The sequence below is a fragment of the Idiotropiscis lumnitzeri genome, chromosome 1 (genome assembly GCF_059441095.1).
Source record: "Idiotropiscis lumnitzeri isolate Australia: NSW breed Sydney's pygmy pipehorse chromosome 1, RoL_Ilum_1.0, whole genome shotgun sequence".
NCBI classification, from domain to species: domain Eukaryota; kingdom Metazoa; phylum Chordata; class Actinopteri; order Syngnathiformes; family Syngnathidae; genus Idiotropiscis; species Idiotropiscis lumnitzeri.
In genome coordinates, this window is record NC_142391.1 from 22,919,028 (window position 1) to 23,063,206 (window position 144,179).

Below are 144,179 nucleotides of genomic sequence, written 5' to 3' on the forward strand. Positions count from 1 at the left end.
GCACTTCAGCTGCCATATGTGCCACTTTTCACTAAAATTGGCAATGACATCCGTGATGGTCAGCGGCAACTGCCAAAAACACAACCAGGCCCCAGCACGGTGGGGGGATGGAATGGGGGGGGCACATGGTGGTGGGGGCGATCCTTGAGGAGTGAGGAAGGCTGGCGAGAGTTCATATCACCACAGAAGAAGAAGATAGGAAGTGGGGCTGGTAATGCAAGACGGTCACATGCGTGGCTCACCAACCTACAGATGTCGCATCGCCACAACACGGACGCATACAACACACATGCACACACAGCATTCAAAAATAAAGTAAGAAAATAACCCACCACCTCTGATATATATATTTATATATTATATTTTCAACACTTTAGATTGGTCAATAATGTGTCATAATAACATCCACACGTGTGACCTGACCAATAGTATAAAAAAAGGCGACAGAAGAGGTTTGGGCCCAACGCCAGCGATATATCATATATATACTGAATATATATATATATATAAGCACTCACAGATTTCAAGGAATGTTCTATAGGAAATAATATAGATGACAAATATAATCTGACGTGTAAAAATAAAGTTGTATTATATTGTATCGTATGCAAAAAATGTTGCCTTAAAAGGTTGAAAATCCACTCAAATCGATACAGACAACTGCAAAAAAATGTCACTGCCCTAACCAGAAGAGTCTAAATGAGAAAAATATAACTATCTGGTATTATTTAAGCTGATTTTACGGTACCTGATGCACAAATGATTGTGTGCTATGTCATGAGAGTACAGTGCATATCAGGACCTCCTTCAGGGTTTCTCTTTTTTTGCCTTTGTTTTCTTTCCTACAACCTGAGCCTCCATCTATCCCGTGCATCCCATCTTTCCCAGTCCAGCTGCCAGAGCGGCTCAAAGCTGAGGGATGCACTGAGGCGCCGTGGCAACACTTAATGTCTTCAACCCTCTCTGGCCTCGGGGCGTCCTCCATAAAACGCACAAAAACACACACACAAAACGCGTCTGCCTATGTCAGGACCGCCCGGCCCATCGCTGCCGTCGACTCGTCTGGCACAAGTGGGCCGATTGGCTCTGACTGCGTTTCAAAGTTTCTTCTTCTATGTCTTGTAAGGTGGCGCGACACCAGTGCTGGAAAGTTACCAAGTACAAATATTCGAGTAGATTTTTCATCTCCATAACACACCTCATAAAAAGTTGGCCCCTCAAAATAAAAGTACGCTAGTATCTTAAAATGTCCGCCACATTTTATTTGGCCCTCTGGAGGCTTATTTAGCGGTCACACTCAAACTTTTTTGTGCGTGTTTATTGAGTGCGACTGTCGAATACATTCGGTCACTTCGTGGCCCAAGAAAGTGCTGTGCAACTGTCTTACATGTGGCATGCTTTTATTTTGAAAGTCGAACTTTTGACAGGATCGTACTCAGGCCACATTGACATACCATGTTGCCTGTCGACTGGGAGGTTTATCGCCTTGAGTTAAAGCTGTTTTACACAACTTATGAAATGGTTCAGATGAACATGCATCAATTTCAGAAAAAGAAAGGTCACACGTTTTTTTTTTTTTTAATTTTTAATTTTAAACCGAGCAGTTGTAACTGGATCAAAACTAAGACGACAGAAGCTGTGAAAAGATGAATTGTACAAAAAATGCTGGCAAACCAAAAAACGAGGTCCCACTGTATATGTACTTGACTATGTTTTGTGTTGTTGGCTTTTTCATTTTTCGGCCTACATACGTGTACTTTCTACCTCTTATTTTATCAAAACAGATTTACTATATTTTCCCAAACTTCTTGGTTGACAACACAACGTTAAGAAGGCAAAGTGAGGGGTCACCTGAGATGCAATGATGACAAAAATTTGTTGGGTTTAGGACTGCGGTGCCCGATAGACCCACGTGGTTTTGGTTTTTAATCGATTTCCTTAAAACTAAAATCCAAATGAATCCAGCCTAGCAATGATGTAGATACTTTGAAATCTGTAGTCTGGGAACCTCATCAATATAATTTATGAATGCAAATATTTTTGGTTTGGTGGTCTTCAAGTCTTTGAGAGAAACATTAAGGAAAGCCTATACATTTTTGTAGTCCAATCAGATTTCATGTTCTGTGTTGCTATGGCAATAGTCGTCCCACGTCTTTCCCAATTAGTAGTACTGGTCCGAGCAATGAGCAATGGAGCTGCTTCTTAATTTAATCTCATTTTAAATTCTGCCTCACAGGACAAGAGCACTGGCCCTTGATGACGTCAGCATTTTTCCATCCACTAATTGGACAGCCAGAGCAAACCTGTTCAACATATAAAACATATCCGCAGCACACATTAATACATTGGTGAGTATGAAGTATTTTTTTATGAGTATTTCGATTTGAAAATAAAAGGCAATATAATAATCGGAGCAGCAAAAAAAAAGAAAAAAACAACTGTTCAAACCTGCCACCCTCTCATTGTCGTCTTGTTTGCACGTTTATCGTAGCGCTTTGTGTCGCTGAGCTCATTTTCAAGACAAAGATCGCTTGAACTTATCCGGCAGGCCTCGCCGCGCCAGGCCTTATTTTGATATTGTGCCGTGATGCCGCGTGACACGTGACGAACCGGCTAGGCCTTCGGGAGGGGCCGTTGGCTTCTTGCCCCGGACGCCCCACGCGTACAACAACATCATCAACTGCCCTTGCGACACTCCGCCCCTGATAGCCCACCACCTCGTTCAAAACAACAAATCAATGACAGCAGACACACACACGCGCATGCACACACACTAGCTGCTGGCTTTGCGTGTGTGGTGCAGGCTTCCTCTCAAGCAAAGAGTGGGACACAGCTGTTAAGTGGGGGGATCATGTAAAGTGTGTTTGTGTGCGTGTGTGTGTGTCTGTGCGTGCATCTGGAATGGTGTGTGTTTGTGTGTATAAAATGTGTGTGTTAGTGTGCGTGTGCACAGGTCTTTGTATGCAAAATGTATTTTTGTGTGCACATACAGTATGCGCACGTGTGTATATGCAAAGACATCTACTGCAGGGATGTCCAAACCCAGTCCTCGAGGGCGGCTGTCCTGCGGGCTTTTGATGTTTCCTTCCTCCAACACACCAGATTCAAATAATCATCTCGTCAGCAAGCTCTGCAGAAGCCTGACAACGAGATCATTCGAATCAGGTCTGTTGGGGGAGTGAAACATCGAAAACATGCAGGATAGTGGCCCTCGAGGACTGGATTTGGACAGGCCTGATCGACTGTTGAAGCAGGTTTATGTTTGTGCAAAGAAATATTTTTTTTTCAATGTATTTGTGTGTTTGTCGTCTAGTGCAAATGAGTTTTTTGCATCATTAATATGAGTACAAATGCATCTGTATGCATGTGTGTGAGTGTGAACATGCACGTATGTCTATTTACATGCAGATTTGTGTGCGGGGGTGTGCCTGCGTGTGTGTGTGTGTGTGTGTGTGTACGTGTGAGACACCCCCCCCCCAAGTCTCTCCATGTTGGGCAGCTCTCGTCCTTCCAGAAGTATTTCACTATGTTTGATCAGAAAGAGACCAGAAAGAAAAGTGTGACAGTGAATAACGAAAATAAAAAATAAAAGTAAAAGAAAACAAAAAAAAAAAATCAGGAGGGAGAGCAGAGAAGTTCTTGTAAAAAGTGACACGCACTCTCAGATTTGTGTTAACCTTTAGCAAAAAGGGCGTTCAGGAGTTGTTTTGACACAACTGCGCAATCCACTGAGGGCCCACATTGTTCTTGAGATGTCAGCGCGCACACGCACACACACAGCTGCGTTAGAGAAGTACGAGTGAGTCACGCTGCTGTGATTGGGAGCACATTTAACGAGCTAATTGTTTATGTGCTGACATGTTTTATTTGCCCATTGTATACCACGTGTTTCTATTCAACCGTCTTACATCACATTCCTCAGAGCTGTCCCACATATTATTTTGACTTTTCACCAACAATCGTCATATCTTCCTAACGACGCATGAAAACATCTTGTACATTAACAACGATGTAATCCATTGCCCGTCAAATGTCTCCAAAAATAATCCTGAGCGATTATCCTGTGCTGTACATTGATCGGTGAAGCTGTGATGTGTCTGGGATGCGTTAAACTGCGCTAAGCTATCTTGCGCCGCAGCAGCATGTACTTTATTTGTGCGCAGGAGCAGCAACAAACTGCGTGATGCAGATCAACCCCTCCGTGGTGACAAATAACCGACCCCACTAACAAGTAGTGTTTTTACTGAGGAGGCCAACGAGTCGCTATGCGTGCTAATCGCTAAAGCTAAATTGCTGGGAACCCACAATAAGTGCTTTGATGTCAACTTTGACAGACGTTTGACTAGAACCGCGTTCGGGCGGAGAGCCAACAGCAATGAACCGAAATGTTGTATTTCAATCATTACGTATCTAAACATAAAATAAGATGACGGCAACATTAGCAATTTAGCACCAAGCTGAGAGCAAAAGACGGAAACGACTGATGTCAGCCATGATGAAGTGCTCACTGTATTAAATATTTAGAATCTCATCTATGTTATTTGTTCTTTTTTGAACTATCAAGAACTGAGTTTTGAGATCTACACTAATTATTATAAATAAATAAATAATAATTAAAAAAATATATAAATATCGAAATAATAGATTTTAATAAATGTAACTTTGCTAAGAGACTGTTTTTTTATTATACAATACAATCTAAACTGTAGTACAACTTTATTTATATAGCGCATTTCACAACTGCTGGAGCTGTATCAAAGCTCATTAGGTTTTTCTTGAAGCATATTTAACGATTTGAAAAAAGGACTGCCTCCCTCACCATTGACGCATTTCCTATCCTTGCATTTTTACAAAAATAGCTTTTATTGTTTTTAATGGTAAAATTGAATTTTCTGTCACTGTACATTGTGAAGAAAATAGCAAATAAAATCGAAATTTTCCTAAAATCGTTTCTAAAATCGATTATACTGTGGTGTGGGTTGTGTTAGGGCGATTATCATGTCGTTTGAGTCGTGCTAATTGATTATACTGTGACGTGGGAAGTATTGAGATGGATTTTCCTGTGTGGTGATTGCTTATCCTGAGATGTTTCTGGTGTGATGTGGTGTGGGGTTTGTTAAAATAATAATAATTCTGCTAAAATGTCCTTTGCTGAGCTCATTTACCGGTGTGAGGTACGCTTATGAATTGTTTTTTAGTGGCGGTGTTAAAATGAAGACGTGGAAACTGTATTTAATTGCGCTTTTAAAACAAAAACACACAAAACAGATGACTTGTTTTAACAAAGCAAACATTGGATTTTCAGATCCATATTTTCAGCAGATGATTGAAGCAGATGATTAAATATTATGCAATCTGGAGCAATCAAATTGAAGAAAAGTCGAATAATTTTGCATCTTTGACTAAACGTGATATAAACATAAACCCCCCCCAAATTTATTTTTTAGATTTTGTAGAAATTCTTTTAAATTTTCTTCTACATATTTGTTTTTGTGGAACTATAGCACAATAATATGAAGATTTTAAAGGAGTACCTATAATACCAACAATGTCAAATCAACTTGAACAAGCTTGTGGTACTTTTCGATTTTGTATTCTGAGCTATCTGACCACGTTAAAAGCTTTATTAGCCAGCAAAACAAAAACTATCACATAACTTTTTTTGTGCCGGACATCTTGAATTTGTTTCGCGTTAGCTCACGGCCAAAACCGTGAGCTGACACACTTTCCCAGCATACGGCTGACCGGATTGCACCATGTTTAAGAGAAAGCGTAATCCTGAGGGATTTGGGGGTGTTGGGTGGTTTCTTTAATGGGGCTGGGCAAAGTTAGGTGGAGCGGGGGGTGCGTGCTCACCATCCCGGGACATGCCGGCAGTCACCAGGGATCCTTTAACTTCTGACCCTGGCCGACATGGATAGCGCCGTCTGATGTTAATCGCTGTCAATTCCCGCCCACTTTTCTTCTTTGGCAGGGGCGGGGGTGTTCCTGAGTGACCCCCCCTCGAGTCTTAACGAACCCTGCAATAGCCCCGCGGCCCTCAGGACCCTCTGGGGGTCGGCCCTCCCGTGCCGGGGACCACCGCGACCTCATTCCAGGACAGATTTCACAGCAGATTTACCTCACGTGCCGCCGTCCCGCCTCCTGTCATGCCACCCTGCCATCTCCTTTGTGCCGCTAAATGAGGCGCAGAGTGGCAGAGGATGCGTTAGCGGGAAGGACGCCAAACTCCGAGACCTGCTCCCGCTTTTAATTGCCTGCATATTCTCGGCCCTCTCCAAGGAAAGTGTGTCTGCCTGGGAGTGAATGAGTGAGGCGGGAGATGTGATTCTTGCCATGTTACAATAAGGATAATTCAACTACTGAAGAACAGTTGAAAAAAAAAATCAGACCCAAAGCTGTTTTTACTTAGCAACACGAAATCTGGTAGGCCCATGAAAAAAATTCACACAAAGACATAAAGTTGGGAATTTCTGTGGTAGGTACCTGACATGTATGGGGTACCGAGCCACCTATTGTGGGATATTCTGACCCTTCACGGCCGATGTCAGAGTTTGGTCCGCATTGCCACCAGTAAGTCGCATTTTTTTTCCAGTGAGGGTTGGACTCGGCGAAGGCTGCCCTTTGTCATCGATTCTGTTCATTACTTTTATGGACAGAATTTCTAGGCATAGCCATGGTGTTGACGGTGCCTGGTTTGGTGGTCTCAGTATTGCATCTTTACTTTTTCAGATGATGTGGCACTGTTGGCTTTTTCAAGCAGTGATCTTCAAACTCACTGGAGGGGTTCAAAGCAGAGTGCAAAGAGTTTGGGATGAAAATCAGCAGTTCCAAATCTGAGACCATGGTCCTCAGGTGGAAAAGGGTGGAGTGCCCTACCCTAACCCATAACCCTGGCCCTAAACCTACCCTAACCCTAACTCTAGCCTTAAGCCTAACCCTACCCGAACCCTAACCCTAGACCAGGGGTGGGCAAACCTTTTGATTGGCGGGCCACAATGGGTTCTAAAATTTGACAGAGGGGCCGGACCAGGAGCAGATGGATAGATTGTTTTAGTAACCTCATCTAATTGGAGAAAAAAAATACATTTAATTTCAAATGAAAATGAACAGAAGCATCTGTGTTTGGCACCACAGAGTATTTAGAAAATAAAACATTAACAAGGTTTATTCATTAAATTTTTTTCAAGTTTGGCGGGTCGGATTAAAACGTCTAACGGCCCGCATGTTGCCCCCGGGCCGTAGTTTGCCCGCGCCTGCCCTGGACTAAACCCTACCCTATAATATAACATTTGCTTAAATGTCCAGAAAATGTTGAACAGTTTTCATCATCATGTTCAGAATTGTTGGTTCCTCTCATTGTTTCAAAATAAACACAAAAAGGACTTTGAGAAGTGTGCTGGCACACATTTTGTCGAACAAGTTTGTCAAGGATGTTTTCAAACTTAGTAACCAAATAAAGTGACAAAGCAATATTTATTCAATTTCACAAGTTCCTTCTCTACGTCATGAAAAAACGATAAAAGACTGTGTAACGCTAAAGTTGGAGGCTGTCTGACGCTCAGTTGCCTCTCGAGTGTCCTCCATCAGCTAACGAGCACACTCCCGTCCGACTTCGCTCACTTTTCTCCCATCTCGCTCAACTTTTAATGCGATTATGCACCACCGAGGCTGACGTGAGGGCGAGGCGGCCGAGGCGGGCCACGGCGTCCGTTTTCCCAAAAGCCAACATAAGAGCTTTGGATGGATGGATGGTGGGTGGGTGGGTCACCCCCCCCCCCCCATTGGCTGGTCCTGCTCTCTACTCTAAAGGCTCGCTAATGTCACATTAAGGGTCTGCGACAGTGCTGATGGCTGGGCCTGTGTGAGGGATTAATGGTCGCACTTAACGGTACCAGCACGCCCAGGCCAATCTCAGCAATATTTTGCTGGACGTTGAGCCGCCGCACCACACACTCAAGTCGCGTTAGCTCAACGACAAATGCCACTCCGCCACGACCAGTGGGTGGAGGGAACCTGCGTAGTGTGCTGTAGTGTGTGTATCATGTGCGGTGGAAGCATTTGCTACTTCCTACAGTCCTTGACTACAAGTTCCCTCGGCACGTTTGTCTGTCTTTAGACTTGCTCAGGCAGCATTTGGCTCATTGACTGAGTGAATTTTTGATCACCTTGTTTCGTAAACCGCAATGAAGTCACTTTATGTTTTAGTATAAGTGGAAATATATGATTTTGTGTTTTATGGCAAGTTGTCAAATTTTGTTGCCTGGCTCCATTGACAAGATAGCAGAAGCTCAAAATATTTGCATTTAAGTCCTGTCAAACTTTCTGGCTTCTCAAGACTTTTTTTTTTGTGCATTTACTCATGATTGACATGGCTACCAAATTTTAGGATGTTCAGGGGAGCTGGCAGTGGGGGCTTGATTTTCCAAGTTCATCTTTGAAGGACACGTGGAAATGGCCAAAATGACCCGAGACATTTTAGTGGGTCTGCTCGTGCAAGTGTACCAAATTTCATAACGTCTACTTCAAAAAAAATATTTTCGGGCAATGCTTCTGGAGACTTTTTTGTGGGTTTGTTTATAATAGACATTCATTCATTCGTTAGTTTGTTCGTTTTCCGAAGTATGTTGCTTCGTAAAACGGGAGACCGCAGGAAATAACGAAAATGAACCTAAAACTGTCACTTGAAATCAAAAATGGCAGGTTTCTTGTGTCTTTTAGGACATGGCTTCTTCATGACTTTTTTTGTGGGTCTACTAGTGATAGACAAGCATTGCAAAGTCAAACTTGGATCAGGGCCTGAACTGTAAAATAGATGCTTAGGGTTAAATATCAAATTCCCAGTTTTTTTTTAATAGTCAAGCCTTCCATATGTCATAAACTAACTTTAGGGGCGGTATTTCAAAAGCTCCCAAGGAGTAGATTATCTGTGGACAAACACTGTGAATGGGCCAAAATCATGCTAAAAAGTCTGTTTTTAAGGAAAACGGTCGACTTTATCTCACTGTTTGAATGTGGCTTCTTGAGACTTTTTGGCTCTACTTTTTGACATGTCGACCAAATTTCACACTCAATGAACCGGGTCTTTGGGTCTAGAATTTTCAAGCATCTAAAGAACCCTAAAATGTCCGCTTCCACACAAAGTGGTTGATTTCCCGTGTCTTTTAGCTCCATTTAAATATCACAAATGGTTCTTGCATGTGTTTAGTTAAGTGCAGCATAGCTGAAGTTGAATGCGAGGTCAGCCGAGAGGAGAACAATGCATCGATGCCGACTCTGTGACAGGCTGGTAAAAACATCGGCGAGATGAAGCTGGCCTGAGGCTCTCGCAATGGAGGTGACGAGCTTCCTAGGACTCTTTGCTGCCCATCCGAGCGCCTCAAAGACTTCCTGCTTCTCCTTAAGAAAAAAAAAAAGTCCTGTGGGCCCCCCGGGGGACAGGAGGGGACGGCGGTGGCGGTGGCGGTGGGCACGGGCCTCCTCAGCAATCAGCCGCCATCAGCGCGGCGCGCTCTTGACACGTCAAGCCATAGCTCATCCGCTTTTTTTTTCTGCCCGCCAACTCCTCCGTACTCATTCAGTCAAACACACATTTGCGTTTAGCAAGCGCGCTCCAAAGTCTTCGCCTTCTTGTGTCTCTGCAAGCCGACTTCAGGCCCGTTGAGGGATAAACGATGTTTCTGCCTCGGGGGGGAAAGCCACGTCGCTGCGTGTTAGCTTATAACGTCATACTCAAAGGCAATGTAACTCATTTAGCTACACCAGGAGGTCAAAATATTAGAAACTGCTTTGACCTGTCAAACAAAAGTGAACAGTGTTCGTAATGTTGTATGCTCATAAGGTTTAAGTAAAATAAAATATTGTAATAATAATAATAACTTGTTTCACTATCCAATAAGGTAAATATAATCAGTAATTTTAACTGAATAGTCAACAATAAAAAAATAAACATTAATTGTTCCCTAGCTTGTACACATTTCTATGATCGAATGATTCCCCCCCCCTCAAGCAGCAAAGTAGAAATCGCTGATGATCTAGCGTATAGGCTATACAGGAGAAGCGCTGTTGAAAGTGAATGGACGGATGGATGGATGCAGCAAAATAAGCACGTTAGCTAGTTAATTGTCATAAGTTACTTACTATGTTATATGGAAGTTAATGTGCAATTTTGTGTTCGTCATGCCACTCAATACCGTTCTCCTTTTGGATGGTGATGGGCAATTGAGGATGGATCCGATTGGTCAAACTTAGATAAAAGTATTTAATTCCATATGGCTGACATCGAGTGGAATTCTCGTACCTCCAAAATCGTCACTTTTACAGGAAACACCCAAAACGGCAGGGAGCGCAAACCATTTTCAAAACATTCGATTTGTCAAATACTAACACTCACACATGTGGAATGACTAACAGTATAGAGTTGTGAAAATATGAAATTTAAAAAATATATATATATATTTTTTTTCTATTTGTTGTTTTTCAATTGCTTTTGTTAAGTTTTATTTCAGAGCGCTTTCAGTATGAGTCGGGGGAGGACAAAACTCAAGAAAATCATCAATGCGCGGGATCGAATGCGTCCCTAAATTAGTTGTCGCCACGGCAACAAGTATGATGGTAATGTGGCGAGGACTTCATCACCTGTACCCCCCCAATCCCCCGCCCTCGGCTCGTATTAAACGGCGCCGACTTCCCTCAAGTCCAATTTATAGCGAGCATGGCTGTCACCGGCGAAGACGTGGGGCCGCAAAAAGAAGCTTCCAGACAGATTAAGGCGAAGTCCATCCTTAATTTGTTCATCACGAGGCGACCTGTCAGCGAAGCGTCTTCATACGCTTGCCCGCCGCCACGTCAGTGGGGAGTCGAGCGTGAAACACAAAGGGGGAATCAAGAGCAATTACTCGAAGGGAGGCGGCGAGGACGTCAAACGGGGACTTTAATGGACGCCGTTTTAGCCCATTCTCCACGCAAATTAAAACACTTCCCGGGGTTCTTCCGGGGTCAAAATAGCACACGGAGGTAGAATCGCTGCGCATTTGTCACCCTCCAAACAGCCCGTTTTGTGGAGGCAGACTTGACTTGTCTCATGCAAATGAGCCACTGCTCACCCCGCCACCCTTCACTGCGGGGTGTGACAGACCAAACAAGATGTTACTACATGCGTAATTGCTCAGAAGTTTGGATTCGTATTCTAATATTCTGGTCTAAATTTAAAGTGATTTTCGATTGTTTTGAGCATTTTTTTTTGTCTTCTCTATTTTTCTGGTATATTGATGGTTTTCATTCAATTCTTTTGTTGTAATTGTATTTTTGTTGATTTTTTTTCCCCCAGTGGTTAATCGTTTAGCATTTTGTGTATTTTTGTTTTTCCTTTTCTTATCTAACATTTTTTTTTGTTGACTATTTTTGTATTTTTCATGTAATATTTTATTCTAACATTTGTGCAGTACTTTTTTTAAGCCAATCTGTTGTAATTTTTGTTTTTTGTTTCTTACATTTTTTTCTACCATTTTTTAATCATAAGTATTCGTCTAACCAGTTAACATTTTTTTAATTATTTAACCCAATAGATTGTTATTTTTAGCATGGAGCATTTTTGATTAGTATTTTATATTGTTTATACAATTTTGGGAATGTCTCATGCAATGATTTTGTATTTCTATTTGAATCTTTTTTTTATCTGTTCTTGTTTTGCTCCTATTTTCCGGTCTAATATTCCTTATTCAACATTTTGAGCCTTCTACATCATTACCTGCTGTTTATTGCATAGCTCTTGTGATACTTTCTCAACTCATCTGTGTGTGTAACAACACTGCTGCTCTTCTTGGCTCTTTTACTGACTTACCTTACTTGTTTATGGCTGCTCTTTGCCCAGGCCAGGTGACAAAAAGTTCTCAGTTCACAAGTGGCGAGGAGTCGCAAAACAAATATTAGCGGCGAGGACAAACTGTAATGACTTCCATGTTTCATAATTAGCTGCGTGAACGTTATTTGCCAAACTCCTTGGAGGAAAACGCTTGTTTGTCGCCAACGACGTCTTTAGTTGAAACAGAAGAGCCCAGTCGACATATAAATGCCGTCCATCCATCATGTCCCAACATGTGTGTGCGTGTGCGTGCGTGCGTCTGTGTGTGTGTACGCCGCTCATTAACTGAGGTCACTGTCGGCTCTGCTGTGGTCGGTGCTGTGGCTAATGCTTCTTTTGCATTCAGCATATGTTAGCACTACTCTAAGTATCTTATCAGGCGATAAGCTAATGTGAGGATGTGGAAAGCCAGGAGGCGTGGCTTAAAAAGTTGACTTTTGATCATTTTCTCCTCAAGTATTTAATTAAAAAACTGTCAAACTATACCTTTTTACAAATAAGAATTGTGGGATTATTTTTATTTTATTTTATTTTTTGCGAACAAACACACAAAAATGCCGTGACCCTTGTGAGGACAAGCAGTACAAATAATGGATGGATGGATGAACTAACGAACCTTTTAAACATGTTAACCTTTGATTTTCTGCCCTAAATACATCATGCTAACTATGTCCTGGCTTATCGGTCCAATATGGCTGAAGCTGCAAATACATTTCTGCACTTGACCTTTGACCCTTTGAAGACAAATTAACAACTTGCTTTGAATTTTGAGTTGAACCCAACAAATTTTGCCAATCGAGTGACACGCTAACACGCTTTCCGATCGTTTTTGTTGACTTTGCCGTTGTTTTTCCTTCTCTTCATCGCTTGAACACTCACGGGAATCAGCAAAAACCGTAAGAAACGCGCGCACACACACATACCAGTTTGTACGGTGGCGTGGTGGCGGCGCTCCCTGCTGAAAGCAAACGGCGTGCAGAGGAATTAACATTGTAATTAACATCCAATTAGACTTTGATTTGCCAGATAATTATACTGCTGTGTTGATGTTCATATTTGATGAGGTGTGTTAGCCGTAATTAGCTGCGGTGGAGGTGTGTGCCTTCGTGTGTGTGTATTTGTCAACTCAGGCGCATCCGAGAAGAAGAAAAAGACATTTGCAGTCGCGTGGAAGTATTATAACGAGTTCGGCTGATTCAAAGCTCGGTAACTAATTGCAGAGGTGAAAAAATACAAATTTAAAATTATTTATGTACGTAATTTTTGGAGAAAAAAAAACACGTCACTCTCAACATTCAATGTTTTTCTTGTTTTGTTTTGTTTTTTTCTTTAAAAATCACCTTCAACATTCTTCTAATATTCAGCTAGCATTTTAGACCACCAGCGGACACTTGATGGAGGATTTGCTGACTCCATATTAAAGTGTATTAGAGTACACTGACATGTGACAAAGACATAAATAACTGTTTCAAAGTGCGGTTGAGAAAGGAGATATTTTACCTTAGCTAGCTCCTTAAAATGAAAAAAAGATGGATTTAACAACAGCCTCAATTTCCCAGTCCAATTCATAATCACTGTCCAATTTAAGAACCAAGTTTGAGAGTGTCGGCTTTAGATAGGGGGCCAGTGGGCCAAGTCGCACCATGGGAAGTGTAAAGGCGGGACATCCTTACTTTTTTTCATTGAAATTCAATAAATTCTGGGCTATCCAGATCTCGATTTCGTCCAGACAGGACAAACGTGGCCTTAATGAGAAAGCGTCTTTTTTTGCTCAGCGGGACATAGATCTGACAGTCATTCGCATAGTGAAAGTAAATATCATGTTCCCTTAAAATGGAAGCCAAAGGGAGCAGATACAATGAAAACAGCAGAGGCCCCAGAGGTGAACCCTGTGGAACACCGTATGACAATGGAGCCGTGCAGGAATTCCTAATGACCAGTTCAGTCTTGCGCCCGCCATGTCTTTCGCTTGCTCTGCTTCCACTAGCTTCCGGGAATAGCCGAAATGGGTACACTGACCTAACGACAGTTTGTTCTCAAATTTGGAACAAATTTTTCCTGTTCGCTGATCAGATTATCAATCGACATAAACCATCCTTCCTGTTCTGTATAATATCAGAATCAGAAACAGATGGGAAGAATCAGAATGGGCTTGATCGGGTCGGAATATTCCGAATGAGGTGTGTAGATGAAACCTTTTTATTCCGATCTGGCTTTAAATTTGAATAAATCTGTACATATAAACATAGCCATCGTCTTCATGTGAATCAATATCATTCATGATTTATAATAACATTATTAAACGTAATATGAGCAAATTTATGTTGCGTAGCAAACTGGTAGCTCTTTGCAAGAAGTAGCTCTCAGTTTCGAAAAAAGTTGGCGAGCTCAGACATTGAGTATCCCTAACAGGTATGTTGAAATCCGTGTTTTAATTCCGCAGCCTGAAGCCACATCTTTTATCAGCATTGCCAACTCTTGTTTGGACGAGTGATAACATTTTTGGAATTTCCTGTGTGAAAAACACCAATGAGGAAAGGTTTCTTACGTGAGGGGATGTCATAGGTATGATAAAACACATTGCTGCGTAACATCTTGTGAAGGATAAATAATTCACATTCATCCAGATTTTTTTCATTGAAAAATAATCTTTTTTTTTTAATTCATACAGATACAATTCTCAGAAATATATGAATTTACTGTTGTAAGATATGTTTTCAGAATTTGCCCTATTTGACCTGCCATTATCGTTTGTAGATGACATATTTTTCATCTGTAATATACTTGTTTTCTTGAAAACTTGGGATAAATGTCATAGAATTCTGACTTTGCTAAGAAGTACATTTTATTTTCTTAAAAAGGGTTTGATTCAGAAAAAAAGTTTTCTTACAAATATTTCTGCATTACTGTTAGTTTTTCTTTCACAAAAATATGTGTTTATTTATTTTTTATTAACTTAAGGGCCTTGATACATTAAAGTTTCTTCATAAATTTAATTAACATATATTTTTTAATTTGATTGACAATTTTCGCGATTCTCATCTTCCCCAGGTTCAGTGAAGAGGGATAGTTACAAATCCGAGTTTCTCCTGAACGCATCACTATTTACTAAGTCGGAGTTTAGGCAAGTTTTATTGTGTATTGTAGCGTCCCTCTTCCTCAATTTTGCTCTGCTTTTCTCACTTTTTCTTTTAATTAATATCTACGCAAATCTCGGACTATTGTTTGCGGGTTACCGACGCTGCAAGAGAGCGAACAATGAGTCAACAACGATGACGTCTCAGCGGTAATTTCCTCTATTTCACATGTTGCCGCGGACTTAAATGTAGTGATTTGACATGTAGCCAAGTTGTCAATCGTCGTCGTCGTCAACGTCTCGCACACTAATGTCTCGAGATAAACGTTCGAAAATGCCCCAAAAGTCGCCTGACTTCTCCCCGTCGAGTCAACTTTTACCCGGGCAGCGTTGGTGGCGTGCGGCCGCCTTCGGTACGCTCTTGTTGGGCGTCTTTGCCTCGACGTCCTGGGCGGAGGAAGCATCTTGCCACGGAGCCTTCGACCTCTACTTCGTCCTCGACAAGTAAGACACACGCACTAGAGCGGCTCCCTTGCTGAAAAGAGCTTTCATGTCAACAAAGATGTGGCGGTAACTCACTAATACTATCACGTTTTATCGTAACGACACCAGGTGCCGTGTAAATATGCCCAAGAGTGGTTGTGGATGGCATAACAATAAGCATTTTTTTTGTTAAAACAAAACAAAAAAAACAAACAAACAAACAATTAATAAGTCTAATATTTTCCTTACATTAAGTGAGTATACTCTGAAAAGTAATAGCACACCTGTTCACCACCTCGACAAGTTTTCTCCTTTGATTGCGTTCAAATCTGTGAAATGGTGATGTGTCTCATCCTGAATGATAGTTTGTGCGAGAACTAAAACTGGTCTTGCTTATGCTCAAACATAATGATGCTCGATCATAAAAATGTTAAATATATATAAATCACGATTATTTTAGTGGAAATTGAAATCACGATTATTCAAACGTATCAAACAACCAAAATAATGATCATGTACCATCCCAAGTGCTGCAAAGCATGCTGGGAGTGTCTCAGCCTCCCAGTGACTTTACAGTTTTATTTTATTGGGGGGTGGTGGACAAAAAATGTTTAAATGTAAACAATATGAAGACAAATATCATTATTTGAAACGCTATAATTATGTAAGTGGATTGAATTGTTTATAAAACAAATAATTTCAAAGTAAAAAAGGTGCAATTGTTTACATTAGAGAAAGATTTGTATACAGAGTGCATTGGATTTTACTTGCTATTCACTTCTAAATAAAACTGTTGTAACATTTGAAAAACAATTTCAATAGAACGCTCAAATATTGAACTGAAGTACACTAAAACTAGTATGAGACATAAAATGAGTACTATTTTAACAATGTTTTATATATAATATGATACTGAATATGTTGTAATTGTTGCATGTAATAATCATAATTGAACCTTGACTAATTGCACAACCTGACCAAAACACAAAATTAATTGACGGCTGGCTAATACAGCACAACATATCAAAACAACCCCAAGGTAGCAGACCAATGTGGCTGTGAATAGCAATGACTAGTGTAACATTATGAAATGCTGTGGATGGTATAACAATATTGCTTTTTCTAATAGGGCAAATACTTCCATTCTGTCAAGTGATTAGATTCCGACGGGTTGTAGCACACCTGTCCCGGACAAGGTAGTACAAGAACGCCAAATGCTAATTGGCCAAACAAGAACTTCATTGGCTGTGTTATGGGCCTGTCACTAAAAATCTTTATAGAATTAATTTTCCTATCAATTATTCCTTCAATTACTCTGGTAATGGGACTTACATACGTACGTGCTAGTAAAGTTGAGTTATTACTTGTAGTAGACGTCTACCAACCGGCCGCTGTCACATGCTTTTTCTCTAAAAATTAAGCATCGGTGAGCATCCATAACAGGTGTCTGTATAAGATATTGAGTCCTTTTGTCGGCTGACGAAGCAATCCAACTACACTTTGGGAAAAAAAAAAAAATCTGGCATTAAGTTAGTCCTTCTCGGCAATAGTTGGCGCTAAACTGCGTCAGTTTGACATTGGCGAATCATCATCTGCGTCAAAAGGAAGGGCTTTGTTCACATTTTTTTGTCCGGGTGTTAAATTAAATTTTAAGCACTCACTATTGGTGTGTATTGAAAGAGTGAATTCTCGTACTGGTATGGTATCGCCATCGAATATTATTCTTTATATTGTAACTTTAAAGTACAACTTAGAAACATTATTCTTGTAATATGAAATGTTTTTTATATGCGATTTAATTACAGTACAATTAAAATAAATAACATGTTTTTTCTTGACAATACAACTTTTTTCCTTGATATGACTTCATTCTTGATGTTTTTAAATGAAAAATATGACAAACAAGTTCAACTTATTTTTTCCTTGAAAGTATGTCATAGGATTCTTTTTTTATGTTTTTTAAGTTACATGATTTTTCTACTAAGAATCTCCCCCCCCCTCCCCAAAAAGTAGCTTCACACCAACAGGGTTCTTTGTATTTTTCTTGAAAAAGTGATTTTCTACAAAAAGAATCCAAGAATTTTATTCACGAGTCATTTTTTGCGGTTAAAAAAAAAAAAAAAAATTGTCACTTGAAGTGAGCGATACACAAGTGATGAGTAATTAATAATTACTAACAGGACACAGTAACTTTGTGAGGTTTCGAGAGAAAAAAAAATTGGCGTGTGGTCGGCATTCCGGGCCGGGCGCCCAGCTGGCTCGACGTGGACGGATGCTAGGGTTGGGCTGCGCTGGAGTTTGGTGACACATGTTTTGCTTTGGGGGAAGGCAGCAAAGCAAGTTCAAGTTATGATGCAAACGCAGGAAGGGGGAGTTGCATCATCACGCTGAAAACGTCATGTCCCAGAACTTGAGATCTTTTTTTTGTCATTTCATTTTATTGCAATCACTCCTTCAAGTGTTCAAAGAGTCACTCATGTTGACCCCCCCCCCCCGATTTATTTATTTTTTTTTGCTGACAGCATTGCTGAAGATTTTAGTCAGTATGGTTCATCATCATGCGTCAGTTAGGCACAAGCTCCGGATTAGTTTTTATGACTTTTGCATATTGAATTTGCATTTTGGCCATATCTTCCGGATTATAAGGCGCACATGTATATAAACCACAGCAACTCTTTAAAAAAAAAAAAAAAAAAAAAAAGCTGCTATAAGCCAGTTTTCTATGTTGAAATAAATTAGTTTTTTTTAAACAAGATTTGCACTGTGAATCCACATAAAGGTACATAAACAGATTGTTAACACAGTGCCTTTTAACATAGCAACAACTTTGCTAATTAAAACAGAACAGACCCAAGAGAAAAGAAATAGAGATTTATTTTGTAAACTATAGAGCGCCCCTACTGGTAAAAGAAAAATCCACAGAAACGCGACACTGAACCGCATGGTTCAAAATCCAGGAAAAAAGTAGCGGCTTATAATATGCTGTGTTTTTTTTTTCTAGAACATCTTTTCTTAACCTTTTTGATTTTTTTATGTGTAAATCAGATATTTTTTGTGAAAATTATTTTTTCTTTTTTTATTATTTTATTTCTTAATATTTTTCTCAAAAAAAGTACATCTTGTTAGTGGATTTATATCTTCAAAAAATATCTTTGCCTTTAAATATGCCATTATAGTTGTAAAACTTTGAAAAAAATAGACATTTTAATTTCTTTTGCAATTTTTTTGTCCTCATAAGATTTGACATTTTCTGTGTGCTCAGTGCCCTTTGCTCAAATGTTTTAGATGCAAATTATGACGTTAAAATTAAATTATCTCAATGATAAAAGCAGGCCCTGCAGCTCTTCTCGAAAAAATTCAACTATGATAAGGTATTACATAAAATAATTTTTTTTCTTGAAAAAAATATTTTTTCCTATTAAAAAATAGTTAAAAAAAAAACAACAACCTCCTTTTTCCCAGAAATACATGAATTTTTTTTTCTCTTAATGTTCACATTTTTTTTCCGACCTGTTGCTTCACGAAAGCAAAAGGTGTCCTTAGGTGAAATATTGTGCCACTTCCTGTTCTGGTGAATTTCAACCGTCCTCTGTTGGTCAATTGTTTTTTTTTCTTGGAATTTAGTTTTGCACACGTGCCGCAAAATGAGCTGCAACGTTTTTGTCTATTTTCAGGTCGGGAAGCGTCGCCGCCAACTGGTTCGAGATCTACTCCTTTGTCAGGAATCTTACGGACAGATTTGTCAGGTGAGTGAGTTATTGCATGTGTTGCAAGCCTCCCAAGTGGACAAACCGGCGCATAGATTTTTCTCAAAGGAATAAACTTCTTCATGTGGGAAAAACAACTTCATTTTCCCCACGAGAAACGTATTACTTAAGATGCTAATAACTTTTTTCTCAAATAAATTGACTTGATTAACTCGGGATTTGTTGCAGTGAAAAACATCCGACTTAATCGTTAACTTTTCTCCTCCAACATAGTGTCGCGTACGATGCTAACCAATTGTAGGCTGCACAATCGGCACTTTTGTTCCCGCTTGGAAACCTGACACATTTTTCGCACGTTTGGCGGCCTTGCGGCTCCGCTCACGACTTTCGGAGGATGAGACCGCGCGTCCTATTCAGACCAAAAAATTGTCCGTCTCCAAAGTGTGAGCGCCGTCGCCGCCGGCTGCCAGCTCAGCTACAGGACAGACGGTGGCGGCCCCGCCAGAAGCGCCGCTCGCTCGCTCACTCGCTTTGCCCGCATGAAGAAAATAGCAAAGGCAGCAGGTGGGAGTGGGTGGCGGAGTCGGCCGCTCTTCTGGGCTGCGAGAACGGCCATTTGCCACGGGAGTGGCCGCCACACGTACACCCCCCGCCGATCACGCAATCACGCACCCACCCAAACTCCTGACTTCCTCCATTTCGGGCTATGTACAGTAAGAACACGACTGGACAAACTGATGACTTTTCTCCATTTTCTTATTCTAAAATATATCTATTGATTGCCTCTACACTTCATTTTCAAATATTCTCATCTTTTTTTGGGGGGGTGGAATTCCAGGATCTTGGAAAAATAAGTCTTGCCCCTTCTAAAAAAAATGTAATTCTCATTTTTATCTCCTCAATGTTTTTTTTTTGTCAGCGGGTTGTTAAAAGTCAATTCTTGTGAGTGACTTCTTCACCTTTTTTTCTCAAGACAACTCACAAAAAGAAATGCACTTTTTGGAATTTGTTTTTTCAAGATTGTGACTTTCATTAAAAGAAAAAAAATAGAAAAATCTTGATATTATTCAAATCTTTCTTTTAAAAAAATAAATCTTAAAAAATATAACTATTATTTTCTTGAAAAAGTACAACTTTCCCTCAATGAGAACTGGGCAAATTATTCAATTCACATAAAATTCTGACGTTCTTTTCCACAACTTGTTTTTCTTCCAATTAATGAAAAAAACAAAACAAAACAAAAAACTAAACAACAAATATTAAAAAAATAAATACATTTTTTCTTTCATATAAACTCATATATGTTTAAACGTGACATCATGTTAAAACAAGAAACTTATCACGTAACGTGAAACTTACCACGTTATGACGTCAAATTTCACGTTATAATGTGACACTTCTCCCGTTAAAACGTGAAACAAATTTTATCACATTATGATGTGAAACTTCTCGAGTTAAAATTTGAAACTTAGTACGTTGTAACGTGGAGCATATCTTTTTAAAACCTGATACACGTCACATTCTGAAGTATTCCATTTCCAGCACTTTTCTGCTGCACCCTGCCCGAACGCGTGCGTGTTTTTGTATGAAAGCCAAAAAGCCGAAAGCCAATCGGCCCGCCCCCCCGACCACAGCACAACGTACACAATGTACAGCAAGACGGCCGGGAGGCGGCAAAGACAATCTGTTGAAGATCCCCGCAGACGGCCAACACTTCTGTTCCGCCGTGTGTGGCTAATGGCTACGCAACGTCTGACCAATCTCGACAGGAAGTTATAAACCCCCCCCCCACCCATGCTGCGTATATTGGCGCCAACTTCATGTATACAATCGCCAACGTCATTTGGTTGATGTATGCGCACTGCGGCCATTTTGTAGCTTGCATTCCACAGATGACTTTGGATGGCGTCCGTGTGCAACTTGTCGCCAAATTCAAAGCGTTTCTTGCCACATGCTCAGTTTAAAACACATCTTGTCTTTCTCTTTGCACCCAATATGTCCCATGTTGCAATTCAAGAGTCATTTCGGACAAGCGGACACAAATTGGACATGTTGTTTGAGGTAAATTCCAAATTGAAAGCCTGCTTTGTTCCCATATCTGTCACTCAAAAGCCCTGCAAATGTAAAATGAATGATAATAGTATTTTGGGGATTAGTCATATTCTTTTTTGAGGGGAAAAAAAAGTTTCTTTTGTTTTCCTTTCAGATGAAGTACAGTTTTTTAAAGTAATAAGTCATCTTACAATAAATGAGTCATAGTTTGTCTCGATAAAATGCTTATTTGTATAGATAAATCTGTTTTTCAGGTTTTATGGATTTAAGATTTCTTTTCCCAAGGTAAAAATCCCATCTTTAAAAAATATATAATTTCTAACCAGAATAGTCATTTACTCATATACAAAAAAAAAAAGCTTGATTCTTCTACATTCATTCTGGAAAAAAAAAGAAAAAAATGTCCCTAACAGATAAATAATTCATAAAACTAATCCTAGGCCTACCTTTATGACAATAGTATTTGTTTTGGAATACATTTTTTTCTTTTTTAAGACATTTTTCAGTAGATAAAATTTACCATTTTCTAACATAAAAAGTAAAAAAAAAAAGAAATCAGTGAAAAAAAAAATATAATCTTTCCAGAAAAAAGTCCCGAAATAACTAAATAATATTATTTGATGGTCTAGTTCTTTTTTGGTAAAGTTTTGTTTTTTGTGTGATACTTCAGAATTAAAGCCTTATTTATTATTTCAAAGTGACATCCTCAAATGGTGCTGTTCAACAGCCTAACAGCACCAATTTGATGTCGGGATGGTTGATGACAAGTAAGATGTCAAATAAATAAAGAAATAAATACAGACCCAAACCAAAATGTCCAAACAAAGTTTGAAAAGTAAAATTGTGTGCCAAATATGGGTAGCTTATGCTCCTCATAGGCCAGTGGGAACGCTGCAAGTTGGCCGCTGTGCTTTGCAAATTCACGCCCGGCAAAGCAAAAGTGTCACATTTTCTCTTTCCACCCAATATGTCCTCATTTGCAATTCCCTTTTACACTTTGAACACAAAGGAACAAAACATACAAATCAGACCATACTTTCCAACATTTCCAAGATGACGAGATCTGCCATTCTGCACTCTTTAAAGCTGCACAATATTCTTTGGATATACAAAATAATGACAAATATAGCATAGCATTTATTTAAACATGACAAATATAGGAATAGAATATCAAATATTGATTGACATGACTTTAAAAAAAGTTGTTCAAAGATCTGGCACCTGTAAATGTGCAGATAACCTACATAGATCAACTAAAGGCAGCCAAATAAGTAAATAGAGGTAAGAACAAAAATCTAAACTATGTAAAATAATGTTTCCGAGTGTAAATTGACATTACTTTTTAAAGTGTATTTTGCAAAATTAAAATGCTGAATACTTCCATTCTACAAAGTATTTGGCTTTAACTCTTTGTTTCTACAAGTATGAATAACATCACAGTTATTTTTAGAGTGTACAAGCTAATATAAATATTTTTTCCCCCCATGTAGGTAAGGTCATGGAAACGTTTTAATTCAACGGCAGAAACGGTGCCGGAGCAACTCAAACTGCGTGAGCTAAATTTGGCAAAAACCAAGATCCTCTTTCCAAGCGGAACACGCCATTAATCTCCTTTCAACGTGTGAATGTCCTTGAAAAAGTTCGCAAAATTGACTATATTCACATATGTATGCAACAGACTCGATTAAATGTATACAGTTTTGTCATCAAATGCAGCTAAGCGTTGTCCTGTGTGCCGTTAAACTTGTCAGGTACATATTTGTGTCCATATTTCTGCCCTGCAGGACGTGACTCATATCACAGCAACAACATGTTAGCTGTGACTTCCTTCAGGCTGACAGAAGCTGCTTATAAAAAAAAAAAAAGGCTAAATTTAGTAATATGCTTCCACCACGCGTTGAAAATATATTGGATTCATAGCCTGCTGGCATTTGTGGAAGCTTTAAGCAATTTGCCAAGCCATCGCCTTTCCTGATAATATTCATAATAATAATATTATAGGACCATAACAAAGTGCTCCCCTATTTTACCTCACCACTGTTTGTGGCAGCTGTGTATGCGAACAAGGATGAACTACGGAAACTAAAAACCTAGTTCCTCCCCCCCATAAAAAAATAATGTTATAAAAAAAAAGCCACAAAAAAATATTTGCCTTCCCTCAAAAATATATTTTCCCACCCAAAACTCTGTTCTCCCCCAAAATATATTTTCCCCTCATAAAATATTTCACCAAAATTGTTTTTGCATAAAAATCTTTTTTCCAACAAAAATTATTTGTAAACTCTTCTCTCCGCTAATCGCACCAAAACCTGTTCCCCTCAAAAAATCTAACTCCCCAAAATATTTTATGCCTTCAAAAAATGTCCACAAAATCTACTTAAGCTTCAAAAATATCCCCCAGAAAATCTTTGCTCAACCTAACCCATAAAAAAAAAAAATCCTCAACTTAAATCTTCCCCCACAAAATCTTTTCCCGCTCCCAACATTTCCCCCAGAAAGCCCCAAAACATACAGCCCCCACAAAAATTTCCACATTGTTAAAAAAAAAAAAAAATTTAAGGGAAAAAAATAGCAGCTGTGGTTGCCAGAATAATATTGTCAAAAATCCTGCAGTGTAAATCACATTAAAGAACAACCTGTAAATTTTACAGTTATTAACTGTATTCATGAAAAAAAATATTATATCCCGTACAGGGTTGTGGGGGGTGCCTCTTTTCATAAACTGAAATTAGTATGTAATGCACTTAATGTTTTTTTTCTTTCTTTTTACCCTTTAGTCCGAGGATGAGAGTTTCCTTCATCGTGTTCTCGGCTCAAGCTCACGTCCTCCTCCCGCTGACTGGGGATCGGTAAGTTTGCATTCTATTGCTAGTGTGTGGGCATTTAAAACTTTCAGTTAGAAAATGGTGACACATTAGCGGTCGCTTAACATACAATTTTTAATTTTTTTTGTGTGTTATAAGGTACGAGATCGAAGAAGGTCTGGAGAAGCTGCGTGCAGTCAATCCAGCCGGCGAGACGTACATGCACGAAGGCATCAAAGCAGTGAGCATGTGTGAGCCTTTGACTTGGAGTGGCGAGAAATGAACCTAACTTTTTTTTTTTTGCCCGACTTCTTCACTCCGTAGGCCACAGATCAGATCCAGAAGCAGACCATCAAGTCGTCCAGCATCATCCTGGCGCTGACGGATGGGAAGCTGGAAGTGTTCATTCACGAGCTCACTGTCAAACAAGTTGCGGCCCTTTTGAGTTATTTTTCCCGGCTGAAATTTGGATTTTCTGTAATTTTTTTACATTCCTTTTTTTTGTGTGTTTTCGGGGGGTCTTCAAGGCGGAGGAAGCACGGAAGTACGGCGCTCGAGTCTACTGCGTGGGCATCAAGGATTTTGATGAGCAGCAGGTGCGAGAACGCTTCAAAATGCAAAATTTACAGGGTTGTCAGTTTTTATTCAAAACCTTCGGACAACTGCTACTTTATACACACAGAGCAGCAACTCATTCAAACAGCATACCACAATAATGTGTAGTATGAGGTCACTGTGCACAATGGGCTTGCTTCTTGGCCGTAAAACAAAATGATGGTGCATTGGCACCAGCTCTGTGCGGAAGGGGCTATGAAAGAACCTCCAGTAGGTTTCATCCCTTGCCACTTGAGTGGCCTCCCTGACCCACTTTGACGCACCCCGCCCTGGTGTAAATGGGCTCAAATGACAGGATGTCACATGAAATCAGGAAGGTTTGCTTTTCTTGCATCCCACCGGGACATTGCACAGAAGAGGAGAGCGATCAAGGTTTCATTCCCTAGTTTGGTCAGGCGTTGCCTGCCGGGACATACGAGTATATATAAATATGAAATTTTCTGACACAACACTAAACACTTGTTTCAAATGTCCTTCATTGTTTTGTTAAATTTCCACTTCCAACCAATCTATCTACATAAACGTAGCTACCAATTGACCAACCCGCTTACCTTCTTAACTACCAACTTACCTAAAGACCAACTGACTATCCTACCTGTTCTAGCTTCCTACCTTCGTAACTACTGACTTGGTCGCTAGCTTCTTAGCTATGCACCTATATGTAAATATGCCACCTAAGTACCTACTGACCCGCTTACCAACCCATTAACCTACCCACTTACTTATTTACTTACTGACCAATCAACTGACTGACTGACTGACTGACTGACTGACCGACCGACCGACTAACCAACTAACTGCCTTGCCTCCCATCTACCAACCTAACTACCTACAAACTAACTACTTAGATACCTACCCACCAAACTACCTCCAACCGATCTAACTACCTACCTACTGAGTGATCACCAAACCTTCCGACTTACCAAATTATTAACTGTCTGACCACCTAGCCACAGGACCTACCTTTTTGCTGACCATCTAACTTGCCTATTTACCCTTTATACTTACCGACGGTCCAACTGCCCGACCTACCTTCCTCCTAACTAGTCAAACCTAACTACCTCGGTCCCATCTACCTTCCTACCTACTGATTAAAAACAAACCTAATCTCCTGACCAAATGACCAACTGTTCTACCTACCTATACCTACTTGTACTTCCTTATTGACTTACTGGCGGACTGACAGCTTTGTCAACATAGCATTTTCCAATTTGCAGGCATGTTTGTCATTTTCTCTTTCATTGCAAATATTTTCTTAAAATGCCTGATTAAGTCAGTGGCAGAGCATTTACATAGTAGAAAACCCTGCAGGCCACATTTGACCAATGTCGGGATCCAATGCGGCGTCCTGTCACCCCCCCTCCGTAACTATGGCAACCATTGGTAACCATCCGGCGACTGTTAAGTCCCAAACAAAGGCAACATTAGTCTCCCTTTGCGCCACCGTCGAGCGTTTGCCACAGTTGGGCCATCTGCTCCGTCGCCTGCCGATCCAAAGCCAAGGCTCAGTCCAAACCGGACTGTGCCGTTCTCAAACCTTTTCTCCCACTTCGCAGCTCGCCGACATCGCCGACACCAGGGACCAGGTGTTTCCCGTCAAAGATGGCTTCCACGCGCTCAAAGGCATCGTCAATTCTGTAAGTGGGGCCTCCTCCTTCATCTTCTACTCTCTCTCAGTTCCGGCGTTTTATGTAAAAGTCGGAAACGGCTCATTTCCTGAAGCCGACTTCACCCGCGCTGCGAAAGGAAAAGCCCGAGCGATGCGTGTTTGGGTGCGTGTGGGTGTGTGTGTGCGTGTGTGTGTGAATTTGAATTGGTGTGTGTCAGCATATCAGTGGTGCCTACAGTATGTGTCAGTGTTTCAGTAGTTTTTGTTTGTCTCAGTAGTGTTTGTGTCAGCTAATATATTTTTTTAAGAATGTGTGTCACAGTGTTTCAGGAGTGTGTGTTAGGGCATTTAAGTGTAGTTGTTTAACTGGTGTGCGTGCCAGCGTTTCAGGAGTGTGAGTGCGTTTGGGTAGTGTGTATAGGTTAGTTTATCAGTATTTTGTGTCACCGTTTTAGTAGTTTTTGCGTCTGAATAATTTTCATGTTTGAACTTTTACTGGCAAGTGTGACTGTGTTTCAGTATTGTAATGTGGGAGTGGATCAGTAGTTTGTGTGTTTCAGCTTTTCAGTATTTTTTACGAGTATTTTAGTGTTTTGCGTGTGTGCGTGCGTGTGCGCACGAGAATTTCCTGTAACATGTAAGGGTGTTTGTGTGAGTGAATGTCTTTACTGTAGTGCCTGTGAGAGCTTTCAAAAGTATTAAAGTATGATTGTGTAACTCATTATGTGTGAAAGCATTTCACACGTGTTCGTGTGACCAACTGATATGGTAGTAGTGTGTTTCAGTAGTCTGACTTTTCGAGCATTTCAGATGTGAGTGAGTTTTTCACTCGAATGTGAAAGGTGTTCAGTTGTTCATGTGACAGTACTGTAATAGTGTGCTTGTGTGATCTTTTGCAAAAATTTTCCCGGCATTTATTGTGACATCGTTTCACTAGTGTTTGAACAAATTATTTTTCAGTTGTTCGCCTGAGAGCACTTCATTAGCGTTTGTGTGAGCAGATCGTTTTTCATTGGTGGTTTCAAGAGATATGCCCGAGAGAATTTTAGTAGTGTTTGAGAGTAACACATTTTTCAGCAGTGAGAGCATTGTTGTGTGCGTGAACAAATGATGTGTCACTATTTTTTGTGGGATCATTTCAATAGTGTGTGTGTGTGTGTATGTGTGTGTGTGAATTGCGATACAATAAAATGCAGCTCACAGTTGTATTTGGGACCTGCACAATTTTTCTTTTGCTTCACGCTTGCGCACATGGAGTTGGTTTACATGATGTGTGTAAGGCGAGGCCAGAAGAAACATCTGCTGGAGATGTTGCAGCTGTGTTTGGGCCAACACTGGTGGACGGACGGACGGACAGACGCACAGAGCTGCCACGTGTGCAGCTGGGAGGCCCAAAAAGCTTGTTTTCATTGTCGTCTATGAACACAATCAATCCACCTCTCACTCGAGCCGATTTCAAAACATTTTCAAACAGGAAGAAGCATCATTTGTTCCGAGGTGAAACTGTTACGGAATACAAAAATTGTCACTCGGACAAGTAAAAAAGAACAAAAAAATAAACGCACAAATACTTTTCTCAGACGTAATCACTAATCATTGTCGTAATTTTAATAATGAGGCTGTCACATAAGATTGATTGACAGGACTCCTTTTTTTTTTTAATCAAATGTATATGAAAAACAGTATTAAAAACAAAATAAAACAATAAACCAGTCTAAACTTTCATGATAAAAAAAGATTAGCACTTTTTTTTTAGGGTAATCGTTTTGATTTATGGAATTTACTGTTATGTACCACCTTTGTATATTTCAAAAAAACTAATTTTTTGCTTTATGAATCAGAAATTTCTGGGTGATTTGGGGTTTGTAAGGTTTGTGAAAATGAAACTGATGGTATGGTTGAGAAAAAATGAGGACAGGGTGATTGCTGGCAAATTTCTAAAAGCAAAAAGGCATATTTATTTGGCATATTTAGGAAAGCAAGGCTTATTGGTCAATTTAGTAAAAGTGAGATTTCTGGCATGTTTAGTAAAATGGTTTAGCAAAGGGCTGATTTCTGTTACACTAAGGAAAACAAGGTAGCTGCTAAGTATTCCTGACAAATGCAGCAGGAAGCTTCGACCTGACGGCAAACAAGGCTGACATCTTTTGTCTTTATCTCCACTCTGCCAAGAAAGTCATTATCGGCAGATAAACGCTGCACTTCCTTTTTCCTGGAGCCTCCTCCCAAATGGTCTCTTTTTTTTTTCTTTTTCAATGCTTCCATATCCCATTGTCACATTTATTTCCCACACTTGGCAGTAAATACTTGCCGCTCGTCAAATGGAAGCAGCGCGCAACCTGTGACAAAAGGTGCGAGCGCGTGCACGCCCGTTGCGCTTCTTGCGAACTACGCCCCATTTGCATACTTTGTCCTTTGTTGATTTATGGACTGGCGACAGTGGGACCCTCACAAGCCTCTTTATATGTTAATGTCGCATCCGCAGCGTATTCAACAAAAGCGGCGGATGTAATCGCCTTGCATAATTTGCCTATAAAAGCTGCCTTAGAACTCCCCTCCACCCCCTCATTCCCGAGTCGGACCCGAGACGTTTCTCAGGTGTTGCGCCTTTATCTGTTTTCCAAAGCTGACACGCTCGATAGGTAAGCGCGAACATGATGATAACGTGTCACTGCCGTTCGTCTCTGTGTGCAGATTTTGAAGAGGTCCTGTACAGAAATTCTGAGTGTGGAGCCCTCCAGTGTCTGCGTCAATGGTGAGGGCATTTTAACACAAGTTCTGGTGACACCAACTCAGTAGTGCCACCTGAACAATTGGGAACATTCATCCTGTTAAAGTTAATGGTTAGGAGGATTTTTGGAAAGTTTGTTGCTGGCACATGTTGGCAAGTTGACAAAAAGCGGGTTTTGCTTGTATGTTTAGGACAGGGGAGGTTGTTGGTAAATTTAGGAAAATGGGATAAATCTGGCATTTTGGGGGAGGGGCATGTCACTGGTACGTTTAGGAACATCGGTGTAAGTTGACACATTTAGAATGTGAGATGGCTGGTAAATTTAGGAAAGTTGAGGTTTGGTGGTACGTTTGGGAAAGAGATGATCGTTTGTAAGTGTAGGAAAGGGGGAGAATTATGGCATCTGTAGGGACGGGCAAACTGCTAGTACGTTTAGGAACATGTGGGTTTGTTTGTATATATACAAGAAGTGTGATTGCAAGTAAGTTAAAGAATAGGGGACGTGTTTTTAAGTTTAGGAAAAGCGAGGTTTGATGGCACATTTAGGAACGTGTGAATTGCCACTGTGTTTACAAAAGGAGAGATTGCTGGTGAGTTTAGAAAAATGGAGAGGACTGGCATTTTTTAGGAAGGGTGGTTTGTTCGTAGGTGCAGGAAAGTGGAGATTGTTAGTACATGAAGGAAAAGCAGGGATAATCGCATTTTTAAGGAAGGCTGTGTCATCTATATTTTTAGGATTGCTGATGAGTTTAGGAGAGGGGTCAGCATAGCCTGGGAAATTTTGAAAAAATCTGCCCATTCAAGATTTTTTATTTTCTTATTTTGATGTTTATTTAAAAAGAAAAATTGGGTGGGCATAACTTTCCTAACAGGACAGACAAAAAATAAACCCATTCCTGAAATTGGACAGGCGGTCGGCCATTTTGGTTCGGGGACTATTTGGGCTATTTTCGGGCTTGTTCGTTGATTGCTTCCAACTAGGTAATAGGCCCAAATGCTCCTTAAATCTCCAAATGTTCCGTGATGCAGAGTCCTTCGACATCGTGCTGCGCGGGAATGGCTTCGCGTTGGGCCGCAGCAGCGAGAGCGTGGTATGCAGCTTCATTGTGGACCAGCAAACTTTCAGTAAGTGTTTCCAGCAGACCGTGTACTGTCTTTGGACAGTATCATAACAGCTTACTGCAGTAGGGCTCCGACCAATGCCAATGTTTGTTAGAATAAATTACAGATTAATTGGCTGATTCTTGAAAAAAAATAAATAAATAAATAAATTAAAAAAAAAAAAAAAAAAAAAAAATATATATATATATATATATATATATATATATATATATATATATATATATATACAGTGAACCCTCGGTTATCGCGGTTAATGGGGACCGAGACCACCCGCGAAAACTGAAAATCCGCGAAGTAGCGGCGCACCTTCAAAAATGCTTAAAAAATAAATAAATAAATATATATATATATATATATATATATATATATATATATATATATATATATATATATATATATATATATATATATATATATATATATATACGGGTAGAGAGAGAGAGAGAGAGTGAAATTCATGCTATAACAAAAAAACAAAAAAAATTATTATTAAAACTTGTTTTTTTTTTATTCCCCAGCCATTATTTTTGTATTTATTCAATTACTTCTTTTTGTATTTATTTAATTACTTCGACTTTTACCTGCTGGTATATATGTATATATATATATATATATATATATATATATATATATATATATATATATATATATATATATATATATATATGTATATATATATATATATATATATATATATATATATATATATATATGTATATATATATATATATATATATTTATATATATGTATATATATATATATATATATATATATATATGTATATTTATTTATTTATTTATATTATATGAGATGAATAAAATGTCTTTTTTTTTTTAAATGTTTCAAAAATCTATTAATTTTTGTTTTTTGGAATTTCATTGTCTTTGGCTTATGTTCTAATTTGTTAATGTGGGAAAAAAAAAATCTGATTTTCTGTTTAAATCGTCTGGCCAATTAATCGACTTGGCCCAATATCACAGATCAACCGATTATTTATTTTTTTTTTTGTTAATTTTGTGTTCAGTCGTTTGAATCTTATATTCATCTTTCGTTGTGATGTGTAATGCGAGGAGGGAAAAAATTAGCAGATTTTGTGTTCATATTGTCCGGTTTCATCAACTGGGCCCAAAGCCTTGTCATACCAAACCAACGTTATTTATCACAGTGCTTGATAAATACCATTAAATAGCAAAGTTCTGTCCATCATGGATAAGTAAAACAAACAAAAAAGGCGATATGTGATAAAGTACAATATGTAGTTGTTTGCAGGTCATCATGCTTCTTATTTTGGGCTGCAATCTGTTTCTGCCACGTTTGGCTCATCTTCTCAAACACTTGTTTGGCGCGTGCCAATGCCAACAAGTTATTTTCTGACTCTTGACTGAAATACTTGTGCAGCATATTTTCCCTGCTTTTTCTTCTTCTCTTTTTTTTAAAGACTCAACTCATCAGCAGATGTCCTCGTGTGTGTCCTTTCTCAGTTCCGTCGCCCACTCGGGAAGGCCCGTCGTTCCCTCATTTCTTTTTTTTTTTTGGCTCCCTGCATGTGTTTCTGCCGACCTTTTCGACAGCGGGGGCCACGTTTTTAATTACGGCCGGTGGTTGAGTAGGGACGGGGGGCGGCGTCTTGACGGCTCTCGAACACGCACCGCATATGCCGGGCAGATGCCACCGTCTTGTTTGTCACCTCAGCAGTTGGAGGGGCAAACAAACGACCCCGGTGGCCAAAGACGCAAACGTGCACATGCCCACGCTTGCAAAATGGAGTGATTAAGGTAGTGACATGCCTCCGCATGTGGGCAAGGAGAGCCAGCAAGCAAGCAGGCAAACAACTTTACAGCTACTTTCCGCACACACAGCGCAGCAAAACATACAAACAACATGCAGCAATATTCACAGGCCTACTGTTTATATTCTTCCTTTTCAATGTAATGTAAATGTAAAAATGTTTTTGCTCCCCATCCAGATCACAAGCCGAGTGCGGTGCGAAACGACTACTTGCTCTGTCCTGCACCCAAGCTCTACGACGTGGGACAGTAAGTACACCGCCGTCACGCTCATTTTATTTTTGATTTCAAAGGAATTATTTCCGGTTTCGGGAATATGTGAGTAATAATAACGTATCAATGTGGGAGATAGTAACAAGTGACCCAAGTAAACTCTTCCAAATGAAATCCAATATTTTAATGCTTTTGTTTTTTTTTTTTTGGTTTTTTTTTGTTGTTTTTTGCAACCGCAGAATTATTAGCGAGTCAATACTTTGTGATAAAAAAATTGCTGATTTTTTTTCCTCCACCATTATTTATTTATTTATTTTGTTATATATTTTTTAGGGGGAGGCAACCCCCGTTCATCCCGAAAAATATTTACTGTTTATTTAACATTGTTGCTCAATAATCAACTTTAAAGTTATTTTTAGTAACTTGTCTTCTGCTTTCGGTCAAATTAACTTTTTAAAATTTTTTTTTAATATAAAACATGGATGAAACTTCATTTTCCAGTCTGATTTGACTTCTTTGCATATTTTTGTGGAAACATTAAAAATATATTTTAAATAATAAATGCAGTGAGTCACATTGACCTGATTTTGATTTCAAGTCTAAAAACTATAAAAATAATATATATATATATATATATAAATATTGTAAACCTTTTTTGTCAGTATGCATACTTTTTGTATTGAAATATTTGTAAAGCATTTTGTTGATGACTAAAAATGCAGCGTTTCACATTGACCCTGATGCATTTTCAATTTGGTTCATAAAATACAAAAACAGAAAGCAAACAAACACATGTACGGCATTAACGTAGTGATGTTATCAAAAGCCACAAAGTCGACAGCAAATAGACGCATTTTTATAGTCTTGAGGTTTTTGTCTTTTGTCATCGCCAAACTGGCCACAACACACGTTGGATTGCAATCCAATCAAACGCGTACGATTGTGAGCGGCATTGCCCGATTATCTATCATACTTCCATTCATAGTATATCTACTTAAAGTATAGTATTACACGCTAATCCTCTGATCTTGAGGCAATCTGATTTGGAGAGAAATGATTGGATCGAGGGGATTTATAGCAGCAAAGATATTTGTTTTGTGTTTAGAGCACACGTTACACTTTTAATCGGAATATGTTTGTGTCGTATTTGAGCTGAACCTTGAACCAAAACAATTTCATTCTCTTAATGTTCAAGTATTCTGACAAAGCTATGCCTTTCTGACAGTAAATTCACCTTTGTACACTCTGTGGAATGCATGTTATTCATTGTCAAATGTGCAATAATTTAGTCCACAAGAACTTTATTTCATAGATGTATTTATGTTGTTACAATTTTACAATAAGTATGACTCATAATTTCTACCAGTAAAAATATGGAATTTTATTTCATTTAAAAAAAAACAAAAAATAATAAAGGATTGTTGTGCATTAATTACATCCCATTTTATTCAATAGGTGTATGTGCTTAAAATACTTAATTCTACAAGGATGTAAAGTAAACTGAATCTGAGAAATATATAGTGAAACAAATAATCAAAAATAATTTAGAAGAATATTGACTGTAAATTTTTGATTTTTAATAAAAAAAATATCTAAATCATGAGTACATATTTTTTTATTTCATATTACATCATACAAAATCTAGCAAAAAAAAAAGCAATACAATTAAAAACTATTTATAAAAGAGATTTTTTTATTTTTTTATTTGATTTGCACATACATACATACTATAATATGGAATGAAAATAAACAGTTTGATTTGAATACATATTTAAATAGAAATAAGTGAATAAAGTACATATCTAATGGATCCCTCAAATGAATTTAAATGGATCCGAAACCAAATGGGGGAACACATATTTGAAGGAATGAAAATGTGAAAGCAAATATGAATGTTTTTCCATCCAAAGATTTGCTCCAATTTGCTCAAATCGAGTAGGCCGTGCACATTGGGTAAGCAGTAAGCGCCCTTTTAGGAACGTTGACGACGCGACCCATTAAAGTAGCGAGCCAACATCTGCCACACGCACGCGGCGCTCGCGCCCGCTTCTCCTCGCTCGCTCGCTAAGGATGCCGTAAACCTTTTCTTCCTGGAGCGCAGACATCTGTAAAGCTGCTCTTGCCTGTCACGCCGCTGCCTGCCGCTTAATTAACCGCTCGTCGGCCCCATTAAGGCGCTAACTAGTCGGGGGGCTGGCACTAAGCACATCTGCCGGTGCAGCTTAAAAAAGGTTGGGAGACAGATGCCACCCCCCCTGCATTCTCTGCATTAGCTTGTTAGCACTGCAGCTGCTAAGCAAGGACTTTCAAACTGCATCGCCTTAATCAAAGATGAATTTCGGATAGAAATGTAGGCAACCATGTAGCAATACGCAGGCACATGACTATGCGTAAAGAGACGATGTGGACGTCCACATAGCTTTATCCAGAACCAAATGAGAGACAACCCCGTCAATTATGCGGATGACCGCGTTGACGCCAAATGTCCATGTGGACGTCCACATAGCATTAGCCAGAGCCAAATGCAGATGTTCGCATTAGTTTATCTCAAGTCAAACGACTATGCATTCTGATCGCATAGCTTTATACCGAGCCAAATGACTACGAGGACAACTGTATAGACTATGTGGATGATTGCATAGCTTTAGCTCAAGCCAAAGGCGGATGATCGCACAGCTTGCTTCAGAGTCAAATGCAATTGTTCGCATAGCTCGTTTCCGTGTGAAATCTGGATAGCAAAATTCAGATGAACTGCTATCTTTATCCCGAAGCAAATTACTTTTTGTATGAGCGCATTAAACGACTATGCGACAGGCCCTTTAGGCAGAGCCAATTACAGACAAATGTAAACCTTTATGCAGTGTCAAATGACTATGCCGCCGAGCTAACTATTGTTAGCGTTTCAGAAAGTTACCAGATGCAAACTGTTCTCTTTTTTTAACCCCATGTTTTCTAAATAATTCAGCGCTCTGACAATCTCGGCAGTGGAAAAGTATCGCCTGCCGCCTGTACTGCCATCAACGCCCCCATCTGTCGGCCGGGCGTCGCCGGTGCCTCTAAACTTCCACTCCAGTCATGCGCAGGAACTAGCTATTTTCTTTGGCCATTTTTCCAGGGACGGGGTTCATGCCCCGACAGCTTTAGCAGCAGCCCCCCGAATGCCGGCACCTACCTCCCACTCCCAAACCTCCCGGGCGCCCGACTGGAGGGAGGGGTCCTTCGCTCGCTGTTTTCACAATGGGGGCCGAGGGTTGCAGATAACAAAGTGACCCGTTGACTTCTAGCCTGTACGATGCTAAATGCTTCTGCTAAAGCTCGTCAATTATTAAGACTGCCGGTTTTAGGGCCGAGGGTGATGGACAGCTGCTCGCATCTCCTTCATGAAGACATTTCCCATTCATGTGTTAACTCCTTTATTGTCACGCGAACTTTATTCTTAACATCTGTGCCGTGCAACTCGACTCGCTTCCACCCGGATTTATCAACAGGAGCACCCATCGTCCGCATAGTCGTTTTTCACTGTATAAAGTTATGCGGTCATCCACATAGTCATTTGATCTATATAAAACAATGCGACCATGCCCGTTTTGGATCTCGATAAAGCTCTGTGAAGCTATGCTGCTGTCCGTATAGTCATTTGTTTCTCGATAATGCTATGTGGACGTCCACATTTGGGAATCTGTATAAAGCTATGCAAGCTTTGCTACAGGACCAAAGTGGCTTTATATGGCGCCAAATGGATGGCTGGATAGCTTTTGGTGAAGGATGACTCTACGGAGGACATTGTGCCACCGAATGACACTGCGTCGCCCACATAGCTTTATGCGACATCGCTTTATCCAGAGATAATGGCCCTGCGTTTTTGTCCTTCCAAGTCGTTTTTTTTCCCCAATTGAAGCCATGTGTGGCGGGCGCATGTAAGACACTCGTGAACGCCGTACCATCTGTTAGGAGTCCAAAGCGCACGTCAGTCAATCGAGAACATTCTGGAAATTCTCCCAGCTGTCAGCAGAAGTTTCTGCCGAGTGACGCCTGCCGACGGCTCTCACATATGCTCCGCCGTCAATTATTCAGCCTCCTCCATTTTCCCGTCTTCATGGGAAACTTTGGAAAGCCATTAGCGTGTCCCTGATCCCTCGCCGCTGTGTCCAGATGGACGCGGCATCCCGATCGTCTCCTGTTGCCTTCTTGACGGATCCCTCAACGAATCGACTCGTCCGCCGTCTCTCCAAAATGCAACCTTGCAGCTCCCTCGGGCCACTCTCAATTTGCAACTCTTTTTATACAAAGTATCTCAATACATTAAAAAAAAAACTTTCAGGCAATGTGCTTAGTTGATAAATGAAAACAAACATAATTTTAACTGACTTACTGAAATCAATAGAATCCACATTATAGCTCCAAAAAAGACGAGTGTGTTGAAGCTCACTGAAATCAAAGAAGTACTGGCTCAAGCATACAAAAATCAAAAGACTCGCCGAAATTGGAGCAAGTCTTGAAGCTCACGAAAGTGGGAGGAGTCCACATTGACGCTCACCCTAGTCGAAAGAGTCTGCATCGAAGCTCGCCGTAATTGCAAAGAGTTTCGTGAAAACTTCATAAATAAACCTCTCAAAAATTCACCTTAAATAATGACCCATATCAAAATAGTCAACATTAAAGTTGACAGAATTGAAATAATCTGTATCAAAGAACACAGATTGCAAATTGGTTCAGATAATGGATATATGGATGGATGAATAACGCTCGACAGAATTCCAAAGGGTCCACATAAAAATGGGTTTGAATCAGGCCAGTCCAAAGTAAAGCTCACGGAAATCGTGCCTGACTGCATTGAAGCTCACGCAAGTTGAAAACAGTTTTCATTAAGCTCACTGAAATTGGAAACTGTTTGCATTCAAAGATCACCAAAATTACATATATAACTATTAAAGCCCACAGAAACGGTGCGCGTCACCATCACAGCTCACGGAACTCAAATCTCTTATTCTTTTTTTTTTTTTTTTGCAAAACACTAAATCTGAAAATGATTTTAAAATAATAATTGTCTTTACTTTGTTAGTGTACTTTCAGTAATGGAGCTTGTACATCCATAATGGTGTATTAACGACTGTTTTTTTTTTTTTATACTAACAAGGCTGCTGTTTTTCGAATCCATTTATGCATGACGCATGTCCAAATATCAAAAGTGATTTTTTTTTTTAGGATTTCGTACAGCATGGCCTGCTTCTCAGGAGGTCGAAGGAAAAATCTGGTTTGTCGGTGACACTTGCGTTTAGGATGTCCAGCTGTGATGGGAGGAGATGAGGGAAATGGAGATCGGTGGAGGGTGGTGTGGGGGATCTGGGGCGGGGTGGCTGTAGGTGTTCATCAGTGTTTCTCGGATGGGAGCCCTCGTTCCTGATTAATAACCTGCCCGCCATTATCAGCTATTCATCTTAAATTGGCTAAATGAGCTTCTGCTGTCACGTCCAACATGGAGAGCTCACATTTGCTTTGCACGCCACAAAGGGATGGACACCTTAAAAGGCTCTGGATGTTGCCCAATTCAAACATAAAAACGAGCACTTAAAAAGAACGAGGAACCGTAAGGCTTACATACGAATATTTTTTTTGCCGTGTAACAGGATCGTTAAATACCAAAATGAGTCATAAATAAAATAAATGAATGCAAATTGTTTAATGTGGACAGAGATGATGATACCAAAGCTTTGGCATTTCCGTTGCTTATGTATGTCGCTTCATTTGCGAAGCCAAGTGCATTCTAAAAGCGGGATGGTAACGCGGTGCTCGGTTCTAAGCCTCATCAAGTGCAGTGACTTCTTGAGCCGGGCAGGGGGGGTTGGTGGCGTAATGGCCCGCAATTAAAACCCTAATGATGAACGGCACCGCAATTTCCATATGTCTATTACGGCCCGTCCAATTACCAGCGCCTTAATGAGAATTCCCGATCGCTCGGAAACGCCTCAAATCCTCCGCCTGACAAAAAAAGGGCTGGTAGAAGAATGCGAGAGAGAAAGAAGGCTGGCTGTCGGGCGGCGAGGCCCCGGCCCGCCTGGCGTGCCGAATACTAACAAGGAGAGGTCTCTTTGCTTTCGGATTTGGCCCGAGGCGGCCAATCCTCCCGTGGATCCCAACAGATGAGCGAGCAGACCGTGTGTCCATTACGTTGCCCCCCCCCCACTTTCCCCGGCCCACACACACACCCCTCCCATCAAAATTTCGCCACCTTGGCACCTTACCCCTTATTTACCCGCTAAATATTTAAGCAGTGTGTGGCATCCCGACCACCCCTGCCTCCACTTCCCAATGCACTGTGATGATTTATTTTTTATTTATTTTTTGCTCAACTTGTTGACGCCTCCCCTCTCGCTCAATACTTCCTGTAAATTGAGCCTTCAGAAAATCTAATTTGCATTCACTTTACAGTTGTCCCATGGCTCTAACTTTTTATTGGTTCTTATAGTAGGCCTGATACAGTCATTTTCCTAACATCGAAAGTAATTAAAAAGTCGAATTAGTATAATGATGTATTTTTTTTCTGTTATCAAGAAATGTGAAATGTTCTTTTTTTTTCTCTGTCTGGAATAATGTGTTTGTTTCCAGGAGCATGGATGTGCTTATCAGCTTGAACAACGGCAAGTCGTTCATCTCCAGCGCATACACTATCACCGCCACGACTTGTGTGAGTTTTATTTCCACATCTATGCACGATGCAGACACTTTAAAACAACATAAAAATTTAAAACAGATGGATTAGCATTTTGGAATAAAGGATCAATCAAAAAAAACAAAAGTCAAATCTACCGAAGAATATCAAGTTTATCGAGAGCAAACTGAAGGAACGTGCCATTGTCCTGTTTAACGTCACTTGCCAAATTTAATGACGACTTAACCATGCTTGGGAGTAAAAATTTTCGATTAGATACAGTATGTAGTAGAGCCTGCAGAAACATAAAAGCAGGTTCATTTAATCAGGGCTGTCAAAATTTGGATCATGATTAAAATTCAATTACTTGTGCAGCCCTAGGTTGGTTTGATAAAAAACACTGCTTTCTGACCAAAAAGCAGAGAAAAGGAACTTTTTTGTGGAAAAGATAAAAAAGACAATGACTTTGGCCGGCCATGTTTTTTTGGTGACACCTAAAACTATGAAACAACAAATGTGTGACTATGATGTGTTTGCAGTCCAACGGTTTGGTGGTGGCCATCGTCTTCCTGGTGCTTCTGGCTCTGGTGGCCCTGGCCCTCATGTGGTGGTTCTGGCCGCTTTGCTGCACTGTGGTGAGTCTAAAAAAAACACGCAATTGCATGAAAGTGGTTAGGAACACCCTCAGTTTGCATGACATCCATCTCTCTTGAAAAATAATTGGTGTTAGGGATGTCAAAATAAAGCAGGAAAGTGGTGGGAAAAAAGTGGTAGAAAATTTTACGACAGAGGCAGGGTCAAAGGGGCTTTTTGTGTGGAAGCCTTTGACACAGGCAACAAGTGGGCAGGAGACGTAAGTGTGGGGTGGTAATAATCACACCCCAATTTTGGCATTGCTTTTCACACAAATACAAGGTGGGAAAAATTGAGCTTTTTTGCAGGCAGCATACGTGTAGTACTAGAAGGGAATTTTTCAACGCGTGCCGATGCTTTTCACACGTAAAAAGGAAAAATGTTCTACCATAACAGTGCGGCAGATGCGAGTGTCCAATGTGGAACTTAAGACTCCTGTTCCGCTGTGCCTTACACACTCATATATTGTGTAAAAGATAATTTTTACGAGGTCACACACCATTCCATGTTGCTGCCTTTCACACAATTAAAGAACAACCGCTTTCAGCGAAACGGCATGATGGTCAGCTCACAATTGCTGATGCAACTTTGTACGTCCCAATCTATGTTGATACCATTCACACAGACGGGATCACAGGGAAAAAGACGGTGTCAAAGGTGCTTTTTCTTGGAGCGGCATTCGTCGCGACATTTTGTGTTGTGGCCTCTCACACAGAAAAGGGGCCGGTGCTTTCAACACAACAGGATTTGCGTCAATTTTCTGAGTTGACCTCATTTTATCCCGTTCAAAACAGCTTTCATAGGCAGCGTAATTGGGGCTTTTCTGCCGGGTACATTCATACCAGTATTCCATGTTGGTGGCTTTCACATAGAAAAGGACTCCTGCTTTCAGCAGGATGACGGTCAATCAGTGACGTTTCCGCCAAATAGTGACCTGAAGGGAAAAAAACAAACAAACAAACAAAAACAAAAAAACGTAAAAATGCTGACTTATTAGAAGTAGCCGCAAGGTTTTTTGTTTCCATTTCTCTCCAATTGTGACCGAAATTGTGCGAAAGACGGGATTAGCAAACACACTAACAACAGGACAACGTAGCGGCGGCTGCAAAGCCGACAAAAAGCACCACCAATCTCTGCGCTTATTATTAATCATTTCGGTCCCCCAGGTAGTGCCGTGACGCCGGTGCCTCGCAAACAAAAGATTTTGTTCACTTGCGCGCAATCTGTCGCCAACGGGCCGCTGCCATCTTTTGGTTGACGTCGGCGCTTCCTGTTTGAGCTTCTTTGTGCGCCGTTGCTAGGCGACGGTGACGGCCAGCCGGCCGGAATCCAAACAAGAGAGGCCATTTTGTTTCCTCTGCGCAGCTTTGATGTGGTTATTGTGTTCGACTTGTGCCTCAGCCAATGAGCTCTCTCGCTGACCAAAATTTGGGGCGAAAGCGCAGTTTGGCTCGAAAAGGATTAACACGGCTTGTGTGCTTCGTGTTTTGACTTGGCCAGAAAAAAAATCTGGCAAATTCTTCACTTTTGAGGTCATATCAGAGGCGGGGTGACGAGGTTGACTCGATAAGGCGATGCGTCGACTTCATGCGCCGATTATGTCTTGCACTCAGTTAATTGGCAATCATGTGTTTTTGGACATGAACAACACGGTGCCTCACTGAAATCAACAGGTGGTTGGCGGGTGCAGCAAACATGCGGCGCATTCTCAAGATGATGCAAATATTTTGCTTTCAGAGTCGTCCATAGCATACAGTACATGATGAGAGTTAGCCGTCCAACTTCCTCAGTGGATGCCGGGGGCTGCCTCCCCGTTTGCTCCGGCTCTTTGCATGCCCCTGGAGTCATTACGCCCCAGCAATTGAGAGAACCTACTTCAAAATAAAAGCTTGACAAATGACACGGCTTGACCTGAGCTCACTTTAAGACCATTTGGTACGTATTTTGGTCAGTGATGTTTTTGGCAGGTAATTTAGATTTAGTCTTAGTTTTAGTTATTTGGACGAAAATGCTTATTAGTTTTCGTCACATTTAGTCATTCCTATTTGTGATCATTTTAGTCGAGTTTGCGCCCTGCGTGTTGTGCCGGTGGCGGGCGTGCCCAAACGAGGATAGGCTGCGCCGTTGAAACACCGGCAATGCAATTTTTTGAAAGACGGATTACATGTATAATCGGAAGGGATGTCAGAAATTTTGAACACGTCTGACGCACCACACGAATTTCGTCCTGTCTCGTCTCGTCAACTTAAATTCATTTACGGCACGTCATGTTTTCGTCATCCAAGAGCCACGTTTAGCTAGTCATCGTCTTGTTATCGTCATGAAAAAAAAGGGGTGTTCACAAAATATTTTCGTCATCGTCATCGTTGACATAAACAACACCGATCTTAATATATTTGAGAAGAGAAAATGTTGTTTCGTGCTGTGCACAATTTTAAAAAAATTATGATCTAAAAAAAAAAAAGAAAAACAATTGGTCGTTTATTATTAATTGTATTTTTTTATTTACTTTGTATCCTTAGTTGCTCTTTAAACAAGCAAAAATTTATAATTTATCCGACGACGCAATTATTTGATAGAATTTTCAGGAAGATTCCTGTGTTCTATTGGTAAATAATTTGTTAATCTGTGCTGAGTACCGTTCCATCTCTGGTAGGAACACTCTCAAAGTTGCATCTCGCTGCCCCCATTTTGGGAACCGTTCTCCTCTTGTCGCTGTAATTTGTGTGCGAGCGCAGCCTCCTCCATTGTTCTCTTTGAGAGCGGCTTGTACTTTGTGCGAGAGTAAACTCAACGTACCCTCGGGCCCTTTGGAAAACACTCGCAGCCACTTTAGAAAAATCCACAACAGATTAGCAGGGACGGGGCCGGGGGAGGGCACAGATGGCGCTCTTTTTCCCGCGTCCCTGTTTTTTTTTTTTTTTCTTTTTTCTCCTCGCCACCAACGCAAAGCCCCTTCACCAGAAATGATCGACGTCACCTGGCGTGGCTGGAACCTGCAGGGACGCCGTCCAGCATGAGACGGAAGCATATTTTGGAGCGGCAACAAAGGCATTAAAATGTAAACCCCCTGCAGCATGTCTGGCCGCCGCCGTGTTTGTCTTGGTGCGGGGAGCTGCTGTCGCCTCGCACCCGGGGAACGCGGCACAAGAGGAGGGCCATGTGTGCCTTGTTAATATTTAAACCCCCGCCTCCCTTCCTCTTCCTTTATACCCCTCACCAGTCTGCCAGGCTGCGGCGAGTCGGGATGAGGCGCAAAATCCCGGCTCGGCACCGAGCCAGCCGAGGGGTCACACGCACAAGCTGCGGAGTGATGACTTTCTTTTGTTTGTCGTTTATTTGAGGAAATGACAGGCAAAATGGCGCCGGAATCAAAGGCTCAGTCCGCTCACATTGCAATTGGAGATACTTTTGGAAATGTTTGATGCGTTGATAATGGTATTGCAATGCGCCGTAGTGTATGCGCTGCTGCTCCGTGTATCTTAACATTGCGGTGTTTTGAAGGGTGTTCAATGAAAGCACCATCGACGCTCATTTATTTGAGCGCATCCAAGGCGTTTTATATTATATGTTAACATTAAGCTAGTGTACTTTTGTTTGACTAAATGATGCTTGAATATGGAGGTGCAGCAATTAATCGACAGCTAATCAATTATTTTTGAAAATCAATTAATCAGATACATTTTTTTTATTTAAAAATTACTTTAAATTTCAGCCTCTATCTGTTCTGCGATCTATGTAGTCCTCCATGAAAATAGACTGATTATCTTTGTGCTAATTCAAAATAAAGCATTTGCTTTCAATTTGAAGAATAACGATTAACAAGGCCTATTTTTCGATAAACCGCCCATGCTGGTTGTGTTTTTTTTTTTTTTCTTTTGGGAAGTGGGAGGAAACCTGAATACCCGCATGCACGGGTAAAACATGCAAATTCCACTCAGGAAAGCCAGGGTTGGATTCAAACCCACAACCTCTGCACTTTGACGCGGTCATGCCGCCACTTTTCATACATTAACTTTCAAGTAAGAGGGTGTCAGATTATTGTGAGCAGATCGTTCTGATGCACATGATGATTCGCCGATGTGTCAAAGCGTCTTCATGGGCTTGGCTTTTTGAGACATTTACAATTTGGAGAATTAATTCCGTGCGGGTCTCGTGTCTTTTTGTTGGATATTAATTGGGCATCACATCTGTCCAACAGGTATAGCCGGCTAAAGTCCCCTCTATTTATCCCACAATATGTCCCGAAAATCTGCTTGTATAATTACTCGGGAGCAGCTAATCCGGGGAGCGTACGGCGGCGGTGGGAACGGGCGCCGGGCAGCGTATGGAGAGGTCGCCGGATTTGCTGACGAGCGTGTCAAAGAGGAATTCGTTAAGCCTAATTGATGACTTTGGTTCATTATGCTAATGGCCGCGCCGTCACTGCGTTTTAAACACGAACCGGGAAACAGCTGTTAGCGTCTATGCTAACATGGTTTGTGTTTTTCTTTTTTTTTGTGGTGAAATTCTGTTTCTCGCAAGGATGTTTTTGAAGCACGTGTTTGGGTTTGAAGACAGGAATTGGGTTTCAAATGTGGGTTGCTAGTCAGGGTTATGATTTCAAAGCAGGCTTTTAGGTTTACAGTCAAGGCTTTGGCTCTAAAATAGGGTTTGAAATTAGGTTTTGTATCTCAAAGAAAATTTGGGGGACCATGTTAGGGCTTGAAGACAAGGTAAGGCTTTCAAATTGGGGTTTTGAGCAAAACTTGACAATTCAAGGAAGTCCATGGTCGGTTTCTAAACAAGGTTAGGTTTTTAAAATTGTGTTTTCAAGAGATGTTTCGGGTTTCAAGCCAGAGTTGGGATTCCAGATTAAGCGGCGACAAGCTAAGGTACGTGGTATTTCCGAGGTTAGGCTTTTGAATTAGGAATTCAAGAAGGAATATGGTTTCGTGTCAGGGATATTGTTTCGTATTAGTTTCTGATGCCTAGATTAGGGTTCTAAATTTTGGTTTTGAGACGAAGCATTTGTAGACATGTTTTGGATTACAAGCCTGTGCTTGGTTTCCAGTAGACATTTCCAATTAAGGTTTCAAGACACAGTTAGGGTTTAGATTAGTTTTATAAGATTGGGGTAAAGTTTTAAACAAGGTTTATGGTTTTGAAATAGGGTTTGAAAGGAGGAGTAGGTTTTCACAATATGGTGTAGAGATAAGATCAGCGATTCTTGTCAGCGTTTAGTTTTCGAGTTTGGGTTCAAATGTGCTGTTTGTCCTTTTTTTTCCCTCCTGATCCTTTTCTTCCTCTCTTCCTTCTCTTTCTTTACCCACAGTTTACTTCTCTCCCTCTCGCTTCTTCATCTCCTCCTTTTTAGCGGCATTCACCGATTCAACAGGCCTCTCTTCCTAATTCTCATTTGCCTCCTCGTCCGCCCCCTCCTCGTTTTCCTCCAACTGTTCCTTTTTGTTTCTCCTCCTTTTCCTGCTTAACTTTCCCCGCTTTATCCACTCCTCCTCCTCCTCCTGTTCTCCTCTCGGGCTCCCGTCTTATTGGAGTTAATTAACTCGTCAGGACTTTGGTCCGCTCGGGTGCGCTGAACCTCATCCAATTAATTGAAGACGCTTCCCCCGCTGTCAACAAGTTGATTGTTCATTTTTCACCGGGCCCTCATGTTGCAAAACAGAAACACTCATCAGAGTCAGCTGGTGGCAGTGGGTGGGTAAGGTATGGAGAGGAGGTGCTGGGGGGTTCTTTTTGACTCAGTGGCCTGTCAACCGTCAAGCTCCTGTCACAACGTTAGTGGACATCATCTCCTGACAGACTTTCTGCTGACACTTTTTTTCCCCCCTCTTCGTGTTTATCCAGGTCATCAAAGACCCCCCGCCTCCACCGCCCCCGTCAAGACCGCCGCCACCTGTGAGTATGCTTTTGTGACACAGTTTTATATCGGGGTTCAAACCGTGATTACGGTTTCAAATGAGGGTTTAAAGACGAGGTTAGCAAGATAGGGTTTCATGTCTGTTAGGTTTTCATACAAGGGTTAAGGTATCAAATTTGTGTTTTGGCTTTAAAAGGGGTCTTTCAAGCTGTGGTTATGTTTTTAAGATGGGGTTTCAAGTCAGATAGGGTTTCAAACAAGGGTTGAGGTTTGAAATTAGCTTTCACGCTTGTGTTAGGGTTTTAAACCAAGCTTAAGGTTTCAAGCAATAGTAGGGTTTCAAATTAGGGTTTAAATGCAAAGTTAAGGTTTCAAATTTCAACATGCGGTAGGCTTTGTGAGTCTTTCAAGCCTTAGCGAGGTTTTAAGGTCGGTTTCAAGATAGTTGAGGATTTAAGCTTGGTCAGGGTTTGAAACTAAAGTAATGTTTTGAGGTGAAGTACAGAAAAGTATCAAGGTTTTTTTTGCCAGAGTTAAGGTTTCAGTAACGGTTGGGTTTTCAAAGTAGGGTTTTGAGTTTGAGTTAGGGTTTCCACTTTGTCTTTCAAGCATTGGTTTGACTTTCAAGGAAGAGTTTTTAGGACCATTCGCGTTTTAAAGACTCCAGGGTTTGTAGCTCGGGTTGCAAATAGTCCTTCCAGTCTAGTTGAGGTCTTCCCGTTCAGGTTTCAAGGTTAGGATTTCAAGGTAGGGTTTCAAGACAGTTTGGGTTTTAAACAAGGACCCGATTTTGAATTTTGGGTTTCAAATGAGCTTAAGTCTTTGTTATGATAAGGACGCTGTTTCCATTTCAGGAGCCCGAGCCGGCCGGCAAGAAGAAATGGCCAACTGTGGATGCCTCCTACTACGGAGGAAGAGGAGCGGGCGGCATCAGACGCATGGAGGTCAAATGGCACACTCGTTCTCCTCCTCTTGAACTTTCTCTTTCCTCTCTTGCAGCTCACCTCCCTCTTCCTCATTTCACTCCCCCCTTTTTCATTCTCCATGTGTTCTTCCTCTTCTTCATCTCTCTCCTTCTCCGCTTTCCTCTCCTCTTGCTCAACTTGCTCATCCTCGTTCACCTCCCATCCCCATTGTCATTTTACTATTACTCCTCCTCCTATTTTCAATGACTTCCTCTTTTTCTTCATCCACCTCTTCTTAAGTCTCCTCTTTCTTCTTTTCCTCCACTTGCCCCTCCCCTCATTCAACTCCTCTTTCTCATTGTTTTTTGTTCATCCTCCTCTTTCTCTTCTTTCTATCTCTCGCCCACCATTTTCTTGTTCTTCTTCTTGTTCTTCTTCTTCTTCCTCATCTTTCTCCTTGCTTCCTTGTTCGCTTTCTCCTCTTCTTTCTCCTCGCTTCCTGCCTCCCATCTCCCTCCTTCTTATCTTATCACCTCCTCTTCCTCCTCCCTCTCTTCTCCTCATCTTGTTTTTCATCTTCTTCCCTTCATCGGCTTTCTCTTCTTCCTTGTGCTGCCCTTTTTTTCTTTTCCCATCACCTCCTCTTTGAGTTTCTTCTACTACCTCTCTTCTCCTCCTCCCCCTCTTTTCCTCTTTCCTTTTCATCTCCTCTTCTCATCTTGTTCTTCATCTTCTTCAAACCTCTCCTCATCTTTCTTTGCCTCCTTGTACTTCTTTCTCTCCTTTTTATCTTTCTCCAGTTCCGGCTCCTTCACCTCCTCTTTCTCCTGCCGCTCTTCTCATCTTGTTCTTGTTCTTTTTCTCCTGCTCCTTCTCATCGTTCTTTTTCCTTCAACTAGTCCATCAGACGTGTATCTTATTTTCTGACCTCATCTAAAAGTCACACGGCCGTGTTGGAATGCGGCGTGTTGTCGTGTAACTCAAAGCGGGTCAACAGAAAAGCGCTTACGCATTTTCTTTTTTTTTTTTTGCGACATAGCCGTCCGTCCGTCAATCTGTGCCTTGACAACACTGACGTGACAGGCTGTCCTTCGTCGTACCGTCGCGATGCCGTCATGTCATCTTCGCTGACAACATGTCCGCCATCCTCAACCGCCATACTTCAACCCCCCCCCCCATCCCAAACCCAACACCACCCCACCCCTCCCACATCATCTGTAAGTCATCACAGGGATTTCCCAGCATCCTCGGGGAGTGCCTTCCTCTTTGGCCGTTTCGCAGCAGCGGGTGCTCGACGTCTCTGCTCTAGTGTTAGCTTAGCCTCTTGATTAGCGTTGTCAGGCCACGTCCTCACTTCTAAAGGAACCATCCCCCCACTAAGGCCTCAAACATCTACCTTCAAACATCCTTTTAAGTCTTACAACAGTACCACTTCTCACTAAGATGACTAGATTTACTCACAAAGGTGCGATATTTGCGAGTATGTTGCAATCAGAACATATTTGGTCACAACAAGGCTATGAAAACTGATGGCGTCCTGTCCGCTTTACCTGGTCTGCGTAGGTGCGCTGGGGAGAGAAGGGCTCCACCGAAGAAGGCGCCCGTCTGGAGAAGGCCAAGAACGCCGTGGTGTCCATGCCCGAGGATGCCGAGGAGCCAATGGTGAAGCGGCCCGCTACCAGGCCCGCCGCCACCTCCTACCACCGCGCTGACAACAAGTGGTACACGCCCATTAAGGTGAAGCGTCTTTAGATCTGCTTTGGAACTCGACTGCAAGAGTTAAGCGTCCCATTTCCATCAGGGTCGTCTGGACGCTTTGTGGGCGTTGATGCGACGGCAATATGATCGAGTGTCCCTCATGAGGCCCACCTCTGCTGATAAGGTACGCAAACAGCTCATTGTCTGCAATGAATGATCAGTTTTTCCATTACAACACAACATTTCCCACAGATCACATCAAAATTTGATTTTTTGGTTGCCTTAAAATGCTGCTTTTGCCGTTACGATATTAGATGTTTAAACATAAATTTTGCCTTGAAAGGCTTTGGTTTACTATTAAAATTCGAATGGTTTTGCTCAGACAGTTTTATTCCTGTTAGAAATGTATAATATGTCATTAAAATGCTTTATATCTTATCACCAAACAACAACATTTGATCGCAAAATATATATTTACCTTTAAAGGCTATTCTGCCTTGAAAATACTTTTAATTTTATTTATTTTAAGGAGTTTGTTTATGGTATAAATGTCACATTTTGCCATTAAAACACTTCACAATAGGGATATATTACACAGGCCTGAAATGCTATATTTAGCCATTAAGTTTCTAGATGTTATGGTTGGATTCTGATGTGTGCTGTTTTGCAATTAAAACATGAACATTGTTCATGAAAGGCAACATTTAACCACTAAAACACATTTTGCCTTTAAAGGCGTTACTTGGCGACTGAAACACTGTTTACACAAAATAAACACAGATGTCATTTTAATGCTGAAATATGAAGGTAAAATAGAATAAAAGATTCTCATGAATAAATACTATGTCTTAATATCGACTATGTACAAAATGATAATTGTTTTGGAAACTAGCCTGATTCCCACTTTAAATTAAGTTATGAAATGAAGTTAACTAAAATGTATACAACAATTTCCCGGACTATAAGACGCACCCCTGTATAAGCAGCAGCAACTAATTTTTTAGAAGAAAAAAAAATCAATATACAAACGGTTTTCTATGTTGAAAAAAAAAAATACTTTTTTATTGCATGTACAGAACGATTTTGTACTCTGAATGCACATAAAGGTACATAAACGGATTGTTAAAACAGTGCCTTTTAACACGGCAACAACTTTGCAGATCCAAGAGAGAAAAAAAATCGAGATTTAGCGTATTTTCTGAACTATGGAGCGCCCCTACCGCTGAAAGAAAAATCCACAAAAAAGCTGCACCGTGTATTAGCCGCATGGTTCTAAATCTAGGAAAAAAAGTAGTGACTTATAGTCCCGTAAATACGGTAATATACTATTTGAGTAACAATGTCTAAAAATGACAAATTTTGTGGATCCATATAGTTTCTTCTCCAATCATCATCCAATCTGTGCTATATGTAAAAAAAAAAAACCCAAAAAAACCACGCATTGTAAGTGTGTTGGCAGTGTTCATTTGCAATACAGTCTCATGTGGTTGCTCTGGGATTTTAGTTTTGAGGAAAAAAAAAAACAACAAAAAGAGCCAGAGGGGAGTGAGTCAGTCAGCTGTGTGCAACTTTTTCTCTCTAAGTATTGAATGCAATAAGTAAAAAGATTCCGAACAAATAACTTTTTATTAACCGAAAATGGCTTCAGGTCAATCTGACTCGCTGCAATAAAAAAAAAAAAAAAAAAAAACACTGACATTAAGAAGAACAGTTCAAAATGACACAGGTTGATATTAGAATTAGAAATCCCTTTATTGTCATTGTACTCAAGTGTGCAACGAGATTAGATATGACCCACAACATAACAGGAAAAGTTAAGAAGTGTCAGTAATGAAAACGGAATCTCCTGCCATTGTGGTCAAACACAAGACAAGACCAAATCCCATGGGAGCAACAAAAACCAAACCACACAAACCGATTTAACCAGATGGCCTTCTCGAATGTCGGAGCAAGACATTAAACTAACTAACCGCTGCGGCTACATCCATCTCCCTTCCTTTTTTCTTGTAAAAATCCTTTTAATGGCAAAATAGAAAATCTTAAAGCACTTGATGGGAACTTTACAATTTTTTATTTTGACTGGCGCCTATGAATATGAATATGAGTTTCGGATTGCAAAATAATCACATTCATGCCATCTAGTAGCCTGTTTGAGCATTTTTTTTTATTGGCACCTCCTGCTTGCTTCATTCTCATGCGTGCCGCCTGGCTAAAATCTGTGGGGATCAAACAGGCATCGGATTGATGCGAGGTCGGAAACGCACCTCTTGATGCTTATCTAAGACCTTTAACTTGCAATCCCAATGGGAATGTAACGGGAAAGAAACAAAGCAACAGGTCACAAAATTGAAGACTAAAAAAATGACAACCGCCTCAAGGACGCACCTGGCGACGTGGGGGTTCAGTCTGACTTTGCTCAGTCAGTGGTGGGTGGTTAACCCTTTTTTGGTGGAGCCATTTTAGTTCATCTCGACTTATTGACGCCAGTCTCGAGTCGACACGAGTCACTCGGATGCGATCAAAGCGCTAGGAGTCGGAAGGTGGTGGCGGTGAGGGCGGACAAGAACCCTCGTGAGACATGAATATTTTAACAAACATTTCATGTACAGGCGGCGCAATGTCCTAGTGGTGAGCACGTCTGCCTCACAGTACAGAGGTGCAAGGTTCCATTCCAGCTCCGATGTGAAGTTTGCATGTTCTCTTCATGCTTGTGTGGGTTTACTCTGGGTGCTCCACTTTACTCCCACATTCCCAAAACATGCATGGTAGATCGATTGAACACCCTAAATTGTCCCTACGTGTGATTGTGAGTGAGGATGGTTGTTCGTCTTTGTGTGCCCTGCGATTGGCTGGAAATCGCGGGGGGCTCTTGATGACACACACGAAACCCCCCGGGTCTTAAATGTTTCCCTGGTTACTTGTTCGAAAAACAGTTCTTTTTCCCAGTAAATCGATTCCGAGCAATCATTGTTTCCTTCCCTAGCGATTCCAGTTATTGATTTCCAAGCGCTCTGACAGGCCCTGCCACTGGCGAGGCCACTTAAAGTTCCCAATTCTCTGATGTGATTCTGCTGACACGGCGCAGGTTAAAAAGGGGAAGAGAGCGAAAGATGAAGAGCAAACAAATCAATTTGTGTTCTTGAATTCCCCCACTCATTGAGAAACAATGAGATAATTGATAAGGAATCAGATCAATAAGCAATAGTGATAATTTAATTGGAATTGCTGAATTCTTTTCCGTTTCCATCTGTAGTTCGTGTAAGCACAGGGTGTCGCTGAAATTCTTTTGTCAGTTGCCATCCTCCAATTGTTCCCACACTAAAACATGAGGTTGATGGTGAGGGGTGGTCCCGCATGTCTTTGGTGAAGGCTGTTTTTGATAGCGAGGAGGCTTACCCTCCTGCATTGTGACCGTTCCAAGAACCAATAGTTCCCGGATGGTCGGCGCGTGGGCCCCATTTGGTACTGATGGTAGTAGACCGTAAAAAAAAAAAAAAAAAAAAGTGAACTGCCTCAAAATATGACACGGTCGTCTTATAAAGTGTATGTGGATTACCGCATTAGTTTTGTTTAGTTTTTCTACTTTGTCACGCCAACACGACATTTCAAAAGCGACCCTTTGCAGGTGGCTGTCAAAGGTGAGACTGGGGGGGGGCATTTTTTGATGGCGGACAGGAACCCCCCCTCGGGTCATCAATGTTTCAGAGAATGTTTCCCGGGGTTTGCGTACAGGTGTAAGGAAGCAGGTTGTCACGGACATCTGTTCGGCATGGGTCACCGCCCTCCAACTGCTCCCACGGCGGTTTGAACCCCACCACACCAAACCCTACACACACATACACACGCTCGCACACACCCACACACACACGCACACGCACACACACACGTCCAATTCCATCCTGCCGCCCTGAGCCACTGCTGCATTTTCCAGCAGATGCAGATGAGTGAGACAGGAAATGAGAGGGAAACTGTTTTTTTTTTTTTTTCGGGGGTCTCACATTTAGCGCCCGAGGGCCTTCGACACCAAAGGTAGGCAGTGGCGGAGGGGCGGGGGGCGTCCACAGCTGCGGTGCCGAACTCGCCCCGGGCGCAAATAAAGAGATCTGATGCATTTTGACTGTGTTGTCGGGCGAGCGCTGGGAACCGGGGAGGCACTTCAGAGCCAACTTGGCGCTCGCAACATCTGCCGCCAAGTTTTTCCCGGGATCGGCTGGGGACGGCAGGTAGAGCAAGATGGCGGGATGGGGGAGGGTTGGTTGGGTTGTGGTGGAGGAGGGGAGGCATTTTCTGACAGCCCCTAGCAGCTGTGTGTTTAAACATGGCGGCGATAGAGCAAACCAACCGCCCCTCAACGCCGTCCGACAGGAAGCGGAGCGCGAGTAGGCGAGCTGCGACGAAACAGGCGGTGTACTTGTTCTCCCGGTGTGTGTGTGTGTGCGTGTGCGTGTGTCTGTGTGTGTGAGTGGGCTTCCAGTTGGATTTCCATTTGTTCCTCTCGCTTCGCATCTGTTCCTCACCAGGGGGACGTGTGGGCCGAGTGCTGGTGGAGGTTAACAGTACGAGCTGCCGGACCTTCACGCTGATAAAATGTTGTTTTTGTGTGTGCGTTCGTGTCTGTACGTGGGAAATCTCTTTATGTAATTGTTTTTTTTTTTTTGTTTTGTTTTTTTAACTTAAAAAAAAGTACTCATTTGTTCTTTTTTTTTACTTTTATTTTTATTTATTTTTATTGTTTGCGATGGTCTGCTTGTGTGGGTTCTTGGTGAAATTTAGATGAGACAGCGTAAAGGTTTCTCGGCATGATTGTTGTGACCAGAATTTGAATTAGTGACAAACCGCTAATAATGGCTATATTAATAATTTAAACCGTAAATATATATTACAAACTATGATTTCAAAATATGAACTTGAAACTAGACCCTATAAACTTACAGGTGCTGTGATTATTTTTCTCTTTTTTTTCTCCACTTCGGTTGTGCAGGTTGTAGCTCTCATTAATGACATTTGTAAAATTACTTATCTTGGTCTCCCAAAAAAAAAAAAGAAACTAGCATTTGAAGATTGGGCGTGTAGACTTTTTGTATAGCGAGAGAGCTGTATGTTGGTGGCCATGTTTACTGTGAAACTAAGACAATAAGCCCCTAACGCGGCGCCACGCTACAAAACCTGGAGACTTTATGCTAGACAGATTTGAGACTTTTCCCATGCAAAGACTTCTGTTGGCTACCAGAAAATATGTCCCGTGTTACGGCGGAGGACAAGCTGTCACCGAGATTTTGTCATCTGTTACGGCCGTTCAAGTGTGGAGGATTGAAATATGTAAATAATAGCGTAGCGACATGGGCATGCTAATCAAGGGCTTTTTGTTGCCCTAATTTAGAAAAAGAAAGGGAAAAAAACTCAGACTTTAGCCATTATATGATCATTTATTTGTTTTTTCATTAATTAGTTTCTTTGTGAAACGTGTCATCTAAATTCATTTTATTATCTAATCAAATAAATAAAAATAGTATTGTTGTAGCATAGTCTAGTCTTGGTCTTGATGTAGTCCCGTGTTCTGCTCTAGACCTTGGTCCTGTTCCAGCTCAGTCATCAATACCAGGTCTTGGTTGGTACTTGTTTTGGTCTAAGATCTGGCCCTGCTCTAGCCCTTTAGACTGGGATCTTGGCCTTAGACCTGTTCTCGGCTTTGGTCTTGGCTTTTGTTCTGGAGCTGATCTACTCTTTTACATCCATGACTAGGCCCAGGTCAATTTCTCGGCCTTGGTCTTGATCGAGGCCTTTGTACTAGTACTACTTTAGCCCTTTAAGTCCTGGTCTAGACCATTGCCCCGAGGTCCTTGCCTACACAAGGACCAATGCCTAAATAAAGACTGAAGGATCTAGATCAGGACCATGGTCTCCAATTGGACCAAGATTTAGAAATTGACCAGTTCCTAGGCAATGTGCCAGTGTGTAGAACTGGCCCGAGTCCAACAACCTTGGCCAAAACAAGGAGCTAGGGCAGTACCAAATTACCGGTCATGGCCTCCATTTGGACTGAGCCCTATACCCAGACTAAGACAAGTATTCAGGACATAGTCCAGGACCACAGGCAAGGAATTAATAGATCCTAGTCTTTAACAAAGATATAGACCAAGACCTAAGGAGTTGAAGGCCATAGACGAGGACCGATACCTAGATCGTGACCATTGACTGAACCTTTCCCCAGGACAAGAACAGGAAAGTTACCAGGACAGGTTACTCCATGTGATCAGGTTCACATGGCTTTGCCTTAAGACTTGGTGAAGCATCATGTGATTCATTGCCCGTGGTTACAATTCAACACTTGTATTGTATGTTATCATGACATTGTTACGTTTTCCACCTCTCTGTACTGGTCTGTGGTCTCCTGACGCATTATTAGATGCACCGCTGCAGTTTAGTAGCAATTAGCCCGGTTAATTGTGGGATGTCACGCTCTCTGATCCGTAGGTGCGTCATTAGCTAGCTTGTTTACTTCCCATTAAAAGCCCTTTATGGGGAAATTAGCACTACGCGGGTTTCACGCGGAGGTGCACGCTTTAAACACATCCCTGCCGCCTCTTGTGTTTTTGTTGTACCTTAACTCTTTATTAAAGCATAAATTAGCGCCGTATTAGCATATTGTCTCCTCACACTTGGAGCTAACTAGATAAAGACGTGGGTGAAACCTTTAAGATGTGACATCTGAAACAATTGCGCCTTTGACTAGACAAAAGGTGTGAAAGGACCACTACATCTGTTAGAGCTTGGTGCTAACAGTAGCCAGCAAATTGTATTTGGAGTTGAGATAATTTACATCCAGGCGTTAAGATGCTGCTCGCGCTTGTATTGTTCACTGGGCTATAATTGTTATTATTGCTATTATTAAGACTGCTTTTTTTTTTGCTATACGGGCCAAAGTGTGTAAATAGCTGTGAATGTGCCATTATAGTGTGCCACATTGTGGAATTCTCAGATAGATACACTGGTACATTACTTTTATACAATCATCCTTTCAAGTCTAACAAATAATTCAGAAGTTAGGATCGTAATTCAGGGTGATCCTGGTTCAGCCCTTTTGCTCTTCATCTAAGCCCAAGTGTTGGACGAGGCTCTGGTATTGGTATAGACAACAGTCCTGGTCCAGACCCTGTAAAACTACTACATCTTGGCAGAGCTTGGCAGTCCGTTTGGCAGTTCGGGGGCGCAGCCGGACGCCCATTTTTTTGGGGGGGGTTGTTGACTAATTTTAAGAATTGGCTCAACTAAGCAAGGTCGTAGCTGGATTTTAGTCTGGCCCCCGTGCGTGTGATGTTGTCATGAGCAACCAGGGGAATGCCCAAGCACCAAACTGGTATGCACCATGCAGGGCTCCACTATCTTTGTATTATACCGCCCCCTGGTGCACTTGGTACACACAACAGAAGCAGCACAATGTCCATTGAATTGAAGCCTGAAATCATGGCGCATTTTATTTTGTTATTACTGTCATTTTTTTTTGCAGTGTAAAACTTTACAATAATAGTTTTGTGATTAAGAAAAAGCACATTTAATTTTTCCTACGACAAGCGTCTGTAAATGTGTCCTCTTTTAAAGCTGGTGTAAACAAAACACAAGTTACTAATTGAGAAGGAAGCGCTAACGTGAGTGTTTGAGCTTTCACTGTGGCTCTCGTCGCCACCCAATAATGCAGCTTGACCGGCTAGCCGTATCGCGGCGGCGTGCTAGCGGTGCGGTGAGCCTTGGGCCTCATTAGTTCTATGAGTGGACCTGGGCCTCATTAGTTCTATCAGCGGACGTCCTCGTTAGCGCGAACAAGTAGCCAGCTGACAGCTCCGTTCCGTCGCCCCCCCACCCCCGCCTGTGCCGTGACAGCTTTCACCGCGGCGGAAAAAGCAAGCGACCGTTGACGAGCGCCGACCGCTCTCTTCTAACCAGATGACTTCTTTTTACATGAAGCCAGCAAAAGTAGGGCAGATGTCTGTGTGACTGGTTGTAAATTTGATAATGACCGCCATGTTAATCCTTCCCCCGCGCCGCCCGCACCCCAGCCCGCCTCCCCTCCTGCTCCGGACCTGGCTGGTAACAGGATTATCCTCATAAAGCAGGAAGGTTTTTGTTATTGCTGACTGCTGATTGGACGACGGGACAATGCTTTGTATAGCAAATTAAAACAATACAGATAAAGCAAAAGCCAAGGCGTTAGTGTCCAGGCTAATTTGAGATGATGTTAGTGGGTACTTTGCGGCAAGTCAAGTCAGGTTGGTCCGTAGTGCGCCAAGTATGGACTAGCTGTAAATTGCAAAGCGGTTTCATAGCAGGTCGCTCTCGTAAATGTTCGCGCCCATGCTAATGAGCACGAATGCTGGCAGCTACTTTGTATAAAATCAAGTCAGGTTGCTCTTGTAATACGCTAAGAATGGGCTAGCCATGAGTTGAACATGTTTTATAGCGAGCTGTCTCTTACACACAATACTTGTTTTCCATTTCATTCAGTCAACTCATTTACACTAAATTTGCATGCATTTTTACAGGCAGAAATTGAACTGAGTGAAATGCAATAAAAGTAAAACTTGAAAAATAAAATGGATCAAAAATGTCTTATAGTAACTCGAAATACAAAAAGGTATGAAGTAATTAAAAACAAAATGTAAATTGATCTAGTTTAAAGTCAAATTCTGTATTCTAGATATGTAGGACTCAAATAGTGTATTAAACATTGCAAATTAAATTAAAACTTGACACCAAATTTAAATGTTTTAAACATTAAAATACTTATCATTTAGAACAATAAAATTAAATTCAAATTCAATTGAAAACATCCATCCATTTTACCCTCTAGAAAAAAAAGAAAACAAGTCAGGTTGACACACAATTAAATTATTAATGTAATTGGTATTAAAATAAAAAATAAATTACATTAAAAATGTATCCAGAATTGAATCAAAATCCAACCATGTTACAATAAAAAATTTAGACATTTGAACAAAAAACGGGAATAAGAAATTCAAATTAAATTAAAGCTTAAAAGTTAAACGTGCATTCAAAAGTAAACTAAAAAAATAAAACATGGAGTCAAATTAAGTTAAATACTGTAAATATAGTAACAATAAAGTAAAAAAAAAAAGTGTTTATGGGTTTCCTGTGCTCTTTAGATTTGTTATTCATCATGATCTTCCGTACTCCTGTCGTGCATTTTATCCTGCGCTTTGCGTCCTTAGACTTTGTCATTCGTAAGAATATTTAGGCTGAACATTCTTGTTTTTGTCGAGTTGAGCGAGTGTTTTTCAAAGTTGCGAGCAACAACAAACAAGTTTGATGGCTGCCTGTGTTAAATGTTACCATGTATCCAGACTTAATGTCTTTTATTTGTGATCCCTTCTCATAGAGTTTGGGATTACGTCTTTTAAACCTCATGGCTCGCTGCAGTACTTAATCCCAAATATGTTTTTGGCCTTCTCGTTGTTGTTGTGGTGCTTTGCGGACGTGCCGACGCCCCTCGTCTTTCCTCTCCATTAGCTGATGGCTCTTGTTGTATCTGGGTGGTCGGGGCTGGTACCTGCACCCCGGACAAAGACGAGGGGAGGGCGCTCGGGTCGGGGGGCTAGTTTGGTGGCCCCCCGGCCTGATCCGATCTGACCTGATGTTCCCGTCGCCCCCCACCCTCGTCCTCACTCGGACCGCCGCTCCTCTCTTGGCTTCTTTTCTTCATCGCCTATTAAAATCAAAGCGAGGAGGAGAGGCGGCGGGATCTTGGCTTTAATTAAATTACATTATTGTTAACGTCAGCGTCGCAGGGGCCGACTCGGTCGCGTGCGCTCTGCCTTCCTCCTCCGCCTCTTCCTTGTTCACCTCCTGACAGACGTATAAAGGGGGAGGAGGAGAAGGGGGCCGAGCGGAGTGGGGGTGTCACACATCCTCGCAGTAATGTAATTCTAATGCTCCCCTGCGTTGATTTGAATTTTTAAAAGGGTAGAAGCGGGGACGTCATGTTATGCGGGGAATATGTTCACAGTGAATATTCAATGAGCGCGTGCTTATTTTGTATACATGAATGTAACAAGGTGGCTGCGCCGCCTAATGCGGAGTGAAGGGCCCTCGCGTGTGCGCAAAAAAACGTTTTGAACACCGACGCCGACAGAGCGTTATGAATACACATGCCGACGTCGACACGATGCGTGCATTACCTTCTACAAGCTTCTGTTGACAAATGCAGTTTACTCTCATTATGGTAGCAGAACGCCAAAAGGCCAACATGGAGAGTTAACATCATTATTTTTTGTGAAATATGTTAGGTCTGTCCATCATGAGTCGACACACATGAAAGTATCGAGAAGCCATGCTCACCAAGGCACAGGAAGTATGACGTTTGTTTCATTTTGTCCACATCCAATAGTATCCTACCACACTTCCTAGAAAGTCTTGGAAAATTCAGACCCATGAAACCATGTCTCCACAGCTCATGCCTGAAAATACACAGGATGTCTGACATTTTGCTTTGGAGCAGATATTTTTAGGGTCATTTTGGCTGTGTCTGATGATACTACAACAAACCTGTCCTGGAGACTTTTAGCAAAATCAGCCCCGAAACCCATTTTACTCTGCGAAAGGAAATTTGGTGGGGAGGGTTATAATGAGTAGACCAACAAAAAAATCCCAATGAGGTCATGCTCGCCAAGACACACCAAGTCTGCCATTTTGGCGTTTTGGCCATTTCCACATAGATGAACTCCAAGGGTGATTTTTAACATTAAATTCCCTTGATTAGTTTCAATTAGCATTATGAAATTTGGTAGGAGTATCTATCATGACTAGATCTACAAAAAAAGTAGCTCCGATGCCTAAAATTAAGCTTTTGGTTTGAGTTATCAGTTTCTAGATTTCCTTTGGTGAACTTTTAAAAATGCAGCCCCCGAAATGCCTTTTGTTTAACAAAGCGACATTTCCTCGATGCAGCTATCATGAGTACATGCGCAAAAAAATCCAAGCAACCCATGTCTGACAAGAAATGTGATGTCTGCCATTTTGTTTTAAATTTTGAGGTAATGTTGCCCATTTGCATTTTTCCTTGCAAGAATAAAAAAAATCCTCATAGATTTAAAACCTCTGTATATATCGTAATATCTATAAATGTGTTGACCCACAAAAATGTCTCAGCAACTTGTGCCCGAATAGAAACGGGAAGACTGACATTTTGGTTTGAATTTTGGGGTAACTTTGGCCATTTCCAGTTTCTCTACAAAATAAAATTCAAAAGCCATTTTAAACATCCGTCCCCCAAAGCACGTTTTAGTTAACGACATGAAATTTTGTTTGTCATAAGTAGACCCACCAAAAAGTCTCACCACGTCTTCAAAGACACAGGAAGGCCTTCATTTTGGTTTGAAGCGACCATCTGGGTTTACATCTGCCCCTCGTATATGACGGTTATAGCATACAAATAACGCCACTGGTGTTCCGTCTTGCCCCGTAGCTCGCCGGTCGTGGCTTTTATTTACAGCAAGCAACCTAGTCGGCTCGGAGTCTTGATGCTGGAACAGATGTCGTCTTGAAGGATGTTTCTCTTCGTATGAATAAATCACCGCCTTCCATAATTGATGATGGAAAAAAGATGCAGATGTGACAATAGTTGGCGCGACCGCTCGTTTAAAACGCCCTTGGAGTCGTTCCAGATGTGCTCATTTTTTTTCCTCCCCTCACTAAAATGCCGCATTCCAACTTTAATTCCCTCCATTTGCCTTTTTTGTCTCTGATGGATGCTGGTGGAGTTAGTTAATAACGCAGCTTATTAACCTTAATGACAGTGTGATCTTTTACCATTGATAGCTTGTCTGGGACCTAATTAAAGATGATACACTTTTAATTGAGCACTCTTGCCGTCGTCGTCACGTCGACCTCTCCTCCTGCGGTTTGTCGTTCAAAAAGCCGACGCTGCGGAATCAAGTCGACCGCGACCGATGCGGTCCTAGTTGCCGTCTTTAGCGAGTTAGCTCGTCAGCTGGCTGGCGTCGGTGCTGTTTTGGACTTTTCTGCTCAGTTTTAATTAGGTTCATGGAACTCATTTCATACAGGAAAATAATGGCATTTTCTTGTCGTTGCTTTTTAAGTCCATGGCTTATCGACTGGTTTCACTCTTGAACATGCATGCCTTGTCCATAACTAGCATTTGACTGATCCCTGAAGCCCCACAGAGTATTGTGTGTGGCAATATAATCACCAAGCCCAGCAAAAGAAAGAGTCACCTCATCTTTCTGCATGATTTAATAATCAGCAGTAGAACTTGGTTTGCGTACATCAAAAACATGGGTTTACGACCACAAAGTAGAGAAAACGAGCTTTTGGGGACCTGAACGATGTTAAACACAACACTATCATACAACAAAAACAAGACTGAGAAAGGGCTTTATATATGGAAAAATAAAATAATCATTTCTCATTTCTATAGCTATACAACTAAGAAACGTGCTGTGAGTGACCGTGACTCACAGCATGGCTTGTGTTGAACGTCAGTGGCTTTCATACGTGCCCATTGTCATTCATTCCATGGACAGCATCATCTTTTCTTTCCACCGCAAAACATACTTTCTATTACCGACATGACTCATATCCACAACACTTACTCTGTTTGAGTGTGTCGTCCCCAAACTTGTCTGACTTTTCCGTATTGGCATTTCTATTTCTCTATTCTATTTCTTTATTTTTTTCTGTATTTGAAGACAAACATGACCATTAATAATGTAAAAGTCAGTCAAATAAAACTATTAAGTTTACTAAATCATCCCACAAAATTGAACATTTTTCTTTCGCCTGCATTCAAAGTACAAAGTGAGGACAACTGTCAATGTAATCATAAGAATTCACCAAAGTAAAACATGACACAAATCAAAATCAAAAACTGTGGAAGACCTTTAAACTGCATGTAAAACAGTCAATAACATAAAATTAAAAGACGACCGAATTTAGTTTCTTCCTTCTTTCAGCATTGACAGCGCAAACTGAAGAGAAACATGTCAAATTTTTGCATAGTAAAAGCATCAAATTTATTATCAAAACTGCACAAGATAAATATCTCCCCTACCCCCCTCCGATGCCATGCGGCATTTTCGTCGGGGGATGATGCAGACCGCCACGAATGAAGTCGCTGCAAAGGGGCTCAAGTGTGCGTGTGTGTACAGTTAGACGTGTATTATATAGCGTGTTCGAGTTAAACCAATAGCGTACAAGCAGTTCTGTTTGGTTGCCAGAGCTTCAAAGCTGTTAAATCTCACCCTCCAAACGCTAAAGTTGACAATCATCGCACGACTTGATTTTGGTGCGAGCATCTGAGCCCCCATGAGCCACACGCGCGTACGTGCTCTCACACATATACGCACACACACCAGGCCATATGCAAGCTTTTTCAATAATCGCCCATGCGTTTACGTTTACAAACGTGCATTTTTGTCGTGGAAAAAGTCTGATATTTACACTCCGATAAATGTTAACAACATTCCTGTCCCACACAAATTTTGTTCCTGAATGTTCAAAAAGCCATTAAGCGACAGCGATGCTGATATTTATTATTAGAATAATTCTTCTGAAAAGTTTTGTAATGTAGGAAAATATCCTTGATCATCACACCTGTTCTGGATGAGCAAAAGATTTTATTCTTTGACCGCGATCAAATTTGTGAAGTGATGACTATGGTGAAATTCCCAAGCATGACTTCTGATGATAAATTTAAATATCGTTCTGATGTTTGTTGTTTTCATCAATCACAGTAGAACTACAATCATTAAGGTGTTTGTGGTTTTTAAAAAATATTTCTATATTTTTTCACATGATCAACCGCACCTGGATTATAATACCTGACATTTGTGCATTTAGTTTTGTGGTTTTTCCTCATTATCAGTTGCACCTGAACTTGAACACCGGTTACTTGCTGGAAGAATAACAAACTCGATCATTGCTTTGTTCTTTTAATTTGCGTTGTTTTTCCCGAACCAACCACAACATCTGTTTGGGATTCTATTTGGAATTTTTTTTTTTACCATTTTGTTCTTCACAACATCAACCACTATACAGATATATATATGATCATGTTCACATTTCCTAAAGATGTATTGTGTTACAGTTAACCATGTTTCAGAATAACACACAAAGACACACACAATATTTAATCTCCACTATCACATTTCCGCCAGTGTGCATTATTAGAACGCGGCTGGAGGATAAGCATATTTTTAATTTTTTTTCACGTTTCTCTCACCCGCGCGTGCTCGCCAGCATTTCTTTACAACCTCGTAAATAACAACAACTTTGCTCCGTGTCGCATATTTAAAGCTGTAACTTTTCTTCTTTTTTTTTTTTTTTTTTTTTGCTGGAAAATCACATTTAACGCTGATATATGACCATGCCAATCAAAAGTTAGATGCTAGTTAATAATGAATATAAATGCATTGCGTCTTGAGTCAAAGGAGTTCTACATTTAGTTCAATACAATTTAAATTGTAAAAATATTAAGGACTAACTGAATATTTTTAAAATAAAATACTAATTTCACAATAAAGTGTTATTGTATTGTAATGCAATGTGCTTTTGTTGTTTTTGATTGGATTTTCTTAACAATTTAAACAATTAGAAAACTAATAATCATAATTTCGGTTAATTATTTTGAATGTAATTTTATGACAAGTATATTAAAATAATTTAAAAAGCAATATTTTAAAACATTTTTATTTAAATTGCATGTCGTATGAAAAATAAAAATAAATCAAATGAAACAAAACCTTCTAAAAGTAATTTTAATTTAATTTAATTACATATATAAATATACACATAAAATGTAGCCGTAAGGAGGCACAAGCCAGTGTCTTTTAGTACAGGTCCCAAGCCCGGATAAATACAGAGGGTTGTGTCAGGAAGGGCCTCCGACGTAAAACTTTGGCCAAATCAAACATGCGAATCAAATATATGACTTTGGAGGCTTAGGAGATAAAGTCAGAGCGCCAGACTGAGAAGGTTTGGTCATGTCCAGAGAAGAGAAAGTGAGTTTCCAAATGCCAGGCAAGAGGTCTAGAGGAAGACCAAAGAGGAGGTTTATGGATGTAGTTAAAGAGGACATGAAACTAGTTGGGTTGAGAGCAGAGGATGCAGAGGACCGGGTTAGATGGAGGCAACTGATTGGCTGTGGGAAAAACCAAAAGGAAAGACGATATAAATATACACATACGTTATTCCATTCATTTCAAGTAGCTGAAAGGTGATGCTCTTAATTTTACAGTGTCGAGTCGCTGCTCCTCCGCTTTGAGAGGAGTCAGATGAGGTGGCTCGGGCATGTGGTTATAGGATGCCTCCTGGATGCCTCCCTGGTGAGGTGTTCCTGGCCCCCGGGGACGATCCAGGACACCCTGTCTCCCGGCGGGCCTGGGAACGCCTTTTGCAATCTCCCCGGGAAATCTGAATGAAGTGGCTGAGGGGAGGGTCTGGGTTTTCCTGCTAAAGCTGCTGCCCCCGCGACACAATCCCCATTTTCAAGTAATTATCCATTTTGCAAGTAAGAAAAAACAAAACAAAAACACGAATGAAAATGTGTCCGTTATTCCGAATTTGATATAGTATCTAATAACCTTTTTGCGTCATAAAACTTGTTGCTGTGTTCTGACTTCATGGAAATCAAGTTGAACTTGCGTGTCGATGATTGCTCGCACATTCCTCATCATGTCCTTTGTGCTTATGATGATGAGACAACAATGCGCTATTAACGCTTTTGTTCCTTCCCCCCCCCCCCTCCAGACCGAGCCTTGTTTTCCGCCAATCTTTTCATTTGCTGATTGACGACACGCCGCTAATTGTCTCTTGGTTTTTTACACCCACCCTCAAACACGTCTCATTGAGGCGTCTCCTCTTGAAAACAGAAATGAACTGCGGTGGCTCAGAACGCTTTACATTGACGCCGTTACATTTGCTTGAGTTACTTTTTAGGATCAATTCTACTTGTCTGAGGACTTTTAATACAACATATTCATATGTTTTTTTTATCAGAAAAACATCTTTCTACGCAGTCAGACATAATTGATTAAAATGCGAAAACATCATAAGTACTAAGGACCGATTGATACCAGCCTTCAAGGTAGTGGATATTCATGAAGACTGCCGATACCTGTCACTGATATCTGAGGCCCAAAAAATTGACTAGGCCCTTCTTGACAGTTTTTGTGGTCATCTTTGTTTACAAATATCTGTCATGATGCTCATTAATTGATCATTTTTACATAGTTTGCTTCAAATGTACATATACAGTGAAATAAGTCAATTTAAAAAAATGTGCAGTATTAACTTTATATGACAAAAAAGACATTTTACTCAGCATTGGGAACACCAAAATATATATTTTATTGCAAACTTAAATGGAAACAAATTAGTCGTAATAAGTCATTAATTTATTTCATAGATGTTTTTAAGTTATTACTAATTAACACCATTTTCTCCCCAAAAGTGAATACTGAATCACAACATTGCCTATCAGTCACAGAAACACAGAAACATTTTCTTTGAAATTATTCATGATCCACCGCACACTAACCTCGTCCTTTAAGCACATTGAAATAAAAACAATAGAATGTTTTGTAATCCTTCATTTTCGTGATTTAATGAATGCAAGTCCTTCAGAGTCTAATTAACACGTTTGCAGTTTATCATTCCAATTTTCAAAAGTAGCACACGAATGTCACATCTTTCCACTAAACTGCGGACTTGTGGTTTTCACATATTCGTGATGCTCTTTTATATTGCACAGCTTAGTGTGCTGCTGCTAATACGACTACTCGGCAGTGCTAAAGAGCTGCAATTGCTTGTAAAAGGTCTCCTAATGCTGAATTGCGTGTTTTTATTAGCACGCCGCCACGAGACTTTTATGGCGCCTGCAGACATGCAAGCTTATGTTTTGCTGCTGCACTTCGGAAGCGCTTGTGACATCTCCGGCGGGGCCGCTTTGTGATGCCCACGCATAATTTAAAAGTACACATGAGCCCGGTGGCCCCCCGACAACCAGGACACCCAAGCCCCCCCCACCACCCTCGACGCTGATACGCCCTGGCACCCATGTGGGGAATTAACAATTGTCGTGTGTCTTTTGTTGTTGTTTTTTGGAGTTGTTGCATTTTGCGGACGGCGCAGCTTTGGCGACACTGAGCAGCTGCGTAACCTCTGGCTTCATTTCTTTGGGGAGGGGAAACAAATTGAAATGCCTTTAAAACACATTTGAATATACTTAACTTTCGTACAAGTGGGCGGGAGCGGTAACATAAATGTGAACAAAAAAAATCTGGAATGATTGGTTTCAGGATGTTGCCATCAAGAAACATTTAACTGCACTGGCTATGGTTTGAGGTCATATGATATTTTCTCTTAATATTTCAGGTTTACTCTCATCAATTATCCCTTTTTTCCCGCAATATTACAGATTCATTCTAGCAAAGTGAAATTCCAATTCTTATTCTTTTGTGATTAACACGTTTCCTCATGACTCACTTTGACCATTAAAAAATGCATTAGAATAAATTTAAATAATCATGGAATACAGAGCAATTCATTATATTAAATTTCAATTACAAAATATATTTTACATTTTTTATGAAACATTTTTCTAGTTTTAAGACTCTGCCTGCCACTATTGAATCTGTTTAGATTAGGGCTGTCAAAATTAAAGCATTAACTCAGGTGATTAATCCAAAAAATTTTAACTCAGTTTAATATTTTAACTCCTTTTGATTTACTTAAAAAATAATTTGCATACTTTGCCAATATTGTGCCATATTAGCTGTACATCTTTAGCACGTCTCAGAACAAAACACTGTGTTTAAGTTACCACTGGGCCTTGCAAACCAACACTGCTGGAGTGTGGCGCTTGTGGGCAGTTTGGAGAAATGTTTTGAAAATAAATGTCTGTAAAGATGTCTCCATTTAGATTGTATTCAAGAATCCAAGAAAGCTATCAGCACATTCTTTGAATTAAATATACTTCATATTTGGTGATTTTGCATCAATTCCAAGATATTATTCAAGTAAATATCTGTAATAAGCTTCACAAAAAATAGTAGTTGAAAAATGTGATTAATCGCGATTCATCATGGAATATTTTGTGATTAATTAGTTAAAAAAAAATCATCACTTGACAGCATTAGTTTAGATATATTATTATCCTATCAACTAATTGAGGTTGAGTAATTAGATCATTCATTCTCTTGCGCTTATACGAGGTCGGGTTGTGCGGGCAGCAGTTTAAGCAGGGAAGGCCAGACTTCTCTCTCCCCAGCCACTTGATCCAGCTCTTCCTGGGGCATCTCGAGCCATTCCCAAGCCAGCTGGGAGACATAGTCTCTCTTGCGTGTTCTGGGTCGTCCTCGGGGCCTCCTGTCGGTCGGACATGCCGGAACACCTCACCAGGGAGACGTCCAGGTGGCATCCTGACAAGATGCCCGAGCCACCTCATCTGGCTCCTCTCAATGTGGAGGAGCAGCGGCTCGAATCTGAGTCATCAGAGTCATACACCTTGAAATTCTGTCCGTAAAGGTTATGAACAGAATCGGTGTCAATGGGCAGCCTTGGCGGAGTCCAACTCTCATTGGAAACAAATCCGATTTGCTGCCTGCAATGCGGACGAAACTCTGACATAGGTCGTACAGGGATCGAACTGCTCGTACTAGTGTGTCCGATACCCCATATTCAAGGAGCACAAGCCACAAGATCCCTCGGGATACACGGTTGAACGCCTTCTTTACATAGCACATGTTACTGGTGGAGCGAACTCCCAGAAATGATTCACTACCTTAGTATTTTTTTATTTATAAACGGGCTAGCTAGCCTACTGCATATGTAGCGCAAATATACATTAGCTAGCCAGTCAATTAGCCGCTAAGATACTTGCACGAAGCGGAACAATCTTTTCATGTCTGCATTGGACCGACTCCACGCCGCTTATGATTATTTCATGCTCTTAAATTCTTGATGCGCGCCTCTGCGGCTAGCGAAGCGGGAGCATCTGAGTTGGCCCTACGCGGCGTTCACACCGCGCAACGATTTGGATGGTGCGGCGCCGCGGCTCCGCCCAGGTCCCCTCGGTTGGATCCCGCTCGTCCATTAGCGCCATCTGTGCCGTCCCCGCGCCGTCTGTGAGGGCCCAGCCGCCCGCGCCAAAACTATTGGCATTTCTCTGGAACAAGTACAGGGACGGTGCCCAGAGCGCTTAGCTGCCAATGATGTGCACTTACTCGCACACACACCCACACACACACACACACACACACACACACACACGCACTCCAAAAAATAAATAAAGAGGCTTCAACTCCACGGAAGCAGATGGGCACCGAACAGCTGCAGCCACTACAAAATGGCGACAAACAGCTACTAGTTTCGTGAGACGACGATGATTGGGGCAGGTGGAAATAAGGTGATGGAATTTGACTGTTCGCCAGTCACTGACCAAATCTGTCCAATCAGCGATTAGCACGTCAACTCTTAACATGTTTGCGATTTTTACTGAAAATTGGACCTGACAAGACAAGATGTCAACTCCATCAATTAGCACTAAGGTTGCTGTGGTTTTGTTTGCATGACAATAGTTAGCATATTTATCTATTTTTTTAATAATACAAAATTAATAGATTTTAGAAACATTTTAAAAAATGACACATTTTTGTCGATTTTTATTTTATTCTTCTCATATATATATATATATATATATATATAATTATTTATTTTTGTTAATTCATTCATTTATTTTTTAAGTTCTCATTCATTTCAAATCACAACTGAGTGACAAGATGTCAGACTGCCTGTGTCTTGTGGAGTATGGCTTTTTGAGATTTTTTTGTGGATCTACTCATGAGAAACATGTCTGCCAAATTTCATGTTGCCAAGGAAAACTAGCTTTGCAATTGAATTTTCTGTCTTTTTGGAACTCTTCTGGGGGAGCTTGTGTAGTACAGCTGTGGGCATTCCGTCAGACTAACGGACCAGTTTGTTAGTCTGTCACTGATGGACACCCGTTTTGCGGAAGTTTTTTTTTTTTTTTTTTTTGTGTAGGTGGACGGACTGACGGACTAACTGATGGACTGACAAAGTGACGATTGCATTTTGCTTCTTCACGAAAAATGACTGACAAATGACGAAGGGGTACTCAAGCCATTGACGAAAGACAGACAAGCAGACTTTTATGAAATACACAACTGTTGTCTCGACTAATTTAACTGACCGCTTCAAAACCAAAATGGTTGACTTCTTCATCTTCTCATGCCGTTTAAAAAAAAATAAATAAATAAAAAGTCCACCATGAGCAATTGATTGGTGCAGACGCTGAAGTTCAGAGATGCTTTTTTCCAGACTGCTCTGCATATGCTGCTGCCGTTTGCTAACTTTTTAGAGCAAGCTGTCGCCGCTGATCTCGGGTCAGCTGATTACGGCTCCGATAGCGACATTCCGCTCCGTCAGCTTCCCCCGTTTGGAGTGTTTGATACTCACGCACTGCATCACAGGCCGACGGTTTAATACCCTCCCGTAAATTATGCCGCTAACTCGGGTGCCTGCATCAGCGCTATCTGTTTGTGGACGCATCTGTTTAGCATGACTCTAACTCAAAAATAACTGACACAAGGTCCTGCTGAGAACACTTTTTATTTTAGTATTTTACCAGTTCTCATGCGAAAATAGGTATAGACTACGCGGATACATGTGACAACCTTGTTGGTCTGCGTCAACACTTTTTTTTTGGGGGGGGGGATTCAGGTTGTTATCAATTGCATGTTAATCTTTGAACTTTTACCCGATTTTAGGGCATGATCCACTTTGTAAACTGCTCCATCTTGTTCTCAGATTACTATCGTTTAACTGTTAGCTGGTTAGCATTTTGTCCATTCTCATACTATGATTTGAAATCATTATTGATCTGCTTTTGTTCTACTCAGGTTATCTAGCTTCATGATAGCACATTTTGCCATTCGCATGTTAGCATTCTTTTCATCCTTTGTTGTATTTTAAGTTTACGTAACTGTTACCATCCACGTGCAGCAGCAACAGTCTTTAAAAAGAAGAAATGACCGAGCGATCGGTGAACATCACGCGTTTGGCCGAGACTCAGGTGGCTGCCATTTCTCAGCAGGCCAGATGGCAGCGCTGTGTGGGCACTGCGTGTGTGTGTGTGTGTGTGTGTGTGTGTGTGTGTGTGTGTGTGTGTGTGTGTACACGAGGGGTAGCGTCAAGATGGCCAGCAGTCTTGTGGAAGAGGGAGGATTGCTCACACACTCTGTCCTTTGCAGCTGCAGTTCTTCTGCCTCTCCGATTGCTACTTTTAATGACCAAATACAACCCGAAACTGGCGGATTTAAACCAAAATGGCAGCCTTTGTGTGTCTCTTAAGACATGAATTTTTTTTTAAAACCTTAATGGGTCTACTCGTGACTGACATGCCTACCAAATTTTATGTTGCTAAAGGTGGTATCTCACTGAGCAGCAAAATATTTTTCCATCGGGGGTTCATTTAAAGTTGTACAAAGTTGCATAGATGTTCTCAAACAGGTTTTCTTGTGACTGTCAAATTTGGAACGTTTTCAAAATGTCTTTGTGGCAAGAAAACTGTTTGTGACCGTCTTTGTATCCTTTAACAAATCCTGACGAAAAACAACCTTCGCTCCGTGCGCAAACACTTACAAGCCTTCGGCGCTCAGTGAGATACGGGCTTCAGGGGCTGAATTTTCAAAACCCATCTAGAGAGGTTTTTTCTTGTTTGACCCCTGGAATGGGCCAACATTACCTTTAAAATGCTTCCATGAGTCTTTTTTGTGGTTCTAATCATGGTAGACATGCCTACCAAATTTCAAAAACTCACGACTAAGCATTTGTCTTTGACATGACCAAAATGGTTTTCTCATGGTAGGTTTTCTGCGTATTTTGAGCATTGCTTCTTGAGACTTTATTGTGGATCTGCTCAAAATAGACGTGCCTGACAAAGTTCTTGATGCTGAGTGTCACTGGCTGCATTTTCAAACCTTTTGAAAGTTAAAATCCTATCCCTTTGTTGGTATTGAAGTAAAATCGCAGGCTTGTTTCTTTTTAGGCATGCCTTCTTGAGACCTTTTTGGAGGGTCTACGCAACCAAATTTAATGTTGCTAAGTTAACCAGGCTTTGGCGCCTAAATTTTCAAAAAGAAAATCTTCCGGCTGAGTTAGTTTGCCTTTTGAAGAACCACTGGAAATAAGCCTGAAATGCCCACTTGGAGCCGACATGACGATGATACCGCAAAAAGAATGTTTGCGAAACCAAAAGCACGTTGCAGTCGGACTCACTAATACCCAGATCAGAGAATCTGAAAAGTATCTGTCGTACTGGCTTATCGCTGCAAAATAAACATCTTGCCACTGGATTACATGTCGACTTTTCCCACGCCGCAGATGGACGATTGTTCCTCGATGATTCCATCACACTGTGTTTTGCGATCTCTTCCGTGGAAGTAAAGCATCCATCAGTTCACTTGACAAGCCAATAAGAAAAAAAAAATTGGATGCCGTCTAAGTCGCCATCAAGCTGTCAGTGCAGCAAGCAGCACATGGCCGGCTAATTTACATTTGTACTTTTTCTTTGATTTGTAGAGCAGGCGGGATTTGTCCATTATTGACTAAACTATGCAAGGAAAGTAACCAAGTAACTCAAGAAAGAATTTGACGCACTTGTTTTTGGGTCGTGTCCTGGTCGGTACCACTGAAATACGAATTTTGACTCCGTCCGTGATTAAAAATGTTTCATTATGTATTCATCACTTTTTTTTAATTAAAAGAGAACTTTGTTATTTAGAATTGAATTTATTTATGGCTGCGCAAGTTCATCGAAATGACTTTAATATTTTTATTGATTTAAAATTTTAAATGACTCACTATCGTGATCTACAATTAAAACTCAACTCAACTGTATTTATAAAGCAATTTAAGAGTTCAATCTACCTACCATGCATGTTTTTGGAATGTGGGAGGAAACCAGAGGACCCGGAGAAACGCCACACCTCTGCACTGTGAGGTGGACGTGCTCACCAGTTGTCCAACATGCTGTCTTAAAAAAAAAAAAAATAAATAACATTTATTTAGCTATTATTATTTCTTTATCTATAGGCGGCATGGTGGACGACTGGTTAGCATGGTGGCCTCACAGTGCAGAGGTCGTGGGTTTGATTCCGGCTCCGGCCTTCCTGTGTGGAGTTTGCATGTTCTCCCCGTGCCTGCGTGGGTTTTCTCCGGGTACTCCGGTTTCCTCCCACATTCCAAAAACATGCACGGCAGGCCGATTGAACACTCTAAATTGCCCCTAGGTATGAGTGTGAGCGCGGATGGTCGGTCGTCTAAGTGTGCCCTGCAATTGGCTGGCAACCCGTTCAGGGTGTACCCCCGCCTACTGCCCAAAGACAGCTGGGATGGGCTCCAGCGCCCCCCGCGACCCTGGTGAGGAAAAGCGGTACAGATAATGGATTGATGGATATTTCTCTCTATATTTTATATTTGCAGTGCAGTATTTTTAGTTATTTTTTTCATTGGGTTAGCGGTCATAGTTTAAAAATCTTTTGTACGACTTGTGTAAATGTATTTAAATTGGGACTAAAAATGAAATTTTTAAACTGTAAATATTTTCCTAAAATAGCCTGAAACAACTAAACAAAAAGGAAATATTTATTTCATTCATTTCCCCCACTTTATTTTCAATTAGCAGTCGCTTGTGTTCGTTGTGGGGAGAGACTTCACTCATGAATTATCATGTTCCCATCACATTTATTATTACGAGTAGTAGTAGTTGCGTTATTTTTTTTTTTATCATGTGTAATGTATCGAATGAACACATGAGACAAGTAGGGTGGTCCTGGATGCCTCGCGTCCCGTCAGCCGTCAATCTCCCGTCCTGACTCATCGTCCCGTCTCTCCTCCTGACGTTGCGTGCTGACGCATTTGAATGTTTGGAGGTGTGGGGGGGTGTTTGTGGTCCAAGTGTGCCGTTACTTGGGCGATGCCAAACCGCCACCAGTTCATCCCGACATCTGCACCATTAAACCCCCGCAGAATGCACTCTGATGGCATCTGATGTGCCTTATTTGTTGACCTGGTGCCTGCCAAATAGTGAGCGTGGAAGAGTCTGGAGTGCACTGAATGTGCCAAAAGCCTCCGCCAAGGCTAAACTGCCCTAATTTGTTCGAGGGTAGAGTGACATTGCAAGTGAAAAGTGGATATTTGCCGTATTTTTCCAACTATATGTCGCACCCGTCAAAAAATACATCACAAAGACGGAAAACCAAAACATTTAAGTTGCTCCGAGACCATGAACATGAACAGTGGAGCTTTTGGTTTCCAAACACATTCTGTGTTGACGACAACAAATTATTATTTTTTTATATTGTTTTTAGTTTAAAGTGATTTACCGTAACTACAATTCTGTGTGGCATTGCACTTCTACTTTTACTTTCTTTTGGCGGTAGGCGTGTGCTTTTGCCGTAATACCTTCACACACTAACCATCAGCTGTGACGGACCAGCGCATTGAAATACTCCAAAGGCATGCTTTTATAGCATTTATGGCACTTAATTTTTTTCATGATCTTTAAACCTACTTTCAAATGAATACAATCACATTTAGAAACACAGATTGAAAGAAAACAAGTGGACAAAAATGTTGTTTCGTATACAAATCCCATTTTTTCCCCAAACTAACAAACTTATCATCTGACGATATACTTTGAAAATCATGCCCAAAGATTAATGTTGGAAATGACACGACATTCAGTAGGAAGAAAAATCAGGACTAAAGAGGATTTGACTTTCTCTATTCTGACAACTGGGAGCACATAAAAAGTGCATTTTGTTCTCCTTCAAGCAGTGTAACAAAGTTTTTGTACCTGTGTAATTATGCCACCACTGGAACTGATTAGCAAAACAAAATGTCAGCTATGTGATCCACCACACTTCACCATGGTGTTGATTTTATACATTCAACATGTATGGCTGCAGTTCGTGTGTATGTGTGTGTGTGTGGTGTGTGTGCTTACATGCTGTTGAGGGATTCGCTGTGTGAGAGCTCCCTCTTGGTGTCAGATGGACAACTGTTGGCATGCACACACACACACGCACGCACACACACACGCACACGCACACAAACTCTAAAAGGTAGACATGATTTTTTTCCCATCCAATATTGTTCAATCTACTCTTGACAAAACTAACATTTTTTTGTGTTTTTAATTGAAAACCAATTTGATTTAAAAATGTATTAACAACCTAATGTTTTCATTGGAGTTTTCAAATCACATATTTGAAGTGTCTTATTTATATTGTGTGATTTTTATGTCAGACTGGCTTTATTGTTAAGATGTATTGCAGACATCATTTTTTCATTATTTGATTGCCTTTATTCTTGCACAAAATACATTTATTTGAAATTGTTTCATAGACTGGTTTTAGCGTATTAGCGACATTAATCATACTTAATTTGTATTGCTGTATGCATCTCAATCAAGTATAATAATAATATTAGTAATAATAATAAATGTATAAAATGGTATTTGTGGATTAAATTATCATCGTTACAATGATATCATATTTTTGCTCTGCACCTTTTTTCGAATTCACATTTAATCATAACATCGAAATAATATGAATAATATTTATTGTCTGTCCCGTATACTATATTTTTTCCTAATTGTTATTTTGTTTGTGTTGCCTTCAGGGTCGCTGCGTAAATTTCAGCCGTGTTCGGCGTTAGAAGACGATGTAGATGTCGACGAGAAACTCGCTGCTCGCCGCCATGGACCAGAGAAGAATTTCACTCTTTTTTCTATATTCATATTTACTTTGATGTTGTTTTCGCCACTTTCATTGAGGTTATTATTTTTATTATCGTTATCCCACAATCATTCCGGGACACTGAAAGCATCACAAGCATATTGAAGGAAAACAAAGAAGAGTTTTTCAGAACAATCCCAGCGGGGGGGCAGTCAGGGGGCGGTGCCTTTCGGCAATCCCAGCTCGTCTTCCTCTTGGCGACGTCTCGTCAGCGTTGAACTCGCCCAACCGCCTGCCCGTGTCGTTTTTTTTTTTGTTTTTTGTTTTTCTCACACGTGACGGGTGGGCGACAGGACGGACAAGACGGGCGCCCCCGAGGTTTTCGGACCCCAGCGAGACTTTGCCCTTCCCAAGATACCTTCCAGCCCGCCCGCCCGTCGTCAGGGAATTAATAGAGCGTAGCGCCCACGCCACCGCAGGGGCTGTGGCCATACCCGTCTAATTATTAGTCTTTGTTTTGCCCGTCATCCAAAAATAATTTCACTTAATTTCAAAGAAACTGAAATTGCACTTTGTACAGATATTTTATCTTGAAATATTTTCGCCACCAAAGATGAAATATTGACTGTTTTTTATTTTTGCTTTGGCACACTTGAAATCAGCTTACACATCATTTGGCTGGCAATGAATGAGCATGCACTGTTATTTTACGTCATTATATAATCAATGTTTTAAAGATTTTTTATGTGGAGTATTGTCATATTTTTATATTATAAAAATATTTTGAAAATAAATACGTTTATTTAATTTCTTTGATTTTGTTTTTATACAATACATAAAATGAATTTTTTTTACACTCAATAACTTTACGGGACACTCAGAAAATTACTGGAAAAAAGAAATAATTTTATGGCATTATTTTGAGTATTTATGATTGAATGTATTTGCAGACAAGACGTTTGGCTTCTCCGTTTGTCACCAGGAAATTAATAGAGCATATTTCGGCCGCGGGGCCCGGCCTGCCTGTGCGGAGAGAGGCAAGCAACCCAGGCAAGGGCGACAGACTGACGGATGGTTGGGGTTGTGAAGGATTGATGCCTTGACTTTGCGTGACACGTGCTGCTGCTCAGCAAGGCATGAATCTCTACTTTTTATTTTATTTGATTATTTATTTATTTATTTATATTAAAGACAACAAAGAGCGGAAATGTTCATTAAAATTATTAGACACCCGTGAAGTGACCCGCTGTTGAGAAATTGGGGCAAGTGAGCTTGAAAAAATTATTTTACCTGCAGTTGCGCAACTTACACTATAGTTACACGCACACACACACGCGCACACACACACACATATATATATATATATATATATATATATATATATATATATATATATATATATATAATTCAATAGTACAAATAATTTTACAACTTAAGCATTGCATATCAGTTTTAGAATTATTTACAAAATGTAAGTTATGGTTGTTTGAAACTACTTTTTTTTTTTTTTCAAGTGATGGACTTTGGCAAGTTCATATCTAACTTAAAATGCCAGTTGCCTCCATTCGACTTTAGCCGATTCCTATGACCATGTTGACCGACAACATACAAGACACCCTCCATCCCCAAAATACAACAACAAAAAAAAAAAAAGCAAAAAGGAGGACACGCCTTGTTGTCGAGCGTGTCCACACCCCAAACGCAAACACAAAGTAACAGATGCGACGGACGGATAAGTATTGTTCATTTCCAGAAATGATGTAGCCTATTTTTGCTTAGCGTGCCGACACCCCGATCCCAAAGGGGAGGGTGGTTGTGTGGCTTTGGTGGGGGTGGGGGTTGCTTGTTGTTTTTTTCTTGGTCATGTGAAGAAAAAGGCCGGAACGATGCAGTCACTTTGCGATTGGGCCGCGTGGAAAATGGAGTGGAAAAGCTGACAAGGCCGCCGCCCCTTTGACGGCGAGCACTATGGACAATGACCGGTGGCGGCTGGCCGACCGCCCCCTCGCCGACCGCCTTAGCGCATGACACCAAAAATAAGCTCAAGCGCTGTCAACGCCGACATACCCGTCCAATTATTATTCCTTTGTTTGCCACTCGTCGAGACACACCCGACATGGGGCGGCATCTACGACGGACCTTTTGACCATTGTCTGACAAAAGTTTTAAGCTAGTTATAAAAGATTCCACTTTAAGAATGAAAAACAATTCTCAACCTATTTATTCTAGACTCATTTTGACCATTTTTTTTCACATATTTCATTCACAAGATTTTTTTACAACAGTAATTATAGTTATAGGTGATTTTCCTATAATTAAAACAGTCACGTCAAAGACATACCTCACAGGATTTCCTTTTGAAAATCAATTTACTTGCTGTCATGCGTATTTTAATTTCAGTTTTTATCGGGATTATTGTTGTTTCTGCGAAGAAAAAAAAATCTCTCCAAGTATTTTTTTCCAAACTTTTAATGCCAAAATGTCTACACTTCTGTGTCCCAAATAACGCTGTTATTTGCAACAGTTTTTCCCAAGATGTTAATTCCATTTTGGGATCGGATTTTCCGTTTGCTAAACACGCGGACGAAAGGATTTGGAAACTATGAGAACTACAAGACCGGCCATTTTGACGGATTGCGCTCTGTCATCGACTAAAATGATTCTTACTCGCTGCTAGAATGTCTCATGTTTTATTACAATTCTCTTTTGAGCATCTTTGAATGTAAATGATGTCACAGAAATGAATGCGAAACGGTTGGTGGGTCGCCTATTGTCCCGTGCGGCTCTCGCACTGTGTGCGGGTCACCTGTTGTAAAATACAATTGCCAACGGAAAGGACACGAGGGTTCAAAACAACTCCGCCCCAGTTGCACCCCGGAACTCTTTATTTTTTTTTTTTGTCAACAAGCACCACATGAGCTCATTATTTTTTTTATTTCAACAATCTGGCATATACTACCCCCAATGTCATGACAAGGACATATCAGAGCCTATTTTACCACTCGAGACGTGGCTTTAGATTAGTAGCATAAAATTGCCCCATGTGAATGAATCCTATACAGAATTCGGAAAGGTCAAGAGGCCAGGAGCCTTTTGTCTTCTATCTATATACACCGATTAATAACACATCCAAGTTTGAAAACTGTCAAAATGACGACTCTCTTAGTTCTCGTGTTAAAAACGCTTTTTCCACGCAAATGCATCTTAATGTCTTGGGAATTTTTTGTCTTTTGTGGTTCTTTTACAAATCGTCCCTCTTTGTCACTCAAGCTGTCTTTATAAGTAATGCCACTTTTGTAACTGATTGTATTTAAAAAATTGCCCTTTGTCAATATTTTTCTTTCAGACTTGATCATATTTTTTATATATTTTTACAACCACAGATGAAATATATTTCGGTCCTTTACATTTTATTTTACGCAATTTCTATTTAACACTAATTTTGACAAGAAGAATTCAATATTTTATTTATTTATTTATTTGTTCCCTAAAGCATTTTTTTTCAATTTCCTCAAAATACAAATTCATGGTTTTACATTTTTTTGTTTCACGATGAAGGGAGACCTTCATACCCATCTAATAATTATTTCTTTAGCGACTCGTCAAGTCGCTCCTTACTCACTGCCACGTCTTCCATGACATCAAATCCTAAATTATTCTCACATATAATTTTATGACTTTATCAAAAGCATCACCAGAGACATGTTGATTACATAATTGTACTGTTTGTCTTCAAAGCATATTTTTTACCAAATGTGATATGTTCACTTTTTCTAGAAAAAAAAGTCAAGTGTTGTATTTAAATATTGAGTTCAAGCTATTTGTGTGTATGCGTCTGTGTGGGAGTGTTGTTTTGTGTCCATTTTTACACGCATGTGCTGGTGGTGAACACGCTAAAGGGGATCTTTAATTGGGCCCTCGCAGATTTATGCGGCCCGACAGGGAGCGCCATTATACACCGATGTTTGTGTGCGTGCGTGTGCGTGTACACGTGTGTGTCTGTTTGGACAAAGTGGACAATGTGCAACCTCTCCCTCTGTCCAGTCACCGGAGGCGTGGTACACACACACACAGACGCTCATATGATCCCTCCAAGGTCTTCATCGCCTCAAATCAGGTCTTGTGTTTAGAAAAAAATATGCACTGGCGCACCTTCTGCTTTGTTCGCGTTTGCGTGCTGTGTGTGTGTGTGTGTGTGTGTGTGTGTGTGTGTGTGTGTGTGTGTGTGCCCGTGTGGATGCATTTGGTACATTTGTGTATTGTGCGAGTGTTTGTGTGTGAGAGACTCACTCTCTTGAAATCCTAACCCTGGTTGGAACGCCAAGTGTGCACTTTCAAAATGACGTTACGGTGTCTATTGTTAGATTTTCAAATTAAGAGTCCAATTATTTTCAAAAAAGGCTTAGCGATGCATAATATGGTTTTGAGCCTGGGTTTGTGTTTCCAGTCAGGTATCAAGTCTGTGTCAAAGTTTCAAATGAGGTTTTCAAGACAAGGTTATCATTTCAAATGAACTTTTAATCTGGTTTTCAAATTCTGACTTGTAACCTTAGCATTTGAAGTCATGGACATTGACTCGGGACCAGTCTGTTGTCTTTGTCTGTAAGTGATAGAATTTGGTAGGAGTGTGCCGGTATGTACCTGCCTGGAAGCCAATCGGCGCATGAGGGCGGCAGCGCGCTCGGGACTTTGCCGGTGTCTATTTTCAAGGCGACGCAGGCGGCACGGCAGCTAACAGCTAGCCGCTAAATCCGCCGCTGAGCTGGTGCCACAAGGTTGTGTTTTGACAGCGTGACGCTCCGCTTACTGCCGCCCGCCCCAGCCGTCTGGCTCGCCGGGTTGCCCTCGTTTGCACAGGTGCCGGCGGGAAAACCAAACTTGGCGGACCTCCGCCAAGGCAGAGGACCGCGGCGCCTTCCAGCTCGTTAAGAGTTGAGACACAAGCGGTACGGCAAAATATGCACATCGATAGTCCATCTGTTTATCTTTCGATTTATCGCTTTATCATCCACCCATCCATGGAACAGCGAAGTCTTAGCCAGCTAAGCTAGCCCCAGTTGCCTATTATCTGCAAAATAATTATACACTAATAGCTTGTTTACACTATGCTAATATTATGCTGCTAACACAAGGCCTGCCAACTGTTGGTGAGCAAACTGTGCTCGTATTAGCTGTAAATTATTTTGTTAGCTTGGTATACGAAATGCCTTCAACTTTATACGACTAAAACTAGGCCTCCTTGCGATGCATGGTCAGTGGCAAGTCACGCCAAATAAGATAGCTAGACGAGCTGTGTTCCTATCTGGCAAGAAATGAAATATCACTCTATTTCACCATTCCATCTAATCGCTTTATGTCTGTCCGTCATCATGCCATAGATCTATTCGTTAATCTAACAATCCACCCTCCCATCCGACTGCTTCGTCCATGTAGCCTTCGTGCTAGCCAACAGAGGCAGATGCTAACGCAATGGGCCTTGTGTTATTCACGCAATGTGTTTGTAGCACAGTCTCAGCAAGATCACCTGTCGTGGTGGAGTTGTGTTTCTGGGGTGTGAATACTAATGCTAAAGCTACAACATCATGCCACCCACCGTCCGCTGCCGGGGGGCCTCGTTTGCGCTTCTGCCGCACGTCTGAACCCGAGCTGAACCGAGTAGGCAGCTGACTGACGGGCCTGTGAGCCAATCGCACGGCAGGGAACGCTAGCAGTAGGCGGGGGGCTGCAGTCACCTTGCCGGAAGCTCTCTGTGTGGCGCTTTAATGAAGGCGGAGGGGGAGCGTGTCCGGAGGTGTTGTTGATGAGCACGAGGAGGATGATGACGATGTCACGTCGAGCTGGCGCGAGAGGCAGCAGATCGCTTCTGACTCGGTCAGCAGATGTTTGGAAATGGCGCTAATGTGAGCACGCTGCCGCTTCGACGGGCAGTGAGGGAAACGGATTGTGAGCGCAACTGAAATACAAACAAGACTATTTTTAGCCCTTTGTCGCTGGCCAATGAAAAGCAATGAGACAAGAAACAAATGCGGACGTTTATATATGGATAAACATTTTTAACCACTGGTCTAATTGGAAAATTCAACCCTTAAATTTGGTAGTTATGTCTACCATGAGGAGATCCAAGAGTATCTCAAGAAGTTATGCCCGAAAAAGTAAGACTGCCATTTTGGTTCAAAGTGCGCATTTTGAGGGGTACTTGAAGCCTGTTTAATTTAGCAACATTAAATTAGGTAGCACTGTCTGTCATGAGTAGACCCACAAAAAAGTCTCAAGAAGCTATGTTCAAAATGATAGAGGTCTACCGCCTTCAAAAATGGTCTTGGTAAGTCTCCAAGGAATTGAAGCTAGTTTGACACAGTGATTTGAAATTCAGTGGAGATGTCAAGCATGAGGAGAGCCACCAAAAAAAGTCTCAAGACGCCATGCCAGAAAAGATACAGAGTGTCTGCCATTTTGATTTGAAGCAGTTATTTTAGCCAACCCTGTTTTAAAAAATTGGCTCAGTTACTGCTCAAGGGTGAGATACATAGCAGTAATATGCTATATGAAATTCAATGTGAATTTTCATCATCGGTTGACCCACAAAAAAAAGTCACAAGTATAGCTGAAAAGACATCGTGAGTCTTTTTTCTACGTGGCGTGGCGCTATTTTGATTATGTTAGCACGAGTGAGAGGCATCAAAATAATATATTTAAATTGTTTCCATTTACCGCCGCAATTTGCTGATGGCTCCAAGCTGTTTTTGACGGATGAAAGAAAAAAAAAATCCCCGGATTAGCGACTTGATCCTCAGTGAAGGGCAACGCGCGTGAAAGGTGGCAAGCCACTCTGCCACCCCGATTGATCCACCAGGCTCGCAGTGCTCACAGGCAAATGTGTTCACCTCCAAATAGTTAATCTGACTGCTAGCCATTAGCGCCGCACGCTAGCATGTAGACTAATTATAAAAATGGACATCAACATGTTTGTCACTTTGAACAAGCAAAGGCAGCAAAGTGGCACCGGCCAAAACATGTTTGTGGATGGCAGGTGTGAAATGTCACAATGTGGACTTAAAAGCTTACTGTGCATTAATGAGGGAAAGGTTTTCAAAAAATTATTTGAATCATTATGTTTGACCTTGTGTCAAATGTAAACAAAACAAAATGCACTACTTTCCCCACAATACATTTTTCATCCATAACCAAAACTATTTCAATCTTTTTTAATTATTGGGAGGTTACAAGCCAAAGCCTCTAAACCATTAAATGCCACCCCCCAAAAAAATTGCAAATTTCTTAGCTTCATTAAGTATACAACATATTTGTCTTTTTTTCATAAATATTTTAGCTATGTATTATTTTTTTTATTTTTTTTTTTTTTACAAAGTATTACATGCCCGCCTAAATGAATAAATATGTAAGACTAGTTTTAAATATAAAAATATTTTTTCCATACACTATCCAATATGTGACAAAAGGAACATCACTTGTAATACAGTTTTTGGTGATGACCACAGTTTGATGCAGAGACAGATAAAGTCTTCAAACTGTTCAAAAAGACATTCAAAAAAAAGTCAGCACTTTAACATCTTGTCTTTTTGACTGGCATTGTAAAAGTGATAATCAGCCGATTAACTTATCTCCTCATTTTTAATCACATTTATCTTGGCGAGGTAGCAATGTAGGTTAGATTAACAATGAAGTTTTGCAACATTGCTTAGCGACATTGCAACATAGTTTAGTGACATATCTTAGCTACGTAATTTAGCGACATCGCTTCATGACATTGTTACATACCTTAACAACGTAGCATTGTGATGCGCTTTGGCAATGTAGTTTAGCAATGTAGCTTGCGACATAGCCAGCATTGTTGTGACGTAGATTAACTGGGCAGCGGAAATGTCTCTCCGATCGCTTTCTTCTCACAAGGTCACCTGACTTACTTTTCGACATGTAATGTCTTTCATAATCACTCCTTTTCCCCTTTTATATGTCATGTCTTTAATAATTGCTGCGTCTGCTGGTCATTTTTAATTGAGTGGGGCCTTTTAACGAGCCCGCGTGTCTTTAAGGTGTTCCGTAATCGTTTTCATTTGGCCCAATGTAGCCGATCAATCTTGACGCACACTCTGCTCTTGACTTTTTTGACGTGAAGTACGCTTGACAATCATTTCGACATTTAACAATTGCTGAACACTCTTTTCACTTTGTGGCAGTAGAAGTCATATATATATATATATATATATATATATATATATATATATATATATATATATATATATATATATACCAGTTCAGGGTGTACCCCGCCTACTGCCTGATGACAGCTGGGATAGGCTCCAGCTCCCCTCGCGACCCTTGTGAGGAGAAGCGGTACAGATAATGGATGGATATTTCTTTTAGTAAAAATACAAAATCTTAATATTCTTTCCTTTCATTCTCAATAATTATTGCAAAATTCAATTTTTTTAAGACAATACATTTAAATAACAGCAAAATTAAAATAATCAAACCAGTAAATTTTAAATATTTTTAAAATGGTGTACTTCCGTAATGTATAAATATTGATCTATGACATTTTTTGCTTTTATGAACTTGTATCATGAGTGCAAATTATGTTTTTATTAAAAAAAAAAAGATTATTTTGGGAGGAATTCTTTCCTTCCATCCTAAATACATGGCACGCACAGACAAAAACCAGATTGGACATTGGGGCTAAATCTCGCCATGCGGCCCCCCTTCGGCCTTTGTTCCAACAATCATATTTGATGTTTGCATCACAATTGAGATGATGTAGATGATCCTGTTTGTTGGCCAAAGGAGATTCTGCTGCGCAGGATTATTGGGAAGTTTGATGGCTTACCAGGAAAAAAGCCAGAGGAAGGAAAAAAAAACATTAAAATCAGTCATGTTAAAATTAGATTGAAACGAGAAGATCACATTTTTCTTTCTTTTCCGATTAACTTTTGACAAGGGCCTCAGTTAATGTCACAAAGAGAACACAAACAATTTGTTAACAGTCCAGTTGGATGAAGAAACAATATGGACTTGCACATGATCAGGTAGCTTATTCATTTAAAACAATAGACCCCCAAGAAATGATTGTAACAATGTTTTTTAACAATAATGACATTAATTGATGAACAAAGTATGTGTAAATCAATGTAAAAAATAAGGATTGCCCGACGAAATAAACCACTGTTAATCGTATTTAAGTAGGATACGTCTTTATATTTATTTCATTGCACTTTTATCATAACTCTTACTCGTTTAATTTGAATAGGGAAGTATAATGAATTGATCTTTCTGTCGACTAATTAGTCAGAGTCATTGATTTCTTGATATTTTGAGGCAATACTCAGATCACTCAGAATACTCACAATCTTAAATCACAAAAAAAAAATGAATAAAAACAGTGCAACATCATGGAAAATCAAACATAAACGTGTCGTAAACGACACACATCCGACAACTGGTAACACACAACAGAGATAAACGTGATTAGAACTTCTTTTATTTCAACTTCATCGTGGCACGCATGCATTCTGGGAACTACACATAAGCAAAATAAGTCAATATGACACACTCATGCCCAGGGCGGCATTTATATTTATACGAGAAAGTATCGCTGCCTTGCTTATTCGTAAGTGTCACCCAAAAAAACAACAAACAAATCTAGGGTGCATTTTCTGTAGTGATCGCCCACGTTTTGGCGTTGAAATAGAGACCAGGCCAGCCTCAAATAGAGAAAATCTGCATAATATTGGATTTAAGCTATCATGATTTTACCAGCCGGCCCACTTGGCAATAGACTGAGCTAAAATGGGTCGGTTGGACACCCCTGCATGGGATAATAGTGACATTTTATTTATTTATTTATTTTTAGAAAAGCATTTGACAAAAGCTATGAAATTATTCATTTACATTTCGTAGCTTGTCTAAACCATTTTTTTTTTTAAATCACTGTATCATTCTGATGTCAAAAGGTCAAGCAATGTCACGTATGACACGCACATGCCAAATGAAGTGACATGATTCAAGTGTTCAATGTTAATAATAGCCCGCAGTGAACAATAAGCTTGTTTAATAATAACAACCAAATGCAGCTGGAAGCGACTCATTTAGTTGAAAAAATGTTTGCCGTTGACCCGCTTGGGGCTAAAACAAGCCACCATTTAAGGACATCATTAAAAGTAGGTGTGCGCCTCAGGAAGACAAGCTTTTGTCAATCAAGAATTGAAAAAAAAAATGCGAGAGCCTCCGACAAGACTCGTTTTGTAATTATGAAGAGTCAGCAGATGATTCCCATTACACGATACGTACGCGTGATCATCAAGTTCAGGACCTGAAGGAAAATTATATTGCCTTGTGATCAAGACGAAGAAAAGAGACGGGTCAACATTGCTACCGATTCAAACGACATCCGTCATCCGCATCTTTCAAACGCCTCAAATTTTTCTTTAGCTGTCCAAAACTGAAGTACACTCGCACAAGATATACAAAGTCAACACAAAAAGTGACCAACAACAAAACGAAACGTGGGAAATTCCACAAGGAAGTACAGAAATGTTTTGGTCTCAGTGACAACTCTTCAGACCAATTTTTGTATTTGTTGAAAATATTCAGCATTTAAAAATATTATATTTTTTTTTGGGGGGGGTGACCTTTTTCATCGATTAAAAAATACAATACACAATTGTGAGAAATGTAGAGTATCATAAACGGTATTTGAGGCTAAATGTCAGATCAGAAACGCATGTTTTGCTAAACTATTACAACATAATCCAATTGAAAAGATCAGTCATCATATACCAACATGTTACATTAAAAATAAAAATACTACAAGAATGTGCCGATTATACCCAAGTAGAAAAAAATTACAAAATATAAAAAGGAAAAAATATGATGGATAGAATTTTGAATATTGGACAAAGAAGTAAATCAAACATTTAAATAAGTACTGTAATATTGTATATTAGTTGTGTTATAGAATAAGAAATTTAAAAAATAATATAACGCCAATTCCAGTGAAGTTGGGATGTTGTGTTAAACATGAACAAAAGCAGAATACAATGATTGACAAATTCTGTTCAATCTATATTTAATTGAATGCACAACAAAGACGAGATATTTAATGTTCAAACTGATAAACTGGATTGTTTTTAGCAAATAATCATTAACTTTGAATTTTATTGCTGCAATGTTTCAAAAAAAGTGGGACAGGCTGCAAAAACGAGCGAAGTGGGAGCCATGATTGGTTTTTGAATTGTTCACTCATTCACAAAACAAAGAGAATTCAACTCTTTGTGAATAACTGCGTGAGAAAATAGTCCAACAGTTTTAAGGACAATGTTCCTCAACCTACAGCATAACTTACACATTTGTGAAGGCAACATTCATGAAAGGTACATCCGAGTTTTGGAAAAACATATCGAAGCAACATCTTTTTCATGGAGGCCACACCTTATTTCAGCAAAGCGATGCCAAACCACATTCTGCGCGTGGCACAAGACTGGCTTGCCTGCAGTCCAGACCTGTCTCCCATTGAAAATGTGTGCCGCATTATGAAGCGGAAATTACTCTGGACTGTTAAACAGCTGAAACTGTACAACAAGTAAGAATGGAAAAGAATTCCACCGATAAAGCTTCAACAATTAGTCCTCAGTTCCCCTGAAATATGTCCATGTTTCCATTGCCAACTCAAGTCTCTTCCAATCAGATTTAGCGTTGAGCTCCCCCGTTGCCACAGCAACAGCATCCCAACATCGCGAACATGTGCTGATGTTTAACACCAGCGCAGTGTTGGCACACACGTGAGTGCCATCGCGTCCATTTTTCATGCCAAGTCATGCAAAATGAACATTTCCTCCCGGCGTGAGGAAAATGCGACGAGACGTCCTCCGCATCTTCATCACCACCATCATCATCACGGTGGTTCTCATCTTCGGCGGGGTCCTTCGGCGTCACCCCGCTGTGGGGCGTCGGCGTTGACATTGAGAGCATGCGACAAGGCCCGCCCGCACCCGGGCTGGACGGCGCCCCCTGCAATATGAACTCTCATTTGCGCAGCAGCTGTGCCGAGCTGAGAGCATCAAACATTGAAGGAAACAGCTGCCCGCCATCCGCCGCCGTGGCCAACGCCATTAACACGCTCGCCACTGCTGCCACGCTAGACCCAGGCCGCGAAAAAAAGCCACCGCTGTTTGTGTGGAAGATGAGGAGTTTGAAAACTCAAAATGTGTGATTTGCCCAAATATTTGGACGTGTTGTATGACTGACATCCAAAGCATATACCACATCTTGGGTCCGTGATGCGGCCGGGGCACAAACTGTTAAATATGATGTACATTACATATGATGTATATAATAGAGGCAATATACATGTATGTCTTTGTGAAAATAAATATTTGACATAATAGACAATTAAAAATGTTCATTAGAGGTCATCAAGTACATTAGAGGTCATAGACAAACAGACCAAGTTAAAGATGCACCATGCATGTTAAAGATCATGGAAAATGAAACAGAAAAACATTCGCATTGGGAATTCAGGCTGGGTTGCGGCGAGGTGAGCGTCACGTCCAGCCAAATGTCTCTGAAGCGACGCGTTTGTCGGACAGGCGGCGGCGGCGTCTCAAGCCATTTCCTAGGGGACGCGCTAATTCACGTTAGCTTTAACAGTAAGTAGCGCTAGCAGGGGAGCATCAAAGGTGGGCTGTTAGCACGAGTGACAGCTTGGAAGTACTGCGACACGACATCGCCTGAACCTCCACTGGGGCCCGGACCTCCGGGTGGCCCGCGATGCATGTCATTGATGAATAATTGAGCACAGCCTGTGTACAGTAGTTGATGATATTCAGACTGTAGCTTAATATGCACCACAATAGTGTGTTCAAGTGCTGGATTTAATTGTTTTTACTTTTGCAGGTAAGGTTAAAAAAATATCAAGAGACTCACAAGGAAACAATGAGATAAAATGACGAATGAAATTAAGGCACTGCAACCACATCACTGGCTTGGGAGCACGGGCAGCTAAGTCAGCGACTTTGGAGGCTCTGAGGTGTGCGGTGTTGGTGTCCTTTACGTTGGGTTAACTCTGTTGCTACAAATGTAGCAGCTGATCGCTTCACATTAGGCCTGGCGAATCAGTTTAAACTCAATGCAATGCTAAGTTTGGTTATTCTTGGTTTGGGTGGTTATGCTTGAAGACTGGAGAGGCACGGAGGGATGACGTCGTCGCAAGTGCTATCAATCATTAAAATTTGGGGGGAAAACACGTGCAAGATTCACAAACAGATTTAAAAAATGCTAATGTTTTGTGCAGTCAAACATATGTCTTTTACACTAAATAATTGTTTATATAATGTTTAACAGTATAATAGTAATTTGTTCAAAAAATTTCTTTTTCTGTAATTTTTTTGTTTTGTTTTGTTGTTTTTTTAAATAAGAATACAGTTGAGATACTGGATCAATAAGCAGTATCGTTGAGAGTAGTAGTATCGATCTAACATTATCGATACCCATCTCAAGTGTCAAATGTTTCTTTTTTTAAAGGCACGACGCTCCATTAAACTGCTGTACACGTTTTGGCCTCTTAAGGGCAGAGTGGGCCACGCGTACAGATAAGAGCCCAAAAAAAACCGTTCGTTAATTAACCAGAAGAAGAAAATAGCAGCCATTACACCAACGAAGAAGAAATCGTCTGCGCCTCCGTCGGCGCAAAGGAGTGCGAATGGTGAAGAATGGAAACGTTTGGTGAAGAACGTTGGAAAACGGGAACGGTTCCGTGGATGGAATTGAAAAAAACATTTTTGCATTTCGTGGCGCTTCTTCATGGAAAGTGGCCAATGGACACGATGAGGAAGCAACCACAAATGAGTTGGCAGGTAAGCACAGGTGGCCTCAGAGTGGGCAAGGGTTATATGGGAAAAGGCAGGATCCATTAAAGTTAATTATTTTTTTTAAAAAGCCCAAATTGGAAGGCAGAGCTCGGAAAATAAATAGCTTTCGCAGAGAAGTTATTCGTCACGTCAAAGATGACGAAAAATCTCAAGTTTGTGATATTAAACAATTCTGGAACTCCAAAAAAGAATGTCAAGATTAGTGTTGCGCAGTGCACACAGGGTGTATTTTTATTTATTTATTTTCTTTTTAATTTGAATTTTTTTACGTGGTTGGATGTAATCGTATAGTACAGTCATAATTTGATTTTATATTTGCACAAGGGTAATTACGCATGTCCACTCAAATGTATTCGCTGAAATTTAAAAATGTGCAAATGTGTGACGTTGAGCTCACAATGGAAACAATGCAATGAAATCGGTCTGACAGCCCAAATATTATGAATTTATTTTTAACATGACATGATCCAAGGTCAAGTACATTTGTAAAATATTCCATGCATAAGACATTGTTGATATGAAAAGTAAGGCACAATTTTATGTATGATTTGTAATAAATCACATTTTAATTTTAAATTATGTGACATACGTTTATGGACATTTAGGACTTCTACTTAGGATTTATTTTATCACTCACGATGTATTATTAGACATTGTTTCTATTTGACATGATTAAATATATTTTTTAATGATTTATTGATTTATAGCAATACATAATTTCTAGTATGAGATGAATGAATGTTAAACTCTTTTAGGCCATAATGTGTAGTTGGACATAATTTTTAATACGACACGAGTAATTTTTTGTTAAATATCCCAAATGTGTACGAAGAAATTATTTATATGATAAGGCATTATGTTTTTTTTTTAAGATGACATGGTGTACCCGTGGTAATTTTAACACGCGCACCAATTTTATCCGATAATTTATAGTAAATCATAAATATATATTTCTTTGTTTTTGTCTTGAAAAATATCAGTGAGTTGTCATTTAATCGTAGTAGTACCGACTATGGTCAACAGGAGGCTCCCTCTGCCCCTCAGAGCTATGCGATATGAGTAATTAAATTCTAAATCTGACATTATTCACAAGACATACGTCACACATGCAAATGTAAATTAAAAAAAATATTAAAGGAAGCATTTTAATGTTAATCCTTGGAATGGATGGAGCAGGTCTAATCTGATCCACGCGTATGATCATCACCATAACGGTGATAAATTGATAAATCCTTGCGCACGCAGTCAAACAATAAAATGCTGATTCTCGGCTACCTTAACTATTCTAATCCTGATGCTGAGTGATTTTAAGGTATGCAATCTAGTTGAGAGAATTAAAATTTCAACGAATAATGTACATTAAACATCCATTATGATTAATAAATCAATCATGTGCAACTAAAGAACGTGAGCTATCACTGCAACACACAATCTAAGAAGACCAATCACGCCTCTCGATTTACACTAAGTGGGGATTAGCTTGTACTCCATTTGGAGCTTTTGTTCGCAAAACAATTGAGCCACATTTAAGAACCATCAGCAAACCCGCCTCCGCTCGGCTTTCCACCGAGCATTGCGCTCGATTTGCGGCAGTCGCCAAAATTGAGTTTGCATTGTGCACATGTACACGAATGGAAAAACCGAGGCACAAACGGGTTATGTTGTGTACATTTATGTGAGTGGACAAAGCATTTTTTTTTTTTTTTTGTGCATGTGGAGCGTGTGGGTGGAGAGCAAGCGTGAAAACATCTGTCAGTGGCTAACAAACCACCGCTTGCAGATGTTCTGCTACTGCAACCTGTCGAAAGAAAAGCCATCCTCCCCACCGGCGATAAAATGTGGTATTAAACACCACCTTCTGCTTTTGTCCTGACACAAGATGGACTCTAATGCATATTTAGCCTAGCTCCATTTAGCGGCTAAGTGAAGATGGAAAGTGTAACAATAAGCCGCGGATTTAGCGACAACAATAGTGGCAGCCTACATTTGACTTAATCTTTGCTAGGATTAGCGTGCACGTCTAACGGCGGAGGATATCAAAATGCTTTTTTTCTTCCCGGTGGCGGAGGGATAACAGCGACAGATTTTTTTTTTTTTTTTTTTTGCCCGACTTTCCTCATATGCTGCCGAATTACCCGCACAAACGGTCGCCATTAAGAGCTGGGATGTCGCGACTTTTGTGTGCTAATGGCCTCCTTGTGTTTTCAAGGGGCTTATCTTAGTTTATCTTACTTTCAATTGTGTGTGCGTGTGTTTAAATGGGTAGACATATGACATTTTGCCTGTATGTGCGTAACAGTTAAATATTGACTTATATTATTTCGAAAACTAATGAAAAATATTCAATAAACACTTTCGTACATGGAAAAAAAGCAAAAATGCATTAAAAAAATAACTGGATCGATAACTTGGATTTATAAAATTAAATAAAACAAACTATAATTATTGCAAACATGTTCTTGTTTTTTTTGTTTTTGTTTTAATTATCGTACACAATCAAAATGTCGTTATTGGGTATTGCTGTACGTCCATACAAAATAAAAAAAGGTCAAACAGTTGTTTGAGATTTGTAGTTTACTTTATTACACAATACAAAAAAAAAAACACTAACAATTTATTTTTGGCTTATAACGGCTGGATAGAAAAAAAAATACTTTTTACTTTTTTTCTAAAAAGTAATTTAATGAAAAAAAAAGTCAAAATAAAATAAAAATGAACTATAATGAAAAATCATGAACTAGTTTTAGTTTCAAGGTTATCGTAGTTAAAAAAACTACTGAAATAACAAAACTAAAATTTAGAAAACATTTTTGTTAATGAAATAAAACAAAAAGTCTCACAAAAAGACCCTCTAACAAATGCTCTAAAAAAATAATAGTCACTGAATTTAAGAAACAAAAGTCAAAATGAACCTTAAAAAAAAAATTGTAACTGGTTAGTACTTGAATGGACAGTTAGGACAATTATGTGCATGTGAACGATCAAACACATGCTCCAGAATATGAGACTTAACATACATACGCAAACGAGAATGGATAGATATTCACTTTGCGTTTTGTTTTGTGAATGGACATACATAATATCCAAACTGACAAATGTCTTTAAATTACATGTGAACGGACATCCACAGTTTTTAATTTCGAATGGACTGACAAATTTACTTGGTATGCGTTCTTCCTCCATCCTTAAATTTTTTTGTCTCAATTGCCAGTAATGTCGCAAAGCTAAAAAAAAACAAAAAAAAAACGTGCAGGTTCTCCCCGCCACCTCTCCCGCGCAAGCTAGTGAGCGTGAAGTCATGGAAAGGACAAGCCGTCACCGCTACGCTACGCTAGGCTTGGCTAATTGCTCTTGATGAATCAAATGGGCAGCCCGCTCTTCTTATTATAACAAGAAGATAAATTGCGCCCACACTACGAGGCTGCCGGCTAGCGATAGCGACGCTAACGGCGCCATAGCATCCGTCACGCTAAATAGCTCGCTAGGTTATTGTGCCGCGGCGGCCATGTTGGGGAGATAAGACGCGGGGGGTGGAGTCGGATGGTGAGGATCTCTTCTCGCTGACGCGCAGAGCCAAGGGCAATGACGGAGAAGTAATGTGTGGATTATTGCAATTAGCATGGCAAAGTACTTACAGGGATCAAATTAAAAAATTCATTAAGGCGCACAGTTAATTAAGGAAGACTTTTGGGGGCGTATGGGATAAATTATGACGCCTATTAAATGTGTGACGGGTCACTTGGGCTCCGCGGCGGGAAGTGAGCTGCCGCTTAGCAGCAATAACGTTAGCCTGCCTACTTTTTTTTTTTTCCGTCCCTGTCTTATTTGGAATGGTTCTGTTGCGTGTGTTGTTGTGCAAGGTGGCGGTGAAGAAGGACTGCAAAAAGGAGTGATTGTGTGTTGTACCTAGTACCCTGGTTTGAAATCCAAAATTTTCCCTCAAACTCTAATTTCAAACCCCTAGCCATGACTTGCTTGAAGCCCTAATTTGAAATCCAAAGCTTTACGTTTAACATTCCTTTCTTTCACACTGTAATTTAAAACCCTAAGACTTTGTTAAAAGCCTAAACTTTGCTCCAAACCATTATTTGATACCCTATCATTGATTTGGAACCCAAATTTGAATCCATAACTATTTGAGACACGAATACTGACTTTGAACCCAACCTCAGCTCCACACTCTAATTTGAAACCGTAACACTTTTTTGAAACTCTAATTTTGGCCTCAAATTGCAACCCTAACCCGGTTTTAGAAATCTGATTAGAATTTTTACCATAGTCTTGAAACCCTAATTTGAATTCATGACCCTTGTTGAAAACTCTAACCAAGGCTTGAAACCTTAACATTGACCTGATTTGTATTCATTGGAAAAACAAATCCTTGTGTAAAACCCGGATTTACAACCCTAAACTTCACACCAGAAATTGAAAACTTAACCCAGTCTTGAAAAACAAAGATCGATTTGAAACATTAGCGAATTGGAAATCGGAATTAATGTTTGAAACTTGAATCCAGACTTTGATCCCTAATTTGAAATCCAACATTTGGCTTCACACTGTAATTTCCAACCCTAATGCAATCTTGAAACCCAAAGATTGTCTTGAAACAAGATTGACTGTTCCTGATTTGAACATCGACTTCTTGTTTGAAACCTTAACCAGAACATTTGCTTTGAATACACAAAAAAGTTGCCCAGTAAAAAAGTTCTTTGCTGCCCAAGTGGATCAGAGCGAACTTTAAAGCGAGAGGGCCGTCAAAACCGTATCGGGCGCTCGTCGCCTGGGATCCATTATGGCATCAAAACTTTAGACGAGATGAAAGCGGTGGAAGCTTTTGTCACAATTTCCCTTCCGTCTGTCCCCGGTCTGCGTCGGCTGTGTAATTAAAGTGCCGCGGCCTTTTCTCTAATCCTGACGGCTCGTCCTCGTTCATGTGCTTTGTCTGAGCGCCACAATGTGCTCGTCCACGTCCTTAAATGGGCAGATAACGCTCGCCTAAGCCTTTGAAATCGGCCCGACCCGCCGTACTAATGCGAGTGTAGCATGCGCGTGTGCGTGCGCTCGCCACCAGAGAGAAAAAGGCCGCCTTAGGATGCGGCGGGCCATCGCCGCCGCCACCACCATAATTTGAATACATCCAACTTGACATATTTCCAAGGCGGCAAAACGTCAGGGACGAGAGTGATGAAGTCGTCAGATGGAGCTCCCACCGTGGACACACGCTCGCAAAACGAGATTGGAAGACTTGACTACAGGGCCGCTTTTTTCATTTGTTTCATTGTACTCGCTTTAAATGGGCAAGAATACATACTCTAACTTTATTAAAAAAAAAACAAAAAACAAAACTCCCCTAAATGACTTTTGAAATCCCTACTGGAAACTTAATTTTTGAGGGAAAAAAGTTAAAAAAGGTCAATTAAAAAAAGAAAAAATATATTTATAATAATAATAATAATAATAATAAATTATAATTACAATTATTATTATTATTATTATTATGGATGGAGATAGGCAAGTACCAATTACAGGTATCGGTATTATTTTTAAGGTATCAGTACTCGCAGAGGTTGCGAATACCAGCCACCGATACTTAAGGCCCAAAAAACAACCTCCCACAATCTGATGTAGTCCTCCTTAGCAGTAGTTGGCGCTACACTGCGGAAGTTTGACACATGGGTGAATCATCATTTGCGCGTTAAATAACATTTGGTATATGTATCTCAAATGTATTCGATGTATTGTTACTGTGTACCGGTGAGTTGAAAGGCGGGAAACAAAAGCAGAGTGGGGCATCCGAGGTGTTGGCATGTCCCACCAAACACCACTAACAACCCCACTACCTTTTTTTTTCAAGTGATGACTGTTCCGCTTGAGCATAATATCAATATGTCGACGTGCGGCCGCCTGCACCAATACGCTGCGCCGCCACCTCCTGCGTGCATCAATAATGACAGCGGCAGGTGGCCAAAAGACACACCAAAAAAAAAAGTAAAGGGAGCCATCTGGTCACCACCAGGGTGGCTAACAAACACGTTAACATATTGCCACTGACGTTATGAAATACACGCTTAACAATTTAGCAACTACGTCCACAAAAAAAACAACAGCACGCGACATTTTTACGTTTGACGTATTGGGTCACAAAGTCTACACCTTCGGTGGCTGGTATTTTATATTCAAACTGATCTTTTTGGGACTTGGGCTTAGCCTGCCACAAAACATTTTTTGATCGTCTTTTGGTCTTTTTTTTTTTAGGAAAAAAAACTAGCCATCTTGAGAAGAGCCAGATGAGGTGGCTCGGGCATCTCATTAGGATGCCACCTGGATGCCTCCCTGATGATGTGTTTCGGGCATCTTGCACTGGCAGGAGGCCCCGAGGACGACCCAGGACACGCTGGAGGGACGATGTTTCCCGGCTGATCGGGGAACGCCTGGGGGTCCCTCTGGAAGAGCTGGAGAAGGAAGTCTGAGCCGCCCTGCTGACGCTGTTGCCTACGCTGACCCGACTCCGGATCAACGGCAAAAAATGGATGGAAATAAATTGAGAAAAAAATAATGAGGTGAGATTTAAACTTTTTTTTCCAAAAGCCTGAAGCCGAGGTTAAGATTTCAAACAGCGGTTTCAAACCAAGTTTCCGGTTACAAATTGGATTAAAAAAACCTCTAATCTCGTTGCACACTTGAGTACAATGACAATAAAGGGATTTCTAATTCTAATTTCTAAAACAAGGTTTCGAATTAGGGTGTCAAGACTGGGTTCAGGTTTAAAACAAGCCTTTGGTTTTCAAGTTAGGGTCTCTAGCCAGTGTTGAAATCCAGGGCAAAGGCTTCAAACACGCAACAGTTTTCAGTGTTAAAGTTACAGTCTCGAATTAAAGTTTCAAATTTGGGTTTGAAATTAGAATTTCAAGTCAGCTATGGTCACAAATTATGATTCTTAAACACGGTCGTAATAAACAACACTGCAGTTGGTAGTTGATCCGCGTTATCAATTTTTATTTATTTATTTTTTATAACCTCTTATTTATTTCATCATCTGGCCGCCGTACTTCCTGTCTCGTGAGGCGGCAGCGGGGCGCCGAGGAACAAGCTACAAGGTTATATGGATGTTGATGGGGAGAAGCTGCATAATTAATTTGTATATTCTAGCATGACAGATGTTTGATTTTGGCCCTAAAAGTAATTAATAATAAGAGAGTGCGGCGCGAGAGGCAGATTGCCGCAAGATTATTTATGAAGACTCCTCACGGAGCAATTTGAGCAGCGTGTGATTGTGTGTGTGTGTGTGTGTGTGTGTGTGTGTGAGTGCCAGCGTCACCTGCTTCCTTAGCGGTCCCAGCTGTTAGCATAGCTTTAGCACGGCCATATATGGAGATTAATATAGAGGCAGGAAAAAAAAACATCATGAAAAACAAGGCACTAATTGTCGAAACAACATGGCTGGATTTACGCTAATAGGATGCAAACACGGACTTTTAGGAATCCGACGCTATGTTTTATAAAGACAATGAACCGATAATGCAAATATTGTACTTTTAAAGATTATTGACCATTGGACATGATGCAAGTATGACACATTTAAATTATTTTTCAAAATGCAAACATTAAATATGATGCCAATATAATGAATTAGAGATCAATAATTGGAATTCATTCAAAATGATGTAAACATGAACATTAGAGCTCAAATACAATTTATTACAATGTAATGCGCATTAAAAATGATACATATTTACAATGTAAAAAAAAATATCGCCAATTACAGGTGTATAGAGAATAAATATGAACATCAGAGATTGTAGACCGCCCCTTTCGATGCAAGTATTATTTTGTAAATGCACACTCGCATCATAATACGACCTAACAAATACATTGAATCGCTAATTTAACGCTGGCAAAGACGAAGCTGGCGGAAACCGAGTACTTCAAAGTCCGCAATCACCCAAACAAACGTCTGCCTGCCGACATCTTCACAAAACCTTTCTTAAACACATGAGTGATGCAGTAAATAAAACAATGAGCCTTCTAAGTGGTTATTAATATAATACGGAGCCTTAATGACCTCATCGACACTCGATGGAGGGTCCTTCTGCAACGAAGCATCACTAGGCTCGATTTTACACAAACAAGCTAACTTCAGCCAGCGAAACTTTGACTATTTTCACTCATCATCAAAACCCCCCCAAAAAACACCCAGTCATTAAATGGCTATGACACATGTTTTGCCACACTTGTGCAACACTTCTCAAACATATGTTCCGTTCAAAAGCAACGGTGTATTTGTCTTTTTATTTTTTGTTGAGCTATTTTCACTGCTTCAAATTGGCCGAAATTGCGTAGCAGACGAAGTGGAGACGGACCCTTTGTTTTGAGTTGTTTAAAAAACAAAATGAATTGGACCACATTTGGGCTGGCCTGTGACGATGGAGATCATCGACCCTTAAACTTGATGTAAGCGTCTACATTGCGGCTCATGCGCCAGTAAATATGATGCAAGTACAGTTTGTACCCCACAGATAGTTTATTTATATTTTCTTCACTGTATGCTACGTTAAGGAGTGCAGACCATTAAATATGAAACAAAGATTTTGCAATAGAAATCATAAACATTCAACATGATGTAAATATGCTATAGTGGAGTTGTATGTTGAGAAAGTGTGTTGAGCTTTTCCGCCAATGCTGTTATTAAGGTCGGTATGACTTAAGATGATTAAAAAAGGAAAAGCAATGGATGCCAGAGTGTTGACAAAGGGTTGAAAGTCATCTCCTTAACGAGGCTGTAAATCAGCCACGGAGGCAGTTAGCGCAAAGTCGAGTTGATTGTTTGAATGTGCTGCGCTGATTGAAGCCGTCACGCTGCGTGACACATCTTGTAACACAACAACATTGTCTTCACAGGCGAGCCCGCACACACTACGTTATTTTTATTTATTTATTTTTTTTATGACTTGATAACGCCTTCAGAGGTGAAGACTTCATCACCAGCCTCACTCACTCATGAGTGTGCGCTAGAAGAAAATTCAGCTCCCGAAGCCAGTTTCACTTTGCAGCATGGACTTGTAGAATCCTTTGCAAACCCACAAAAAAAGTCATGCCAGAAAATACACAGACACCAATTTTAGGGGTCATTTCTTTTCCAAACTCTTTCAAGCTAATTTGGGAAAATTCACCCCTCATAGATTCACTGTGCCACATAACATTTGCTCGATATTCCCACCGTTAAGCAGTCCCACAAAAAAAATAATAAAGTTTATAGAATCCATACATGAAAGGAAAGATGAAGGAAGGCTGCTTTTATTTTTGGTTTAAAGCATCAATTTCAGGGGTCATATTGAACGTTTCCAGTGGTCCTTTGAAGAAAAACCCCTTTCTAAAGGCTTTTTGAAAATTCTGCCACTGAACTTTGTGAAATACAGATTTCCTTCATTAGCATACCCACAAAAAAAGTTTTAGGGAGCCATGCCTTCAAAGGCACTGAAAGGCAGCCATTTTGAAGCAGCTATTCCGTGCATCATTTTGTACATTTTTGGGTCCTCAAGAGAGGGACTACGTTGTATTTTTTTTCATGACTACCAAATTTGAACCACATAGGGTAGAAAGATGGCTGATAGTTGACAATTTTTTTTTTGTCAATGCATGCGGCCAAAGCATGGCAACAAAGTTTGATGGTCTCATAAAAACCCTCGGCTTGTAGAAATTTCAAGCAAAGACGATGCAGTCATCCAGAGGCTGAGCGATTTATTAACAAATCAATCTATTCCATTTAGCAGCTCGTTTCATACAAATGATGAGCGATTTCCTCGGCACAGATGAACAAATAAACCAAATTATATCCATCGGGACAAATGATTCTTGCTTTGATGAAAGGGTGAATGTTTCACAGTGAAGGCTTGTTTACGGCGAATGCACATATACAGTATATGAGCGGCAATTTGCATGAATGATGGGCCTCTGCCGCGTGAGTGTTTATGACAGATTAGAGGCCTGCATTTCCATTCCGCTTATTTTGCCTTTAATGCATGTGTGAATCAATTAATTCCGCCGTAATAAAAAGGAAGGCCGCCGTAAAGTGTGTGCTGGAGTTAATGAGTCCGGCATTACCACATCATTACACCAGCTGGCATAACGGAGCATGTGTTGTTTGTCATAATATGTGCTGACACGCTTAACAGTCATAAATTGTTTGCTACGCCATGTTTGGTGACAAAGATGGAGGGCCTTGCGCACGGATTTCAGCAGGCTGCGTAACCCCGCCACACACCCAAAATGAGCTTATGAGGGTAAACACACAAGCCAGACCACCTAAATACTTCTCATCCAATCACAGATGACAGAAAACAGGCTGCAACTTTTTGTGACTGGAGAGGCACAATTGGACAAAATCATCACTCTGTAAAATCCTATGGGTCATGTTTGACAAAAAGGGAAAAAAAATACAAATACACCCCCATGTATGAAAAAAAAACCAAATATCCTGCTCCACAATTCGCTACACGTCAATCAAAAGAAGACTCCACCCAAATAAAAAAAATCACAGCTTCTGAAGCATGTTTAACTTAGCAATGTGAAATTTGGTAGACGTGTCTATAAAGAGTAGACCCACAAAATTGTCTCAGGAACCCATGTCTGAAAAAACACAGGAAGTCGCCCACTTTGCCCCAAAGCATCAATTTGAGACCCATTTTAGACGCTTCCAGGTGCCCTTCAATAGTGGCCTCGTCCCAGAGATGTTCACGCTTTATCGCGGAAATTCCAGTTTTGGACATTTTACGTGGATCGACCATGTCATGTATTAAGTTAAATGTTATACTTTTGGTGAGAACGAAAGAGTGTCTCTGAAGAAGTATTCGGGATTGGAGACCGCAGCTTTGCGATACAAATCATTCCATTTCATTTTGTAAGTAACTCAGCCGACATTGGCCCATCCTTGCAAAGAGTAAAGCAATTTCTTTTGGAAAGTCTGTGAGAACGATCAACACATTCAATCAAAGATGGACTTTGCATTTAAAATGGAGTTCAGGCCCCCGTCATCCCGACGGTTACTTCCAATGTAAGCCATATGTTTAAGGTTGCGCTCGCAATCTTCAAGATTAAATGAAGGATTTATGTTGGGAGGGAAAAAAAATCTCCATATTGAGGAAATGATTTTCATCTCTTGCCCCTGTGATGAATTCCTTAATCTGCGTCTCATTGTGACGAGCCATGTAATTACATAGGCCGGGATGAATAATCCATTTTTTCAAGCTGCTTGTACTAGCGGACGCAACATCAGTGGATTACGCCGACTTTCACTCACAGACTGACCAGGATGCGGGCGCTGTTGACCCGCAAATTTCCTGGATGCTGAGGGTGTATCGGAGGTGGGATGAGGTCGTGGACTCGCTTTGGCAGGGCCCATTACGAGGGCAGTTTTGAACACATTGACCCTAAAAGTCTGCCATTTTGCTGGTGATTGGTGACGCTGTTAAGTGCAACTTTTTTCGATAGCTTGTGGGCAGAGCATGGTGGCAATTTGCTACGTTGGCCTATCAAGAGTTGACCCACAAAAAAAGTGAAAAATCATTCACTCCTCCGAGAGAATTTTTGAAAATCAGCCACTGCAGTTAGCTTCACTGAGGAACTTGAAATTTAGTGGGCATTTCATGTCATTAGTAGACCCACAAAAAAGTCTCATGAAAGCGTGCCTGAAAAAACACAAGAAGTCTATTATTTTGGTTTGAAGCGCTGTAGTCACAGAGCAACTTTGTCATTTTTTTAGGCTTGTCTGTGAATGAGTTGACCCCCGAAAAGTCTCAAATAGCCATGCCGGAAACCACACGGGAAGCCTTTGAATTTTTTTTAAAGCAGTCATTTTAGGGTGCTCCTTGTAATTTCCGGGGGTCCTCCAAAGACTAATTATCTGAGGGATTTTTTGAACATTCAGCCCCTCAAGCTATCTTCACTGAGGTGCATAAAATTTAGTAAGAGTGTCTATCATGAGTGGACCCACAAAAAAGTCTCAAGAAGGCCAAGTAAATCTTCCCTTTTTGGTTTGAAGTGCTATTTTGAAATGCTTACAAGTCATTCACAAGATTTGTTTTTAAATCAAGACCCGGAAACAAGCTTCATTTAGAACCATGACATTTAGTTGGCATGTCGCTCATGAGCAGACCTACAAAAAAGTCCCAAGAAGCCACGCCCGGAAAGATACAAGAAGTCGGTGATTTTAGTCAGAGGTCATTTTGTGTCCGGCAAAGAAAAACTCGATTTCTTTCCAACTGCGTTTGCTTTTGCGTGTTGCGCAACTAAGCGACATGGAATCCAACACTTTGAGAAGTCGCATCCCGAGTGCCGCGCGGCGACTCGAGGAAGCAGATGGAGTATCGCGGAAACTCGCTCGGTCAGCGCGCCTCATAAGCTGCTCAAGATTTCATGTCTGGGCCCATCCTTGTCACAGCTTGTATCACCTCGGCGACAGATGTCACAGACAGCCGATGTAGCCAAGCCCTCGCCCCCGCCGCCCCTCCGCCCTAATCATGTGTGATGATCCCGGCGTGACACGGCGCTGTGGGAAATATGTCTGTCAATATTTCCGCCGCGGGCAGATGCACCGGCATACCGCCTGCCCCGTCTTTTAAAGTGCTTACTGCGGTTTCGCCGTCTCCTAACTTAGAACGACCAGGCAGGCAGGTGGACCGACTGGCTGGCCAGCACTCTACATAAACGCATTTCGGCATTCGCGAAGCTAACGCAAAAGATCATTTCTGCTGCGTTCTGTAGAACCGCCAAATACGGCAAAAAGTCGTCCAAGTTTTTTTGTTTTTTTTACCATATTTTCAAACTTTTGTTGAGTTTCCCTATCATAACATATTTCATCTCATATTATGTTCCAATATTTAATAATGTATTTGTTTTGCGTATTTATTTGTAATGTATTTTCTCAATTTAATCTTTCTCACACACACGACCGCCCTTACCTTGCAGAACAGCAACGTGATGTGTTTTTATATATCCTATTCAGTATTATTTTCCATTGCACTAACTGTTCTCTTATTTATCTAATTTATATATTTATCTGAATTCTTGTTGTATTGCACTGGAGAGGGGAGCTCTCTAATCTCGTTGCACACTTGAGTACAATGGCAATAAAGGGATTTCTGATTCTGATTCTTGTTTTCATTTAAAAGCAAATATGTGCATAGTTTTTAAATTTTGAATTCTTTTTATAAAAACTGCATATTTTGGGCTTATATATTTGCATTGTTGGAAAATTTGAATAATCTTTTATTTTCCTCTTTAAATATTTTATTTTTGCTATATTTTTGTATTTATTTAGTATTTGTGACCCCCCACCCCTCATTTTATTATATATTTTAACATTCTTGAACTTTGACTTAAAAATAAAAATCTAATGTACTTCTTTTTATTGTTTTTCTATTTTTCATGTAATATTGTATTTTTATTTTATTATTTTGGGTACTTTTCTAACAAGTGTATCCTTTTAATGATTTTTTTTCGTCTCATCAATTGCTTTATCCTTTTGTAGAACAATATTGATTTTCAGTGTGTCAAATGAATTGAAAACAAACCCTAATCCTTCGTGAAAACCTCAACCCGAATTTGAGTCAACCCTGAAACATCATGCCAGACTTGAAGTGTTAACCGTTAAAATACCCTTTTTTTTTTTTTTTTTGGTGTACCAAATGATTTTCCTCATGCCATTTCCATAAGCCAATTTATGATATTTCTTTTATGTTGCAATAATCATGACAATTTTGCAGGCCTTAATTGTGATGTAAAATGCTCTCTTATAGTTTTTTTGTCCCAATCTTACCATCTAACCAAATATGGGTCACATTGAGTGTGAGGTGAACGTGCATGGAGTCCTTGTTTGTGTGTTTTTGCTTACCTTGCGCTTTGAGACAGGTCACGCATGTCCTGTGACATCCTCGTCGGCGTGATGCGCCACACAAGCACACCGTCCCTAAAACACAATGTGGCATATGCTCAGCAAAGGTGGTGCCATCAAGTATTTTTGCCGAGCTCAGCACCACAAAGATCCCTTCCGGGCCAAAGGATTCCAAACCGTTTCCCATCTCGAACAGTAAAGGAGGGAAAAATGGTAGCGTTGCATATTTGTGTATGCCACTGGCTAGCTAGCTTGCTGATGAGTAGCTTCTGTGTTTCCTTGACAGAGGTCACCTGGGAGTTGTCACTTTTTAAGGACCCCCGGAAATTAGGAAATGACCTAAAAAAAGTCTCTCCCAGTGGAGTGTGACAGAGTTGGACGCCTGGCTGTTTCGGACCGAAATCGCAGACTTCCACTATCTTTTTGGGCATGTCGTTTTGACATTTTTATTTTTTTTGTGTGGGTGAACGGCATGATGGTCATGTCTACCAAATAATATGTTGCTAATTGAAACTAGGCTCAGGAGTTGAATTTGGAGAACAAATTTAAGGATCCCTAGTCAATGGTAGACTTCCTGAATCTTTTCTGGCATGACTTCCTGAGACTTTTTAGCTGGTTGACTCTTGACAGACATGCCTACCAAACTTCACATTTTGTAGATGAAATAGCTTATGGGATAAATTGTCAGAAATGTAAAGATTCCCTTAAAATGGACTAAACGGCAGGCTACAGTGGGTGTCTTGAACTACAAAGGTAGTCTTCGTGCGTCTTTGTGAATGGCTTGTTGAAACTTTTTGATGGGTCTACACATATTACGCATGCCTACTAAATTTCAAACTATCATCTAGGGTTGGATTTTGAAAAAAGTCTCACTCCTGGAAATGGCCAAAATTCCCTGAAACTTGCTGCATCGCTTCTGGCATTGCTGCCTGAGACTTTTTTGTGGGTCTTGTCACAAAAGAAAACCTTCTAAATGATCTGTTGCTGAGCGCACCTGTCTTTGAGGGATGAATATTCAACTGATTGGCTGACCAGGAGCTGGCGTCCTCCTGTGTAGCCCTTCCGACATATGCTGGCAAGATAATAAAAAAGGTGGCATTAAAGATGGCAGCAGATTGAGTTTTGCTGGGGTCCTCCACGCAGCAAGTCCCTTCCTTCCCCTCTGGAAAGCTTTTTAATATAAGGCAGTTAACGCCGGCGGCCGTGATGATGATGATGTGTCTTCCACACTGTAATTTACAGCTACCAATGCTCCATAAATGGGGGAAGGCATTGTTAAATATTTCCATTATGCGCACAATGTCGGCGGGTAGTACTAAAAAAAAAGACTTTATCCCACTGCCTTTACGGCTCTCAATCTGTTGTTGTTGCCAGCCATTGCGAAATCTGTTCAAATTCCGTGAATATCTTAATGTGCATGTTAAATATCAGAGAGTCTTTTTACAAAGTGACTCCGGGGGCTGCCGCTCTTTGACCGGGTATTAAAAACGCCCGGCGGCGGCGACTCTTCTCTCCATAAAGACCGCCGGCTTTTTACGACTCAGCCGCCGCCCCCCACCCCGTCCTATTTTTTTATATGCAGAAATGATACATCTTTCTTTAACGGTGCCGTAAAGGTTACACAGTCATTTAAGCAGCAGTTGGGGCAGATTGATGTTGATGTCGCGGACGGCGGCCAATGAGAAGCAGGCGCCCGAGCAGACTGGATGACATTGGAGATACGCGGAGGAGTCAAAGTTGGCTGCTCAAAGTGCTGCGATAAAGACAAACGTCTCTTTTGGCAGTTTGACGAGCCTTGCCGAGGAAACGTTTGCTTCTTGCACACTTAACTTCTTTGTCTGGTTTATGTGGTTCAAATTTGCTCTCAATCGAATAAAATCTCTCGCAGTCTTTCTTTGAAGGATAGTGTTCAAACTGAGCTTGAAATGGCCGCTTCAAATCAAAATGGCGGACCTCCTCAGTCTTTTTGCAGGGTTTTTTTTTTTTTCGGATAGACATGCTGACCAAATTTCATGTTGCTAAGCAAAATTTGGAAAAAAAGTTTTTTTTCTTTCTCTTGTTGTCTCGCTTTTGTGAGATGTGACCTAATAGATTCAGTCAAATTTGAAAATTTTGAAAAATCTTTTCTATCTGCGCTTAACTTGGAGAAATGTAGTTCAAAATAGGCCGTTGACGGAATTTTTAAAAATCTGCATTTTTTGGTGCTGAGGCACAATACAATTGTTGGTGTATGTACATATAAGGGCCGCACGATTTTGAAAAAAAAAACCTAATCGCGATTATTCAGACCAATATTGCGATTACGATTCGATTTGCGGTGTTTGTATTTTACACGTTAAAATGCATTGAAATGCTACTGTTTGTAAAATATGTATTAAGGAGTATTAATGACAAGAGCCAAGCAGTAGGTCAGTCAAGGCAGTAGTGCTGTCTGTCTTTATTGTGCACTTCCGTGACTCGCTGCCGCTCAGTACGGCAAGCGAGACGGACATAAACAATCGCGGACAGTGAGCATATCTCACAATACATTACACTGTTATCCGTTTCTGCTTCGACTTGCTTTACTTTATACACTCGTCAACTTTTCCTTGACACTTGTCTCTCATTTCATGCATTCTCAATGCATGCACGTGCACGCCAACACGTCACACACAAGCTTGTCACAATGCTCGCAAAACTACGATTGTGAGTCAGTTTAGTTTCAGACAAAGAATTTGATCAATATTATAATACAAGTCACTAAAATAAAAAACCTCCCTGTTTTGCGATTAGATAATCGCACTACGTCAAAACTCAATGTCAATTAGATTTTGATTTATTGTGCCGCCCTGGGGTGTGTGTGTGTGAAAATATATATATATATATATATATATATATATATATATATATTTCATATAGTTTCAAGAAAAGGGACTTTCAGGACAAACAAAACAAATAGTTTTAGTCAAACAGTTTTGAGAGAAAAAGAACAGGTTTCAATGCGTTTGTAATGGACTCATTTAGTGCCGCGCTTGCAAACATATAATTTGGCTTGAAAATCATGAGATTCATTCCTGCACCTGGCTTTGAGAAATATAGCTGAAAAAAATATATAAATTCTTCTTTAAATGTGTTAGTTTTTCCAATTTGGCATTTGCGTTGTTTGGCTTTTCCAAGAGTGTGGTCAAGTAACGTTCCCGTAAGTGTTTGCTTGCACCACCTCGTGGATAAATTGTTGAATTTCCTGAATCCTTTTGACCTTGTGTTTATTTCCAAACATCTGTGCCATCCTTGAGAAGCAATAATCCCCAAATGGAAATATGTCTCCATAGTGTCTTAACGGAGGAGACACCCAAATATCAACAGCGGGACCACCCCTGCCCATATCCCAACATATTTATTTGAAATGAATTAACGGTCACCTACTTTTGGGGGATTTAGGGATCAGGCATATGCGAGACGTCCACAAGGCTCCATCTAGAGCAAGATGAGTTTAAAGCCACAACTTGAAACCCTATCACTGGTTCGAAACCCTAATTTCCAATCTTGGAAACCCAAAATCAACAGTCAGTTGGAACCATAACATGGACATGAAGGCCAGAAATAAAATGCTAACATGCACATTAAAAATGACTTTCTAAATCTAAATCCTAAATTTGTTTTAAAACCCTTATTTTAAACCCTAACCTCGGATCTGAAACCCTGTTTCGGAACCTAATTCAGGTTTGAAACTCAAACCTAGAAAAACTATCCCTTATTTGAAACATTTTCTGAATATTTTGTCTTTTTTTCGGGCACAAGAACCAAATTCCCAGTGAGTGTAAACACACCCATAAAACAGGATTGCTGCTCAGTTTATTACAAGCAAATGTGTCCTTGCCTGTTTCCCTCAAATCTACCACACACACACACACACGCACACACAAACTCCTCCACTGAGACCCCCCCCCCTCACTATGCCCCCCATTAAAATGATCTCTCCTATTGTCTGTGGATGCATCAAATGTGGTTTCACTTACCGAGCGCAGGGCGGATTAAGAGCTCAAACATCACTTTAGTTAAGGGTCAGCGGATTAGGGGGGGACTCCCATATCTAATCTAATCTAATAGCATCACTACCCCCGACACCAACAATCACATCTTCATCATTGCCATTATAATCATCATCAGATGATGTTCCGTACGTATATGTATATATATATATATATTTAACCCTGACTCGTATTTAAAACCTGAACCATGGCTTTAGATCGTCACTTGAAACAAATCCTACGTGAAACCTTCAATTGAAACAAATCCTACGTGAAACCTTCAATTGAAATGCAGCAAGGAGCCCTCCAAACAGGAACTAAACAAACAAGTAAAAAAAAAGGGGGGCGGGGGGGAGAAATATAGCTGAATAAAAAAGACTTTAAGAGGTGCTAAATCAGACAAACAGCGCACGTGCAATTAGGGATGCTAATGTGGGGTTAAAGAGGCGCTTTAGCAATAGCGTAGCGTGCACGCATACCAATGAGCTCTTAAAAAAATTTCACCAACTAATTAAACAGAGGCTGAATAATCGCCTGTCGAACGCACAAGCAAAAATCTGGCTTTACTGTGATGATTCTTGCCAAATGAGGGCTAACATAGCTCAGCAACATGCTAACACTTTGGTTCTCATGCACAAGCTGCTCGGTAGACATGACGTGACATCAAGGATAGCAGAATATTTAAATTCACTTGTCACAATTGTCATTATCTTCCCCTTTTTTTCCTCGAAAAAAAGTGGACACTTGAACTTTTTTCTCTTTGTCAAATTTCCTCAAAAATCTTTAAAAAAAATTGACCAAACATGAAACCTGTCTTGAAAAATAAGGAAAATAATTTTTGAATTATGACTTTTTACTGGGAATACTACTTTTTTCAATAAAAGATGAAGCTTTATTTTACGAATATGACAATGTGTATACCTTTAGGAAAATACTAATTTATTCTTTTAAAGTGAACTTTTTTTTTCTTAGTGTTTGGTGACCCCTATGGATAAAAGATGAAGTTGCAACTTTAGAAAATGCCAATTTTTTTCTGGGAGATATTCGGATTAAAAAAAAAATCTCAATTCATGTCTTTAAAAATCCAACTTCATTCTTGTATTTCTTTTTTTTAACATTTGTATACTAAAACTACAAATTCCAAAAAATATTACTTTAAAAACAAGTCTTAAGATTGTTTTTATTCAGCTCAGAATTCGGCTTTATTCTATAATATTACAACTTTATTCATGAAATTTGCAGAGTCTTTGACTTTGGCATAACAACGGTTTGTCTCTTTTTTTTTAGATGATAACCCAACAACAACTAGAAAAATGCTCATTTCATTCTGCTCATTTACCAATAATATTGCATTCCCAGGTAAATATTTTGCGTCTCAAAAAATAAAACTTTATTCAATTACTATTAAAACTTAAAAAAATACATAAAATAGCAGTTCTCTTTATCACCTTTTTTCATGACTTTACTGTGATGACATCCTGGCTTTACCAGACATGTTTGTGTTTTTTAATAGGATTAACCTTCGAGAACGCTCCGTTATGCTGTGACGTTCGGCAATGTCATTTCCCCCAAATCTGTCTGTTCCCTCATCACGTCCAAATCTAATTCCATTATCATCACCCCACGCCCCCCCTCCCAAAAAAAAAGAGAAAAAACTGTGCTGATTGGATGCACGGTGAGCCATGTAATCCAATCTGTAGACCACCTTGGAAAAGATATTGCATTTTGGAATTTTAAGCTTGCCGGGAGGTCAGTGAAGATCAGGTTTTTAATAGTGGTGACGATGTGAAAAAAAACAGGAAGTTAAGATAATGTCAGGATTACTGAAGGGATCGATCGATGTCATGTCCTATCAGGTGGTGTGGAAATTGTGAGATTTACTTCTCTTATCTTCTTTTTATCTTCTCAGATTTAGAAATGAAATCTTATTTGTTGTTAAAAATGTTTGCTTCCATTTTTAATAAAACAAAAATACAGCTAGTTTTATTAAATGTTTTTTAAATAATATTTTCATTAAAAAAGCCTACTTCATTCTCATAATGGTAAAACATATTAAAATCATAAATTACCAATATTAGCCTGAAAAACATTCTTTTTTTTTCTTCTTTAATCTGTCGTAATATCATTATTCTTCAACGGCGTCACAAAAGAGAGGTTTAAAAAAATGATCCGCACGCTCGACAAAAGGTATAAAATGCCGTGCCGCACGTATTTCTCTCAAGTGGCCATATAATAAACAAAGCCAAGTCTTCCCAGACAGAGCTATTTGAGTCATCTGGTGAAAAATGTTCTAGTTTCAATATTGCAATGTACATTGTAGCCTCGCCAAAAATCGCAATGTGAGTTTTATCCAATATCGTGCAGCCTTAGCGCGGATGGTTGTTCGTCTTTGTGTGCCCTGCGATTGACTAGCAACCAGTCCGGGTTATACCCCGCCATCTACCCAAAGACAGCTGGGATAGGCTCCAGCACGCCCGCAACCCTTGACAGGAGAAGTGGCTTTGGGTAATGGATGGATGGATAAATTCAGCCTCATTTCTCCTTGTCCTAAAAAAAAAAAAGTATTTTTTTTTTTTAAATATTTATCAATATCGACCATTATGAAACACTTACATGGTAATATAATTTTTTTAGTCATATTGCCTAGCCCTTAAAATCCAAGTGTTCCAGCAGTCCATTTTTTAAGCTTACTAGTACACGGTTGTGCTGAAAGCAGCTGCTCCACTAAGTGTGGAGCTAACGTAAAAAATAAGCGAGGCAAGGTCTGACGGTGCCGTGAGGGAAAATGAAAAAAGCGCCCGTGAGGGTGATTGATGCAGGACAGGAGTGAAGGTCCTGCACCTGAAAGCGAGTCGCGGTGAGAGTGATTCTTAGCGGCGTGATTAAAGTTTAAAGTTGTAAGGACGCATTAGCGCTTTCATCTCGGGATTTACTGCCGTGTTCCCTTGACTTGACTTGATTTAACGCTTGGCGTTGTTGAATAAACATCCAGTGAGGTTTCATTAACCGCCCCCCGAAAGGCAGAACAAAAAAAAAGTGCAGTCCAGTTTGTCAAAACATTTACGACAGGCCAAGGATAAACACGTCGTTTCCCATACGACCTCAAACATCGACAAAATACAAACGCGTTCACTGTGTCTCTTTAATATTCAAAAACTGCAGCAATTGAAGAGTAAAAATTTGCGGTGACTAGAGTACAATAAAAAATATTTACATTATACTGTTAATTACCTATATTCATATTTTACTGTGTAAATATACCCTAAACTATTACACCAAACTAAATTATCATTACTTTAAAAACACAAACTAACCCAACTTAACCTTGGCTAGCACTGTACATCATGGTGTTATACATCACATAGCTCAACATAACATAACCCAGCCTATCATATCATAGCCCAACAAACATGTTACGTATTGAAAGCGATCATAACTCGACCGAACCCAATCAAGCCCATCATTTCATAGATTAGCGTAGCCTCACATATCATAGGCTAGCATAACATAAACCAACCTCACCCTAGCAGAGTACAACATAACATAATACATAAAACTATGTACTGTATAGCAGTCTGCAAATAAAGATTTATTAAAAAAAATACAAATAATACATTCAAAACATGAAAAATAATCAAACATAGATGGAGGTGACTGCATTTTGAAGAACTCCACCAAACTATAATCGTGGCTTTAGTTCGTGGGGAACAGAATGCATCAGGAAAGTGATCTAAGCAGGCCTAGCCGAGCCTAGCCGAGCAAAACCTTCTTTAGGCGCAAATGTTAGCCAGAGTAAAGCCAACTGCCACAATTTGTCAAATAAATTCTAAAAACACAAACAGCAGACATCTGAGGCTAGTAGATACGCTAACAGCGACTATTTTTGGCAGTATTTTGGATTTTAAAAGCCATTTAAACACGCGCAATAATCCGTTTTTCAAAATTCCGAATAGCATGCCTGGGTTACTCCTTTTCTAACCGCAATATGTGTGCAGGTATACACCGATTGGAATACCCTGATTGCACGGCACATAACCTCAAGGAATCTTGGTCTTTGTTATACAAGAAGTGATTGTATGCGCAATGTTTGGCACGCGACACACTGGAAATACACAAGTAATGGCAAACAAAACATGGCGAATGCTAGTAAGTACGAGACCACACTTTTGGGGAGAGAAAGAAACGACCTCTTTGTTAATATCACTTATTGACGGATGCAGAAAGGACGGAAGCTGAAGAACAAGCGAAGATGATGTACAATTGCGTGATGACGCCCATGCTTCGCCGTTTCAGTCGGATAATTTAAATGTCCCCCATATAACACATTCCACTCAAGCCATGTTGATAGGTTATTCCGAATGACTCAGAAATCGCAATTATGACCTTTTGACTGCACGTTAGAGATAAAATGTCAGCGGGTTCGTTTGTGTTTTTTTTTCCTCCCTTTTTCTGTTAGCATACGCTAGTTGCTACTCTCACCGCTCTGTGCGTGTACCCAAGTGTCCCAGGTGAAGGAGCGTGCGCTCACTGAAGGGTGACGACCATCTGTCGGGGGCCTCGCTAACATGCAGGTGCATCGCTGCGTAGCTTAGCACGCGAGCTACAAATACACATAAGTTGTGTGTGGGGAGGGTGGTGACGTGACCCTCAGAGAGTAGGGTGTTAAGTCAGACCTCATGGTTAAGTCATGCTTCATTTATGGCGGTCTCAGCAGGAGCCAAATGATGACTAAAGGTGGACTAAAATGACCCAGAACATGAAGTAACTTAGCCTAGCATAGCACTGGGAAAAAACACTTAATCCCAAAGTATTATAGCATGAAAATGGTGGCTGTTGTGTGTGGTAACAAGGAATAATATAAAACAACTTTACGAAAATAAATGGCAGAAAGACAACTTTATTTTGTTTATAGTACTGTGTTTATAGTTAGTCTATTCTAATAATACTACCATTTTTGTGATTATGTGTTTTCAGCCAAAAAGATGACCGTTGTGTCCGTGTCCCAGTATTTATGGACATGAACGTAGCGTAGCAAGCTAGCAGTACGCAATAGAGCACACATGCTAAACCAATTACTGGTAGGTTAGCCATTATTTGCGTAGTGACCGCGCCGTCCTAACTCTCCTCCTTTGATGAATTGCCGCCCAGATGTTAGCATGAAGGCGCGCTCTTATCCCGCGCATGAAATTAAACAGATATGCTGAGCTCAAATATTTAATAAAGAAGCATATAATCCTAATATGGAAGGATTGAGAGGAGTGGAGTGCTTTAGGGGGGCTCCGTGCGGAGGCTAAATCCAGGTGTATGAGGTCCTAAATCGGGCAGGATTACCAGGAAGGTTATTGTAATTTTTTTAAAATACACAAAAGCAGATTTGGTTATTAAAAAAAGGCCCAGTGGACCATCTGCAACCACTACTTGGTGGATTCATGTTGAATTTTTGTTGTTGTTTTTGTTGGACAGCAATTATGATTATTGTTTTTCTTCTTGTGGGGCCATCTGGGGGCACGTAGCGTGATTGATGTCCTGAACATAGACAGGGCATGAGCCCAAATACAGCATTTAAAGTAAACCACCTTTAGTCACTCGTTGTGGGTTCACAGTCCTGCTTTTTCGCTCACGTTTTGTTTTTATTTTACGTGTAATTCCACTGTCAACAACGAGAAAGCCGAGGACTTTTTGGTTTGACAAGAACGAAAACTGGAAGCACTTTCAGCGCAGACTATTTTTTGCTAGATTGTTTTGAATGTCAACTACTTTCCAATCCTGCGTTTTATGCCCACATAAATTGACGGTTGTATGTTCATTTTATGATGGGCATGATTATTGAAGTATATAGCAATAAAAAAATAAATTAAAAAAAAGCAAAATTTGTTTACTGGAAAATGAGGTGTCAAAATATGTTTGTGTGTTTCAAGACCTTAAGAAAACAAGTGCCTTAACTATTATAAAAACATGTCTCTTAAAAATTATTTTAAAAGGGTCTTTTTTATATTGCGGATTTCACTTGTTGAGGGAATGTCGCCTCCGCCAGCAATGGAGGTGGACTTAGTGTATACAGACAGAAATAGCATAGTATAGCCCAAAACTATCCGATCACTTCATAGCATAACATAACCCAAGCGTAGCATAACATAACCCAACATCTAACTAATCATAGCAGGTCCCGTCATAGTACATCAAGACATAGTATAAACAAGTATTATAGCCATTATATACTACAGAAGACAAAATATACTTAATTGGCCTACCCTGCTATTAGCATAGCATAGGATAGCATAGCATTAGTCAACCAACCAACGAGCCTAGCCAATCATGGCATAGCATTGCCTAGCATAGCTTGACACGATTGCAGACACAAACCAGCAAAGGCATGTGAGGTCTAGAAAGTGCTGACAGAGTGACGCACCGCTGTTCTCGTGTTCATTTCCCCTCTCTCCAACCCCCCACCCCACAACCCCACTCCCCCTCCATGCCCGCGCACCCCTGGGCAGACTAATGTGACACCAGCCACCTCGTTTTTGAAGCTAGCCTCGCAGCTTTGGGTGACAGGTACGCCAGGCGGCATCAGTGTATCCCGCCGCGCCGCCGCCCGCCCGCCGGCCCTCAGGTTCATGCGCTGTGACGGATATTCTCTGCCGCTCGCCCGCCCGCCCCAGGGGCCGCCGACGCCCAGCCGCAAACATAATGATTTGGTGTGGAGCAGTTGTCTGCTCGGGAGTAACTGGGGGAAAAGGAGCCCTTTCGTTCTGTTTGACACTCACCAATATTGTGTTGATTCTGAGACTTACAATACAGCAGGTCCAGTCCTGTACAAAACATGGTGGGTCATGATGGCTCGCTGTACTACCTCTATGGAAATACTTTATTTTGGGCCTTTTTTTAAATCTTAATGTTATTCCAACTAGCTAAAACACTGTTTTCGGTGAAAAAAACCCACACTGTCTTAAATGTTACTGAGATATTTGTTCTATGTCAAAGTTACAACCTAACTAATTCTTAAACATCTATAGGATTTTTTTTTCTGTCAGTGAAAGCCTCATTTGTAACGAATTAAGTGACCCTCTTAAACTTAAATGTGTCATTTCTTGTCAAGACTGAGAACCTCACTTTAACCAACAAGCAACTGACTGATTCGCGCACTTAAAATTGTTTTTTGTTAAACTCTTTGTTCTCAGTGGAAAACACTCACTCACTCTTTTAAACTTCTCTTAGTTCTGTTCGTTTGTCAACGTTAGTCAAACTAACCATCTCTCAACAACTGACATTTTATACACACACACACACACATATATATATATATATCCTTTTTTTAAATCTCACAGTTTGAAAACTGAAGACTTCTGGTCTCAAGTCGTTTGAAGCAGTGCGGTCTGTTTTTATGTGATAAGCAGACTCTTGAGCTGTTGATCTGCTGCTCATGTCGCATAACAATATAACAGTGAAACAATGAATTGTGTATGGTTGACCGTGTGTGTGTGGTCATTGTGCGTGTCGTTAAAGTCAGGATGCATTTGTGTTCATTCTTGGTGTGACCTTCACTTTTGGGGATCTTCTTGAAGCTTCGCGAGCTGCCACCTCACACAAGTGAGCCCGCAATTTCCCACAATGCACTTGTGTTGATGGATGATATTTACAGCTGATGAACGCAACGCGGCAGGGGATCCGCGCCTTGAAGTATGCGCATAGTCACGGTCGTGCACTTGCGACCACCGAGCGGTCGGGGGTCTCCATGCTCTTTTTTTGTAAGGTGGGGAGACAAAGGGTCAGTGGGTCCATTGGTAATGGAGTTAGCCGCGTGACTGACGCTACCTTTACACCAGGACAACAGAAGTCTTCCATTGACCTTAAAGACCCTATCAAATGAATTCACAGATTGGTTCCGAAATACGCTGTACATATTTGAATAAAATTGCTGAAAATGTGCAAATATGGAAAATTCTGAAATTTTAAATTGTGGAGCTTTCGCACTAAACGGTTTTGCGCCATTGAAATTTTCCTGATTTTTGGGACGTGACTAAAACTGCGGCAAGTGAAACTTTAGAATGGGTTCCTCTTTCCTCACTAAAAAACAAGTTTGCTGCCTTTGTTCGCATCAATGACGACGGCAGCGATTATTATATTCGGCGTGAGTTACTACTACAACATGCTGTTAGCTAGCTAGCTATGTCTTCAATCTGAAAATTTTCAATGGACGCCTATCATTGTGTTCTAATTTGAGCGCTATCTTGTGTCTAGTGGCTCTTTTCGCAGCGTGAAAAGCCAAGCGACAAACCAGGGGGATACATAGAGCAACCGGAAACTTTCAACTCAACTCACCTCAACTTAACTTGGAAAGCACTTTAAGCCACCACCTTTGTGTACAAAGTGCTGTACAAATTAATAATGAAGTCAGTCAGGAGCTGAAGACAGTAGGATGAGAATTATAAGGGACACTGGCTCTAAACACCTTAACTTCTGTTTTCTTTTCATTGAAATTCAAGAAATTCAGTGCCATCCAGGTCTTGATTTCCTCCAGGCAAGACAAAAGTGGCTTCAATGAGAAAGTGTCTTTTTTGCTTAGCGGGACATAGACCTGACAGTCATCCTCATAGCAGTGGAAGGAAATAGCATGCTTCCTTAAGATGGAAGCCAAACGGATCAGATATAATGAAAACCAGGAGTACCCAGAATTGAACCCTGTGGAACACCGTATGACAATGGAGCAGTGCGGGACTCAGAGCAACCAAGGCTAACACTTAAAATTTCTATAAGCCAAATAGCATCTAAACCACTCAAGGGCGTCACCACTTATGTCCACCTGGTGCTGCAAACTTTCAACTGATCTTTAAGGCGAAAGAAAGATGCTGTACAAAGAAGCATCCAGTTTTCAGCAGGACGGAGGTTCATACATTCAAAAGACACGCCCACAACTTTTGAGAGCGGAAACAACAAATTTGTGATTAGGTTTTAGGTTTGGGATTCTAGTCTTAGAATTAGGATTAGTTTTAGTATAAATGTAGTGCTGAAAAGAGTATTATCGATAGCTGGGGTAAAGGAGAAAGGTTAGTGTCGTTTAAAATTTAAATGAATTTCTGTTTAAGATGCCATATAAAAAAACAATGTCCATCTTAAAAAAAAAGGTGTGAAGGCTGGCCGCATATTAATCTTTAAAGGTTGGCTCAGTTCGTCTCTCGTTCATAAAACTACAAACAGAAATGTAAAAGTTCTTTAAAAAAAAATCAATTCAGTACCTGATGTTAGGTTTAGTTTTAGGGTTAACTGAGCCTGAACCCGTTGCGTTAGAGTTGCAACAAACACTACACAACTGAAGGCTTCTTCGACTTAGGTTTTTACATGGACAGTTAGGGTTTCATGTCGGTTTGGCTTCTCGGTAGGTGTTAGGGGATAAGGATTACGTCTGAACTGCGTTAAATTCAAGTCAGGAATTTCAAGCATGACACAACCGCTACAATCTTAAGACTCTTTTTACAGAGCCAACATTTCTTTTCCGCGTCAGTCCAAGCATCTTTGTGTTCTTGGGAACATTCCGGAAGATAGCGGCAGATCTACATGTGTGTGCGTGGTTTGTAAGACAGAATTAATTATCACCACAACAAATGTCTGCTGTCCTGCTCTGTGGGAGGATGTGCTTGTGTGACGCTCAGACATTTGGAGACGGAACACTTTCGCAGCGTTTCTTTACACTTCGGACTTTTGGCAGGGAATAATATCCGCATTCTTCCCGCGCAATGGCCGAATGCGACGGAAACAAATGGATAAGTTGCGGCCGCAGATGTCGCCGCTGCCGAGTCTGACAGCTTTGTCAGCTCGCACCTGCCAGGTGCATCGTGCCAGCCGTGTCACACTCAATCACTTCACTACAAAAACTCCTTTTAATCACAACACACACACACACACATACACACAAGCTTAAAGCACATGCCAAAGCAACAGGTGGCGCTATAACCTAAAACTCCAAGTTTGTTTGAGCTAAAGAATGTAATATCTTTATACCAAATTAAATGTGTTTGTCATTGATCAAATGCACCGCTACAAGTTTTTAAAAAAGATCAGTTATTATTTATTACATAGCCAAATCTGCTAACTAAGCAACCTGTCACCTGATTCAACCATTAACCAACCAACTGGTCAACTACTTAATTAACCTTCTGCTCGCCTAACTAATTAACTAACTGGCCAGCCAACCAACTATTCTCTCAGCCACTGGCCCAACAACTGACCGTCTCAATATTGACCTGGCCGGGTGACTAACTGACCAACTGGCAGACCAACAAAGCAACGAAATAACTCACATCAACCAAGCTACAAACTCGCTAACTGACTAACAGTCCGACTAAAGAACTGGCCAGCTGACCAAGTAATTTAACTCACTGACAAACTGAACAACGAGCTACACAGAAATCAATGAACCAACCAACCACAAGTCAACCAAACTGACTAATTAAGACAGCATCTATCATACCAATCAACCTAACAACAAACTTATTAATTACCTAAGCAATGACAACATACTGACTAATCAACCAAAGAAAAAAATGGCAGAAACTGCTCGCCTGATAAATAACTAAAATAACACCCTTCCAACCAACCTAACACCTGTCTACCAAAACAACTAGCTGAGCTACTAATACAAAACTGCTGACTGCCAAACCAGCTAAATGATTAACCACAACTAATCAACCATATGACTGTATAAGTTTACCAACTACTAGCTGACCAACAGATCAGCCAACCAACAAATTATCTAAAAACCAATAACAAAAAGAGTTGATATTGGTTTGTCCGGCCAACTTATTGACAACCGAACTAATGATCTATCTAAAAACAAACTAAACCAACCACAACTGATTGAATGACTGACAGACTAACAATCTACCAAAAAACATGCACACAAAAACAGCTGACCAAACCTGCTGACCATCAAATATATCCTTCACAACTGGCCAAACTGCTGACTAACCAACATCTAACAAAATCCAAGTACAACTATCTGACCAACTGCCCAACTAAGCAACCACACAAGTGAAAACAACCAACCAATTAACAATCACGCATATCAGGCCTGAACCAATCAGGATGCTTGCTATGGTTGAGCACCAAACACACGTAGCCTTACTAGGCACTCTTTATCAAGGTACTATAGCGCTAAAACCTCCCAGTTTAACACTTCAACCTGAAGGAGACTCCCAGTGAGTCAGCTAGTTGGCGTGAGAACAGTGGACAGAGGAGTGGGACTGTGGGGGATTTTGTGCGTGTTGTGCGCGTGTGTGTGTATGTCGGGGGGGGATCCATGAGGCCGTCTGATGCTGACCAGGTGGGAGATGTTAGCCACTAAGTCTGCTGAGTGATGCGCTGATGGATATAAACAGCTGTTATTCTTGCTAATGGAAAGCAATTAGAAACATCTGCACGCTTGGCGGCCGGCGATGTGCCCCCCCCCACCTCCTCCCAGGTGCTATTGGGAAATAATTACATCATCAGGACAGAAGGAAAGGGGGCGGGGCTGTTTTGGATGAAGCTGGAAGACTGTTGGTGATCTGTGAAGAGCAAAGGCAGCAACTGGATCGGCACCAAGCAAGTACTTTAGCTCAAACAGCTTCTCAAGGATTAGATCCATGCAAGTATTGGGTAGGGTTTAAATGATGGGTTTGAAGACTGGCTTGGGGTTTCAAACGGTTCAGGTGGCGTTTCAAAAATTAGCTTAAAAAAAACGAATTTGAAATTATCGTTTGAAAACAAGGTTAGAGTTTCGGACAAGGGTTCAGGATGGATTCCCTATTGGCTTTACAAACTATGGTTAGTGTTTCAAATGAGGGTTTCAAGTAAGGGTTAGGGTTCCAAATGAAACTGGGTTAGACTTTCAAACAGGCTTCAGAGTTTGGAATTAGGGTGGTTTTTTTCAAGCCATGTTTAGGATTTTAAATTCGGGTTTGAAGTAGGGCTGGGCGATATGACCTAAAATCAATATCGCGATAAATTGGGCAATTTTACCTCGATTACGATAAATGCACGATAAATTCCCCCTGAGCACCAAAATCAAAATAAATGCAGGAAATGCATATTAACTGTCTTTTTTATTGACCAACTGGTACACATTACTTTCAATGAAAAATAGAAGTACAGAAATCATTTGAATAAACATTCAAAATAGCATGCTTTGCATGATTTGAACAATGTCACAAAGAACAGGAGAAAAAAGGTACCTCTCACAAAATCTTTTTATGTAAACATATTGTGCCGAGATGCTGTAATGCCATTTGCAAAGGCCTAGATTTGTGTAAAGGTATCTTGTAAACAATATAAATAATGCCATGTGCAAAGGCGCTAGTCGCCTGTAAATAAAATGCTAAATAAAATGAAAAAAATTTCAATGAAATGCCAAATAAACGCGTGTGCTTCATCAGGAAAATGTGCCGTCTCGAGTACTCTGGTGCGCAGTCGCCACTTGTCGTCTATGTCATGCACATTCAGGCTCAAACAGGGATCCATGGTGCGACTCGACCACAAGTCGGATGTGGATGCAAAATGCTCGACATGTCTCCGCTCCCGTCCCGATGTTGTCCATATCGGGAAGTGCTGTTTGCGGCAAATATTTGCGTACCTCTTGTCGGCTACGTTCATGAGGCGTTTAAATCCTGTGCGCTCCACTGTAACTAGAGGAGCTCTATCTTTAGAGCTATGTGCTAGGCTATCGCGTCCACCTCTGAGACGTTCTCTCGTATGGTGTCGCCTCCGTTATGGGCTGTTGTCACTTGTCCAACCTTGCTTCTTACTTTGAACTTTTAGCAAAAGCTCCAAGTCAACAGCATGGTTGTGTTGTGGGTGGTGAAAAAGAAAAGGTTGGACGCGCTGTTTCAGGTGCTTACGACGCACTTTGTAGTTCGTGTTCTTTTGCTCAAACATCGTCTTTATGGAACCCAAAACATTTCCAAACGACAGATGTCGAATTTCCTTTCGGGACAAGCGCGACAGGAACAATTTCAACTAACGTTACTTCGTCTGCAGCCGTGTCAGCCGCTTCTGGATTTGAATCGCCAGCTACGAACGCGTCTTCTGTTTACATTCTTCTACAGCGCATGAGTCACGTGACTACATGCGCTGGAGTCGTCTTAAAGAGGCATGAACATCACCGCAGACAGAAAAGACTTTTCTTTTTCTTTTTTTTTGTTTTAGACACCGAATTTACCGACATGAGCAAAATGGTCGGTCATTCTAATACATTCCGGTAACGGTAAATTTTCGGTTTATCGCCCAGACCTAGTTTGAAGGCAGGGTTATGGTAGGGTTAGAAGTCCCGAAGGTAGCATTTCAACTACATGTTATAGTTACACATTTGGTTTTCAAGGAAGTTTTAAGGTTTCAATTAATTAAAGTAGGGTTTCAAGCCTGAGGTACGTATTCAAATGATAGTTTCAAGTCTAGTTTAAGGCTTCAAATGACAATATCAATTTAAAGGGTTTCAAGTAAATGTCTGAAGGCAGGTTTAGGATTTCAAAACATGCCTTTAGCATTTAGTTAGCATTTCAAGGAAGGGTTTCAAATTTGGGTTTTAAGCAAGGGTGCCGAGTGCGTCTGTGTGCTGTTTTGAGTATTGTGCATGTGTGTGTCACGGAGCCAAGGAGAGCAGAATGTCATCAGCGCGCCATAACGGCGACGGGGAATTCATCAGCGCCGCTGATGATGCTAATGAACTCGGCCGCAAATGACTTTGGATGAGCGGCGCCTCATTTCTGCCGCTGGCACGCCGTCATGTTTGCGCCGTACATCGCAAACCTGACCGCAGGCAGCCAGCTGGAGGAGACTGTCATGATGTCACCGACCATCGGCCAATCCGTGAGACCCACGCTTCTTTTTCGGGTCAAAACACTGTTACAAGGTGAACCTTTCAATGGAGGGTTTGAATACAGGGTAAATTTTAGTTTTAATTTTGAAGTTAGGATTAGACCAGACAATTAGGAAGGGTTTTCAAGTTCGGCTTTCAAGCCTGCGTTAAGGTTTTAAGTTAAGATGGGGGGTTTCAATTTAGTCTTTCAAATCTGTATTAAGGTTTCAAGCCTGGATTTGAGTTTCAAATTGGCAATTTAAATACATTTAAATAGTTACATGGTTAGAATTCAAGCTTGGGTTAAGGGTTCAAATTCGGGTTTCAAATGAGGGTTAGGGCTGTTAAGTTTGGCTTTCCCGTCTGCGTTGAGGGTTCAAGTTAGGATTTCAAGGTAATCTTCGATTTTCAGAATAGGGTTTCAAATCGTGTAATTCAAATTAGGGTTCCAAGCCGTTGGTCACCATGATCCCGGCGCTAACAAAGCTAATATGGCTATCGTGATGTCGCACAGCCCGACGCTGTCATGTAGGTCGCGGTGGCGCTTTTAGCCAAATGAATGCATATTAATGCAGCCCTTCCCTCGTCGACTCACTTTACTGCGGGGCGCCTTTCCCAAGCATATGCAATGCAAATTGAGATGATGGCTGCTAACGGATGCTAACGGCTAACTTTTTTTTTTTATTATTATTCAGAGTGCGTGTCCTTAAACAAAATGCAGTATGTTTTGTGCCCGCCACAAACTGCCACCATAACATCATTGTGTGTGTTGGAAAAGGTTTATCACACACAAAATGGTGGAAAAGGTTTGCGCCAACTGTCACAGTGATGGAGGGGTGCAAGTCTGGACTCTTGTTGGTCAAAGGTTGTGTAACAACAGAATTTTAAATGATTTTCTTGTTGGGTATGTGCAGGGAAGTGGGTGTCAACTGTTGTTGGGAACAAAGCCAATTTCACTTAGCAATATGGAATTTGATGAAAAAGTCTCAGAAAGCTCTGCCTGAAGCTCTGCCTTCATGGCTAGAGTTAGCATCACTTTGGCCATTTCCAAGGGTCATTCCAACTGTCGGAAGTTAGTTTTGCTTTGCTACAAGAAATTTGGTAGGCATTTTTCTGTTGAAAAGACCTGCAAAAAAAAACATCTCGAGAAGCTATGATGGAAAAGATAAGGGAAGTCTTCCACTTTGGTTTGACACGGCCATTTTATAAACACTTTGGCTATTTCCAGTTGTCTTCCGTATTGTTTGAAAATTCAGCCCCCAAAAACAATTTCACTTGGCAATATAAAATTTGGAAGTTGGAAGCCATGCCCAGAAAGACAGTCCCTGAAGCCAATTCTACTTAGCAACGTAAAATTTGATGGACATGTCTATGTTGAGTATACAAACTAAATAGAAGAGGAAGAAGTAACTATTTTATAATATTTTTGTGCCGTCACTTGGTTTCGTTTTGACTGTTTTTTGTCAGGTGTGTGCGGGTGAGAGGTGGTGTGCCAGCTGTGTGTTAGCTGAAATGCTATCTGTGAGACAAACGTGAGCGGTCAGGATGTTGTCATGAAGTCTCCCCACGGCGTGGCAGCCATCTTCAGCTGAGCCTCACCAAGCGTCTGTCGCCATGTCAGTCAAGTCTTGTTTACGCGCACACTGCCCCCCCTTCTCTTCACAATAGGCGTGATGCATCGTGGGTAATCGGATAAGTTGGGCTACAATCTCACGCTTCCACTCCAAAACGACAAGCCGGCGTGCGCTCCAGCGAAAGCCAGAGTGCACGTGTCAGGGAAGATGACACATGATCGTCCACCAATTAAAATGGCACAGCAGGGTGCTCATTGCGAATATGCATGACAAAATGTCGCGGAGAGAAATCGGTGTACTCCTTTGGCGACCTTGTGGTTTGCTGCTTAAACCACACATTGTCACGCTGTCTAATTGCTCCTGTCGTCGTTGTGCTTACACTTATTACACTGTTTCAAAAATATTGAAGATACCAAAAATATTAAAAATAGCCCGCCAAAAAACTATTTGGAAAAATTTTTTTTCAAATGTTTATATAATTACAGAATTCATTGATGTGATTGGTTGTATTATTAAAACAATCAAATTAAATAATGACTATTCAATTTTAGCCAGGAACCGATTAATCCCAGTTCCGGGGGGGGGGGGGGGGGGTGATTAATGGCAGTGGGCTCAACAGCCTATCCCACCTGACTTTGGGCAGAAGGCGGACAACACACTGAACTGGTTGCCAGCCAGTCACAAGGCACACACAGACATCGTCACTGAGTGGGAACCGATCCCACGTAGCCCGATAAAAGGTGGAAAACTCCACCATCAGTTAGGCTAAATAATATAATATAATAAATACTATTAAATTAAAAAATAATTTAGAAATGAAATCAAATAAAAATCAGATCAACAAAGTCCAAAATAGAAATAATAAAAGAAAAATACAATTACAAAAAAAAAAAAAATAAATACATGCAAATATAAAAATACCCCAAAATGTTAACTGTTCAATTTACATAATTGAAGCATTTTAAAAGGTTCTAATTTGATTGATGCTTTGACTCAGGAAGCGTTAATTTGTCATCGTCCTTTTGGCCAACACGTGAATCCAACATCACTTTCTTGCCTGCTCAAAGTAGCAGCTCTCTTTTTCAACACTGCTTTTTTTTCTCTCAGCGCCTGCAGCCTGAGAGGCTCCAAATTAGCGTAGCATTTTCCTGCATCGTTCGACTCCCCCAAAAAAAAAAAAAAGAAAAAAACCTCAGCGAGCGCTGCGGGTCCAAAGTGTTGTTGACGCTCACTCCCCTTCCGTCTTTGTCAAGGCGCAGATTAGCATTCCCGATGCTAGCGGACAGCTGCTGCTGGCAGGCCTCTTTTTCCGAGCGGCCCGGGCGGGAATCTGTCAGCCAGGCGGCGTAGCCAATGTGCTCCACACTCCCCCGCGGTGGAGAGCTGGTGGGGGAGTTGGGGAGGGTGTGGGGGCTCGGTGCGCAGCAATGAGGCCAGACAGATGTAAAAGTCCACTGTGGTTTTTTCCAGCCTCAGTGCTTTGCCCGCTTGCCATCATGCGGCACTCTGGCCGGGGCGCATTAATGCTGTGTGAGTGGACGCCTTCGCTCGTCGGCTCGGCTCCAGCTGCATCGCGCCTGTTGTGTTGACACGAGCACAAATAATGAGAGCAAGCCTCTGTGCTTGTTTTGAGAAGCTCGGACACGAGAAGTCTGCCATTTTGTTTTTGACCATTTTCTGGGGTCCTTCAAAATCTTGCTCCTCTTTAATATCTTGGCCAATTGCTGCTATCGGATTTGAACCGCATATACTAGACAGATGGACGACAGAAAATTGTGAACATTTTCATCATTGCGTGCAGTATGGTGGCGAAACAATTAGCTATAAAACGCGAGACTGACAAGTTACCACGAGTGTTGTTTTTGGCAGGCCTTTTAGATTTAGTCCAAGTCTTAGTCATTTGGACGAAAATACTTATTAGTTTTCGTCACATTTAGTCATTCCAATTTGTGATAGTTTTATTTATTTATTTATTTGTGTTAGTTTTATTCTCGTTTTACTCGACGAAAACTCAAAAAGGTCTTAGTCTGTTTTAGTTAAAAAATCGGCATACAAGGTTTCCACCCAATACCAAAGACTTTCTGATCTACAACTAAGGATTATGAATTACAAACAGATAAAAGTGGTTACAGTGAAATCAATGCTCCAAAAACCAAAATATTTTATTTGGCATTATTTCACTTAAAGCCACATAAATAAACAAATTAATAACGTGTTAACAACATAGACTTGTAGTAGACTTGTTCTAATACAGTAACACAAGTACAACGTCTATCAAACAACAATGTTGGAATTTTTATGTTCACTGATTGGTTTTGGAAAAATGGTTATGTTATGTTTTCCCCCTGATTGATTAAGACAAATATGCACAACCATAACTGATTTGCACATTTTTCTACTAACACTGGACTTTTTGCGTATAACTTGAGTAGCATTATGAGCGCTATAGGTATCTTGCAAAGAAAGGAGGTCTGTGTCAACATATCTGGTGACTCTGATGTTTTCTTCATTTCAAGTTTTTTTTTAATTTTGGCCCGTTGCTGTATATGTCTTGATTGTAAACTGCCATATTGTAGTGTCGAGGTTCGTAGATGTCTGGACTGATGTTGGCACAACAAAGCTAACTTCAGCCAGTAAGCTAACTAGACTTAGACAGTCTGCCATTCTGGTTAACTTATCAACATGTAATTTGGTAGACATGTTGAGGTTGAAGAGACGCTCAGAAAATGTCTCAGGAAGCCATTATGTAAGCGAGGGCCGCTTCACTGCATGTTTTTGAAGGTTTACACCTGCAGCACAGCTGATTCAAATGATCAGCTCCTCAGCAAGCTCTGTCGTGGCCTGATAACGATCCCGTTCATGTGAATCAGGTGTGTTACAATAGGAAACCTCTAAAACATGCAGGAAAGTGGCCTTTGGCATTTGCTCTGAAGTGGACAGGAAGTCAACCATTTTGGGTCATTGTGTTACCATTTCACATGTCCATGAAATTTTTTTAACATTCAGCTCTTAAAGCCCTATGATAGGACGGACTTTTGGTTGGGATTTCTCTCATGAGTGGCCTACCAAAAAGTCTCAAGAAGCTTTGCTTTAGTAAAAAGAAACGTGGAAAGCAACTCCAACTCTACCATAAGCAGACCTGCAATTTCTTTTTCCACAAGTTGTGCTCTATAAGTCACTTGAAGTCTGCCATTTTGGTCTAAACCCGAAAACGTAGTTATTTTCCATGGGTCTTTGGAATTGTTTTAAAATTCCATCCTTAAAGCCAGTTTAACTAACATAACTATGCCCACAAAAATATGTTAAAGAAACCGTGCCCTTTAAGACACAGAAAGTCTGCTATTTTGTTTTAAAGCAGACATTTACTGTGGCTTTTCCTGCCACTGCCAATTAGAATGATTTTTGCTGCGTTGCGTGCGACTAGCAGATAATTATCAGTAACCCTCTCATACCGCTTCCATGATGAGCTGTCAGTTTACACATCAAATTGGTGCATCAGGGGGATTAGTTAGGGGGCTGAACAATGATCAAGCCATGGAATAAGCGCAGTTAGAACTGTCAGTCAAACTGAATGGTCACAAAATGTCGGCGCGGGGCTAGCCATTTTGACTCGGCATGCAAATTAGCAATATGGACTCCGCTGGCTAGTTTAGCCAAATATGCTAAGGTCATCCTAATTGTCTACCTCCGAGACACAACACGAACAAAGAGTTCTTGGTTGCGTCGCATGTTGTCATCCATAAATACCATGCTAGGTAGCTACCTGTTAGCATTAGGCAAACGAGCAGTGCTAAACTCTTAAAAGAAAAACTCAATGGCAGCAGTTTTGATCTTTAGGATTAAAGATGCCAAGCAGGTGGAAACACCTGCATCATACCGGTTGCACAAAATCCCTGTAAGTCCTTTGTCCACAAAAACCTCAATTGCGGTGCCAAAATGCTAATGTAGCAATATGCATACATTGTCATTCTCTGGCCTTTTTTGCCAAATGGTACACACAGGTGGATTCAAAGTCACTTCAGAGATTGCACAAGATGGTTATCAAAATTATTTGCTTACAAGAAGCTGAGCTAACGTATCAGCCTACGTCGTCAAATGTACAAAAGCTGCTCTTTGAAAAATATCACAAATATTCAGTCAACGTTCACCACATCCGTCATACAAGAATGAAATCGGCTTCCTTTGAACATAAAAAGTTGCTCAGTACTGGTGCAAAAAGCTCCTCTGACTCGCTATATCTTCACTAAAGTGCAGCTTTTCGCCAGACATCAAACAAATGCAATCAGATTCACCATACCACTCGCAGAAGTTTGAAATCAACATCCTTTGTATGCAAAATTCTGCTGAGTATGCCACAACGTTTTCATTCGAATTATTCTTCTTGGTAAATTTCACAACCAAGTGTAATCAAATGCACCACACCTGAGGTACAAGATCAATATCAAGGACATTTGTTTATAAGATGCTACTCAACATTGGTGCTAAAACCACATGTAGCAGTTAAGTGCTCCTTCATGGCAAGCAAGACGTAAATGGAGTCAAATGCGCCACATGGTTGAAATATTTTTTCTTTTTTTATAAAAAGCTGCTCAATGCTGCCAAAAAAAACCCTCATGTAGTAGTCTACATCGCTCCGCAAATGCTGCTTTTTGACAACGATCACAAATGGATGGAGTAAAAGTCAGCACACCAACATCGCAAGATCAAAATCAACTTCATTTGTTCACAAAAAGCTGCTCAGTAAGATTAAAGTGGAGGTAGACACTCAAGTCACTCCGCCTTCTTTAAACGTCAAGTAAATCTTCTCAAATGTACCACACCGGTCGCAGAAGTTCTAAATTCATGGTATTTGTTCACAAAACCTGCTCAATACAGATGCAAAAAGTAGTAGATTACATTTCGCCTCAAATGCCGCTTTGTGAAAAACATCCCAACTCCAAGAATTAAATGTCAACAAACCATCATCAACAGGGTTTGTGAACAAAATTCTTCACATGACCGACACAAAATGTTGATATAGTGGTTGACATCTTCACTCAAGCGCTACTTTTTGTCACGCTACGAACTAAGATGCACTCTAATGGACCATATTGATCGCGCAAAATCCCCTTTAACTGTCCTTTGCTCACATAAACCTACTCAATAGCGGAGCAAAAATCTACATCAGGTCAAATATCACAAACGTATGCGTCCAAATTTGCCACGCCAAAATCAACATGCTTGGTTTACAAAAAAAAAAAAAAAAAAAAAAGTGCCATTTCTTGCCAAACAGCAAGCAAATGTACACACGGCGGATTGATGTGGTTTGTTGACAAAATGCTGCGGGACAACGAAGCTGAGGTCTACGTCAGCCTCCTTGTGGGCGACTTTGGATTCCAGTTGACAAATGGGAGCCATTAGGGACTCGCTGCCTTCATGAAGATGGACTCACTCTGCGAGTGACACCATGAATCATGGAGGCGCATTAAGATACTCCACTGCAGCCCCCCAAACGGCCCACCTAGCCAAATGCTAACGATTGATGATGCTGACAGGCGAAAAGCAGCTGCAGACTTTTGCGTCGTGCTGCTGCGCTTTTCATTACGAGTTACTGATGATACGTCATTGGACCAAATGGTTGTCAATCATTAAAGCAAGGCCACTCATTGGGCGTTTCGCTCTTTTATTTATTTTAATGTTGTGTAATTGAAAATGATAAACAGACAAAACATCAATTTTTCCCCCAAAAATGTATTCATTTTAAAAAAAAAAAATTTATTCATTTTATTCATTAGAAAAAGATCTAGCAATACCACTGACCGGTTATTGTTTTTATTATTTGTGTATAATTACTATTTTTTTTAAATGGCATAAAATTTCCTTCAAATTAATTTTTAGATAAAAGTATGTTTCTAAAAACAAACAAGTAATTGAGGCTAAGACACTGATCAGTCATTTAAAAAGATGCATTAACGTTTGATAAGAACATAAGAATTGCATTTTCTCATGTTTTTTTTTAATTTGCTTTTATTAAAGTAATGACTTTTAAAAAAAATCTAATTTGTACTAAAAAGTCATTCATTATAGCAAAACGACAACAGCAGACCCATTACCGCAAACTAAATGTAATGTCCCTGATTTATTTTTTTCCATTTTGATTTTTAAAAACTAGAAATAAACAAAAACAATTGCACTTTAGTTTGGAATGAAATAAGAGTCGTACAGTCAATATTCATTTACTATTTTTAAATAATTTGAAGTTCAATTAAACCCAATTATCTTGTTTAATAAATGATTTAATTAGTTCAACATTTAAGTGTATTATCATTATTGCAGAACAACTTACATTACAATGTTTTAAATGAAAATGTCGTTGAATGTGAAATAGCGTCCTATAAACTCATTTGAAAAAATAGAGCTCTGCTTTTCGTTTCATTTAGTGTGGACTTCATAGAATAAAATCTATGAATCATTGTTGATGTCATCTGAAACATCAGATGGATGTTTTTTTTTGTTTGTTTTTTTTTTTATTTTTTTTATTTTAAGACAATTTTTTGGGCCAAATTTTTATATCAATAAAGTGATAATGATAAAAAGTAAGCATTGACATTAGGGCTGAGTAATTTGTGCTGTTGGCAGGCACCCCAACCACGTTTGGCGGCACCCAAGCATCAGTAGCTGAGCGGCCGGCCGGCGGTTTTTTGTTTCCAAGCATCTGATGACCGCTTGAGATGACGAACAGGCTCGCACTTCACACATTTGAGTCCTTGGCACCGGCATCCCGCAAAGCAGATCCCGAAAACATGCTCCAGAAAACATGCTCCTTTGGACGCGGACGTGGCGACCACAGATGGCGTTGCCGTCTTTAGGGGGTGGGGAGACAGGACCGGACCCTTCGAACCGGCAACAATGTGACATCAATACTCCCCTCATTAACGCCACTTTTTAGGCGTACGAGATTGTACTGCGGTAGACAATCGAGATTTTGGAGTCCGATTGGTGAGTTTAAGAAAAGCGATTACCGGTTTGATCACAAATTTTGGAATAGAGCCAATGAGTGAAGGTTAGCCATATTTCAGGAATGAGAGTTTGGCATTTAAAAAAAAAAAAAAAGCCTCAACATTCGTATGAAATGGCGACCATTGCGCTATTCTTCTTAGGTTTGATATGACACCGGCTTGAGCTGCCTATTACTCTACTTGGGCTAATAGCAAAGAACTGTCAACTCTAACATAACTGTTGTTATGTTAGAGTTGAGAGGGATTGTTTATAGAAACTCCTGCAGATTCCTCATCCTAATTTTAGCTCATAATAACGTAGAACAGGGGTGCCGGTTGGGTCGATCCTGATCGACCAGTAGCTCGCAAAAAGGGGGTGTTGATCCATTGCATTGATATCCAGAGCCGCCAGTCATAGACCTGTTGCATGCCTCACTCCGCAAGCACATACAAAGGCGCTAACTTGCGAAATGAGCAGTTTCCGTTTTGTTCAGTCTGTTGGAAACCGAATAATAATTTGTGACAAGTAAGCTAAGTATTTCGACACAGAGTGAGAGGAGGAATTTTATTCCGTGGCGGGGCGTCTCGCACTGGCTGGAGAGCAGACGGACGGGCCAGTGGGAAGCGGGCGATGCGCAAAGACATGCGCTTGCAGTTTCGGCGATGCTGGAGAATGACCCGCGGGATGGAGGAGCAACAGCACGAGCAAAAATTCAGTCCAAGTACCCGTCCAACATGCTTAATGTTCATTGGGAGGGGTGCTGAACAATCACTGATTTATTTTTTTTTTATTTTGTGAAAATGAAAATCAATGAAAGAGAGACAAGTTTGACCTCTTATCTCAGAATCTACCCGTGCGACATGCAACTCATTTCACGTAGGTGTGGGCACGTGTCAATCATCATCATGATTTGTCCTTTAAGGTGGCTAATAATACCGGCAGGACATTAACGTGACTTTTCTCTTATTTCTGATGCAAAATAAAAGAGACAAACGATTTGGTGGCTACACGTCTCATTCATGAGGCATCAGGCAGAAGTAGACGATCGGCGCCAAGCAGATGGACGCAGGCTCTGATTAGAACCAATTAAGTCTCCTCACCGTCTGATCTAAATAACTTTTGTGCAGCTAATGCACATATTTTACACCTCATTAGCGGCGCACTGATTGGCGCTAGAAGGGGGGGGGGGTGCAGTTATTTGCATGTTACAATATGTGCGGTGTTTAGAAACAGAATCTCCAAACACTTGAGGCCACATCTGTGCCGAGCTAGGGGAGGTGACAAATTCATTTTGGTCGCATGGTTCGACATTTGCGAGTCGACATGTCAATCATTCAATGCCACTCACAAAGTATACTCGGTCAATTCCGTTTTTCAACCATTTCAAACTTTACTGTTGCACAACTACCAGTAGATGACATCAATGGGCCATTTTCGAAATGAGATCAACACAGCAGGCAGAGACGGATGTTTTTTCTCCTTTATACATTGCCGAGGTATCAATTCAATTTCCATTGATCCTCAAAATCAGGTGACAAGGATTTGTACTCAGGTCCAAAGAATGTGATCGTGTCATCTCTAAAAGAAAATAAGTTGTTTAGATAAATTTCTAGAGAGGTCAATTTTCTAATCGAATCAGTTTTATTTTTTTTTTTAATTGCTGATCTGTGATGGGTTCATAAATCCTGATCATCCAAAGCCTGCTGATTGGTCACGATTCTATCACTGTGTATATTTTAACAGCTCATTAGCGGCCAGCTGATTGGCGGTAGAAATCGTGCTGGGGGTGGTGTCCGGTGCTCATTTGCATGTTACAATATGCGCTGCATTTCTAAAACGAAAGTATCTTCAAACACCTGAGGCCACATCTGTGACGAGCTCGGGGAGGTGACGCATGACTAATTCATTTTTGCGCATCACAATGAGGGCAGCACCCAAAGCTGCACCGCCACCCTTCTCTCCTTTCCCTCCTCCCCCCGTCCATCTTGTGCCGAAATGTGCATCGCGGGGTGAAATGGGCAAGATGTCGGCTAATTTTATTTTTAATCTCTTTTTCTCGTGGTGGTGGCGGTGCGGGGCCATCTTGTGAAACGTCCTCGCCTCTTTGATGGAAACATATTGGGGCGGAATGCGCCAGCTGTCGGCCTCCTCTTCCCCCGTCTGCCGCCATTATCCCGGGGCCCCGCCCCGCCTTATGGCCAAGCCCGGCATTGCCAGCCAGCCCATCCTCGGTCCAAAATCAAAAGGTGGCTCTTTTAGATTCAGGCCTCCACTCTGCATGTGCCCCCCCCCTTGCCCCTCAAAGCCCCGTCCCCCCCACCCCGTAACCAGCCGTGCATACAACCTTCAGAAACACGCCATCCGTGTTTGTGGCCGCCATGCGTATCATCACACGCGAGGCTTTTTGGCTTTCGGGCAGCTCGTCGTGCCTCTCATGTGACCATATGCCAACTTCTGTGTGCCCACCCCCTCACCCACCGTCACCCCATGTGACCCCCCTTCCTCATCCCTAAACATGAGAAATTGTGATGGAGTAAGTTGATTTTTAGAACCATATGCATCTTCCTTGTGCATTCTCGTGTTGCAGTAGAGGATGGGTGCAAAAAATATTTTGAAATATTTAAAAAATGATTGAAACAATTCCGATAGGTGAATCCACGGGTGGCGGACTACCAGTAAGCAGAGGTCCATTGTATTTTTCCTGTTCCTCACAGAAATTATTTGTAAATCCAGTAATCTTTTGCAGCCCCACTTTGATAAACTCAACTGTATCTATAGAGCACTTTAAAAAAATCAACAACACAATAATACTAATACGAGTATAATAAATAAATAACAGTAGTACTAGTAATAATAATAACATATTTTATACAAGTGCTTGATGCATTTTATCATTCACATTGGCTATGACGGCAGTTGAAGTTTGAATGTCAACACACAACTGCCGTTGTAATGAATAAAAATGGTGCTGGATTATAAATAAAAAAAAATACAAACATGATCGAAAAGTTCATAAAGAAATAAAATGGTTTTAAAGTCAAGTCTAATTAACCCTAAAGCCACGCGCGCACACAAGCACACACTCAGACACGCTGTTTAACAATCATCAGAGAAATTGCTGTATCTCCAACGAACCCAACGTGTTTTTGCAAACATCAGAGAACCCTTTTAGTTTTGGATGAATGTCATGCCACAAACAAACGCGGCCAAAAACTAAGTCGGAGAAAAAAGGAAAGTGGAAAACAAATGAAGGGTAAATGTTTGCTGCTAGCGTACATGTAGCACAAACATTAGCATCTTGTGAACGTAGCGTACGTTTGATTGATACTAGATATTAGTTTCAAAACAACGACCGTTGAGTTCATTTTTCTACGAACAGCATATTTGTGTCTTTCACAGACTTATCGTGCGTACGTTTTTCGGAAAACCTCATTAAAGTCTTCAATGAATGACAAGCTGCCAATCGAAATAGCTCCACCTTCCCCCCGAAAAACAAGCAGTCACCAAAAAAAGTAAAGTAAAAAGAAAAGTCGAAAGTTTGCTTCTATCCAATCCGAATGTCACAAAGTAACATCTTGTCCACGGATTAAGTCTGGGGAATTCTCTTGACCTTTTCCCGTCAAATGTCGCACTGTTTCAAGGTGTACACGCTTAATTAGACACAATTTGCTTTTTAATCTTTACCGATTGTTGTTGTTGTTGTTCATTAGAGGAGGGATGCGCTCATCCCGCTTCCTGCCGCTGTCGTCCATCTTGCTTCTAAGGGAGACCCCCACCCCCACCCGTGCCGCCGTTAATGAGGCCTTCCCAAGGTCCGCTCCAGTGATGCCGGGATATTAGCGGAATGATGCGCTTTTTCTCTTTGCAACCAATTCCCGGTGACATTTGCCATTAGCTACTCGCTGAATTTAACGGGCGACAAAAGCCGAAGAAAAAGCTCAAATCATTCCCAATTAACGGGGGCATCAAAGACGAGGGGTGGGGGGTGCGACCTAGCTGGAGACTCGCGAGCCAGCGCGACGAGAAAGGTCACAAACAAAGCTACGACTAATGAGCGCTTTCGTTAGACAGAATCAACGCCAGCCAAACAGCTACACGCACTTGCACGATTGACTGACATGGTCGTGAAAACTTAATTACGTTTTCACAAGACAAAGTCCATTTGGCCATCAACACATGTAAATGTTTTCAACAGCATTCATTTTTTATCACAAAGACAATTTGGCGTTTTCTGTGACGTATTTTTCAAAACGTTAAAGCCGATTTTAAAGCCTTCTGTGTTTTTGTAAACAACCAATTCAGGTTTTTTAAAATCGATATCAAAGGCAATTTTGCTTTGTACACTTTCATAAACACAATTTTGCATGATCAACAGACCCAACTTGTATTTGTAAACGTCAGACAACTAAACTATTGTACGTTTTCTATAAACAAAGACATCTTGGTCTTCCATGAAACTAGCATACGCAATTTAAACTATCCCACATGCCCAACGTGGACATTTTTTGTACGCATTAAGACAATTGTGTGTTCAAAAACTAGTCTCCCTAAAAATTATGAGTTTTACGACCAATCAGACAGTTTAGCATCTTAATGAAGCTAGCGTGTTTTTCATAAAAATGTATAAACCTTACTTACGTATGTTATTTTGTGAAGAGCAAAGACTGGTAGCTTTTTTTTCAGCATTTTCCAGTGTCAAACGACAAAATGTGTCAAAGAATGTCTTTTTAATAAATTTCATTTTATTTTTTTCATTTTCGAATTACTTAAACAAGTGGTCTGTTTTCCAGGGACCCGCGGGGATCTCCCGCTTGACGACGACTGTCTCCGCGACGAGGCAGCCAGTCAGTCAAAGGGCACTCAACTCGTACCCTGGTGACACAGCTTTTCCAATTCCAGGCGACGTCCTATAGTGACAAGCGTGTCACGGAGGAGGATGGATTCCATTAGAGAACGACTGGGACCCCCATCATCCCCTGCATTGTATCCCCCATCATCTGCTTCCCCAGAGCCCCAAGCAGCATATGACACACAGCCTAAGGCCAGTAAGTCAGCCTCAAATCATCCACTAGACCAGCACATCAAAATCAATCACTCACTCACTTGCGTTTTGCTAGAAATCATTGACTTTACTTTGCTCTATTCGATGTTAAGAATAGAAGCTCGGTCTCGCACTCAAAACCTGCCTTCACTGGTCTTTTACCGTTTAAGCCGCGACTCCCAAATCAACTTGAAAGGGTTCCGAATTGCATTTTTTTCTGGAGAAAAAAAACGTCATAGTCCAAAAGGAAAAATCCATTTGGATCCTAATGGTAAATGGACAACACAGTATGTTGTCCAAATCGCTTTTCCAAAGCTCATATTCACTTTTTGAAAACATCACGGATTGCACACTGTCGCGTCAAAGTACGGGTAGTTTTTCCCTTTTACTTTAAAATCTTACTTGAACTCCCTGAATCCAGCCAATCACAGAGCACACATAGACAAACAACATCCGCGCTCACACTCACACTTGGGGGCAATTTCAAGTGTCCAATCAACCTGCCATGCATGTTTTTTGGAATGTGGGAGGGAACGCACGTTTGTCTTTGATGCTTGTCGGGAAAAAGTGTATTAACAGTTTTGCCAAATTGTCTTTGATGGTGTCTAAAACAATAACATTACCTTCATTAATGACTAAATTGTAGTTCGAAAACATGCGTTGGGCTTGTCAAGGATGCTAAAAGGTTGTTAATGTTAATGGAAAAAAAAAAAGACCTGTGGGCTTTGCTGTACACGATGTCTGTATAAAATGGATCTCAGCTTCAGAAAAAATGAGAGCGCCGTTGATGTTTACACAAAACGTACCTTTAAAGTTCTCAATGTTTAAGGAAAAATGCATTTCTCAATGTTGTCCTTTTTTTTCCAAAAATATACACGGATTTAACCTGTTACAGATGTAAATTCATGCAAAACAGATGTGTTAGCTTAAGTGATGACTCAACTGTTTTTGATGTTTGTGAAAACGAATGTTCAGATTTTTGAAGATGAAATTGTCTTTGATGATCACAGAAAATGCGTGTGAAGTTCACTCATGCAACTGAAAATTGTCCGTTTTTTCCCCCCCAAACCATTTCAGCAGTTACTTTCATCAAAGAGACAGTTTTGTTTCATGTGTTGGGGGAAAAATGTACGTTTAACGTCACTGAAGACTAAAAATTGTCTTTGACTTTGACTTGCAAGGCCCTGCATGCATCACCAGATCTGCTCTGAAAATTTCCTCCTTCACCCCCACGGCACTTACACAGTTTCCCATAAAAAAAATTAAATAAAAGTCTTGTTTTGAGTCATACTGCTAAGCCGCTAACAAACTCTCTCTCTAAACTCATAAACCATCTCTTGTTAGGAAAGGCCTCAGATTGCAGTCATTCATCCACATGCGCACTCGTGTCGCTGATTTCCATCTCAGCGACTCTGAAATGTCGACGGGCCATTTTGAAAATGTGCTCCTCGCCCATCATGTGCTAAAAACATCGTCTGTCACCAAACCGATTCCACTTTGTCACCATTAATGCGGTGGGGAAAAGTGTGTGTGCATGCGTGTGTGTGCGTGGGGGGGGGTGTGCGTGTGTGTGTTTGTTAATGTGATGGGAACAAGCTTGATTAAAGTGAGACGCGTGTGTGCTGCAGTGAATCCCCCAAAATCAGGAATCAATGTGGCGAACTGCAATCCCAGCAGGCGGCCGGTAAACAGCCTATTAGAAATTTCCCAGCATGCTCGTTGCTCCAACGCTCCAGCACGTCGACTTTCTGCTTCACTTCTGCTCAGATGTGACGCTAAATATGTTGCGTTATACATCCGCGCCTTTCCCCGGGCGAGGGCTGGGTGTGCGCTGCAAGAAAATGTGTTTGTCAGCATGCTTAATAAGTGCAGTGTGACAGTGTGTATGGGTGTGTGTGTGTGGTGATGGAGTTGTTGTTGTTGTTGGGTGTCTCTTCAAAGATGATTCACCGGCACGACCGCGGGCCCCTTAGGCTCACCCCGTATCCCTCCGAGTCTTCAACAAACCAAACGTACGTTTTCTGAAACCATCCAAGACAGTTTAGTTTTCAGTGAAGCTATTGCATGTGTTTTCTTAAACGCTAAAGACTATTTATTTATAGTCTCCAACAAAGCTTACATGTTTTTTTCTGCAAACGTCAATGAGACAAATTTTCATCAACAATTCTCACGTATATATTTTCTATAAAAGTCAAAGACAATTCAATTAATTGATCACACATTTTTGTAACTGTTAAAATGAGTCTCCTGCAAACCAAACTGCTGTTTTATTTATTTTTCTGTCAAAGACAAATTATTGTGTTCAACAAACAAATATTCTGTAAACGTTAGGCAGTTACATTTTCAACTAAACTAATGCGCCTGCAATAAATGTCTCTTTCATGAAACATCAAAGACAACCTAGAATTTACGATGAAGCTAACATAGATTTCTGTAAACATCAAAGAAAATTGAAAAGTTAGCACACATCCTTTTGGAAACATTGAGTCTTTGAACAACCCAAGACTGATTTTTATTTGGGTGTGGTTTAACGTCAAAGCCATTTTAAATCTTTGAACAACCTACCACATGTTTTTTATAAACACTGGAAAGTATTTAGTCTTCAACAAAGCTGACATGTTTTTGTAAAAATGAGACAATATAGTGCCTTTGTTTTTTTTGTAAACATCAAAGACAATTCAGTAGCCTAACTTACATCTTTTGGTAAACATCCAATACCAGTTCTAGTCGTCGGCGAGCCCAACTTGTTTTTTTCCAAATCATCCAAGACAATTGGGAGTTTTTCTGTGAATGTTAACGCATGTTTTATGTTGGAGAGGCACGTTGGGGGTGCGCTCTAAAAAGGAAAACTCAGTGTTTGTCAGCATGCATAATCAGCTGCTGTTGACAGGCCATGTCGAGCCTCGCTCGTCGGGTGTCTCCTCGCCGCCTCGTCTCCTTCAAACTGATTCGCCGGAGCAACGGCGGAGCACTTAGGCGCGCCCCGGCGTCCGCTTTCGTCCGCATCATCATCACATCAGGCGGGGCCAGGCGGCGGCAGCTGGACCGCAACAGATGCATGTTAAAGCCCGGAGAAGAGAGCGGACGTTCCCGCTCGTGTTCATCTTCTGCTGCGCGTCCGGTTGAGCGCGCGTCGGCCCGCCAGGCTTCACGAGCGGCAGCTGAGCCGGTCGCTACGCTCGCGCCGGCTCCGGGGTTGACATTTCCAGAGGTGCTAAGTCACTCGGCATCTCGTTACGCCCGCTGACAAGTCGGGTTGGACTCCAGCCCCGAGGGGCGGTGGTGGTGGGGGGCGGCGGACGACGAACAGCAAGTTATCAATAGCCCCACCCCCCCACCTCCGCCCGCCGGAGGTGGAGAGCTCTCAAGGTGTTTACAGGAGATCGGAGGAGATGTCAATCACGTTGGCGGACCGGCACACTAAAGCCCTGGTGGGTGCCGGTCAGGTGCCGAGAGGGGGCGGCGGCGGGACGGGGTGGCGCTGTTTGATGGAGGGGAAGGGCATTGGGGTGGCAGCTCGGCGGTGTCAGCGGTCAGATTGCCCAAAACCAAACTTCATGGCTGATTTTCTTGTGACACAAGTTGCCGCCGCCCGAGGTCTCGACGGAAGCTTGATTCACTTGTCATGTTTGTCGCATTGCGTGGCCAACAAGTCTGTCACGCGGCGACGAGTGAGCGGACGCTATGCGGAAAAGGTCACTTGACTGCTGAAGTGCAAGTCGCCGACGTGGTTGCTCGTTACTGCAACTGCTCCTAAAGCTGCGACGTATCAAACGTAGGCATTTTCGTAGACATCAAAGTCTAGTTGCAGTGTTGAAAGTCATGAAGACCGTTTTGACAAACTTGGCAACTTTCCATGTGTGTTTTTTTTTTTGAGACATTAAAGATAATGTAGTCCCCAGTTAAGCTAACACAAACGTTATGCAAACATTAAATTTTTTTTCTCCAGAATCATCAAAGAGAATCAAGTCTTCAGTGAAACATATATGTACGTTTTTGAAAACCGCCAAGACAATGTGGCATTCGCCTTATTGTAGCGAGCCAACCTATTTGTTTTTCATGAACAGCAAAGGTATTATCGCATTTATGACGAAACTCACAATGCGTCACGAAACATCCAAGACAAATAAGTTACATGTTGTGAAATAATTTTCAATATTTATGTCTCCAAGAATCGAACTGGGCAGCACGGAGGACGATCGGTGAGGGCATCAGCCTCACAGTACTGAGGTGCAACGTTTCGATTGCGGGCTTTGGCTTTCGTGTGTGGCGTTTGCATGTTGTCCACGTGCCTGCGCGGGTTTTCTCCGGTTGCTCTCACATTTCAAAGGCATGCGTGGTAGGTTGATCGAATACTCTAAATTGTCCCTAGGTATGCGTGTGAGCGAGGATGGTTGTTTGTATATGTGTGCCCTGCGATTGGCTGGCAACCAGTTCAGGGTGTCCCCTGCCTACAAGGATAGACTCCAGCACACCCCCAAACCTCGTCAGGATAATGGATGGATAAGTGAACCTTTTTTTTTTTTTTTTCATCCACCAGAAAAATTGTGTCATCAATGACGCTAAACCTAACTTGCATTTTTTTCTGATGCATCAAAAGCAACTCTTCTGGGAAATTAAAGAATGTTTTAGTAAACATAAAGGATCATAATGTTGTTTCCATAAACATCAAATTAATTTTAGTGCTCATTGAACATGTTTTGGTTCACTCCAAACTTGGTTGCTGGTTTTCTTAAGGCAACCAGATGATTTTGAGCCTTCAAAAATCCCAACTTGTTTTTTTTGTAAACATCTTAGACATTTTAGCTTCTTTCTTAAGCCTAATACAAGTTTTTTATTTTTTTTTTATTTTTTGCTTTGTTTGGTTTTTAGAAATGGAGACAATTGAGTCTGACGTACTTGTTAGGTAAACATTGAAGATAATTTAGTTACCATCGAACCTAATGTTAGCATCATCAATGACCTTAACGTAATATTTTTTTCTGAAACATCAAAGGCAATTCTTGGGTGAAAATAACATACCCTTTTTGTCAACATCAAAGATCGGTTTAGGCCTCAATCAGCCTATCATACACATTTTAAAAAATATATATTCGAGGCAATTAAGTGTTGAATGCAGTCAACACGTCTTGATCAATAGCGAAGTTGATGGGTGATTTTCTGGTGACACAAGTTCCTGCTCCCCGAGGTCTCGACGGAAGCTTGATTCACTTGTCATGTTTGTTGCATCACGCGGCCAACACGTCTGTCAGACGACGTGGAGTGAGCCGACGCTACACAGAAAAGGTCACTTGACTGCTGAATTGACAAGTTGCCGCTGCGGCCATTCATTGCGACAATTGCTGCTTGTGCACGAGGCTAGCAAAGAAGCTAACTTGCGTGTTTATGTAAACATCAAACGACAATGTAAGAGTCCTGAAATGTATGAAATTGTCTAGTTAGTATGGTGTTTTTTGTTTTGTTTTTTTACACAAATTAAGCTTTATGTTCTCAGAAATGTCAAAGACAACTCTTCAGTGAACTTAAGGTAAGGTGTTTTTGGTAAACATCAAAGACAATTTCATTTTCCAGAGAACTAACATGTAATGTGTTTTGGTAAACAAAGTATTTAGTCTTCGACAAACTTACATACTTTGTTTTAAATCAAAGTCAAAGTTGTGTCTTCAGTGTCTTAACAGCAAGGACTATTTTACATATTCAAAGAAGCATGTCTCAGTAAACATCTGACAGTTTACTCTTTGATACATACTTGCATTGAGTTGTATTTGTTATATACAAAATCCAACATTAAGTATGTCAAAGACAACAAATTGTCTCATCAAAGAATGTGTTAAATTCATTCAAGACTTGTCTTAGATGTTTCTAAAATAAATTTTGGTTCATTGAAGATATTTAAGAGAACATCTTTGTTTCTAAGATTCTAAATGGACTTTGATGACTACAGAAACATGCACTTTAGCTTCTTTGAAAACTAAATTGTCTTTGGTACAAAAAGCAGACAGTGAACAACCCATTGCCATTGATATTTTTAAAAAAAGTTAGATGCAGAAGGTTGGACAGTACATAAACAAAATGTCAGGATTATCCAATAGTTACAAAAAAATGAGACTTGTCTTTGCTGTCCCGAAAACATGGTAGTTATTAATCTTTGATATTTATAGAAAACGGTACAGACACAATATTGTTTTTTTATATTAGCGAGAAAGCATTACTTTTGTTGAAAAATCCCAATTGTCATTGTTTGCATCGACGTCTGGAAAAACATGCCAATTTGATTAAAGACTCAGAATTGTCTTTGAAGTTTAAAAATACCCCAGAAAAATTAACTGAATTATTGATCAGAAGTTATATTGCCTGGTCACTGAAACTGTGGCCGCCGTCTCCTAAAGTCAACTCAACTTTGATGTTGATGGTAGAACATGTATAAAGTGTCCCTGATGTTTATGAAAAACGCATAAGTTACATTTGTTGAAGAAATGAAAATTGTCTTTACAAACGAGTAGCTTGCGGACCCAAAATGGACTTCCTGTTTCTACTTCTTCTGCGGCCCATTCAGGCAGCCAACTAGTTTGGCGCCCTCTGCTGATGTGCTGCCTTTACGACGCCGCCATAACGGCAAGTGTCTTTGTTTTTTTCCTCCTTCATCTTTGGGGACGTTGTCACATTTGAAGGCCGTTTGCTCCACTTTTAGTGTGCGCAAAGCGAGACAACAGCTGTAATTTGACGCCTCCCCTTCGCTAATTCCTTTGAAGCCAACCCACCCGCCATGAAGGGGGGAGGCCTTTCTATTATGCATGTGCCGCCATTAGGCCTGTCAAGGTGGCGTCGTGAATTAATCAAACTGCATCAGAGGTGACTTTGAATTTTTTTTTTTTTTTTTTTTTTTAAACACTTTTAAATCACATTCGCACTCTGTTTGGACCATGGCACTAATTATTCAAGCAGAAGTTTATACAGTGCGTTTTATGATTCCATTTGAGAATGAGGTTTGCCTGTTTTTGTCCCCAATTTTTTTGGACTCATCTAATATGATACAAGATAATTTGAATGATACTTGACTGACCCAGAACAAAATAATTCAATTGAAGAACAATATTTTCCTTATCTCGAATAGAATATGAAGCTATTCAAGAGCACTATTCAGCTCATCTGAATTATCAGATCAACTTTGGCTCATCTACAACAATTCCATTCACAACTGATTTTAACTTCATTTAATGATAAGTAGCTGCATTTCTCTTGCCACTGTTCCGAAAGAATCAGTATTGATTCACTTCAAACAATCCAATTTGGTAATACACACACACACATACACACACACCCACATATATATATATATATATATATATATGCCTTTGAAGCAGTTCAAGAACAATATCTTGTCTTAAGAATCGTATTTTACGATGCAATTTAATCCAATGATAACGGATGGACAATCCCTTTTTCATTTATTTTTTGCTTTTAATCAATATTATGATATGACTCAATAATGATAGCCAATTTATCTAGAAAGGCAATATTAAATTCAAGATTGACATTTGGCTCATCTGCGATTCAATTCAAGAATTATATTAACCTCGTCCTCTATTCTTGCACGATTCATTTTTACAATTTGATTCAAGTTTCCAAGTTCACTATTTGGCTCATTGAGAAAAAGAGGATTCATAAGTGTACTTATTTTGCGAACTTAGTATTTGTTCTCTTCCTCAAAGGCTGTGAAAAGTATTGAATGCATTCAACATTCATTTCAAATTGTGAGTCGAACCAGGTCAAACTATTTGTAAATGGATTCCAATAATATTCTCAAAGTTAACGACACACAATAAAACCTCACATTCTTTTATGTTTCCTTTTTTCCGCCTCACAATCCCTCACTTCATCCACGCTATGATTTTATTTGAAGCATTTTCCTTTTTTTTTTTAAATCGCTCTGGCCTTTGAATTAGCGGCGCTGTGCAGCTGCCTGGTGGAACATGTCACAATTAGCACTCACACGCAAATATTCATCTTTTCCAAAACATTAATTTGGAGAATGAGATCCGGCCACGTGATAACATTTGCCCAAAGATGACCTCTTGCGAAAAAAAAGATAAAAAAAAGAGTGAATTTGCAGGCATTTCTGTCATTGTCTTTTCTGAAAGGATCGTTAACACAAAAGTTCTTTCAGAAAGTAGTGGTTTGATCATTTGATTCAAAATTTGTCTCATGTGGTTCAATTCTAGAATAGCTATTATTTTTCAATCAAATCGTATCATTCGAGTATGGTTCTGGAAATAATTTGGAAATATAGAAAGTCAATCAAATTGTGAATCCTATTTAGCAGTTGAGCAAGATATCATTCATGAATTGAATCGTATCTTTTTAGATGAGCCAAATATTCTTGAATTGAAATTTCTCTGGCCGTTCTTGAATTGAATCGTATCATTCTTGAATAACATCCTTGCTATGTAAAATAGAGTACGACGTGTTCCTGTGACATTCTGTGGCCTCTTGTTTGTCAGACATTTTTTTCCTGTGATCATGCGCGTGTCCTTTTTGTTACTCCCTCTCCTGGTCTGACAACCAAAACCCCCACCCACTCGGCATTGGCTCCCACTCAGAGAGCTTCGTTTTGGGGTAAGCTGACGTGGCTAACAGCTGGGGCCCCATCTCTCGTCGCGGGGCTAGCGTGAGCCACGCGGGGCTGACAGAAGTGATGCACGCCGCCTCATCCCGCCTAATGAGCAGCGCCGTTCTCCGTCATTATGGGCCATCATTAGGAAATTAGGGGGACAGAAGGTATTTACTGTAAAGCTGCCACCTCCCGAGGAGAGATAAATAGCGGCTGATGAATGCTACCCGTCCATTAACCTTCCCATTTTCTCAGCGCCAGCATATGCGTACAGAACAGTCATTAACAATCGGCTTGACAATCATTAATAGTGGCCATAACAATTATTAATTGTCAGCTTGACAATCATTGTGTGTCTGAACAATAATTATTAGTTGGCATAACAATAATTAATAGAGGGCATAACAATCATTACGAGTGGGCATGGACGTCATTAATTGTTGGCTGAACAATCATTAATAGTTGGCATAACAAATGTCGCGGTTCTATGAACCGTGTGGGAAGGAAGGAGGACCCGAAAGCGACAGGTGAGTGGGAAACAGGGTTTATTGAAGGCTGGAGTGGGGATGCGAGCTGGAGAGAGTCCACCGCAAGGCAGGCGTCGTCCAGGACAGCGTCGAAGGAAGCCGACGGGCCAGTGCCGGGTGGCGCGGACGAGGGTGCGGTCGAGCGAGACGTGTTGGGAGGCGAAGTCGGGCTGGCGTGGTAGCGCGAAGCACGGCGGAGCGAAGAGCGCTGGCGGGATGTTTGCCGGGCGGGATCTCGGAGGCGCTGGCGTGCGGAGCGGGACCAGACGGGTTCAGGTCGGCTAGAGGGGGGAGACGGCAGAGCAGGGGTCAAGCAAGCACGAGAGCAAGGCGAGTCAGGCGAACGGGAAACAAGACGAGACATGAGCCAGTACCACGTGAGGTGACAAGATAATCCGGCGTCGGACTCCTGGCGTGGCTGGTTCTTAAGCCGGCGCTGATTGCCGGCAACGAGCTGCAGGTGCGCCGGAGCCGACGCCCACTTTCTCCGGAGGAGAGCCTGGCTGGGTGGATCGTGAACCTGTAACAAACAGAACTGCCACGCCCTCCTCCCCGACCCGAACCGTCACAGTACCCCCCCCCTAACGGACGCCTCCTGGCGTCCTACCCGGCTTGTCCGGGTGAAGTGCGTAAAACTCCCTGATGGGGGCGTCGGTCAGAAACAGTTTTCGGGAGATCCAGGAGCGCTCCTCCGGACCGTAACCCTCCCAGTCCACCAGGTACTGGTAGCCCCGGCCCCGGCGCCGAACGTCCAGGACTTTTGCCACCGTGTAAGCCGGGTGGTCGTCTATTATCATGGGGGGTGGGGGGGGTGCCGCCGGAGGGCTCAGAGGGCTGGAGGATACCGGTTTGAGGAGGGAGACATGGAATGTGGGGTGAATCTTCAGGGAGTCGGGAAGTTTGAGTCGAACAGAGCATGGGTTGATGATTCTTTCGACGGGAAAGGGACCGATAAAGCGAGGAGCCAGCTTACGAGACTCGACTTGTAGGGGAAGATCGCGTGAGGAGAGCCACACCATTTGGCCAGGCACGTAGTCCGGGGCTGGGGACCGACGGCGATCAGCCAGTCGCTTGGTCCTCTGGGCTGTTCGGATGAGGGCGGCCCTCGCTTCGGCCCACACCCCCCGGATCCGGCGGAGGTGCTCCTCCACGGAAGGAATGGCCACGGTATGCTCCTGGTCCTTGAAGAGAGGTGGTTGGTAACCGAAACAGACCATGAAGGGAGACATACCTGTGGCCGTGGTGGAGAGGGAGTTATGGGCGTACTCGACCCAGGGTAGTGCGTCGCTCCAGGAGTCCGGGTTGCGGGCCACCACGCATCGGAGGGCGGCTTCCAGGTCCTGGTTGGCCCGCTCCGTCTGGCCGTTGGATTGGGGGTGGTAGCCCGAGGAGAGACTGGCGGTGGCCCCGACTGCCTTGCAGAATTCCTGCCAAACTTGTGAAGCGAACTGGGGGCCCCGGTCGGACACGATGTCCTCCGGGATGCCGTGGGGTCGGAAAACGTGTTGGGTGACGAGTTTGGCGGTCTCAAGCGCGGTGGGCAGCTTGGGCAGGGGGACGTAGTGGACGCTTTTGGAAAACCTGTCGACCAGGGTGAGGATGACTGTGTGTCCGTTGGACGGAGGGAGACCGGTAACAAAGTCCAGGGCGATGTGCGACCATGGACGGCTTGGAATCGGCAGGGGCTGGAGGAGGCCGGCGGGGACCGCGTGGGAGGCCTTTCCGCGGGCGCAGACGGAGCAGGCTCGCACGAATTCCCGGGTATCCTTAGCCATCCGGGGCCACCAGAAACGCTGCTGGAGGAAGCGGAGAGTGCGTGCCACCCCCGGGTGGCAGGTGAGTGTGGATGAGTGCCCCCATTGCAGTACCTGTGACCGCACGGTGTCGGGAACGAACAAGCGGTCGGAAGGGACTGGGCGCGGGTCTGGTTGCTGCTCCTGAGCGTTGCGGACGACCTGCTCGATGTCCCAGGTGGCCGCCCCCAGTAGACAGGCCGAGGGAAGAATGGGCTCCGGAGCGTCAGGGCTGGCAGGGGGCGAGAACTGACGTGAGAGGGCGTCCGCCTTCCCATTGTTCGAGCCGGGGCGGAAGGAGAGGGTAAAATTGAAACGGCTCAAGAACAAGTTCCAGCGTGCCTGGCGGGGGTTGAGTCTCTTGGCGGACTGCAGGTATGCCAGGTTTTTGTGGTCGGTCCAGACCAAAAAAGGGGTCGAGGTGCCCTCGAGCCAGTGCCGCCACTCCTGG

At 41.0% G+C, this 144,179-nt stretch overlaps 1 protein-coding gene across 1 annotated transcript; it reads left to right on the forward strand.

Annotated features, from left to right (window-relative positions):
- Nucleotides 1–14,959: 14,959 nt before the first annotated feature.
- On the forward strand, nt 14,960–74,405 carry antxr2a (ANTXR cell adhesion molecule 2a). The gene is made up of 17 exons (XM_088304337.1): nt 14,960–15,443; nt 19,097–19,168; nt 23,959–24,030; nt 24,145–24,226; nt 24,310–24,414; nt 24,513–24,581; nt 26,157–26,237; nt 28,904–28,964; nt 29,970–30,065; nt 32,030–32,099; nt 38,670–38,748; nt 39,252–39,347; nt 45,193–45,243; nt 46,060–46,149; nt 47,674–47,847; nt 47,912–47,992; nt 73,543–74,405. The coding sequence occupies exons 1-17, from the start codon at nt 15,250–15,252 to the stop codon at nt 73,576–73,578; spliced, it is 1,509 nt and encodes a 502-aa protein (XP_088160463.1). The 5' UTR covers nt 14,960–15,249; the 3' UTR covers nt 73,579–74,405.
- The last annotated feature ends 69,774 nt before the right edge of the window (nt 74,406–144,179 follow it).

Coding starts and splice junctions, on each gene's coding strand:
- antxr2a (XM_088304337.1), top strand. CDS start 15,250: ATGTCTCGAGATAAACGTTCGAAAATGCCCCAAAAGTCGCCTGACTTC. Junction 15,444..19,096: donor CTCTACTTCGTCCTCGACAA/GTAAGACACACG, acceptor GTCTATTTTCAG/GTCGGGAAGCGTCGCCGCCA. Junction 24,415..24,512: donor ACGAGCTCACTGTCAAACAA/GTTGCGGCCCTT, acceptor GGGGTCTTCAAG/GCGGAGGAAGCACGGAAGTA.